Genomic DNA, 144,179 nt, shown 5'->3' on the forward strand with positions numbered 1-144,179 from the left:
ATATTTACATTATCTACCTGACAGAGTTTTGTTGAATAGTTTGCTATTTAAGCAATTTGTCTTTTATTTACTACTAATACGTTTCAGGATGTAGAACTTGCAAATCCCAATGTCTCAAGAGTCACAGGGATTTTTATAGCTTATTGAATGTATATAAACACATTTAGAATAATGTCTTTAGATCCTGTGCCATGAACTCAGGAATTTATGGTTCTTAATTAACTGTACTGGTTTAAAATGCAATAAAAAGAATTTGCTAACATAGTTTCTTATTTATTTATTTATATTTTAATTTTCATGTCACTAATTTGATAGAGCTACAGAGGCATTTTACTATTAAATATATTGTTTCAGTTCCATAGAACAGGATTATTCCCCTTAGTAAGACCCTAGAAATATTGGATTATAGGTTCACAGAATCATGAAAACATAAGTTAAGAGCTAGAAGGAACACTTAAGGTTGTCCATTCCAATCCTATTATTCTTGAGATGAGGAACAGAGGAGTTGTAGAACTGTGATGATAAGTATGACAATTTTCCTTCTAGTGAAGTGATAATCCCATATATTTTAATAATAACCAAATAGTATATTTATTAAGAAATGCAGGTCCCAAGATGAAAGGAAAATGGCTACAGATTGGTATATTTCTTTCATTTTTAATTACATTGTACTTTAAAATATGAAACATGAAATCAAGACTTCAGTGCTCTGAATTTATATACTTTTTTCCCTCTAAATATTTTGAAGGCAACATTTGTGGAAGATTAATATGTGCATTTTAAGAAAAAAGGATGCAACTGAATAAAAGGTAACATGTAAATCGAGGTCCTAACACAGCTGATAAATGAAACTAAATATCCCAGAGTTGATAAAATCCATTTGACAAAGACATGTAGAAGATAAGATACTTGTTGTTCAGTAGTACTGTATGGATTTCATATATTCCTCTTCTCATTCTGTTTCCAAATTCTCCTTGATAAGTAATTTTTCTTTCTTTCTTATATGTTTAAATACATATATGTATATATCTCAACATATATATATATACATCTCGACATAAATATATATCTCAACATATACCTATATATATATATATATGATATATCTCAAACATTTCTTTATGCAGCTTGCAGAAGGCTTGCAGATAGGTCAAAGTCCCACCATCATTTCCTCACGTTTATATCTTATCTTGCCTGGCCCCAAAGATATTCTTCCATGTTATAAAATAGTTTTCCTTCTGAAGTTTCCAGCTGTTGTTATGTAGCTCCTCAAGTAAGTTATTTATCCTGCTACCAAGGGATATTTGTCTAGCTCAGACAAGATGCAGAATTTCCTATCAATAAGAGAGAATTAAGAAGCTATGTATTGGGAACAGTGGATGGCTGGAATACTATTCACTGTGAATTAATAAGGGATCTTTCTTATTGCATTTACAAAATCTGCAGGAATTTAAGTAATCTCTTTGGATCAAAATGGAGCTGTTGCAGTTTGACAGGAACAACTTTATATCTTTCATTAGATTTTCATATTTCTGGACTGTGGGAAAAAAAACTCTACCTCCTACTTAAATAGATTGCAGATTGTTCAAGCTTTTGTTGCAGGTCTCTTGAAAGGTATCTTTCTGGAATTAACTAAGATAGTGTGTTTCCAGCACCACTCTTACTCTCAAGAAGATTACATAATACCAGAAACATTACCCATACAACTACATAGGACCTGGTCTTTGAAAGCCAATGATCTAGTCTCACAAAAGGGCAGTGATAAGGATGAATTACAATAATGTAGTCACCTACTCAGTCTCTTTATGAGGGTGAACAAGACCCTTGAGTAAGTCAGAAAGAAGCATTTTCATTGGAAAAAATGACAATTGGGCACACTCCTCCTAGGGGTCCATACCCTGGATACCCTTAAAAGACAAAGTCGAGATCATTCAATATTAGACATATCTGGGACAGAAGTTAACAGTTGGAGAAGAATCTGGTTCTTCACTTGGAGAGTGTGGAAGAAAAGAAAAAGGAGATATGCCCTTTTCTCCTCATCAGCCATGGCATCTGGCATTGGAACTACTTGCCCAAAAGGAAATGCCCAATTTTGGAGTTGAAGAATCAATTCAAAAGCATTCAAAGCATAATTGAGACCTGACATAGACACTCCAGGAAGATATGGATACAGAATCAATCACTTGAGGTTAGAAGCAGCTTCCAAGAAAGGGACTTCTAGAAGTAGAGGGAGAGAGTCAGTTAGGGACTAACACTGGTAATTCAGATTTGAGTTATAGTTTTATACCAATTTATACCTATGCTTCTTATGTTAAGCCATCCCTACATACCTGGTCACCAGATATAATCTTTGTGATATATTGTTGTTGTCTATTGACAATGAAATTGGTCTATAACTTTCTTTCTCTGTTTTTGTTCTTCCTAGTTTAGTTATCAGTATCAGTTGTTTCCTAAAAGGAGTTTAGTAGGACATCTTTTTTTTTTTTTTTGTCTATTATTCAAAAAAAGTTTTTTTTTTTTAATATTGGAATTAGTTGATTTTTAAATGTTTGGTAGAATTCATTTATAATTCTAGTCTTGATGCTTTTTTCACAGAAAGTTTATTTATAGTCAGTTCAATTTCTTTAAAAAAAACAGATTTGTTTAGATATTCTATTCTATTTTCTGTTCTGTTAAGTAGGCACTTTATATTTTTGTTAGTATTCCTCCATTTCATTAAATTGTTAAATTTGTTGACATGTATTTGGACAAAATAATTCCTAATAACTGTTTTAATTTAATCTTCATTAGTGGTGTATTTACTGTTTTCATTTTTGATACTAGTAATTTGATTTTCTTCTCTCTTTTTTGGATTAACCAATGGTTCTTTTTTTTTTTTTCATAAAGCCAACTCCAGGTTTTATTTATGCATTCATTGATTTTTTTACATTTAGTTTTATTAATCTCAACTTTAATTTTTAGGATTTCTAATTTGGCATTTAATTGGAATTTTTAATTTGTTTTTCAAATTTTTAAAATTGCTTATCCAGTTTATTGCTCTGCTCTTTCTATTTTATTGATATAAGCATTTAGATATGTAAATTTTTCTTTGATTATTGCTTTTGTTACATTCCATAAATTTTGATATGTTGTCTCAATATTATCATTATATTTCATACAATTATTTTTCTATGTTTTTATTGTTTCTGTTGCATTTATTGTTTCTATTGTTTTCCTTATTCTTTATTGTTTCTATTGGATTTATTTATTCTTATTCTTTATTCTACAAGATTAGGTTCTCTGATTTCCAATTAATTTCTAATCTGTTTCCATGGTCCTTTATTAAATATAATTTTTATTGAATTATGATATGATTTTTGTTAAGATAGCATGTACAATTGAGGAAAAGGCATATTTTTTCTTAGTGCCTTTTAATTTGCTCTGTATGCTTGTCATATCTAGCTTATCTCCTCAACTTCTTATTTATTTTTTGTTAGCTTTATCTAGTTCTGAGAAGGGAAGTTGAAATTTCCCACTATTGTAGCTTTGCTGTTTATTTTCACCTGTAATTCATTTATTTTTTTCCTCTAAAAATTTGGATGCTTAGCATTTGGTACATATATATTTACTATTGATATTACTTCATTATCAATAATACTTTTTAACATAATGTAGTTTCCCTGTTTTTTTTCTTTTAATTAAATCTATTTTACTTTAGATTTGTCTGAGATCATGATTGCTACCCCTACTTTTTTTTAACATTTCTGAAGCATAATAAATTCTACCCTAACCCTTTATTTTTAATCTTTATTTGTCTCATTTTTAAATGTATTTATTCTAAATAATATATTGTTGGGTTTTTTCCTATTTTGATCCATTCTGCTATTTGTTTCCATTTTGTGGATGAATTCATTCTATTTGAATTCAAAATTAAAATTAGTAGTTATATATTTGCTGTTTTTTTTCCCTGCATCCTTTTTCCCCTCACTACTTATCCTTTTCCCTCTCTGTCACTCTCTGACTCTCTCTCTCTATTTCTGTCTTCTCTTTCTGTTTCTGTCTCTCAGTCTGTCTCTCTTTCTCTTTTCTCTTTCTTTGTTTGTCTGTCCTTACTCTATCTTTTCATCCTATCTTTCCTCAGAAGTCTACTTTATTTCTAACCACTATCTCCCTAATATATATATATATATATATATATATATATATATAATATATATATATATATATATCTTTCTAAGAGTTTTCCTTTTTCCTATCTCTTGATCTTCCTCTTTCTCTTTTAGTTAAAAAGACTTTTATATACTACTAGGTATATATCACTCATATATCCAGTTATGTTAAGAATAAGATTTTCATACTATCTTCCTTCCACTGCAGCCTATCCTCTTCTTAGCAGTTCTACCATTCACACCTCTTTTGTATGAGATAATTTGTTCCATTTTACCTCTCCCTACCCAAAATTTTAGGATCATTTTATCATAATCAGCTCAACACCAAGACTCCTGTCTGTCTATCTACCTATTTTTCAAACTTACTTGGAAATGATAACACTTTTACAAGTTACAAATATCAATTCCCATATAAAAAGTAAGCAATTTAATCTTAATAAATCCCTTATAATTAGTCTTTTATGTTTACCTTCTTATGTTTAAAAAATTCTGATTCTTGTAAATCAAATTTGTCATTTAGTTTTGTTTTTTTTTTCCTCAAGAAAGTCTTTTATTTTATTAAATATTCATTTTTTCCCTTCCAGAATGACACAACTTTCCTGGGAAGGTTATTCTTGGTTGCAATCCCAGTGCTTTTGCTCTTTGGAATATCATATTCCATGCTCATTAGTCTTTTAAGGTAGAAGCTGCAGCTCAACAACATTTGAATTGTTTCTTTTCTATTTGTTTGTAATATTTTCTCTTTGATCTGAGAGCTTTAAAACTTAGCTATAATATACCTGTAAGTTTTCACTTTGTAACCTATTTTAGCTAGTGAGTAATGTGTTTTTTTTTCAATTTCTATACCCTCTAATTTTAGAACTTCAGGAAAATTTTCCTTAATGATTTCTTGAAGTTTAGTGTCTAGATTTTTTTTAATAATAACAATTTTCAGATAATCCAACAATTCTACTATCTCTCCTTGATCTGTTTTTCAGGTCAGTTATTTTTCTAGTAAAATGTTTTATATTTTCTTCTTTGTTTTTATTGTTTTGAAGTTTTTTATTATTCCTTGATGTCCTATGAAACCATTATTTTCTCCTTTTGCAATTCTAGTTTTTAATGTTATGTTCTTTAAATAAATTTTGGACCTTTTTTTCCAGTTGTTCATGATTTTCTTGAATTGATTTCTTCATTATTTCTTTCCCCAATTTTTTCCTTTATGTCTATTATTTGATGTTTTTTTTTAATCCTCTAAAAGTTCTTCCAAGAATTCTGTTGGGATTTGTGAACATTTTGCATTTTTCTTTGAAACTTTACAAATAATTGTTTAAATTTCACCATTTTCCTGAGTTTGAACCCTGATTGTCTATATCCCCACATCTATGATAAAGTTCTTTCTTGTTGTTTGCCCATTATTAATGGCCTATTTCTTGGGTATTATCTTTATGTTAGGGTCAAGCTCTATTCCTAGTGTGGGAGGGAGGGGAGAGGGAATGGGATGGTGAGATACATCTCAGGCTTTGGGGTTTTTGTGCTCTTGATTTCTGAGCTGTAGGTCTTGGATTTTTTGTTTCTTTCAGTGTTCTATGAATCAAATACAGGTGTGACCACTCCTTCTCCAGGTCATGCTTGGTTTATGAATGACCTCAGGTGCTCTTCTCTACTCCTGAGCCACAGCCCCTAGAATCACTGTCACTTCAAATGCTCTTGTTCACTTTGATACCTCAGGCAGATATAAGCATCAGCTTATCCTTCTTCAGTGGAACTGAAATCAAATAACGAGAACAAGCAGTTCGCCACCCTACACCGCCCCCCCCTCAACTCTGTCCCCTCTGTAACCACATTCATTGAGCATCTCTTGCCTTCAGCCACAGCCTGGTACCATGTTTGGTCAGCATTCATAGGCCTCACATCCAGCACCAATGGAGAGCCCACAATCTTCCCCTGATTTCATCCCCATCTCCACCATCTGTGGGGCAAAAGTTCCTGAGGCTGGCCCCAAGACTTTCTATTTGTTGAGTAAAAAATTTCTGCTCAGTAGTATCTGTACTTCTCTAGAGCAGACCACCAAACTGAGAGGTCAGATCTTTTTTAAAGTTCTCCCAAGTTGTTTTAGGCCGGGCAGTTGCTTTACTATGACTTTTAATTATTTCTGCTCCTATGATATTCTCCTTGAGACACTATTTTAAGTTATTGGTATGTATGTGTGTGTGAGTAGATGGGGGGATTTGGGGACAGCCAAGTAATTATTTCTACATCTTCCTTCTTCCATATATTCTTTTTAAGGTGCTTTTTTTAAATTAACCTATTTAAAATATAAGTGCAAATAGAAAAAGAAAACAAAATAGAAAGAGAAGAAAAAGAAAAAAGAAAAATACATTGTTATATATACAGGAGAATATAAGAGAAGATTCAAAATATGAAACAATAAATTTCCACCCCATAAAAGCTTATATAATAAATATTACACATTGTGTTCAGATTTATTTATCTTCTCTTTGTTTCCTTGTAGGCTTTCTTTTGTTCTCTGCTGTGCACTTTTTGCTTTATTCTTTTTTTTTTTTTTTCATACCTCCCCAAAGAAGGCTACAATTAACTTTGGATATATTTGCATATATATATATATATATATATATATACACACACACACATACATATCTATAATCATACACACACCTAAATACACACACACACACACACACACACACACACACAAAAATACATTCATATACATCTACGTAAGGCTGTACTATGCTTTTTTGTACTCTATTTCTCTGAAGATAGATAACATCATCCTTCATAAGTCTTTCCATGTTTTTCTAAATTCACCAACTCATCATTCCCTACACAGCAGCTATATCCAACCTTGTATCTTCTAGTTATTTTAAAGTCTATAACTATATTAATTAATATGGTGGATCTACAGTAGGTTTCCCTAATTTTCTTTGATTACATCGATTTTAGCTTCAACTTTATCTAAGATCAATAATTACTATCCCTGATTTTTTTACCCATTAAATTCTGCTTCGAATCATTGTTATCACGTTTGTGTGTATTTCTTATTTTTTTGTCCCTGCCTTTGCCTCTGTGTTACTTTTTACCCGCTACCTTGTCTTGCTATCACTTAATCCAAAGCTTCTTAAACTTTTTCTACTTCAAATTCCTTTTTATCTGAGACATTTTATGCAACCTCAGATATATAGAGTGTATAAAATAGATATATAAATCAATCATTTACTAATAATCAATCACAATTTTGTGAACCCCATGTTACATCACCATATATGGGACCACAACCCACAGCTTAAGAAGCTTTGACTTTACTACCCACCATGGATACTTTCCTTATCCTCCCCTCTCATCCTTTCCCTTTCTCTTTATTCAACTCCTATTAATCTCTATACCATTCTACATCCCACCTTATCCTCTTCCTCCTCCTCTTATTTCTTAATAAATTTAGGAGACTTTTATACCCTTGTGTGTGTGTGTATGTATGTATATATTGTTTTCTCTTTAACCTATTCCCCATGTGAGTAAATTTCCAAAACCTTCAGGCCTTCTACCCCTTTTAATAACTGTCACTTCTTGCTCTCAAACCTTATTTAATAGCATAATTACTCTTTTTTACTTCGTCCTATATGGTTTTGCATTTTAGAATCCTGTCATGCTTACCTCTACCCCAGTCTTTTGTACTACACAATTACATAATGACAGTTTGAGACATGTGATTCACATTTTCACATATAAAACATAAATAGTTTTTCCCTAGGGAATTCCTTGAAATTAGTCTTTGATGTTTACTTTATATTTCTCTTGATCTTATATGTCAACTTTTCTATTAAGTTCAGATCTTTTTTCCAGAAAATCTTGAAAATCTGGCAATTCATTGACTAGCCATTGTTTTTTCATTGAAGACTATTCTTAACTTTGCTGGGTATGATATTTTTGGCCATTACCATAATTCTTTTGCTTTTTGATATATAGTGTTCCAAGACCTGCAGTCTTTTAATGGACATATTGCTAGGTCTTGTGTGATTCTAATCCTGGCTCTGTCATATTTGAATTCCTTTTTTCTTGTTATTCATAATATTTTCTCTTTCATTTGAGGGTTTTAGAATTTAGCTATCATGCCCCATGTTACTTATCATTTAGAATGTAGCTATAATGGTTTTCTTTGTAGGATCTCTTTCAGGTGGAGAGTGGTAGATTTTTTTTATTCCTTCTTTCTCCTATTGTATTTCACTTTGGAACAATTTTCTTTAATTGTTTAATTTAATTTTAATGTCAAAATTCTTTATTTAGTCATAGCTTTCAGTTAGTGTAATTATTCTTGTGTTTTTTTCTTCTTTATTTGTTCTTTAGACCTACTTTTCTTATGAGATGTTTTACATTCTCTTCTACTTCTTCATTCTTTATATTTTGATTTATTATTTCTTGGTCCCTTATAACTTCACTGGCTTCTCCTTACCCCAACTCTAATTTTCAGAGTAATTTTCCTCCTTAAAACTCTGAGTCTTGGGGCAGCTAGGTGGTATAGATAAGAGCACCAGCTGTGAAATCAGGAGGACCTGAGTTCAAATGTGACCTCAGACACTTAACACTTCCTGGCTGTGTGACTCTGGGCAAGTCACTTAACCTCAATTGCCTCAACAAAAATAAAATAAAATAAAAAAACAACCTCTGGATCTCTTTTTCTAGTTGGTTTACTTTCTTTATATAATTTTGTTTTTCTTGAATTGTTCTTTTTTTTTTAGTTTGTTTTCAGTCAGTTGATTTTTAAAGTAATTTTTTAGTTCTTCTATGTATTCTTTTGGGGTAGGTGACCATTTAATGTTACTTTTTGGTGTAGGAGAGACTTTTTTTTTTTAAATTCAGTAATCCCCTCTGAAAATGAACCCTGATCTTCCCTATTTCTATAGTAAGTTTCTATGGTTAGGTTCTTTCTTTTTGCCTGTTTATTTTGTAGCAGATTGTTGGTGGAATGACATCTTGTTCCGGGGTATGGAAGATGGCACCTTTGGCCTCAGGTCCTCCTTCAATTTTCCTGGAGGATTTTCTTTAACCTGGATCCCCAAACCAACAATTCCAATCTCTTGTAAGTACCCACAAGCAGCACCATTCCTGTCCCACTGCTTCTGTGCTCACCTTTTTTCTCCTGGTTCCTTTTTGGCCAGGGCCACATTTCCTCAGCACAGCTAGCTGTGGCTTTATTTATCAGCAGAGAGTCCCTCAATCTTCCCCAACTCATTCACCTGACCCCCTCACACTGTCTGGGAGGTCAAAATGCCTGCCTGGGGCTGAGGCTACTCGACTAAACTAGCCTCAATACTCACTTTATGTTTTAGTGGAACTTGGCTTAAAAGATTTTACCCTTCACAGGGGCTAAACCTCTGCCTTGGGATCCCTTCAGATCTTCTCAGATTGTTATGCCCCAACTTTTATTTGTTTTTGTTGCTCTGTGTTTGGCCTGAGGAACAATTTTGTCTTGTTGTGGGAGAAATCTAGAAAGCTTGAAATTTTCTGCCACTCTGTCATCTTTTCAGAATCTTCTCTTCCATCATTCTTTAAAGAGATTTTTTTAAGCCAGCAGAGAGTTTAAATTTTCTGTGATGTGACTACTTAATATGCTTCTTATTATGAAATCCTATTTTAACTATAACTTAAATAAGCCTGCACAGTTAAAACAGCTGAATTAGAGAAGGTTGCATGGCACAAGAGTCGGAGTCAGAAAACATAGGTTCAAAGCTTGGATCTGCTCTTTTTTTTCTTAAGTTAGCTTGGGTACATCATTAAAACTTTCTATGCTTCAAGTTTCCTATCTGTCAGATGATGTGATTGATCTTGAGCCACAAAACAGCCTTGTTATCAATATAAATAGGTTTGCTATTATTTTTTTCCATTTTATAGAGGAACCTTAAACTGAGGTTTTATAATTAATTAGTTGGCAGATCAAAATTTGAATCCATCTCACTTAATACAAAATTTACTTTTTTACAAGGTCAAATCTGTACAGTGAGTTAATGTTTGTGAGGCATTTTATCAATGCTGTGTGGAAGTACTGTATAATATTATCTCCAATTTACAAATGAAGACATAGTTGCAAAGAATGGCTAAATGATTTGTCCTTCACTCCAAGACTAGGAAATTTTGCTTTTTTTTTTTTTTTTTAACTGAGCCAAGTATCCTGCATCTCTAAGTTTCAATTGTACTTTCCTTTTAGTGGACTTGAATGCTACCTTTTTAAACATGGATGAATTATTGCCTGGGTTCTGGATAATGGGCAATGCTCTTGAACTTTCCCAGTCACGAATGGAATGAAACTAAGCTGTGTACTTGCTCCCATGCTTTTTAGCATAATATTTTCAGCTATGTTGTAACGATTTCAATGAAGATAAACAACAGAATCAAAATTAGTTATTGCACGGATAATAAATCCCTCAGCTTGAAAAGGCTATGAGCCAAAACTAAAGTGAAGGCGCATGATTTTATGTTTGCAGATGATTGTGCACTCAGTGGAGCTTCTGAAGCAGAGATGCAATAAAGTTTGGATCAATTCTCTGCTGCTTGTGCTAAGTTTTAATCTAACAGTTAACACCAAGAAAGCAGGTGCTCCATCAGCATTACCACACCATTCATATATGGAAGCATCAGTTACAGTAAATGATGAAGTTTCAAATGCTGTGGATACATTCACTCACCTTGGCAGTGTACTTTCCAGAGATATAATGCGTTTGACATTCACATGGCCAGAGCTAGCTCAGTGTCTGGGAGGCCCTAAAGGAAAGTGTGGGAGAGCAGAGGGATTAGACTCATCCAAAGTGCTACAAGGTGGGGCAGCTAGGTGGCACAGTGGGTAGAGCCCCAGTCTTGAAGTCAGGAGGACCTGAGTTCAAATGTGCTCTCAGACACTTAACATTTCCTAGCTGTGTGACCCTGAGCAAGTCGTTTAACCCCAATTGTCTCAGTCAAAAAACAAAGTGTTAAAAAAAAAAGTGTTAAAAGGACATTCTCAGAATCTCTCTTAAAAACTTTAGTATTGATTGTATGACATGGGAAACAGTGACAAAGGACCACTCAGCATGGCCTGCCCTCATCAGAGAATATGATGTAAACTGTGCATACTCTTTGATCCATCAGTGCTTCTATTGGGCTTATATCTCAAAAGATCTTAAAGGAGGGAAAGGGACCCACATGTGCAAAAATGTTTGTGGAAGCTCTTTTTGTAGTGGCAAGAAACTAGAAACTTAATGGATGCCCATCAACTGGAGAATGGTTGAATAAATTTTGGTATGTGAATATTGTGGAATACTATTGTTCTGTAGAAATGACCAGCAGGATGGTTTTAGAAAGGCTTGGAGAGACTTACATGAACTGATGCTAAGTGAAATGAGCAGAATTAGGAGATCATTATACACAGCAACAGCAAGATTATACATTGATCAGTTCTGATGGATGTGGCTCTCTTCAACAATGAGATGACTCAGACCAGTTCCAATGATCTCGTGATGAAGAGAGCCATCTACACCCAGAAAGAGGACTATGGGACCTGAGTGTGGACCACAACTTAGCATTTTTACTCTTTTTGTTGTTGTTTGCTTGAATTTTGTTTTCTTATTTATTTTCTTTTCTTGTTAATCTGATTTTTCTTGTGCAGCAAGAGAATTGTAGAAATATGTTTACATATATTGGATTTAACATACATTTTAACATGTATAACATATATTGGATTGCTTGTCATTTAGGGGAGGGGATGGGAGAAGGAGGGGAAAATTTGGAACACAAGGTTATGCAAGGATCAATGTTGAAAAATTATCTGTTCATGTTTTGAAAATAAAAAAGCTTTAATTATAAAAAAGAAAATATGATGTGCTCTATGAGTAAAGCAGAATTGAATTAGCCCAAAAGAAACACTAAATGCACAAAATTAGAGAAGTTACCCCAAATGTTTATATGGACTATTTGTAGCCCACTGTAGATCCATCGTAACTCAATTTTAACACAGTGTTGTCATTTTGGTCTTTTTTAAAAATGAAAAACAACAACCAGGAAATTTTGCAATTGGGATTGGATATAGGGTTTTCTGTCATTATCTTCAGTACTCTTTCTCCTGTAACAAACTTCTCTTTCTAAAAAGCCAACCAAAATTGTTTCACAGTGGGTGGACTGCATGTAGTATCATACTGTAGAATCAATGCACATGAGAATGGTATCTAATTATGAAAGATAAATAATTCACTTATCAAATTATTTATGAAGTCCAATGGAATAACTAGAAGCTAGAGGAACTCATGTAAGGGAGTCTCACTGGTGATACAATATTTAAATGATTACGATTTTGTGTTATATTTCTAAAAAGTATACCAAACTATTACGTATGGTTTGGTCTATTTGGGGTACTAATAATGGTCTGAAATTTTTTTTGGTTCACACCAGAGCATATTTGGTTTTAAAATTTATGGCAAACTCAGATTTTCCAAAAATATACAATCAATGATCTAATCTGACAAATATGGTGTTATATCCTTCAATGAGGCAAGTTTCTTTTAAGTCAGAACTCTTCTTTGAATTAGTCATGTATAATGAGTAGAGGCAATATGTAACTAATTATGTTTAGCATACATCTGGAGAATATTTTGAAGCTCTTCTGTTGATAGATTTGTACTTTAGTAGCATAAAAAATTTCAAATTAATTTTAACTCAACATTAAGATGATTAAAGTAAATGCTTAAGTTCTGGGGTTTTAGGAATAATATTAGCAAATAATCTCAGAAAAATAACATTAAACAAGGATAGTTATTTGTATATGTAAACTGGAAAGAAAGTTCAGAGATTGGATTATGTATGTACTTGAGTCAGTGAATTTCATTACCTAATGTCTTCTATTCCCTTTTTCTTGCATGCCTCTTTACCCCATAGCCTTCTGGAAGTAGTGTCTGAGTCTTCCTATTTAGATATCTACATTTTTTGCTTCCTTTTAATGAGCCAAATCTGTTTTTAGTTGGAGAAAAAGAAGGTTGTGGTTAGTTGCGATGGGCTAGATTAGGAATCCAGATTTTAGCTTTCTACATGCCCCTCATTCTTGATACACTTGATACATGTCCCAAGTTCAAAAAGTAAGATCTTTGACTGTAGATATTTCATCATCTAACTATTCATCAAATAACATTAAATAATAATTTCATAAGATCCTACTTATGTGTGAGATACTGTGCTAGTCTCTGAAGGAGAAAAATCAGGGATTATATAAATCCTGAACCCTCTCCATAGGGAATTTAATTTATTAAAAAAAGATATGACATAAATGCAGATAAGTATAATCCATAATAGCAGATAATTAATGCAAAATAAAATATTATATAATGTCAAGGAGGAATAGCATTACTGCTGATTATAATTTTTTATTCTTCATTCTGGAAGAGCATCATCACATGGTGATGCTATATCATGCAAGTGCATTGCATTTATATGAAGGAGGGCTGTGCAAAGTTACCAGCCTCAATTTCTCCTTCAGAGTCATCTGGGTCCAGAGGCAAGATATAGATCAGGACCACTAGAGATAGCCCTGGATGTATTGAGAGACCTTGGCCTTTTTAAACTAAGATCTTTAACAAGTTTCAATTTGACTGAGGCAATATCCACTCAGTGATTAAGGCTAGGTAATAAATGAGATAGAGAATGACCTCTTTTACCTATTAAAAAATCAATCTGGGAGGGTAAGAACTTCAGGGTTTCTGGCTCAAACAGAAACAATTGCTATTTACATTCACTCTGAGCCACTTAGGCTCTATTTTTACACTATGCTTGAGTAACAAGTATCCCTCTTCCCAACACTAGAGAAAAGTTTAAGAATATGATCTATCACAATGGAATAGTAGTTAAACCAGCAAAGATCTAAAATGAAGCAATTAGTAAAAAAAAAAAAAAAAGCTATATATTTTATTTCTATAACTAAATTTGGAGGACAGACAGTAAACTTAAAAATTATTAAATAGTTCATTAAATCGATGTCCATGAAAGCCCATGCAACTTTCTTTTTCCCTATAATGAAAATGCTTCTGCAAAAAAAGTAAAAATCAATATACAAGGTAACTGCTATATTGATTCGAAATTCAAAAGCTTATTTATTTTATTTCTATATTATTCCTTATAAAGAAAAGATGGATTTACAGTGATGTATATTTTTAAATTTTAACCTAATTTTAATTTTTTTTGTTTTAATCCTAATTAACTAATTTTAAAACTCATCAATATATGTTTAATAAATTAAGCACCTACTATGTATCAGATAGTAACTGCTCTCCAGGGTCTTACAGTCTATCAGCAGAAAGAACACAGATATATATGTAATTGCATAGAAAAGACAAAAGATGATAAGATATTTAATAGTAGAGAAATTAAAGACAAACATATAGAAAGTAATGATGTATATTATAAAGTAAAGAATGAAATACATAACTTAATTGGGAGATGATCAATACCAAAACAGAGACCTATTCCTGAAAGTCATGTGTGAGAAGCTGAAAAATAATTTGGCTAGATAACAAAGTACACAAATAAACTCTACCATAACAGCAAACCAAATATAAGAAATAAATAGCAATTTTACAGAAATTTAGTCAATTGTAATGAAACTCCTCCATAAAAAAAATCTTTCATGAGCTACTCTTGTCTTCTACTTAGCTTTTATATACTTGAAACACTTTGCGACTTTAAAAATTAGGTAAGCACCTTTAACTGACAGCCTTAATTGCATCTGGTCACCCCCATGTATTTCCACACCTTTCAATTTTCCATTTTTTTCAGGGGATGGGGGAACCTACAGTTACAGAATTACTCAGGGTTCAACTGCTGGGAAGTAGTATTGTAAGAAAAAAAATCAAAGTCCTGTTTAATCGATATATTTAAAATCAAATTCTCAACATCATTACAAATTTTTCTATTTCAGTGGTGTTAATGCTAATTAATTTTGTTTGACTCTAATGTCTAAGGAGAAAGAGAATTTTGTTTGACTCTAATGTCTAAAGAAGAGGGGAGATCAAGAAAGGCTTCTTGGAGGAAGTAGCTTGTAAGTTGCACTTTAAATGATAGATAGGATTTAAAGGTGATGAGAAAAGAGAAGATATTTCAGGTGTAAGAGCTATTCATTGACATGAAGACAAAGAGAGTATATATTGTGTTCAAAAGTAAGAAAGTAGTTCAGCTTGGCTGAAATATAAGATATAGACAGGAAGTAATATTAAATGAGATTTGAGAAGTAGGATGGCACCAAAATGTGGGGAGGGAGTCAAATACCAGGCAAAGGAATCTGAATGTTATTTGGGAAGAACTGAATGTTATTAAAGAGCTACAGGATATCTTTGAATAGAGGAGTGACTTGAACTGATGTATACCTAAATCATTAGTTTGACTAAGTTATAAAGAAGGGATTGGAAGAAAGAGAAAGAATATTAGAATATTTATTTTGAGAGATGAAGTTTAATCCATATTCTAATATTAAATATAGAACTTTGGGCAAATGATTTAATCTCTTTGGATCTTAGTTTCTGCATCTGTAAAATAAGGAGTTTAGGCTAGATGATCTCCTAAAATATTTTTAACTCTTGATCTAAAGAGTTAATACTTGTTATAATGGAAACAGGAATACCACTTAAGACATGATTGCAGTAGTTTGTGAGGATGGTAATCGGTATATCACAATGGTAGGGGAAATAGAAAAAAGGGGAGAGCTGGGAGTGATGTGAGGTATAGAATATATATGACTTGGTAAAATGACTAGATGTGAAAGTTGTAAGGCAGAAAATTCTGGTTATTGTAAGCTATCAACCCCCAGGTCATTTTTCCTTTCTCAAGGAACTTGGAATCTGGGTAACAATCTTCCTTTCTACCCAACTCCTTATAATTTCAATATGCAACAATAATATCTCTTCAAATTCTCTTCAATCCCAATTAATAAACTTTCTCAACTTTTGTGATCTGCATTTTTAGTCCAACAGATCCTTATACAACAGCAATCATATCTTTGATTTTAATATCACATCTAAAGTTGACCTATAGGATCCAGAAATCTAATATTCATTCCTTTGACCATCTTCTATTTCTCTATTCTGCCTTTTGCTGCCCTGTCCATTATTGCCATATGTCTTTCTTCATTTTTGTTTTCAAACTTCTTGAAAAAGATGGTGTGAATGAGAGGTGTAAAACAGTCTAGTTTATAAATAATCCAATTCAATTCAATACTTATATTCAATAGTGCCTATCTATTTCATTTTAATTATTTAATTTTATGCCTAAATAAAGAAAAATATCAACAATCCCATATATGTAGATGATGTCACTCTGATGGCAAAAAGCAAAGAGGAATTAAAAAGCCTTTGAATGAGGATGAAAGGGGAGAGTACAAAAGTTGACTTGAAGCTTAACATCAAAAAAAAAAAAAATTAAGATCTTAGCAACTGGCCTTATCATTTCCTGGTAAGTAAGGGCAGAAGATATGGAAGAATGTCATATTTTAATTTTTTGGACTCAAAGGTCACTGCAGACAGTAACTACAAGTATGAAATTAAAAGATGTTTGCTCCTTGGAAGGAAAGCTATGGCACATCTGGATGGTATACTAAAAAGCAGAGATATCATCTTGCTGACAAAGTTCCATAGAGCTGAAGGTATAGTTTTTCCCAATAGCAGCATATGGCTGTGGGAACTGGAGTATAAAAAATGCTGAGTACTGAAGAATCATCATTTGTAAATTGTGCTGTTGGAAAAGATTTTTGAGGGTTCCTTTGATAGCTAGAACATCAATACTTAAAGAAATTAATTCACTGAAAGGTCAAATATTAAAGCTGAAGCTTCAATATTTTGGTACTTGAGTAAATGGAACTCATTAGAAAAGATACTGGGAAAGATTGAAGGCAAAAAGAATTGGAAAGCTTCACTGAAACAATGAACATGAACTTGGACAAATAAAGATAGTAGAGGATAAAAGGGTCTGATCTGCTATGACCTATAGAGCCAAAAAAAATCATACACTGAAAAACTGAACAAGTTACAAGACCTGTACCAGACAATGAACATACAAAGAAAAATTAAATAGTACTTATCCTCCAAGAGATTACATCACTACTGGGTTGGGGTGGGGGTGGGCAGCAGAGGAAGAATTATTACCTGTACGGAAATAAGTGTAGTAAAAGGAAAATTGAATACACTGAGAAAACAAACAAGTAGGGAGATCATGAAAAGTTTTGCAGAAGAGATGGCACCTACTTGAAGTTTTTGGGAAAACAAAGTTTGGGGAGAAAGTGAAAAGGAAGAAATTAATTTTCAATCATAGGGAATAGATTGTATGGAAGCCAGAGGTTGAGTCAAGGGATTGACCAGTCTCTCATTTTGGCTGGATTGTAGACATTGTGAAAAGGTATTTTAAGAATTAGATTATTGAAGGCCTCAAAGCCTCAAAAGCCAAGCTATAGAGTAGATCATTACTTGTTACCGGCCAGAACTCTGTACTTGAAACAAGGATTCTTACAAGGTGTTAATTCAGTGGAATTAATAAGACAATAGTTATCTAGTTTAGCATGGTGATTAATAGTTCTCTGGTTCAGTACATGAATTTAGTACTTAATATAGTTCTACAAGATTCACATGTATGAGTATGTAATTATAATAGAGTATAATAGAGGACAGAGAGAGAAACGTTCCGTCTTTGATCAGGCTCCTGGTGGCTCTCCTCCTTCCTGCACTTTGGGAGAGATTAGTTTAGACTCAGAGAAGGGCTCTGAGAGAGAGACTCAGAAGAGCTCAGAGACAGGCTCAGAAAGGACTTGGAGATTCAGAGAAGATAGTGGTTGGAAGCTGGAGCACAAGTTCTCAGACTGAGACTTCAAGACAGAGAACATTGTGGTGGTCCTCCTGCCTCCCCCATAGAAACCAAGACACATTCCAGAGGACCTCCAGAAAGCTAGCTGAGCCCAGGCAAGGAGACAAGACCTTAAAGGAGATAATAAAAAATTTGGACTTCAACACCTGGCTATTCTCAGATAAAACAAAGACTGGTCCCAAGATCTCCAGAAAACCAACCAGAACATTTCAATTACTAAGTAATTAATTTGTGGATTTGGCCTATACCATTAAAGAAAAGTAAATGGTGAAAGTATTCCCTCATAAACAGTCAATCTTGACCATTTAAGCATCAAGTATATATGTTTAGGTGGTTGTGCTGCTACCATGATATTTCTGCAAAACTATATTTTGCCAAAACATGAGATAATGCAAGGGACCTCAAGCTTCTAGGGGGTAAGTATAATTGAATTATAAATGGATTATGTGTTAAGATGTGTAATACCTTCTTAGAGCCTAATAGCATGTTAACCACCATCATATAAATGGCCACTAACATGTGACACAAGAAAGATCCCATGGGAAGTCTAAGAAGTTCTAGACCTCAAGTAAAAAGAGATATACATTCAAAAATCCTGCCTCTGATACTAATTAAGTATATGATCTAGTCTGAAAAAAGTAAAAATTCCAGATGCTGGTATTCCAGATCTTCCATCACCTCTACCAGTCATCAATCTCTCATTTTTTCTTCATCTTCTCCACCATTTATCATTTCTATTTTCTATTGTAATAGCCAAAATAATCGGTATGAGGTAGTTTCTACTATATATACTAATAGTATATATGTATACTATTGTCTCTTTGAATTCTGATAAGAGTAAGTTTCACTTACTCCCCCTCACTAACCTTCTCTTCCCCTTCAATATAAGAGCTTTTCTTGCCTCTTTTATGTGACATAATTCACCCCATTCTACCTCTCTCTTTCTCTTTGCTCCAGCACATTCCAGTCTCACACATTATTTTTATATTTATATAATACATATATATTTATATAGTTTACACACACATATATATTTACATAGTTTATACATGTATATATATGTATATACAATGCTTCATATTCAACTCATACTTATGGCCTCTATCTATAAATACTCCTTCTAAGTACCCTAATAATGAGAAAGTTCTTATTCATTACAAGTATCATCTTCCCATGTTGGGAGGTAGTTAACCCTTAGTAAGTCCCTAATGGTTTTCCTTTCCTGTTTACCTTTTTATGCTTTTCTTGAGTCTTGTATTTGAAAGTTAAATTTTATATTCAGCTCTGGTCTTTTCATCAAGAATGCTTGGAAGTTCTTCTATTTCATTGAATATTCATTTTCCCCTTGAAGGATTATACTCAGTTTTGCTGAGTAGATCATGTAATCCTATCTCCTTTACCCTCTGGAATACAATCTTATCCTTTAACATAGAAGCTGCTTAATCTTGTATTATCCTAACTATAGCTCCATGATACTTGAATTTTTTCTTTTGGACTGCTTGCAATATTTTTCCTTGACCTGAGAGTTGTGGAATATGGTTTTAATATTCCTGAGACTTTTAATTTGGAGATCCCTTTCAGGAAGTAATTAGTAAATTCTTTCAATTTCTATTTTACACTCCGATTCTAAAAAAAAAAAGGGTGGGGAATCATTTTTTTAATTGCCACGGTCATTTGGATACACACACACACACACACACACACACACACAAAACATCACTTTCAGACTATACACAATTAATAACTTATAGAACTCAGGCAGTACTTAATTTTCAGCTAATGATCGCCTGTACTTGCTTTGCAAATAATTTCAAGGGTATTATGTGAGCTACAGACCATACATTCCCCACTCCTGTTCTAGAATATCAGAGCAGTTTTCATGGTAATTTTTTGAAAGATGATGTCTGGGATCTGTTTTTACTCATGGCTTTCAGGGAGTCCAATAATTTTAAACTCTCCAGATCTATTTTCCAGGTCAGTTGTTTTTCCAATGAAATAGTTCACATTTTCTTCTCTTTTTTCAATTTTTCATTCTTTTCATTTTGTTCCTTTGTTTTTCATAAATTAATTAGCTTCCATTTGGTCAATTCTAATTTTTTAAAAATTGTTATCTCCAGTAAGCTTTTATACATCCTTTTCTATATTCTTCTTTTTAAGGAGTTTTTTTCCAGTGAATTTCTGTGCCCCTCTTTCCACTTGGCCAGTCCTGCTTTTTGAGGCACTCTTCTCCTCATTGGTTATTTTTTTCTACATACTTTATCATTTGGCTTAGTCTGTTTTATGAAGTATTTTCTTCAGTATTTTTTGTCTCTCCTTTTTGAAGATGCTGGCTTGTTTTTCATAATTTGCTTGCATGCCTCATTTCTTTTCCCAATTTTTCCTCTTCCTCTCTTATTTGATTTTCAAAATATTTTTAACTCTTCCATAGCCTGAGAGAAATTTATATTTTTCTTGGAGATTTTGGAGCTGGAAGCTTTGACTTTATCTTCAGAATGCATATTTTGATCTTCCTTAGTGACCCTAGTAACTTTCTATAGCCATAATCTTTTTCTGTTGTTTGCTTGTTTTCCCACCTTATTACTTTTAACTTTTTTTAAAATAGGGTTCTGCTTCCAGGGTAAAGGGTGCATTGTCTGAAGCTTCAGGGGTTTTGTGTGGTTGTAGTCAGGGATACTTTTAGGAACCTGTAAGTTTTCAATTCTTCCAAGGTGGCGTGAACTAAGGAGAGGTACATTTATGGTTCTCCTGGCTTGTGCTTTTCAGTCCTAGAACTGTGAGGAAGGTTCCTGGTACACCATGGGTTGCAAGCTCTAGTATGCTGGTCCTTCTTCTCACCCTGAGAGTGCCATGTAGTGACCTAAATCTGAGTATGGGCAAAGCTTCAGTGCTAGCAAAGAGACTCCTGTAATCTCTTTCTAACTAGTTGTCTGATTCCCATCCGTCTTCTGAGAGGTGCTGTGGGCTGATTTAGTGGCTCCTAAGACTTGCTCCTGGTTTGCTGGGGCAAGAGACTGTGCTGGAACAGCTTGAACTATACTGTGTTCTTCTCTTACCCAGGTGTAAAAAAACCTTTTAAATCGTCTTTGGCACCTATGTACCAAAAGGTCTGGAAACCACCACTGCTGTCACTGATTCAGTCACCCTGAGTCCTATTCCTGGTGTTCTGGGGACTGGTCTGGACTGGTGCAACCTGTGCTAGACAGGGATCTATTCACCCCTAATCCTGCCAAACTTCTAAGTTATTTTGGACTGGGTAATTTTTTTATTCCATGTTTTTGTGGATTCTGCTACTCTATAATCTGTTTAGAGTCATTATTTAAAGGTATTTGGAGGAGTTTGGGGGAGTGTCCAAGTCCTTTCCTTTCTTCTATCATCTTGGCTCCACCATACTTCCTAATTACATATAAAAAAAATTGTAACACTGATTTAAGCAATAACTTTAAAAAAGAAATCCCCCAAATTTACACACAGTAACTTTAGAAAGTGTTTTTCAAAGAAAATGTATAAACTAAATGTAAAAAAGAGTAGATATATTTGGGGCCACTGATTTCTGAATATTTTGTGAAGTCTGTTATCATGTCACTGTGATAAGAAAAGAAAATAGATACAACTTTCTTCTTTTTCCACTGTCATAATAGTAGCAGTTGATACTGGTTAGAAGATGAGACATTACAGACATCTGGTTCCAATATAAATACTGAATAGAGAAAAATAAACATGTGCAATTTTTAAAAAATACCCTGTTATGTGAATGGTGTAAATTTTAATCCAAATAAGGTTAAGAGTTTCCCTTTATGATGCTGCAGCCTCGAGAAAAATGTAGCTAGGCTGGTAAATGTGTAACAGCTGGCAAACATCCTTTGCCAAATCTCATTTTAGATTACTTAGGTCTGTAAAACACTGACCTGATTCTCCAAAGAACAGTCAGATGGGAATTTGGGGGTTCCAGATTTTCCCTCTAGAGCTTGTTAAATTGGTAAATGCCAGTGGGAAGTGGAAATAAAAACAATTTAAAGTAGCTTTAGCTCTAAAATTATAAATGCAAGTCAGAAATTTGCTCTAAAAACAGTTTTTGCTACTCATATCAGTAGAGCTAAGTTCTAGTGCAGAAATGCTTCTAATTAGCTGTGTAACTTTGGGCAGATCTTAAGAGACCTTTCTTTTTATCTTCTTGACATCTCAGTCTCCCCATCAGTAAAATAATGAAATGGGCTCACAATGACTATTATAATATTCTGTGATTTGAAGTCATTCCATTGAAATAAATAGAATACTGGCTTATTTTAATAGGAAAACTCAAAAACTAATAAAAATAATCCCTATTTTTTCTTTTGCTGTCTGAAAATATTATTTATAAGTATCCTTGGGATTGGGCAGTATTTTAGGAGGGTTAGTCACAGATTTAGGAAGCCAATAAAGTATTATTATCCCTTGGGAGTGGATAGGGGGGATAGCATACAACACAATTTTTCCTATAATAAATACAGAAAGCAAAAAAACTTGTTTTTTCTTCATTATTTAAAATTTTATTTCCTCCCACACACATTGTTTACTTTTTGAACCTCAGAGAACACTTCTTTCTCCTAAGGACTGCAAAGTCACAAATAACTGAATCAGATTATTCTGAATCTGTTCAACCAGACTCTAAAAGAAAAGTGAGAACATGGAAGTTATTTTAATTATCAAGATTCCACATAAAAAATTTGGCCATCATCCCTACACCCTTGAAAGGAGGTTAACAATACCAGAAATCAATCAATTAATGAACAAACATTTATAGAGATAAACAATAGTAAGGTCATAACAACTAATCTAATTTACCCATAATCCACATTCATTGAGCTGGAGAACAATAATGTTGTAGAAGCTACACAAGTGATATATTTAGTGCTTGGAATACTCTGCTCTGACACACTGGGTTATACTCTATCTATTCTTCTATTAAAAATTTCATAGCCTTTACATCATGTTGATTTTTTCATACTTTTCAACTTTTGGGAAACTTCCACCTTTACTCTGCTTACTTTCTCCTAATTGAAAAAAAATTTTTTTAAAATATGGAATTCAATTCTATTACACTGTTGTCTGTCTGCTTGAGTAGGTAGAGACCATGCATGGTTTTAAGCTTCCTTCTGTTATTTTTCCATCATGCTTACAGGGAAAAAAAGTTACAATCTTTAATAGGATCATAGCTTTAAAGCAGGGTAGTACCTCATGGCACTTATGTCTGGTTGTCATGATAATAAAAAAAGATGATAGATAAATGTTAGCTATTGTAATTATCATAATATTTGAGATCACAAAATTCAACTCCATTTTATACATCATGAAACTGACATCAAAGTTGTTAAGCAATTTTATCCAGCCTTCCACACTGGTAAAGGTGGGATTGAAATTCAGTCCAAATGACTCCAAATCCGTCATTCCACTTAATCACTCATTCTTCATTTTACTTCCACTTACCTACCCAAAAGCTCTGCATGACTATCATTTATATATACTAAGTGTTATATAATTTCATTTGTTTACAGGCTTTTTGATAAATGTTACTGTATTTCCCTTGAATGTTGTCCTCCTTTTCCAATTAAATTATAAGTTCCCTGAAGACACAAATTATATTTTCCATTTCTACAGTATTGTCCCACTGCATTAATACAATTAGACACTGTATATAATAGATTCTCAATAAATGATCATAGACTAATGTCATCTTTCTTAACATTGTTTCTATGTTCTAAGGTGTTTTGTTTTCTGATGGCCTTAGTAATGTTATCTATAGGTTATATAGCAAATCAGGGACTATTACTCTAGGTCCCATACTTTGAGAGTGTTATAAAGCTTGAGGAATCAGACTGATGGGCAATGACTTAGAGAGGCATTTGATGATGTAATCAGGAGGTACTAAAATACTTACAAGATTTAAGGATTTCAAAAAATGAAATTTACTGAGGAGTCATATAGTCTTAATTCCAACTTAAATCAGAAATTATAATTTCTGGTAATGGTCCTTTGACTAACTTTTAAGTAGTATTCATGTTTATTATCTTACAGTTACATGCATATATTTTTTTTTCCTTTGAGCCCCTTGTTGCCCTCTAATCACTTCTTTTATGTTTGCCCAAGACGTCATTTTAAGCAGTTAGTTCATTTGTATTAAAATGTTTGAGGAGGGGAGGAGGCAAAGAGGAGGAAAGTATGACTAAAGATCTGATCTATCTAGATTTTAGTATGGCATTTGGTGTTTATCTCCTAGGATCTTAATTGAAGTGTTCAAGCTGACTTGGAACTCACCAGGGTTTTGTGAATTGAACACCGAGGGAGGCAAAACAAATTTCATTGTCCTGAATTGTGGGAAGGAAGGCATCTCTGGAATGACCCAAAGGTCCGAAAGGTTCAGGTACATGTAAAACCTTTAATAAATAACTGAATGAAAAAAGTTAGTAGAAAACAAAGGCAGAAAAAATGCAGTGAAGTTTCTGTTCACTAGTTTCATAACATTTAGCTCTCTAATCAAATACCAGCATATTTTCCCTAGGTTGTCAGAAAGGCATTTGTGTTTTGACATACTTGGAAGAAATATGCCAAAGTACTCCATAGAGTATAGTTTTACATTAAAGTGAAAAGGTTGTAAGTTTTTATAAGTTAATTTTTCAACATCAGAGCATAATGGAAAAAGCTCTGGATTTAGAGTCAGAAGAAATGGACTTACTCTCCATTTTAAAGTTCTCTAACTTTAAAATCACAAATATTCTATCCTTAAATTAATTACAGGGCAGCTAAGTGGCACAATGTCTAGAGCCCCAGCCCTGAAGTCAGGAGGACATGAGTTCAAATGTGAGCTAGACACTTAACATTGCCCAGCTGTATGAACCTGGGCAAGTCACTTAACCCCAGTTACCTCAGCCAAAAAAAAAAAAAAAGAAAGAGAGACAGAATAATATAAATATATATATTCACATAAATTAATAAAATTAATGTATAATTTAATTAATTAAAATTAATATTAATTAATAAAATATAATATAAATATTTTAAAAGAATTAAAGCCTAAAATAAAAATATCATAAATACTATATAAATCATGAAACCTCATAAATAAAAATAGTTTTTTAAAAGGTAAAAATGTATAAATGTACTATAGACATTTTATTTCTAAAGAATGAAAATTTTAAGTAGGTAGAATATGAAATTAAGCTAGAAACAATAGTAAGGTACTGTTGTTCTTAAATGTCAAAACTAGTCTAATGTAGATAGCCCTGTACATTCCATTTGAATTTGTACATTTCCATGGAAAGAGTTCTCATATTAAAAAAAAAAACTATACTAAAACAAATTATTCAGTTTGCTCTGCCTTCATATTGACTTATTATTATATATTATATATATATATTAGAAGTTTTCTAAATGGCTACAGAGCATAGGCCTGATTTCTTTATTTTACTTAACAGTATTAAGAACATGCAAAGACTTGGATGACTTGATTTTTTGATTAGTTAAGAGATGACATCTGTTGTTCTTTCAGTTGATTCAAAATTAAAAGAATAACAGAGAGAGGATTAAGAAACTCTGATTCAGGAAAGGAATAGAATAGATTGAAGTTCTACTAATAGAAAAACCAAAGCTTGAAGAGGGTGGGGGAGGAAAGAGGAAAAAGATGAAGGTGTCAATCATAGTCACTGTTACACATCTCCCTGCATTTTAGTTTATTTTCATGACTGTTGAAGAGATAACAGGAAACTATTTTCTGGCATCCTTGGAAATCTGTAATACCAGGAAAGGATCCAGGAGGGTTAAATTCTCTCTATTTTTATATCTCTTTGTTTTCTCTATTAGTATGTGATTGTCATTGTAAATTAAATGAAGAGAATATTGATGTACCATTTTAAATAAGGCTTATTTTTATTTAAGAGTTACTATATTACTTAAGTTTTATATAGGTCAAAATTGGATTGGATATAAGGTTAGACCATCTTATACTGCATTTGAGAAAGTCTTTCTTTCAAGTGATTAATGGTATTTTATTTTACAAATGCATATAAAGATAGTTTTCAACATTCATTTTTGTAAGACATAGTGTTTCATATTTTTCTCCCTCCCATCCTTACCTCCCTTATCCACAAGACAGCAAACTATCTTACATAAGGTAAATATGTGGGTTTCTTTTAAATTTATTTTCATATTTGTCATATTGTGCAAGAAAAATCAGACCAAAACAGGGTGGGGGAAAACACACACACACACACACACACAAAAAGGACAAACAAAAAAGGGTGAAATTAAAATACTATGCAACAATCCATATTCAGTCTCCATAGTTCTCTCTCTGGTTGAGGATAGCATTTTCCATCCCAAATCTATTAGAATTGCCTTGAATCACCACATTGTTGAGAAGAGCCAAGTCTATCACCTTTGATCATCACATAATTTTATTGTTACTGTACACAGTGTTGTCTTGGTTTTGCTTATTTCACTCACCACAAGTTCACATAAGTATTTCCAGGTTTTTCTAAAATCAGACTGCTCATCATTTCCTATAGAACAATAATATTCCATTACACTTATATACCAGAACTTATTCAGCTATTCCCCAACTGATGGGCTTCCACACAATTTCCAATTCTTTGCCACTTTGTAATGGGCTGTCTCAAGCATTTTTGCACGGGTGGATCATTTATCCTCTTTTATGATTTTTTTGAGATATAGACTCAGTAAGAAACACTGCTGGACAATGGGTATGTACAATTTGATAGCCCTTTGGGCATAGTTCCATATTGTTCTCCAGAATAGTTGTATCTGTTCACAATTCCACCAACAATGTATCAGTGTCCCAGTTTCCCCACATCCTCTCCAACATTTGTCATTATCTTTTCCTGTCATTTTAGCCAATCTGAGAAGTGTGAAGTGGTACTGAGAAGATCTTTTTTTTTTCAAATCCATCATACATTGTCCTCATTGGTCTCCCTTATAAAGTGGTTACACACCAGGAATCCTAAGGATAGCATCAACCAACAAATCAATCAACAATCATCTATTAAATGCTTCCTATGTGCTAGATTCTGGGGAAACAAATACAACAAGGAGACATCTCTTGCCCTTAATGAGCTTACTTATATGCTAAGATTTTTCATGAGAATGAGAGTCTATGTTTCATCACATTAGTGAAGACAAATCTTTTCTTCCTTTTCTTGGAGATGGAAGATGCTGCTGAGCTTATTTGAATATTTCCCTCTTGTATTATAGTTGAAAAGAGTACAGCTCAGAGAGATTTGTGACATCTTATATTTTTTAAGTACTAAGCCAAAAAAAAAAAAAGATTTGAACTCAGGTTCTTTTATACTCAATCCTCCCTATACTTATCCCTTCCCACATTTGCCTGTGGTTGTGGGATATTTAAAACTCAGGTATTGAATTGATAAACTGGATGTCCAATAACCATCTTAAATTCAACATGTCCAAAATTGAACTCATTGCCTTTTCTCCTAAATCTTCCCTACTTCTCCTACTTCTCGATTACTGTAGAGGGCAGTTAATGGGGGTAATTTGGTCTCAGATCATGCTCCCAGATCCTCAGATTTACCACCTAACAGGCATTGCAGATTCTTCAATGTTTCTTACATCATATCCAATCTGTTACTAAGGCATGTTCTTCTCACCTTTACAGTATTTTTTGATTAACCCTCCTTCTCTCCACTACCATTGCCACACCCCTAGTGTAGGTCCTCATTATCTCATACCATGCAATAATCTGTTGGGGCTTCTGTATTTCTGAAGTCTCTTCTCACTCCAATCCATGTTCTATTCAGGCACTAAAATGGTTTTTCTAAAGCTAAGGTCTAATCATACTCAGTAAATTCTATTGGCTTCCTATTGCCCCCAGGATTAAGTACAAATATGCTGCTTGGCATTTAAAGCCTCTCATGATTTACTCCTCTTCTACCTTTCTAGTATTCTAGCCCTTCCCTCCCCATCATGTACTCTTTGATCCAATGACACTGATCTCCTGGTTATTCTATGAAGGCATTCCATCTCTCATCTCTGGGCATTTTTTCTGACTGTCCCTCAAGCCTGGAATGCTATTATTTCTCAACTCTGCTTATTCACTTTCTTGGCTTCCTTTAAGGCCCAAGTAAAATTCCTTTTTTTACTGGAAGCCTTCCCCAACCCTTCTTAATTCTGATACCTTCCCTCCATTAGATTGTAAGTCTCTTAAAGGCAAGGACTCTCTTTTGCCCCTTTTTGCATTCCCAGCACTTATCATAGTGAAGGATTTAATAAATGTTTATTGATTGGTGTTCTCCTGGGAATATATAACTCGGATAATTGATGCAGAAGGGTAAGTGTGGCTGTTCAAACAGCATTTGATATGGGTTATTGTGCCTCCCAGAAATGTCTGATGTTGAAAAACAACATCAAAAAAACTGGCAGACTCAGAGATTTCTTCTTAGGTCCACTTAAAACCATGAGAGAACAAACTGTCTGGACATCCAAGTCTCTGAATGTTTTCAAGATTTATAGAAAACACAGCTTACATATTCACTATTGAAATAACCTTTGGTAATATACAACCCTCAATCATAATTTCTTTGTCTCTCCAAATTATATCAGTCAGTCAGATGAAATTATATGATTAGATCATTCTGAAAGCAGAGTAATTGAAATAGTGTACAAGAGCTATTTGCCAGAGCCTCAGAGTCTGAGGACTAATAGATATTTACTCAGGGTATGTGTAAGTAGCAGGATGTAGTTCCCTGAAGCTCCTTTTATAAATCTACCTGGCATATGAGAAATATCAAAAGCTAGTAAGTCTTCAATAGGATATAAGTTAGAGAATTCTTGTTATTAGGACAAGAAAGACCTGGCTTACCAGGTCTTTGACATATGTGTGACCATGAGTTTGTTATTTAACCTCTCATTGCTCTAGACAATTCTCTAAAAATGTAGGATTCACAGGAAGGTCCAGCCCTTATTAATAGAAAAAGTGTTTTCAACAATAATTCCTTTTATCAATAAAATCACAAGTCTTTCCTTACATTGTACCCCCAGAGTCTGACACACTGCCTGTCAGATAGTAATCAGATAGTCAATTAGAATTTTTTACATCTTTTTATTTTTCAAAATACATGCAAAGATAGTTTTCAATATTCACTCTTGCAAAACCGTGTGTTCCATGTTTTTCTTCCTCCCTTCCCTCCTCCCCTCTTCTTTAGACAACAATTCAATATAGATTAAACATGTACAATTCTTTTAAACATATTTCCACATTTAACAAGCTGCACAAGAAAATTCAGATTAAAAAAAATAATGATAGGGGAAAAAAAGCAATCAAACAACAAACAACAACAACAACAAAGATGAAAATACTATGTTGTGGCCAACATTCAGTCCCCTTAGTCCTCTCTCTATATGCAGGTAGCTCTCTCCATCACAAGTCTATAGGAATTGACCTGAATTACCTCGTTGTTAAAAAGAGCCAAGTCCATCACAGTTGATCATCACATAATCTTGTTGCTGAGGACAGTGTTCTTTTGTTTCTACTCACTTAACTTAGCAATATCAATTAGAATTCTGAAATCAGCCTATTTATCATTTCTTATAGAGCGATAATATTATAATACAATATAATAATAGAGCAAAAATAATGAATGGAGAATTCAGCCATTCTCCAGCTGATGGGCATCCCCTCAGTTTCCAGTTCCTTGCTACCACCAAAAGAGCTGCTTCAAACCTTTTTGCTCCCATGGGCCCTTTTCCCTGCTTTATAATCTCTTTGAGATATAAAATTGGGGATAGTCTTAAAGGGAAGACCTAAGAATAAGGAAGACTAGAAAAGAATTCTTCACTGAGAACAATCAGTGAAAGTGCTTGGAGTACAGAGATGAATTGTCATATATGAAGAAGAGCAAGAAAGCTAGTAACACTAGACTACAGAGTACATGGAATAGTTGGATAAAAGAAGACTAGAAAGATGGAAAGGAAACAGATTATGAAAGGATTTAAAAGCCAAATTAAGAATTTCATATTTTATTCCAGAGGTCAAGCAGACCTCTAGAGTTTATTGAATAGGGAGGTGATATGGTCAGATAGCATTTGAGGAAGATCGGTTTGATAATTGATGGAGATGGATTGGTGTGCAGGCAAATTTGAGAGAGACCAATCAGCAGACTATTGCAACAGTCCAAGTGTGAGGTGATGAGATCCTGCATCAGGATGAAAGAAGTATCAGGGGAGGCAAGGTGAGTATGCAAGAGATTCTAGAATGGTAGGACCATACAACTACTTGAATATGGGGAAGAAAGAATGAGTTGTCAAGCTCATTGAATTCCATTAATGGTTTGTAGTCTAAGATTAGACCCACAATGTATTGAGATGACACAAAATAAGTCTACAGAGAAGTAATTCCAAAAGCATTTGTATACATTTTGCCATTTGGTTGCCAGTCAGATGCCCTCTAGTGCCTTAAAAACATTTGCAAAGCTTTGTGGTAGAAAACTAAGTTTAGAATGAAAATCCTTTTTTAACTACTTTGGCTGACCAAGAGGACTGAGGTAAATGTTTTCACTAAATTAGATAGATGGCCAAATATTATTTTCATTGAAAATTTCAGATACCAATCAATCCTGAAGTTTTGTTTCAAAACACTGGGTTCACAAGTGATGACCCAGGATAAAAGTCTTCTTGTACTGGTAACTTTTCTGGTCATCTATATTATTCTTAGATTGGGTAATATTCCTCATAGTAGATGCCCTTTAGTAAATTAGTGTAATCTTTCTCTTGTATCTAATTAGAAGTCACTTTTTATGTCCCTTTTGATACACCCTATATGTCCCCTAGCTAACTGGAAATACTCCTAGCATTAATAACATGATGCTTATGATCTATTACTGACATTTGTCTGTCTAGGAATGCTATTGACTCATATTACCATAAGTGATAGTCATTTTTTCTCAGCCAAATTGCAAGAAAAAGCTGTCTATGCTTGTTGCCTCCACTTCCTTCCTTCTCACTTACTCCCATCTGACTTCCAATTTCATTATTCAATTGAAAACTATTTCCTCCAAGTTACCAAAAGCTAAAGTAGAATAGGAGAAAATATGCCCTGAATTAGAGAAATAGGATTGGTCTTTGGTGCTTGCTATGTCTTTTCAGTAAATAGCACTTGGTAAAAATTAATACATATCAATTAGGATTTATTAATGCCTATTATTTGTCAGTAAGCTGCAGAGTAACTAAATCCCTCATCTAGCACAGTGTCTTATACACATCGGGTGCTTAATAAAGTTTTGTTGAATCAGCTTATTATTTTCCTCATTTTCAGTTAAGGTAACTAGCTTAGAGAGATTAAGCCACTTGCGTATGGTCACAAAACTAGTAATCTTCTGATGTAAGATTTGAACATGGATTTCCTCACAAGACTAGCACTCTGTCAACTATAGAGTTAATTGCTAGGGATACAGAGAAGGGCAATGTAGTCCTTGATCTTAAAGATCTCATAGATTAATGTACAAATTGTCAATTATCTCTTACTTGTCAAATCTTATGGTATTAGGTCAGTGCTTATCTTTTTCATCTTATCTGCTGCATTTGATACTATTGATTGATACTATCTGCTCCTCCTGGATAGTCCCTCTTCTCTGAGTTTTTATAAAAATACTGTTTTTGGTTCCAACTATTTCTAATGAGTTTCCTTTTTCTCATTTATCATTCCTGTCATGCTCCCTAACTATATGTGTTCCCCAAGATTTTGTCCTGAGCCATCTTGTTTCTTTTGTTGACTTCATGATTTTTATTATTTATGTTGATAACTCCCAGATATTTATACCTAGCCCCAGTCTCTTCCTTGAGCTTCTATTCTTTCAACTCCAATTATTTTTTCAACATTTCAACTGGATAGCTTCAGAATTACCTAAAACTCAGTATATCCTAAACAAAATGCATTTCTGTCCAAAGCATTATCATTTTTCTAGTCTCTTAGGTATATAACCTCAATATTATTCTCAATTATTTACTTTCTTTCCCCCTACATATCTAAATGCCAAAATCTTGCTGTTTCTGCACTTCTAAAATCTCTTGTATCTTCTCCTTTCTCTATTGTGTTAGCTACAACCTTAATTTTGGTCCTTATTATCTCCTTCCTCAATTATTATAACTTTCTCTTAATTGGTCTTATTGTCTCAAATATCTTTTCGTTATATTTCATCCTACACATTGTTGCCAAGGTGATTTTTAAAGCAGATCTTATTATGTAACTTCCCTACTCCATTAATATCAGCAGCTCCCTAATATGTGAAAGATCAAATATAACTTTATTTGGCTTTAAAATCCTGTACAACATAACTCCAACCTATCTTTCTAGCTTCATTGTATATTATTCTCCTTAACACATATTTAAGTCAAATAAAACTGTGTTCCCTTAGTTGCTCATATATTTTTATGGCTTGCCTTGGCTATCTCCATACCTAGAATCTACTTTCTCATTTTTGAGAATCATTTTCTTCCTTTAAGACACAACTTAAGCACAACATTATTTTGCTGATCTCCCAACTGGTAATGTCCTCCCTTCCTTCCAACCTATTTCAATTTAACTTCTTTATATTTATTTTCTTTATATTTATTCTGCATATATTTTAATATGTTCTGACTATAAGAATTTTCATTTATTGTATTTCTCTTCCAGAACCACAGTGTCTAGCACATAGTAGGTATTTAATAATAGAATTTTGATTGATTGAAGTCCAGTACTACAAAAGGTAGTTTTTAGATAAGGTATTTCAAAAGTCTAGTTACTATTTTAAGTCATTAAAACTTTAAGCTTTTGGTACATCTTGTATATACAAGTTTAAAATTCTTTGAATAGCACAACTACCCAAAAGTAATAATGCTTTGATGATGGACTAAGAATAGTTAAGAGCAGAGTTCTCATTCTACCTTTGGAGGTACCTAACTGTTTGGCTTTACATAAATCCTTCCTAGATCTCAATTTAGTCATGTGTAAAATGTGAGAGGGAGAACTAAATCAATTCTCTAGTCTCTTTATGTTTTCTATTCTATTATTTGCTAACAAAAGCACCAAGTTAAAAGATGCTTTTCTTTAATCAAAACATTATTAGATTCCCTAACTTCCTTCAAACTGTAGTTCAAGTGCCTTCTCTTTAACAGAGACATTTGTGATTTCTTTAATTTATAATTCTTTCTCTTTCTTAAAATGATGATTTCACTTTAGGTCTACTAATATTTATTTATATGAGCATATGTTGGAAAATGTATAGTTTATATGTTTTTGCATTCCCTAGTTTGAGAAGCAGAGTGGTGTAGGGGTTTGAGGAAGAGTTTCAGAGTCAAGGAGTTTAGGGTTCAAACTCCAATTCCAACACATACTGATATGACTCTGTCCAGTATCTTAAACTACTCTCTAAAACTGTAAGCTGCAGAGTAATCAAATCCCTCATCTAGCACTGTGTCTTATACACATTGGGTGCTTAATAAAGTTTTGTTGAACTGGCTCATTGTTTTCCTCATTTTCGGTTAAGGTAACTAACTCAGAAAGATTAAGCCACTTGCCTATGGTCACAAAATTAGTAATCTTCTGATGTGAGATTTGAATATGAATTTCCTCATAAGACTAGCACTCTTTCAACTATTCAATAATACACTGCCAGTGAGCATTTCACTATTAAAATGTTCAAGGGACATAAAGAAAAGCTAAACAAATGATGTTTTTGTTCCTGAATAATAATTTAATCAGAAGACACAAGAGAAAAATACTGGAAGTTCAGGGAAGCTTTTCTTATCTTCATAGAAAATGTCACCCTTTATTAATAAATAATCATCCGAACATTTAACATACATAACATATCATTCATTAAATTGAAATATAAATTTTTGACACACACATATACATATTCTCTAAATTAGCACATTTCTTTTTTTTTTAATTTTATTTTATAATAACTTTATATTGACAGAATCCATGCCAGGATAATTTCTTTACAACATTATCCCTTGCACTTGCTTCTATTCCGATTTTTCCCCTCTCTCCCTCCACCCTCTCCCCTAGATGGCAAGCAGTCCTATATATGTTAGATTAAATTAGCACATTGCAAAGATAGTAAAAATAATGACTAAAAATATGAGTATCTTATTGTAATTTGACAAGATTTCAGTCCTTTATAATGGCATTTGACATGCATTATGAAAAAGACAATTGTTCATGTATCTTCCAGCACTAATAGTTCATCTAAGCAAACTGTCATCAAAGTCATTGGGTCAGAGCCTAAGAAGTAAGGGTCCAGCTGAGTTATTGGCTCACAGTTGAAAAATCAAGGCATCTGAAAAGCTCATTTTTCATCAATAATACTTTAAGAAGATCATCTTGATTAATATAAAATGAAGACTATCTTCAGAATATCATTACTAGAAGGAAAATAGCAACACTTTAGTTGGGAACATAATATTGTATGTTCCAGTCATTTTAAAAAGAAAAAAAAAAACTATGAACATGAATCATGAGCCTGCAACTTGTTCTTTGGCTCAAAGTTCAGTGTGAACTTGTTTGAGATATATCTTAAAATGTGTCATGATCATAGTTCTATGGGCCTGCTAGATGATTTCCCCAGAGAATTCCCACACTCATTCTCTCCACCCCCATTTATACAACATTTCTGATGAAGTAGACACTGTAACTTCTTCATTGAATGATGGTAGTTAGAAAGAATGAACCTCATTCCAGTAAAAAAGATGACCATAACCAATCTGGGAAAGAGGAGAAATTGATTCATGCTCCAAATTGATATTGTGCTCCAAACCATATCTGAACACCCAAATTGGGGAACAATAATCCTGCTCTACTTTTTCTCTGATTTGCTAGTGCCAAAATGTTTTTAGTTAACATAATCATATTTCTCTTGATCCAAGAGATACAAAATAATTTCTTTTTTCTTTTATATTTCTTTTTAAAATAATTATTCAATTACATATGGAAACAACTTTTAACAAGTATTTTTTTTAATTTTGAGTTCTAAGCTTTTCCTCTTCCTTCCTTCCCTTCCCCTTTCATTGAGAAAGAAATAAATTGATACAGACTATCATGTGCAATCATGCCAATTATATTTCTATATTAGCCATATTGTGATAGAAAACACAACCCCCCCAAAAAAAACCCAAAAGCAAAACATGTATGCTTTGACATGCATTCAGACTGCATTAGTGTTTTCTCTGTGGGTACCATTTTTCATTTTAAGTCCTTTGGAACTGTTTTGGATCACTGGATTGATAAAATGAGCTAAATCATTCACAATTGTTCATTATATGCTAAGTGAAATGAGGAGAACCAGGAGATTATTGTACATGGCAACAACAAGATTATTTGATGATCAATTCTGATGTATGTACCTCTTTTTAATAATGAGATGATTCAGGCCTGTTCCCATGATCTTGTGATGAAGAGAGCCATCTACATCCAGAGAGAGGACTGTGGGAACTGGAGGGGGAATCACAACATAGCATTTTCACTTTTTTGTTGTTTACTTGCATGTTGTTTTCTTTCTCATTTTTTCCTTTTTGATTTGATTTTTTTTTGTGCAGCAAGATAATTATATAGATATGTATACATATATTGGATTTAACATATATTTTACTATGTTTAATATATATTGGGTTACTTGCCATCTAGGGGAGGAGGTGGGAGAAGAGGGAAGAAAATTGGAACACAAGATTTTGCAAGGATTAATGTTGAAAAATTATCCATGCATATGTTTTGAAAATAAAAAGCTTAAAAAAAATTGCTCATCATACTATATTGGTGTCACTGTGTACTTTGTTTTCCATTTTATACTCACTTCATTCTGAACCTGTTCACCTAATTTCCCAGGTTTTTTTTCTGAAAACATCTTGTTCATCATCTGTTACAACAAAGCTTCTTAAATTGTGGCTCATGACTCTATGTGAGGTCACATAACTGAATGTGGGGGGTCATATAATTATGATTTATATAATCACCTAATCATAATGATATATATAAATAAATATTTTATTTGCATGCCTATTTTACATACTTATAAACCTGGGTTCATATAAAAATTTCTTAGGTGATAAGGATTGTAAGTAGAAAATGTTAAAAAGTTTGAATTATAGCATAATAATATTCCATCTCAATCATATGCTACAACATTTCAGCCATTTTCCAATTGATGGGCATCTCCATAATTTGCAATTCTTTGCCACCATAAAAAGAGCTGCTCTAAATATTTTTGTACATTATCTTTTTGGAATACAGACCTAATTGTAGTATTGCTCAGTGAAAAGGAAAACACAGTTTTATCACTTTGAGCTTAGGTTTAAATTGCTCTCCAGAATAGTTGACTCATTTAACAATTCCACCAATAGTGCATTTGTGTACTATTTTGTCTATATCTTCTCCAACATTTGTCATTTTCATTTTCTGTCATATTATCCAATCTTATAGGTGTAGGGTAGTACCACAGAGTAGTTTTATTTTCATTTCTCTCATCAGTAGTGATTTAGAGCATTTTTTTCATATGATTATGAATAGCTTTGTTTCTTAGTCAGAAAACTGCCCGTTCATATTCTTTGAACTTGTAATTTTTTTCATTTATGATTTCTGTATATTTCCCTACATCTTATTTTCCACTCTATTTCCTTCTCTCTTTTTCCCCTTTAACCCTTGCTTCCAAAATGTGTTGCTTCCAATCACCACCTCCCCTAATTTGCTCTTCCTTCTATCAACTCCTCTACTTCTTTTGTCCTCTTCTACTCCTACTTTCCTATAAGACAGTTTTCTGTGCCCTAAAGTGTGTATTTGTCTCATGACAGTGACACAAATGAATTTCCCAACATCACAATAGGCAAAAGCAAACTTTCTCAGTAACACAAAATAAAGTAGCAGGTGTTTTTATTTGTCAAGAAAAGGGAACTATAAAATTCACAGTTGTCATCTACTGGTAGGAGGGTGCTTACATATAGCAGTGACCCTCCTAGATGTTTCCAGTGAAAAGCTTCTTCAATCCCATTGATTTGTGCAAAAGAAAAATATAGATTTTGGCAAACATAAGAAGAGAGTTCAGTGTGGAAGGAAAACAATAGTTGATAATAGATGAAAAAGGTGAATCAGTCAGTAAACAGACATTTTTAGAACCAGGGTAGGTGCTACATTATGAATATACAAAGAAAAAGGTGAAAGATAAATCTAAGAGAAAAACTCCACATAAGTCCAACTTCTAAGCAGATAAACCAATAGTGAAATGTATAAAGAAAAAGTAAAGAAGTTTTTCAGAAAAGAGTACAACCCAATAAATAAATATTACACTTTAAAGGAGAGTGAATTAACTCTTTACCAGTTCAAAAGAGAGCAAGACAATAAATTCTGTCAATTCCTCTAAAATAATATAGCACAATATAAAAAAAAAAACAGAGTTGTTTAAAAGAGAGAGAAAACTTTTGGAAAAAAAATTAGAGCGAATAATGCGTACTATAGACTACTGAGCTTCCATCTGCCTGCTAACACCGAATTTTCTTTGATAAAATTTAACTTAATCCATAAGCTAGGGAGAGTCAAAAAAGAAAATGATAGACTAATATCTTTAATGAATATTGATGCAAAAAAAATTGAACAAACATTGGTAAAGAAATTAAAATTTACCTATCAGAAAATAACACACTATGGCTAGGTTAGATTTATATAAGAATGTACAGTTGACTTAATATATTAGGAAAACTTATAGACTTATTAAGATCAACAACATTAACTAGCATTTATATAGCTCTTTAACATTTGTAAAGTTCTTTCTTGTTTAAAAAAAAATATGACAACAAATACCAGTTCAAGAAAGCATATATATTAGTAGAAAGTATATTTGTGAGTGTCCATGTTTTATTTATTTGTAAATTTTTCTTTTGTTCTCTGCTGTGCACCTTTTTTACTTTATTCTTTTTTCCCTCTTTTATCCCCCATCACCCCTAAGCAGGCTATAGTTAAGAAAGGCTATATTTGTGTATACATATGTAGATATATACATCCACATCCACATCCATATATACCCCCACATATACACACACAAATATCTTTCCTATTTGTGCTGTGACCCTTTAATTCTACTTTAATTCTACTCCTAACTTGCCTTGCTATTACTTCACCTCTCCCCACCCATAGATTCCTCCTTTATCTTCTTCCTTTACTCTTTGCTTACCTGTCTGCCCATTCTTCCCCCCTTTTTCTTTATAAATTTTGGAGGGTGTTATACCCTTCATTGTGTGTGTGTGTGTGTGTGTGTGTGTGTGTGTGTATGTGTCTGTCTGTCTGTGTGTGTGTAATATAGTTGCCTATAGAACCTATTTCTGGTGTAAGTTTTCAGACCTATGAGCTCTCTTCCTCCCTCTAATACCTCTATGTTTATTCTTCCTCTGCACTTCATTTATATGACAAAAAAAAAGTACTATTTTTACTTTAACTCTGCCCCAATCATTCTGTTTGAGCTGCCCTATTGTTCATGTCACTCTGAAACATATGCTATACATTTCCCATGGGGGAAAAAACATAAACAATTTGTCCATGTTGTGTTTCTTAAGACTGATCTATCATATTGGCTTTTATATGTTAAATTTTCTATTATGTTTGGGTTTGTTTGATAGAAAATACTGAAAATCCACAAGTTCACTGAATGTCCTTTATTCTCATTCAAAATGATAGGTAATTTTTCTAGATATGATATTTTGGGTATCAGGCTTAGTACTTTTGATTGTCAGTAGATATGATTCCAGGACCTGAGATCTTATACAATTCTAATTGTAGCTCCAGTGTATTTTAATTTTTTTTCTTGTTTCTTGCAAAATTTTACCTGTTATCTGTGAATATGAAATTTGGCAATAGTGTTCCTACATGTTTTCCACAAAGGATTTCACTGAGGTGGTCATTTGTGGATTTTTTTCTATTTCTACTTTCCCCTTATGTTCTATCATTCCAGCACAAATTTCTTGGATTATTTCTTGCATTATTGTGTCCCCCCATCTTCTCCTCCAGTTGGCAGATAGACCAATACATGTTAAATATGTTAAAGTATATGTTAAATACAATATATGTATACGTATCCATAAAGTTATTTTGCTGCACAAGAAAAATCAGATTTTGAAATTAACTGAGAAGGAAATCAAAAATTCAAGCAAACAAAAACAGAGGCATTGGAAATGCTATGTAGTGATTCACACTCATTTCCCAGAGTTCTTTCACTGGATGTAACTGGTTCTATTCATTATGGAACAAATGGAACTGATTTGGTTCATCTCATTGTTGAATAGGGCCAGGTCCAGCAGAATTGATCATCATGTAGTACTGTTGTTGAAGTATATAATGATCTTCTGGTCCTGCTCATTTCATTCAGCAACTGTTCATGTAAGTCTCTCAAGGCCTTTCTGAAATCTTCCTGCTGGTCATTTTTTAGAGAACAATAATATTACGTAACATCCATATACCACAATTTATTCAGCCAATCTCCAATTGATGGGCATCCACTCAATTTCAAGTTTTTAGCCACAACAAAGAGGGCTGCTACAAAAATTTTTGCACATACAGGTCCCTTTCCAGTCTTTAAGATCTCTTCAGAATATAAGGCCAGTGGTAATACTGCTGGATCCAAGGGTATGCACAGTTTGGTAACTTTTTGTTATCACTCTCCAAAATGGCTGGATGTATTCACAATCCCACCAACAATGTATTGGTGTTCCCAGTTTTGCCACATCCCCTCCAACATTCACATTATCTTTTCCTGTAATCCTAGGCAATCTGAGAGGTGTGTAGTGATATCTCAAAGGTGTCTTAATTTGCATTTCTCTGATTAATAATGACTTGGAGCATCTTTTGTTATGGCTAGAAATAGTTTCAATTTTTTCTTCTGAAAATTGTCTGTTCATATCCTTTGACCATTTATCAACTGGAGAATGGTTTGATTTCTTATTAATTAGAGTCAATTCTCTATATATTTTGGAAATGAACCCTTTATCAGAACCTTTAACTGTAAAAATGTTTTCCCAGTTTATTGTTTTCCTTCTAATTTTGTGTGCATTTGTTGTATTTGTACAAAAGCTTTTCGATTTGATATAATCAAAATGTTCTATTTTGTGATGAGTAATGATCTCTAGTTCTTCTTTGATCACAAATTCCTTCCTCCGCCACAGGTCTGAGATGTAAACTATCCTATTTTTTTTCTAACTTATTTATAATTTCATTCTTTATGTCTAGATCATGAACCCATTTTGACCTTATCTTGATGTACGGTGTTGTGTGGGTTAATGCCTAGTTTCTGCCATACTAATTTCCAATTTTCCCAGCAGTTTTTATCAAACAGTGAATTCTTATCCCAAAAGCTGGGGTCTTTGGGTTTGTCAAATACTGGACTGTTATAGTCATTGGCGATTTTGTCCTGTGAATCTAACCTATTCCATTCATCAACTAGTCTGTTTCTTAGCCAATACCAAATGGTTTTGGTGACCCTTGCTTTATAACGTAGTTTTAGATCTGGTATAGCTAGGCCACCTTCATTTGATTTTTTTTCATTAGTTCCCTTGAAACTCTTGATCCTTTCTTCTTCCAGATGAATTTTGTTGTTATTTTTTTCTAAGTCATCAAAATAATTTTTTGAGAGTCTGATTAATACACTAAATAAATAGATTAGTTTAGGTATTATTGTCATCTTTATTATATTTGCTCTACCTATCCAAGAGCATTTAATATTTTTCCAATTGGTTAGATCTGACTTTGTTTTTGTGGAAAGTGTTTTGTAGTTTTTCTCATATAGTTTCTGACTTCCCTTGGCAGATAGATTGCCAAATATTTTATACTATCAGCAGTTATTTTGAATGGAATTGTTCTTTGTATCTCTTGCTGTTGGATTTTGTTGGTGATGTATAAAAATGCTGATGATTTATGTGAGTTTATTTTGTATCCTGCAACTTTGCTAAAGTTGCGGATTATTATTATAGCATTTTAGTAGAATCTCTGGGGTTCTCTAAGTATACCATCATATCATCTGCAAAGAGTGATAATTTGGTTTCCTCATTATGTACGTAAAGATTCCTTTAATCTTTTTCTCAACTCTTATTGCCAAAGCTAGTATTTCTAATACAATATTGAATAGCAATGGTGATAATAGGCAACTTTGTTTCACACCTGATCTTATTGGGAATGGTTCCAGTTTATCCCCATTACATATGATGCTTACTGATGGTTTTAAATAGATGCTACTGATTATTTTAAGGAAAAGTCTATTTATTACTATATTTTCAAGTGTTTTTAATAGGAATGGATGTTGGGCAAAGTAACTCCTTATTATTTCTTTAATTTCCTCTTCATTGGTGGAAAGTTCTCCCTTTTCATTTTTAAGACTACTAATTTGATTTTTCTCCTTTTTCTAATCAGATTTACCAAATGCTTATCTATTTTATTGTTTTTTTCATAAAACCAACTCTTAGTTTTATTTATTAGTTCAATAGTTTTTTACTTTCAATATTATTAATTTCTCTTTTTAATTTTAGAATTTCAAGTTTAGTATTTGATTGGGGGTTTTTAATTTAGTTTTTTTCTAGCTTTCAAATTGCAAGCCCAATTCATTGATCTTCTCTTTCTCTATTTTATTCAAGTAAGCCTCTAAGGATATAAAATTTCCCCTTAATACTACTTTGGTTGCATCCCACAAATTTTGGTATGATGTCTCATTGTTGTCATTATCTTGAGTGACATTATTAATTGTGACTATAATTTGCTGTTTCACCCAATCATTCTTTAAGATGAGATTATTTGGTTTCCAATTACTTTTTGGTCTATTTACCCCTAGCTTTTTGTTGAATGTAGTTTTTATTGCATGATGATCTGAAAAGAATGCATTTAATATTTCTGCCTTTCTGAATTTAATTTTGAGGTATTTATGTTCTAATATATGGTCAGTTTTTGTCTAGGTTCCATGAGAAGAAAGTGTATCCCTTTCTGTCTCCATTCGGTTTTCTCCAAAGATCTATTATACCTAACTTTCCTAATATTCTATTTATCTCTTTAACTTTTTTCTCATTTGTTTTGTGGTTTGATTTATCTAAGTCTGAGAGTGCAAGTTTGAGATCTCCCACTATTATAGTTTTGCTGTCTATTTCTTCTTGCAACTCTCTTGATTAACATCATATTGTAGGGTTCTGGCTTTTGATCCAATCTGCTATCCGCCTCCACTTTATGGGAGAGTTCATCCCATTTACATTTATGATTAAAATTACTAATTCCATATTTCCTGCCATCTTATTATCCCCAGATTATGCTTTTCTTTTTCTTTCCTCTCCCTTATCCCCCTCTCCAGTATTAAACTTATGGGCACCACTTGCCTCATACAGCTGTCCCTCTTTAGAATCCCTCCTATCCCCTTTGAGTCCCTTCCCCTTTCTTATACCTTTACCTTATTACTCTTTTCCTTTTCCCTTTTCCTTTCCCACTTTTTAATGAGGTTTCTCTGTATACCAAATATGTCTAACATTTTCTCTTTGAGCCAAATCTGATAAGATAAGATTCACACAATGTTCCTCTCCCTCCCTAAATTCCCTCAGATATGATACATTTCCTTTGCCTCTTTGTGGGATGTAGTTTCCCTCTTTTTATTTCCCCGTTTCCCTTTTTCTGATACCCTTTTCCACTTCTACTTCCCTTTTTTATATTATATCAGTAAAATCAACTTAGACATACACTCTTTATGTATGTCCATAACAGAAATATAGTTCTCAAGAGTTTTTTGTTTTGTTTTGTTTTGTTTTTTTACCTTTTCCTGCTTCTCTTGAGTCCTATAGTTAGAGGGCAAAATTTTTGTTTAGCTTTGGTTTTTTCATTAGAAACAAATGGAATTCACCTGTTTCATTAAATGTCCGTCTTCTTCTCTGGAAGAAAATTCTCAGCTTAGCTGGGTAGTTTATTCTTGGCTGCATTCCAAGATCTTTTTCCTTTTGGAATATCCGATTCCAGGTCCTTCTATCCTTTAATATGGAAGCAGGTAGATCCTGAGTGATCCTTATTTTGGCTCCTCAGTATTTGAATTATTTTTTTCTGGCTGCTCGTAATATTTTTTCCTTAGTCTGATAGTTCTGAAATTTATCCACGATATTCCTTGGAGTTTTTATCTTAGGGTCTCTTTCAGAAAGTATTCAATGAATTCTTTCAATGACTATTTTACCTTCTGATTCCATCACATCTGGGTAGTTCTCTTTAATGATTTCCTGTAAAATAATGTCTAGGCTCTTTTTTTTTTTCATCATAATTTTCAGGAAATCCAATAATCCTCAGATTATCTGTCCTAGATCTATTTTCCAGGTCTGTTGTTTTTCCAAGTAGGTATTTAACATTTTTTTCTATTTTTTCTATTTTTTTTTCTTTTGGGGTTTTGCTTGACTGATTCTTGATGTCTCAATGAATCATTCATTTCTATTTGTTCAGTTCTGATTTTTAATGACTTATTTTCTTCATTAGCTTTTTTTTACTTCTTTTTGTATATGTCCAACTGAGTTTTTATTATTTTTTATTTTTATTTAATAATTACTTTATATTGACACTCATTTCTGTTCCGATTTTTTTTCCCTCTCTCCCTCCACCCCCTCCCCTAGATGGCAAGCAGTCCTTTATATGTTGGATATGTTGCAGTATATCCTAGATACAATATATGTTTGCAGAACCGAACAGTTCTCTTGTTGCATAGGGAGAATTGGATTCAGAAGGTATAAATAACCCGGGAAGAAAAACAAAAATGCAGATAGTTCACATTCGTTTCCCAGTGTTCTTTCTTTGGGTGTAGCTGCTTTTGTCCATCGTTTATCAATTGAAACTCAGGTTTCTTTGTCAAAGAAATCCACTTCCATCAAAATATGTCCTCATACAATATCATTGTCGAAGTGTATAATGATATAATGCTCATTTCACTTAGCATCAGTTCATGTAAGTCTCGCCAGTCCTCTCTGTATTCATCCTGATGGTCATTTCTTACAGAACAATAATATTCCATAACATTCATATACCACAATTTACCCAGCCATTCTCCAATTGATGGGCATCCATTCATTTTCCAGTTTCTAGCCACTACAAACAGGGCTGCTACAAACATTTTGGCACATACAGGTCCCTTTCCCTTCTTTAGTATTTCTTTGGGATATAAGCCCAATAGAAACACTGCTGGATCAAAGGGTATGCACAATTTGATAATTTTTTGGGCATAATTCCAGATTGCTCTCCAGAATGGTTGGATTTGTTCACAGCTCCACCAACAATGCATTAGTGTCCCAGTTTTCCTGCATCCCCTCCAACATTCATCATTATTTTTTCCTGTCATCTTAGCCAATCTGACAGGTGTGTAGTGGTATCTCAGAGTTGTCTTAATTTGCATTTCTCTGATCAATAATGATTTGGAACACTCTTTCATATGAGTGGTAATAGTTTCAATTTCATCCTCTGAAAATTGTCTGTTCATATCCTTTGACCAACTGAGTTTTTAAATGAGTTCTTTTGATCTATGGAATTTTTTTTCCATTTTACTAATTTTTTTTACTGAGTTATTTTCTTTTTCCAATTCACAAATCCAACTTTCCTGGGAGTTCTTTATCTTTTCCAATTCACAAATTCAGTTTCCCTGGGAGTTCTTTACCTTTTCCAATTCACATTTCAGGAAGTTGTTTTCTTTATCCACTTTATCAAATTTTTCTTTTAGTGAGTTATATGCCTTTTCCGTACTCTCTTGCAGAGCTTCTCTTTCCTTTCTCCATTTTTCTTCTAGCTCTTTTTAAAGATTTTTATAATTTCTTCTAGGAGAGCCTTGTGTGATGGGGATCAGATTACATCCCCCTTTGAGGTTTTTGTCTGGAGACTGTCTGCCATTAGTGTCCTCAGGTTTGAAAATCTGCTCTATTTCTGTATAGAAGCTGTCAATTATTAGAGTATGCTTGGCTTTTTTACTCATTTTTAAAATTCCTTAGGGTCTGCCTTCATGGCACGGAGGTTACCAGCTTTCTCTACAGAACAGGAATAGATATATGGGCAGTAGCTGTCCTGCAAACAGAATGCAAAGAGCAACTGAGCTGAGGAAGTGTCTCTACCCTGGGAAGAGCCCTACATCAGAAGTGGCACTGCCCTGGGAAGAGCTGCTATGCTGTGGAAGTTCTACTACCCCAGGCAGACCCTCTCTCTTCCCCCACTTCCAGAAGTGTGATGTCCTGGGCAAAAGCTCTGCACTGCAGAATGCAGCCTCACAGCTGTGCTGTGGTCCATGCTGAGTCACTTCCAGTGCTGGGTGAGTGTAGCCAGGTCCTGTTATATTATGGCATTTTTTGAAGTACACTCTTCCTTTGGCCTTTTTGTAATTTCTCTGCCGATCTACTGCTTTTCAACTAGAGGAGAGTAGCCAACTTGTGGTAGAGTCCTCCCTGCAAATTCTCCACCTGCAGAGACTGCCCCCGCCTCCAATCCACTCAGTGTGCTAGCCTCCATGTTCTGCCTCCCTGCCTGCACAGGCCTGCCCCTGCTGATCAGGACAAACCTTTTCTGGCGATCTTCCAGATTATCTTCGGCTGATAACTTGTTGTACTCCCAAGATTCATGGATTTTACCAGTCAAGCACTATTTCTGAGTCTGAATTTGGTAATTAGTAGTGAGGGTAGAAGGGGAGCTTAGGTGTGTGATTTCTCCACCATCTTGGCTCTGCCCTCCTACCTCTTATTTTAAAAAAAATGAATGGGCAAAGAAGAAAGAACTCCATCTTGGAAGCATACTATGGGAACAGGGAAGACCAGAGTTTATTTTCAGAGGAAGATACTGAATTTAAAAAAGCTTCTATCCTAAATAGTAAAGTGAAATGGCTCCATGCCCAGAGAGAATTTAATAAAAACTCCAAAAAAAAATTTAAAAATCAAATGAGAGATGTGGAGAAATAACTAAAATCAAAATAAAAGTCTTCCAAAAAACCAAGAAGATTATGAAAAAAAAGTTAACCAACTAGAAAAGATGCAGTCTCAAAGTTGAAAATAACTCTTTGAAAATTAGAATTGGGCAAGGGGAAGTCCATGAACTTATGAGAAACCAATAAATAATAAAACAGAATATAAAGAATGAAAAAATAGAACAGAATGTGCAACAAGAAAAATGATAGAGCTAGAGAAGAGATCAAGAAGAGAAAATATAAAAATAATTGGACTGTCTGAAAATTGCAAAAGTTTTTGCAAATATTATCTTTTAATCTCATAATAACCCCGGGAAATAGGCATAATAGTTATGCCTGTTTTATAAATGAGGACACTGAGGCAAACAAAAGTTAAGAACTTGCTCAGAGTCACAGAGCTAATATGTAATTGAGCCTGAATTTCAATAATTCTAAATCAATTCTAGATTTCATGGTCTATCCACCATCATACCTAGCTGCTCAAAATCAACAAAAAATATATATTAATAGACACAGAAAAAAAGCATTTAACAAAATATAACATGCATTTCTGTTAAAACACACATATACTCGAGAATGTAAGAATAAGTTCACCTTTGAAAAATGATAAATAATATATATAAGTTCAAAGGGATGAGTTATAATCTTTCCCAGTAAAAATGAATGGTAAAACAAGAATATCTGTTATTACCAATTTTTATCTAATTCTGGAAATGTTGAATCTAATGATAAGATAAGGAGAAGAAACTGAGAGAACAAGAAATAATATCAGTTTTTTTTTTCAGATAACATGGTAATATACTTAAGGCACCCTAGTGTGACCTAAAATTAATTGGAAGGAATCAATAATTTTAGTAATGTTGCAGTACATAAAATAAATCACAAATTATCAATATACAGTAAAGCTCAGTAGGAAGAGATAGAAAGAGAATTCCATATTACATATGTACAAATTTATTTATTTATTTATTTATTTATTTTTGTATGTTCAAATTTATAAAATACTTGGGAGTCTACTCACCAAAATACATGTAGGAATGATATCAGCACCACTGTTTTCAGAAATCAAAACAAACAAGAGAGGTATAAATTGCTTGTTCATAGGCCAGATTAGCTAATATAATAAAAATTACAACACTAACTAAATTGATGTACTTATCCAATTCAGTACTAATTAAATGATCAAGGAGTCAGTTTATAGAAACATAAAAATAATAAAATTCATGTGGAGGGCAAAAAACTCTTCAAGAATCTCAAGGGGGAAAAAGGGAACACAGTGTACTTAGTAGTAAAATACCAAACTATACTACAGAGCAGTAATTCTCAAAATAATTTGATATAAACAATTTGACAAAATTTTGTTTGTAAACTACAGATATCCATCTTTGGAATGGATTAGCACCACATATGGAAGTAACTTAACATAGGTGCCTGTTATTCATTAAACACTAACTACTAATTTTGACTATTAGGGGGAAAAATGCTGGTGGGAAAACGAGGCAGCAGTTTTGAAAAATTATATTGAGATTAATATCTCATACCTTATATCAAAGCAAGATTCAAATGGATCTTTGATTTAGATATAAAAATTCATGTTATAAACAAATTGAAGAAACAAGAGGAAAAGAACTTTTTAGATTTATGGATAGACTACAAAAGGATAGAGAGGATTATAGAAGACAAAATGGATAATTTTGATTACATGAAGTTAAAAACTTTTTGCATAAACAAATCCACTAAAATTAAGTGTAAAAGTGATAAAATTAACTGAGAAAATATGTTTTCAGGAATTTTCTCCAATAAAGCTCTCATCTTTGATGTGGTTCAGATTTATTGAATAACAATGATTGCCCAATTGATAAATGATTTCAGGATAGAAATTTGTAAGGAAAGAATTGTCTACAGTCTTTTGAAAAAGAATTCTCCAAACATACTAATTAGAGAAATGCAAATTACAGTGGGGATATAAAATTTTCATGCATGTTTATTTGTCATAGTAGTTTTTACTTTCTTTACCTAGGCAAAGAAAACTATTTATGTATTGACTACTTATTCTAGGGGAAGAGAAGGAAAGAATAACAGGTATAGTTATTGTCCCAGATATAGTTATTGTAGATACTTAGAGCTGGAGGACTTATATATTTACGGTTGGAGTACAAATAGATAGCCCTCAGATACATATCAAGGCAGCTAGGTGGCATAATGGGTAAAATGTTAGATTGAGAGTCAGGAATTCTCATTTTCCTGAGTTCAAATCTGGCTTCAGACATAAAATCCTGGGCAAGTCTCTTAAACCATTTTGCCTCAATTTCCTTATCTGTAAAATTAATTGGAGAATGAAATGGTAAACTTCTGAAGTATCTTTGTCAGAAAATCCCAAATGGAGTTATGAAGAGTCAGACATGACTGAATAACAACAACAGATATATGTCAAACCATGTCTGTTTATATAATATACAATTGCTATATGTGCCTTTTTATGATCACAGTTGCAAAAGTGTTCCTTTAAGATAAAGTTTTAATTTGATCAATTTAACCTGGAAAAGAACAGGACCCAACCAACCAATCAATCAATTTTTTTTGGCACTTACTATATGTTAGGTCCTATGCTAATTACAGAAGATCCAGAAAAAAAGAGAGAGAGAGAGAGAGAGAGAGAGAGAGAGAGAGAGAGAGAAAGAGAGAAAGAGAGAGAGAGAGAGAGAAACCTGCCTTCAAGAGCTATCAATCTAATGAAATCATCCAAATTCTATTATTTATTGTTTCTTGCTTACATTCATTAATTTTTCCATTATTCATTTTCTTTTTTTAAAATAATTTAGATGATCTAATAAAAATTGTGTGAGATATAGTCAACCTATATCAATTGTAGCTATACTAAAAAGCAGTTAATTCCTTTTAAATGTCTTACTTGATTGATTTAAAACAAAATCTTTGATGCATATACTGTGAAAATAAACAGGGAAATAACTTGAGGTAGTGACTTATTTTGTTTAATAATTTCATAATATAATAGCTTCATAAACAATATCAAGATATGGAAAAAAGAAAAAATTAATGTGCTACATTCAATATAAGTGAATCAGTATTTAGTTATGATAGGGACAACAAAAAAGGAAGTTAATTAAGAAAAGGGGAGGCAAAAAACTGAAGGAGGTCAGAAATGGTCTATACCTGATTATGATACAAACTAAGGAGGGATATTAATTTATTTAATCTCTCCAGAAGCATGATATGCTATGAGATAATAGATGAGAAATACAAAAAAAGAGGTTGGGGTCAAAGAAAATAAATCTGTCTTGCCTAAAAAGAGGAAAGTATGGGGTACCAATAAAATATTTTCCATAGGAAATAAATGACAAAGTCTTCATGACAGCTTTAATTTGGGAGACATATCCAACTGAATTTTTTTTTAAATAAGATAAATGCAAAAGAATTTCATCATTCTGTAAGAATAGTATCAGGCATGCTAAAACCTAGAATAAGCAGAGGCTAGTAATGAAAACTAAGTACTCAAAAGAGGTTTTATTAAATGTGAATAAAATAATAATATTGGATTACAGAAGGAGGCATAATTACTCAGTTTTTATTTTGCATCAATCTTTTTTCCAAGAATACTGATCTTCTTATTCCTCATACATGAATCTCCACCTCCATACTCTAGACTATTATATTGATTATTCCCCATGCCTGTAATGTTCTTTTATTTTTCTTAGCTCTGTTTCTTAGTTTCTCTATGTTTCTTCCTTTAACTCTAATCCCATCTTCTGTAGAAGGCATTTTCTTGTCCCACTAGCTTCTAGTACTTTCCTAAGTTTGCCTTCCAATTATTCTGCATATGTTGTATATGTACCTAGATATTTATTTTTCATTTCATTAGAATTTGAACAGACACTATTTTTGCCTTTTATTATATGCTCAGTATTTGGCACAGTTCCTGACATATATTAAACAATTAATAAATGTTCGTTAATTGGACTCGGGAAGGAAAGAATAAAAATAGTTAACAGGGAGTAGAAAGTCAACATATCGAAATTAGATATAAAAGGAATGAATTCAAGTTGCCAGTTCTAATTAATTTCATGACAGGGTACTAGTAGCTATGAACACTGAGTTTCTAGAAAAATGGATTTAATCAAATGAGGCAGTTCACTGGTAAAGAAGGTAGATCTCTGCCTCTGGAGATTGGAAGATTTGAGTTGAAATACCATCTCTCAGTCTAAGTTCTGAGACCTTGGACAAATTCTTTGATATGTTTTAGTTTCAGTTTTGTCAGCTATAAAAAGAAAGATAATAGCATCCATCTCCCTAGAATCAAATGAGAAATTATATGCAAAGCACTTTATAAATCTTAAATCACTATATAAATGTTAGCTATTTGTGATGACCGTGTTAGCACCCTGGATACTTTAGAATCAGCTGGAGTCAGGATCAGCAAAAGTCCTTGATCTTTATTCTTTGTGGAGGTGAATGGAATGGCAATACGAAATGAGAGCAATCTCAACATGAATCCGCCAGCAGTGACTCTGGCTCTCTCACTCCACCCCCTAAATCCTCCACCCAATCTCCTATACAACAGATAAAACTTGCACAGAGTAGTTATGCAGGGCCATTCTTTCTCCAAGCATATATTAATAGAGTATTGTCCAATTGGTAATTAGCTTTAAGTCCTTGGACCTCAGTGCATCTGCTCAGTTTCAGCCCATTACAGCTATTAATATTATTAAATGAGATGGGAAATTAATAAGGATACAGCTAAAGTTCTACATTGGGATTCAAAAAGCTCTCAACTTCACTAGATGAGGAAAATATAGCAAGGCAAGGATTCCCATGAAAATAATCTTAGCGTTTAAGAAAACTAAAAATCTCAATATAAATCACCACCATGACTTAGCAGCCTCTCAAAAGTTAATGCTATAACATCAATTTTTTTTTGTTGGTTTCTTTTGCTGAATTTTTTCCCTTTTGTTCTATTTAAAATTCTTCATTAAAATAGATACAAGATCTATAAGAAATGACCAGCAAGATGAATACAGATAGGCTTGGAGAGACTTACATGAACTGATGCTAAGTGAAATGAGCAGAACCATTATATACTTCAACAACAATACTGTATGAGGATGTATTCTGACGGAAGTGGACTTCTTTGACAAAGAGATCTAACTCAGTTCCAACTGATCAATGATGGACAGAAGCAGCTACACCCAAAAAAAGAACACTGGAAAATGAATGTAAACTGCTTGCATTTTTGTTTTTCTTCCCAAGTTATTTCTACCTTCTAAATCCAATTCTCCCTGTGCAACAAGAGAACTGTTTGGTTCTGCACACATATATTGTATCTAGGATATACTGTGACATATTTAATATATATAGGACTGCTTGCTATCTTGGGAAGGAGGTGGAGGGAGGGAGGGGAAAAATTGGAACAGAAATGAGTGCAAGTGATAATGTTTTTAAAAATTATCCTGGCATGGGTTCTGTCAATAAAAAGTTATTATAATTTTTTTAAAAAGAGAGAGAGATATGGGCACTCAAGAGTAGAGCATGCACCTGGATGGTGAGATAATTGGTAACCAGATCAATAGATCAACAAACATTTTTTTTTGCTCTTTAGCTATGTGCTGGACTCTGTTTTTAAGTACTGGGAATGAAAATGCAAGTAAAAAGAAAAATTGTTCCAGGAGCTTAAATTCTAATAATAGGACTCAGCACATATAAAGAAGCTAAGTAGCCAGGGAGAAGGGGAAGGAAGAAGAGAGTATGGAATTAGCCTGGAGAGTTAGGAACAGAGCCAGGAGATAAATAAAAAATGACTGGCATGGACATTTCCTCAAAATGGAGCATCCTGGAAGAATTAACTGGTGGGAAAAGGAATCTGTATGAGTGGAGGGATCTTCTAGGATGAGAAGACACCTAATTGCAAAATGGTTAAAGTCCAAAAACCAAATATCGACCATTCCAAAAAAGTATCAGTTTAAGAAACCTAGGAATGTTAAAATGAACAAGAGAAAATATATAAGGAAAAATAAAAATGGTAGTTGTCTTTAAGTATTTGAAGAACTATGATAAAAAATAATAATAATACCTCAGAGAAAAAAATTGGGAGCAATAGGAGGAACTTTCATAAGTTAGGAGGTTTGGTGAAAGAAAAATAGAATCCAAAGTAGAATGAGCTGTTTTGGGAAGTGATTTTCCCTTTATGTGACATTTTAAAGAAGATATTAAATTAGGTGACTTGTCATTGCTGTTGTTAAAGTAACAATCTTAAAATGTGATCTAACTCCATCATCATACTCTCTTTCTTTCTAACATTCAGTCTATTCCTATCAAATATTTCTTTCCTGCTTACCTGTGAACATCCCTACACCTCCCCTATCATTAAAAATAATCCTTACTAGATCCTACTATTCTTATTAGCCATTATCCTATATCTCTCTTCCTCTTGTCTCTAATTTTTTGTAGGGCACTTAATCTGTATGTTTTCTTTGCCCCAACAAGCTTATGTTGTTAAACTCATTTGTGTGCAAGTTTGTATTCTGTGCCTAGGAGAGTCTATACCAGGGGTCCTCAAACTTTTTAAATAGGAAGCCAGTTCACTGTCCCTCAGACTGTTGGAGGTCCAGACCATAGTAAAAACAAAAACTTTGTTTTGTGGGCCTTTAAATAAAGATACTTCATAGCCCTGGGTGAGGGGGATAAACATCCTCAGCTGCTGCATCTGGCCCGCCATAGTTTGAGGACCCTTGAATGGCATAAATCACTGTTGAATTGAATAGTGCAGCTAAATTGGCCCTACTTGGATCTCATCTGCAGAATTATATTTAGTTCTGGGTCTCACATTTTAGGAAGGTCCCTGATAAGCTGAACTACTTTAGCAAAAGGATAAATAGAATGCTAACTTCTGCCTCTTGATTTTTCTGCACCCCACTCCAGACTCCGAAGAGCTGTCAAAGGGAATTTCCTTAATTTCTAGTCTGATCATATCATTCTTCTCTCAGTAAATTCCAATGGCTTCTTATTACTCCCAAATAAAATTCAAACTCAGCTCTTCAGAATTTTGCCTCAGTCATTTTTCAGTTTCATTATACATTATTTTTCTTTCTCTACTCTATGGTTCAGCCAAACTAATGCTGCTATTCCTCACACAATATATATTCCTCCATGTCTTTGCAGCAAAGTTCATGCCTCAAATATTCCTTCTTTGTTACCACTGCCTTTTATAATTCCTTACTTCTTTCAAAATGCAGCTCAAGCATCTTTTCTCATGGAGTAATTTTTATTTTCCAAAGTACCCTCTCAAAATGACCTTGTATATACCTAAATTTATATATGTTTTCTCTTTCTATATGAGGTTGTTTCCTTGAGAACAAGGATTATTTCATGTTTTTCTATTTCTAATCCAAACAATTGGCATTTATATTCTATGTAGTAGAAACTTCAAAAAAGTTTTTTTTTTTTTTTAATGAATGATTGGTTGGGATGATAAGGCAACTTGAAATGATGCCATATAAGTTTCATTTGAAGGAAATGCTAATGTTTACCTCCAAGAGGAAAAGATTGCTATATGTATGTATGTATATGTATGCATTATATAATTGCAAACTTCAAATATCTAAATGACTGTTATTTGGAAGAAGAATGATACTTATTTTCTTTGCTCAAGGGGATAGAACTATAAACAGTGAGAGGCGTATAAGGTTTAATCTTTGCTTTTTGTTGCTTGGAGGTATAGGAATCTTTCAAAGTTCCCTCACAGTACTATTGTTATCATGCCTATGGGTTAACATGTTCTATCACCTACACTAAGATGAATAAATGTTTTGAAGTGTGTGGTAAGTAATTTAATTGCTTAGATGTAGGACTAGGTCTTGCTCAAAATGGTCAGGGTTAGCTGAAATCTTTTAGGTGTAAGCTAAATGCTTTATTTAAGCTACATTTTGGTAATCCAAGCGCACTTTCCAGTACACTTATCATGTTTTAGAGACAAATTTCATCTATATATAAAACTAATGATAGTTATGAAAATAATATGATATTTATTAAACAATTTATAAACTTCCAAGTACTATGTATAAAGCACTCTGAACCTTAAATTGTAATATAAATGTTAGCTTTTATAATCATTAGTTATGAATTTGAATTTTGAAATTGAGTGAATTTGAGTGCTATTATTATTTCCATTACACAAATGAGGAAACTAAGATTGAGAGGTTAAGTGACTTGCCTAAGGTCACGCAACTAGGAAGTATCTTAAAAGGTGGATTCAGCATCAAATCCATCTGGTACTGGCTAAGAAATAGAGTAGTGAATCAGTGGAATAGGATAGATATACATGATGCAATGATCAATGTTATCTATAGTAATCTATGATAAACCCAAAGACTCTAGATTCTGGAAGAACTCATTATTTGACAAAATTGCTTGAAACACTAAAAATTAATCTCAGAAACTCAGCATAAATATACATCTCACACCCCATACCAAAATAAGATCAAAATGGGTACATGATTTAGGTGTAAAGGGTGATATTGCAAGTAAATTAGATCTTTGGAGAAAGGAGGAGTTTATAGCCAAAGAGCTGGAGAACATTAAAAAAAAGCCAAATAGATACTTTTGATTATATTGAATTAAAAAGGGTTTGCACAAATGAAACCAATGCAGCCAACATTAGCCAACATTAGAAGGGAAGCAGAAAGCTGGGGAAAATATTTTTATAGCCAGTGTCTCTGATAAAGGCCTCATTTCTAAAATATATAGAGAACTGGTTCAAATTTATAAGAAAACAAGCTATTCCCCAATTGATAAATGGCCAAGGGATATGAACTGACAATTTTCAGATGATTAAAACCATCAATAGTTATGTGAAAATGCTCTAAACTATTGATTAGAAAAATGCACATTAAAACAACTCTGAGGTATCATCTCATACCTATCAATTAGCTAAGACGACAGAGAAAGGTTATGATGAGTTTTGGAGGGGATATGAGAAAACTGGGACACTAATGTAACTGCAGAGTTGTAAACTGATGCAACCAAATATTGAAATATGTTCTAAGGGCTATAATACTCTTTGATCCAAAAGTGTCACTACTGAGTCTGTATCCCAATCATAAAAGAGGGAAAAAGAACCCACATGTGCAAAAAAATATTTGTAGCAGCTCATTTTGTCATGGCAAAAACTTGGAAAATGAATAATGTCAATTGAGGAATAGTTGACTGGAATATAATATTCCATTATGGAATATTTTTCTATAAAAATGATGAACAGGCTGATTTTAGAAAGGTCTGGAAAGATTTGTATGAACTGATGCTGAGTGAAGCAAGCAGAATATTGTACACAGCAGGATTGTGAGGTGATCCACTGTGATAGACTTGGTTCTTCTCAGTGATTAAGTAATCCAAGGTGATCCCAATAAACTTTGGATGGAAAATGCCATCTGCATCCAGAGAGAGAATTGTGGAGATTGAATATAGATCAACACATACTATTTTGCCGGTACTTTTTCCTTGTTTCTTTCCTTTTGTTCTGATTTTTTTTCTCTTTCAACACAATACATATATAAATATGTAATAATAATAAAAAAAAGAATGTACATGTGTAACAAAAATGTTTTACATGTAACAGGAGAAAATAATAATAAGTACTATAATTTTTTTAATTAAAAATTTAAGTTAGACTCCAGTCTTTCTGACTTCAAGTCCAACACTCTTTACTATGCCACTTGCATAAGGAAAACTTCCTAAATTTTGGTTACTTAATGGGTAGTAAGTTCCTCATTAGTGGAGATCTAAAAGTGGAGTATGGATAGACATTTATTAGAAATATATTGTAGAGGATATTCCTGCTTGAAGAAGTGTGGCAACAATGGATGGAGTCACCCTCAAAGTTGGAAAGACTAGGTTTAAATGTGATCTTTAATACATACTGGTTGCTTGACTCTGGGAGAGTCACAACTTCTCAGTGCTTTAGGTAATCCTTTAAGACTATAATTTCAGAGAAGATACCAACATACTTTGGTTGAGGAACTTTGCTGACGTAGGAGTTTCCTGCACTATCAGAATCCAATAGATCCAATCCCTATCCCTAACCTTATCCTTATTTAAGTTCATTTTGAACTAGTTGATTCGAGATATCTGTTTTTTTCTGAGATTCTATGATTCTAGACCCCTGCCTAGAATAGAAGGTATGTATCTATCACAGAGAAAAAAACAAGCCTTCTAAGTAATAGATGGCACAATGTAAGATGAAAACTGGGGTAAAGAAAATGAATCAGATTCTTGCCTCAAATTTTTATTATCTGTGTGGCCTTGGGCAAGTCACTTAAGTAATATTTGCTGCCATTTATTTATTTGTAAAATGGGATTTGTAAAAGGGAAAGTGCTTATCTTCCAGAGTAGAAGTAATTTTAAAAATTACTGAAGACTTAGATGCATGAAGGGATGTAAGAGAACTATTTGAAATGAGTTTAGGATATGAGGTTTAAGTAATACATGACTAAAAAATTTGATGTGATTCCTGACTTACTATTGATAATCTGAGAAATACTGGAAAATAGGATTGCTAGATTTTAGTTAGGAAAATATCATAATTTTCAAGGATAGAAAAGGATTCTGGAGAATGGAAACTGGCAAATTTGACATTGATATCTGGAAATTTTCCTGAATGAACTTTAAAATCATGTTTTGTGAACATTTAGAAAAAGAAACTAATGCTCATGAGCATGATGACTAGCATTTTTGTAGCACCTTAATGGTTGTAAAACATTTTACAAATGTTATTACCTCATTTTGTTCTCACATCAACATAAGGAGGTATTTATTGGTGTTTATCATGAGGAAAATGAGACAGACAAATGTTAAATTATTTGTCAAACATCATACAACTGGTCCAGTGTCTGAAGCCATTTAAACTCAGAAGTCTCTGATTCCCGGTCTAATGCTCTATCTACTATACTACATAGTTTCCTGTTGTGATCACTTGATATCAATGTTTGAACAATAACAGTGAATCAGACTAAAGTAACTTCATTTTACTTTTATAATAATGGAGTGATTATTAGCTACATCTTGTAAATGCTCTATTGGGGGAAGTGTCATCTGATAGAACCATAATTTGAAAGATAAAAGGAGGAACCACAATAGCAACTGTTCTCAACTTGGAGGAAGGCATTTAGTAGAATATTATATGATTGTATCTTTATCCCTGTCCTAATCAACATTCTAATTAACAATTTGAATAAAGTTATGGTAGATATGCATATCAATTTTCCAGAATGAATAAAGCTGGGAAGGATATAAAATGTATTATGTTATAAGATACCACATATAGGATGTATAACCTATATACCAAACCTCACTGGAATGATTTTAAATTTGATATGTCAAACTGGAACAAATGGATAGCCATACTTACATTCAGAAAATCAAATACACAAATGATAATGGATGAGATCTGGATTTTGATAAGTTCATGTGAGGAAAAAAAATCATATATGGATCAAACCTTAGTATTTTCACCAATTGTGTTTGTTTTTTTTTTCCTTTCTCATGGTTTTTTTTCCCCTTTTGGTAGGTTTTTTCTTGCACAACATGACAAATATGGAAATATGTTTAAAAGAATTACACATATTTAATCTATATCAGATTGCTTGCTATCTTGGGGAGGGAGACAGAAAAATTTGGAACTCAAAGTCTTACAAAAATGAATGTTAAAACTATCTTTCTATGTATTTGGAAAAATAAAATACTATTGAAAATAAAAATAAATAAGAAAAAACACTGAGTTTTTATTTAACTACATGCTCAAAATGAGTCATCATTTTGATATGGCAGCTCAAAAGCTAGCTTTAGATTGAATTAATTGAAGTAGATTGTACATTACAAATAATATGATGAACTGAAATATTAATTGTGTGGAAGCAGTGAAGCTGAAAATGATTTTTCTGTCATTTGGATCATGATAAGGGTGTTATTGTCTTTTTGATTCATCTAGTTTTCATTTTAAGTTCTCTTGGTGTTGTATTGCTAATGATTAGGATGGAAAATATCCATTGAATGAAAGAATCTGCTCCTCTTCCAGGATAGGATATAAAATCCCTGAAGAAGAAAATTATACTTGACCTGTACCAGAAATTTGGAAACCATGACAATAAAAATCACAGAATCTCAAAATTGGAAGGTGCCTCAAAGGATCTCTAGTCTGAACAAGAATTTCTTCTTTAACATACCAAGAAGAGGTCATCCAATCTTAACTTGAAAATAACTAGCAATGGGGAGTTTACTGCTACAAAAGCAGTCCATTCCATTTTGAAACAGCTCTACTAGAGGTTTCCCTTATAGCCTAAATATGTTTTTTTGAACACATTCCTCTTATTTCTGCTCAGTAGGACCAAGTAGCACATGTTCAATGCCCTTCTTTTAAAATTAAGTCTTTCTATTACTTAAAACAGTTCTCCTATCTCCCTTAGATTTTCTGTTCTCCAAACTAAACACCCCAAATTTCTTCAATTGATCATCTTTGACATTATCTTGAGATCTTTCACCATTTTAGGTCAATTTCTTCTGGGTGTTTTCTAATTAGGGTGGGTTTTTTTGGGGGAGGGGACATTTATGATTTAATTAATATAGGCAACTCCCAATAAGAAAACCATCTAAACTAATAGAATTTACTAGTTCCTCTGCAATGTAGTCTTTGAGAGCTTCTCAATAATTTTTTTAACTCTTGGCATTTATTATTGAATGCAATATTCTAGATTGTTCTTAGAGTACAGTACAATGAATCTATTGTTCCCGTATTTCCAGGACACCATGTCTTTCAATGTAGCCTAAGATCACATTAGTTTTTTTTAAGACTTCCTAATCATATTGTTGGCTTATATTAAGCTTACAATCCATTAAACTCCCAGATCCTTTTTTCAATCAAACTACTACCTAGTTATTTCTCTCACATATTGTACTTGTAAAAACAGATTTTTCGAATTCAGTATAAGATTTTATTTACACATACCCTCATTAAATTTCACTTTACTTATTTGATTTCATGTTTTAACCTATTCAGAAACTTTTTTTTGTTTTCTAATTCTGTCATGCACTGTTAACTATTGCAAAATTATAGCTAGCTTTGTGTCACTTGCAAATTTGATTGTTTTTAATCCAAACCATGTATTTAAAATATTTAACAGAACTGAACTAAGCACACATTCCTAGGGCATTTCACTGGGTTTTGCTTTTCAAATTGATATCAAGCCATTTTTTTAGCTCCTATGCTTATATGAGTAGATCTTTCTTTTATATGCTTGTGTTTTCCATCTAGTCTAGTATCTGTCAGTAATTACTGGACAAAGGAGATAAGAAAAAGTAATTGAAATTTTAGAGTGATAGTAATGCTGTTAATTGTCACCTTGAATAGTTATTTAAAAGAAAAGAAAAGAAAAGAAAAACCAAGCCAGATTACTTGGTGGGTAGATATTTCATATTATATCACACACCCAAGGCACCATGTTAAGAAAAGATTATAGGACAGGAATTGTCCTGGTGAGTAGGAGAGACCCTCTTTCCTATTCCCCTCTCTCTTTTGAGAGTGAGGGAAATGAAAATCTTAACCATACAAATGCTGAAGATATCAAAGAAAACTTCAAGGAAAGAGGAACTGAAGAGGGAAAAATAGAGTGATAAGATATTAGGAGGAAACACAATGGCAGAAAGCAGTCATTCTTGGGAGAAGATCAAGACAACTTTTGTTGCTAAAATCTCTCATACATTGTTTAATCTATGTAAGATATGGTGAAATAGTCTTTTTTCTTACTTCCTTACTGTTATTTGGAGGGAAAGTCAGTTTTGACTTCTGGGAGCTTTCTTTCCTATTCTAGAAAAAGGAAATACATATAGTCAGGAATTACTTCAGAACTTGCTATTTCTGAACATGGAGATATTGTTGTTTGTCCTTCATTTTTGAAAAGGACCATGACATCAGGAAGATGATGCCATGACTTTCAAGTGAATTGGATTGAAGAGAGGGAGAATTGTGCAAGGTCATTTGATTCACTTTCTCCTCCAAAGCCATCTGGGTCCAGAGGCAAGATAGAGAGCAGGCTTATTGGAGATGGCCCTGAATGCAGTAGGAGACCTTGGTCTTTTTAAGTTAAGTATTTTCCAAATACCTTAACTTTTCCAAATTTAGTTTGACTAATTCAACATCCATTCAGGGATTAAGGCTAGGTAAAAATGAGGCAAAGAATGGCCTTTTTTGCCTAGTAAGGTAAGAAAAATAAGCTTCAATCTGCACTCAAAGATAGATCTCTGGATATGGAGAGCATTTTTCATCATGGATCCTTTGGAATATCTTGGAACAATGTACTTATCTTTTTTTCCACAATTGATTATTGTTATAATATTGTTGTTATCCTGCTCACTTTACTTTTCATCAGTTCAAGTAAATTTTCCCAGATTTTTCTGAAACCATCCCACTCATCATTTCCTGTAGCACAATAATATTCCAACCCAATCAGATACCACAACTTATCCAGCTATTCCCCAACTGATGGGCATCCTCTCAAATTCCAATTCTTTGCTACCACAAAAAGGGGTGCTATAAAGATTTTGTATATAGAAGTCCTTTTCCCTTTTCTTTTATCTCTTTGATATACAAACTTAATAATGATATCGCTGAGTAAAAGGGTTGCATTATTTTATAGCCCTTTGGGTATAGTTCCAAATTGTTCTCCAGAATGATTGAAACAGTTCACAACTCCAGCAACAATGCATTCAGTACTTATTTTTTTTCAAATCCTTTTAAGATTTGTCATTTTCATTTTCTGTTGTATTAGCCAATTTTAATTTGAATTTCTCTAATCAATGATCATTTAGAATATTATTATTAACTTTGATTTCTTGTTCTGAAAACTACCTGCTCATATCCTTTGACAAAATACCAATTGGGGAATGGCTCTTATTTTTATAAATTTGACTCAGTTCACTATATATTAAAGAAATGAGATCTTTATCAGAGAAATTTGCTCTAAATTTCCCCGAGTTTCCTGCTTTCCTTTTAAATTAGCCACAATTGATTTTGTTTGTGCAGAACTTCTTAAATTTCATATAATGAAAATTATCTGTTTTGTTTCCCATGATCATCTCTATCTTTTATTTGGTCATAAGTTCTTTTCTTATTCATTGACCTGACAGATAAATTTTTCCATGCTCTCTTAATTACTTATATAATTTTTTATTTCTAAATCATGTGTCCATTTTGAGTTTATCTCAGGAGATAATGTAAGATGTTAATTTATAACTAGTTTCTGCTAAATTGCTTTTTGGTTTTCCCACAATTTTGTCAAATGATGGGATCTTGCCGCCAAAACTTAAATCTTTGTTTTTTACCAAACACAAGGTTATCGTGGTCATTTACTATTATGTATCATATACCTAATCTTTCCACTGGTTCACCATTCTATTCCTTAGCCAATACCAGATCATTAGAGCCTTGTTGTTGTTGTTCATCCTTCAATTTCAAAGAGGATCAATGACATCATAGGGTAATATTTTGACTTACATGTGAATTGTATTTAAGTGAGACAGAATTGGCAGAGTTATCAGCTTTGTAATATAATTTGCAATCTGGTACTGCTAGTCTGCAGCCTTCCATCACATTTTTTAAAAATTGATTCCTTTTGTATTCTTGATCTTTGGTTCGTTCAGATGAATTTTATTATTTTTCTAGCTATATAAAACTTATTTGATAGTTTGTTATGGAAATGAATAAGCAAATTAACTTACATTGTTACATTGGCTCAGCCTACCCATAAGTAGTTAATATTCTCCCACTGTTTAGATCCATCTTTCTTTGAGTGAAAAGTATTTTGTAACTGTATTAATATAGTCCCTGGATTTTCCTGGCAGGTAGATTCTGAAGTGTTTTACATAGTCTATAATAATTTTATTTTTTATCTATTAATTATTGTTTATTTGTCAACTATTTCCCAATTATGTTTTTAAAATTATTGAGATTAATTTTTAAAATTTTTGAGCTCCAAATTCTTTTTCTCCCTTCTCCTCTTTCTCCATCCCATGAGAAGGAAAATAATAGGATATCAATTATATATGCAAAGTCATACAAATTATATTTCCATATTAGCCATGGATTACATTACATTGGCATTATAAAAGAAAACATATATATGAAAGCCCCCAAAAAAATAAAAACCAAGAAAAATAAAATAAAAAAGTATGCTTCAATCTTCATTTAAGACTCATCAGTTTTCTTTCTGGAAAGGACAAGCATTTTTAATCATGAGTCCTTTGGAATTATTTTGAATCATCAGAATAGTTAAGTCTTTCATAGTTCATCATTGTTACAATATTACTTTTACTGTGTATAGTTTTCTGGTTCTGTACATTTCACTTTACATCAGTTCATACATGTCTTCCCAGGTTTTTCTGAAATCAGCCTGCTTGTCATTTCTTTTAGCACAAAATAGTGTAATAACACAATCATATACCACAACTTCTTCAGCCACTCCCCAATTGATGGGCATCCTCTTGATTTCCAATTCTTTGCCACCACAGAAAGAGCTGCTATAAATATTTTTGTACATATAGGTCCTTTTTCTTGGATCTCTTTGGGATACCGCCTTAGTGATGATATTGCTGGGTAAAAAGGTATGCACAGTTTTAAAGTATTTTGGGTATAGTTCCAAATTGTTCTCTAAAATGGTTGGACCAGTTTATACCTTTACCAAGAATTATTTTCTCTTTTTTTCTTGTTTGCCAGACTGATAAAGTGGTATTTCTAAATTGTTTTAATTTGCATTTCTCTAATCAATATTTTTTCATGAAACTTCTTTGTGTGATTTCTTTTTCTGAAAATGCCATTATTTTAAATGGAATTTCTCTTTCTTTCTTGTCCTGCTGGTTTTTGTGGGTAGTATTTAGAAATGTTGATAATTTATGTGGATTTATTTCATATCCTGTAATTTTGCTAGAGTTGTATATTTCAACCTATTTTTAAATTGATTCTCTAAGATTCTGTAAGTATATCATCTTGTCATGTGCAGAGTAATACTTTTATTTCCTCATTTTCTTTTTTTTATTTCTTTTTATCATTTTATTGCTTTAGCCATCATTTCATATACAATATTTAAAAAGTGTCAATAATGCAGATTCCTGCTTTATCCCTAATCTTGTTGGGAAAACTTTTAGTTTATCCCCATTACAGATAATGCTTGCTTTAGGTTTACATATTATTTTAAGAAAGGTAACATTTATTCTTATATACTCAGTATTTTAATAGAAATACCTATGATATTTTGTCAAAAGCTTATTTTGCATTTATTTATATAATCATATGATTTCTGCTGTTTTTTATTATTAATATGGTCAATTATGCCAATTGTTTTTCTAATATTGAAGCAGGCTTGCATTCCTAATATAAATCCTCCCTGGTCATAGTGTATTTATCTCACTTCTGAATTTATATATTGTTTCCCCATTAGATTGTGAATAGCAATTTTTTTTTCTCGCTTTTCATTTGTATCTCTATACACTGCCTGGGTCACATAGAAAGTCTTAATGTTTCTTAATGACCACTGATAGGTTATATTTCACAAAGCACTTTATAACCCTTAAAGCACTGTATGAATGTTTTTTTCATTCACTCACTTATTATACATATTGAATCTATTTTTCTTTAGTGGTAATAGCTTTTCACTAATGTGCTATTTATTTCAAATTACCTTGTCCAGTCCCTGTCATGATCAACGACAAGGTACATTAATCTATGGCCACATTTGGAAACTCTACCAGGTGACAGTTGCTGTTGCCTTGGGTGGAGATGGGGAGTAGTAATGGGGGGTGGAGATATTTTTAGAAGGGAGGTGAAAAAATGAGGGGGGAGGGGTATGAACTGGTTCTCTCCTGCTAGTGAAGTGGAACCCAACGGAGCCCACAACAATCTGTGCTAACTGTTTATATGCACCTCTGTATTCCTTGTCTCACTGGCTCCTGGAGGGCCTCAGGAAATTCACCTTCTGTTTATACTTCCAAGGGTTTCTTTTATCTTTAGATAAAAGTATACAAGGGAAGTTGCCAAAATTAGTCTACCTTTTGGCCCAGCTCACAGGCAAACAGATAAAAAAGAGATCAAAGAGTTTCCATTCTGACCCAAATAGCTGATCCAAAATATAGCTAGTAACATTATGAAATGATTGCAAGTTTCAGATTTGGAATCCTTGGGCAAAACCCGTTCGGTTGTTCCGTACAAAAAAGGAGACAGTGTGCATCTCTGCCTTTGAAATAGCAGCCTGCCATCCAGGACCAGTGAAAACGTGATTCACATTTCAGAGAGAAACATTTTGCACAGATTTTAGTTTGTAATGGCGCTGATCTGCAGGTCGGGTGGCAGGCACTCGCAGATTCAAGGACATCCTTAAACTGTTTTTTTGCAAAGCAGGCCAATATCTCCAAGGAACCTCAGTCTTCCCACCCACCCCCCTTTTTTTTCTTTTTTCCTTCCTGTCCTCCACCCCCCTTCCTCATCACATACACTCACACACGTAAACATAATGTGCACAGTGGACCGGACAGGTTTGGCTCATTGTCTTAGTTGGGATTCAATCATACAGGTTACTACTAGCCAGTCTCCTAGGCACGATGGCGCCCCCTGTATTCCTTCTACTAGATTTTCCTAGAAAATTCATGCTGCAATTCAAGTGGTGACTGGGATAGGTGCTCAAGTGGGAGATGACAGAAAATCTTCCCTTTCTGGGTCTGGGGGAGAGGGAGAAGGGATTGAGGAGGTGGGAACAGGATCCTAAAATCTAAGCTAAAAGAACATAGTTTTCCATCCCTGAATGATAACTCCTGTATTAGTCCCCTCCCAGGGTTAAACAGACGACTTTTATTTTTTTGCTTAATCTTAGTACCAAGCATAGCAACAACCAGCAGAGTTTGCATAATCAAGCCGAAGAACATTGAGAACATAGCTTCATTGTTAAATGATTTTTGCTCCAGAATAAGTTTTGTTGTTAATGGGGGGAAAGTGTACAAAATGGCATGTGAGCCTTTTATATAGATTATATTAAAAAAAAAAAAAAGCCCACACCAGCCACCACCCACAATTTACAAAGAAAGACTGGATGGGAAACAGCAGATCCTTTCTTGGTCTGTTTCTAGCCCCAGGAGATGTACCCTCCATACCCAAGACAAAAGTCCTTCCTAGAAACACACCCAAATTCTGTTTTTTTGTGTGTGTGTGTGTGTGTGTTGTTGCCTCAGACTTTAAACAGCTAAGATGTTGCTGTTCTTTCACTCCCCCCCCCTTTTTTTTTTTTTTTTTTTTTTTGCTTACGCTTCCCCTCTAAATATTCTGCATCATCCTGGATGTTTTCCCAAGTTGTGGCCTGCTTGCCGGAGGCCTCACATTCCCTTTATTTGTGGCATCAGCATGGGTTGCCATGGAAAAAGCTGTTTATCATAACGAAAAATTTAAAGGATGGAAACCTCACTACCGCCACTACAGGCCCTCCCCTGCCTTTTTTTTTTTCCTCTACACGTTCTCCCTGAAGTCCTAAGCCAGCAAGCAAGATACAAATGCTCCTAATCACAAACTACATCACCGGAGTGTGAATTTCCTTTCAATATATTTTCAAAACAGAGGAAATTTGGCTCTGTTTATCCTTCTCAAACTGGGCAGTGCCTTCTGGACTGCTATGACTAAGAGACTTGTCAAGGCTGGAATCTTTCCTCAGTTTCTAAAAAGTCCCTCTGCTTCCTCTTCTCATCCCCAGGTAAATCAACTCTCACTGACAGTGGAGAGGCCAGAGGGAGACCCATGGTAGCAAAAGCCAACATATCTGACAAATGCCTCTGTAGGACTTTTCCCAAGACACCTGAAACTTAGGGGTCAAACCTAATAACCTTTCCTCCTCTTTACATTCCTGCAAAGTAGAGAGAAAGATAAGGGCTGTAGGTTGACACCCTGATTATGCCTCCTCCCCTCTCCTTTTTTTTAAACCTGGAAATTGACTTCATCCAATTAATAAGGGCAGGAAACAGTTTTTGTTTTCTCTTAGTAGGAAAACATTAAGTAACGGTTTTATCTTAATTTGTCAGGCATTGCCCTAGGGACTACAACGATGTGGCCAAGGGCCAGAAAATGGGCCAGAACCATAGTATTAACACCCAGATAAAAAAAGAATCCTTTCTAATTAGTTTTCCAGTTGAAAAATAATAAGGCACTTGGTGCCAAAAATGCAAGCTGGTTATGGAAACCCCAAGTTTATACAATAGGTCCTGATTGTGATCTTGGGGCTCCATTTATGTTCCCTTGTAGGGCGAAACAAAGGGAGGTGTTTCGATGGTCTGTCCTTTATAGAAAGAGTCTGCTCCAGCTCTCTGGCTGGTCTTGCACCAGGCTTCCCACAGTCTTCCTGCCAAATCTACAAAATTTTTCCTGGCTGCCATTCAGGAAAGTACAGCTCCAGCCCGTAGGATGGAAAGTTAAAAGACTTTGCCTGGATACGCTGAAACATATACAAACACTGCTTGAAGTATGGGGGCTGATTGGTTTTGCACAGGCTGTCCCCTCCTGCGGTCCTAAGGAGGGAATCTTACAAGCTCCTTAAAGTTTATTCTAGCTAAGAACTTGCAATGCTAGCCAGAAGGGTAAGCTAAGCAGTCACTGAGCACCCTCTTTTATTCAGCAAGGTAACAGTAATGGCATCATTCAGCTGACCTGTAACAATTCTGCACCGGTATGTTATAAGGGGGAGAAAATCACAGTGTGCAGAAATCCACTCTGGGTCAACCTTAGTGATGGAAGAGTGAAATATGGACTTGCTCTAGATGAGTTTGAAAAGATTTAGAAACTGAAGATCACTCTTCTGGGTTGTTGATAACAACTCAAGGCACACAATAATTGTTATAATTCTAGTGCTACAAAGTCACACATTTCTAACTACTAGTGTAACTCACACTAGTACTGCCACTGCCCTAGTTTCATTTTTAAAGATAAAGCCATAAAACCCTATTCTCTAAACTCCAAAGGATCCATGAGGTGAATTAAAATAATAAAGAGATGTTTAAACATATTTTCAAAACTCCCAGGTTCCGTTGAGACATGCATAAAATTAAGTTGATCATGAGCTTCCACATGTCCAAAATAAAGAATCAACTGCAACAGAAATTGGCAAGTAAGTTGGCTGTTTGTTATAAACAGGTGCTTTATGAGGGATTAGAGGGAGAATGATATTTCATTACTTCCTAGAGAACTGGGTCAAAATGAGATGGTCTAACTTTTTAAAACTATGTTTTAGCTATTAAATTCACTGAGATACTGTAACATAGAAAATCCATGAATCTCTTGCTTTCAAGATTCTCCAAAATTTCCTTCCAATTGGCCAACTTAATTTCCTATTATTTTTCAATGTGAATCTTCTGCTCTAATCAACAGTTTCATCAGGGGCCTGAAAATATGCTATTAAATCTATTCTCTATCAATCTTCTTCTAGGAAAGATCCTTCACCTATGCAGACAGAATCCATCCTTCAAAACTCAATTAAAATCTTCCCTGATTATGCTTTTTTCCCTTCGTCTTTTAAAAAAAATATGTATTCTTATACAATGTTTTAATTGGATAAATAAACAACAAATTAATGAATTTAAATGATATGGTGATACTTTGCAAGATCCTCAATTTCAGTTATTTGGTGACTATAGTCTTTCACAAATCATAGGCATATAACACTAGAAAGATATAAATATCTACAAGATGGGTTTTTGCTTGAGGCAAATGTTTATGATCATTAAAATAACTGTGAAAATTTTCAAAGACATTCCTATTTGTTTTTGTTTCTTTTTCAATTATAAGTCCAACTCTTTGTCTATTTGTAGTATCTTCCCAAGATAGAAGTACTGATGGAAAAGTTCTATAGGTTGTTCACTAAAATGCATACCATAATTTGAGCAATAGACATTCTTTATCCACTTAGTATTCCTGTGAGGGAATGATTTAGAATCATTCCTCTGTTTAGAATGATTATGAATCTCATTTAAGAAGTTCCTCTCAGTGTTCTAAGACTTAATACATTCAGCATAATGTCATTTGCAAATCGGAGCAACCATACACACACACAAAAGACAATGGAGAGATGACTATTAGCAGACTGCTACATAATACAGATAAATAATAATGATGATAAAAAGAACTAGCACTTATATAGGATCCAATATGTGCTAGGCAGTGTGCTAAGGACTTTACAAATATTACTTAATACTCATAACAATGCTGGGAGATAGGTATTATTATCTCCATTTTACAATTAAAGAAACTGAAGCAAATAAAGGTTAAATAACTTGCCCAGGATGACACAATGTGTCTAAGATTGGATTTAAACTTGGGTCTTCTTGACGTCAAGCCCAGAATCACTGTGCCTTAAAGAAGTATGAAGTCATTTATACTGTGGAATTAACAAGGAGAACAGTAATAAAATTTACTATTGAAAAAAAAAAAGATGAACTACTCATGTAATGAGAGAAAAGAGATAGCTAGTTTGTTGAATGGATATTTTTGTGATATCAAGGCAGATATCTGACATGATTCCTATAGAGGAATGATAGGAAGCCATGGACAAGAGTAGCATGGGATGGGCAGGAATTTATGCATCTTGATCTTTTTCCATTTATTTATGATACTCCTAATAAAACCTTGGTTTAGCTACCTTATTTCTATTAAGATAAGGCAAATAGAACTCCAAAAGCCCTACTCCTATTTTCCATTGTAACATAGAAATGATTTTGCATCTTCAAAGACTGCGTCAATAGAGCATATAGCCACTAGTTTCTTCCAAAATGAAAACAGTTTAAATATGATGCTGGTTATATACAAAGTAGTCTCTTATCCAAGAACTTGACTGAGTAAGTATTGGAAGTTTATCAGAAGTTAGGTAGGTCCATAGATGAAAAATTCTTTAGACATGGCATCTTGAAAAACAGATAAAAGAGAATATTCGGTGGTCCTGCATGGCACTGTTATATTTCCGAAGCACAAGAATAAAATATCAGAAAAGAAGAAAGTACTAAGAGTTACACGGTTTTTCTCCCAGTTTTCTACTTCCCTTCTTCAAAAAAAAGTTACAGTTTAAAAAAGTACAATGTATACATAAGATTTCTTATTGATATTCTAAATGTGAAGGGCTTTTTGCACAATGACAAAAATTCCCAAATTTACTGATGTAATTCCATAAAGGAAAAACAGAAGTCATTAAAGCAATAAGAAATTGCTGCTAAATAAAAAGAAAGTTCCTGGGGGGTGAAGGGAGGGAAAATTGGAATACAAGGTTTTGCAAGGGCTAATGTTGAAGAATTGCCCATTCATAAGTTTTGAAAAATAAAAATATTTAATAAAAAAATAAATAAAAAGAAAGTTCCCAGGTTATTTATGGAGAAGCAATTAATTTGTTGGTAGAGTTTATTTCATTTTATAACTCTAAAGAAAAAGTAATAATACTGCATTATCTCACTTTGAAGTCATATCAAGAGAATCGTTTCAGAACTAGCCACTTTGGGCAGTAAAATCATGAAATAGTTGTATCATAAAGGTAAAGAGAAATTAAACAGTTACTCAAAATACACATATAATCAAAGTGTAAGTAAATTAGAATATTAGAAAATGAAGACAAAGATGAGAAGACAAAGAATGAGACAAAGATAGAATCATTTGCAAAATATCTCAAAGAGGAGAAAATTAAAAAATAAAAATTAAAAAATTAAAAAAAAAGAGGAGAAATTTCCAGAAGAATGGAAAAGATAAACATATATGGCATCATTTTTTTTTTTTAAAAAGGTGGAAGGACATAGAGATGACATCCAGAATGGCCAGCTCATATACCTTACACTGATTTCTACACAGTTTTTTTTTTTTTTTTTTTTTTGAGAATGTTGTGAATGACTTACAGCAATATCACTGAATGTTGACTGGTGTACCTATGCTCCTTGTCATCAATTCAAAACGGGAAGAAATTGTGCCAAATAATGATAAAAGAACCACAAAAAGTAAAAGAAAGGAAAGAATTCATTATAAGGAAATCCTTACCGAAAAGCCAGCAGAGAGACTGAGAAAGTGAGTAAATCACAACCAAATAGACCTCAATACAATCAATAAACATTATGTGATAAAAGAAAGCAAGAAGAAATTCTCAGAAAAGTAATATTACAGCAACAACAACTAGATGACCCACCCCATAATGATTGTAGAGTGGCCATAAAATTCTCCAAAGTGTTTTTTATTTCAGTGAAAGAATTATAGAAAAAATAAGGAAAGCAATTAGAACAGACAATAGAGCTCTAAAAGAAGAATTTACAAAGACAAACAAGAGTATCAGCTGTTTTGAACAATTAATGGGAAGTCTCATTAAAGCACATGACCATCTGAAAAAAAAATGATCAGTATTTTCACAACTCAAAAATGCAGTCTGTCAGCAAGCATTTTATGAAGAGTCCATTAAAAGGCAGGCATTGTGCTAAGTGCTAGAATGGGAAGAATCAATATTTGAACAAAATCAAAGAGAACAGAATCAGAAAAATAGTTGAGATCTCTATAAGTCAAAGACAAGAAAGACAGATAATTACTAGCCAATCAGGGAATTATTGATCTCCTAGAAAAACACAAAAATCTGAATATAATACTTCTTGAAATCATTCAAGAAAATTATGTAGAATTAGTAAAAATAGAAGGCAAAATATGGATTATATTAATCTATGGTATCTTTTAGGTAACACAGTGGATATTGCCAAGCCTAAAAGCAAAAAGGCTCATCTTCATGAGTTTAAATCCAGATTCTGATAGACACTAACTGAATAATCATGAATAATCACTTAACTTTTTTGCCTCTGTTTCCTCATCTGAAAAACAAGTCAGAGAAGGCGATGGAAAACTACATCAAAATCTTTATCAAAAATACACCAAATGGTTTATGAAGAGTTGGACATGATTGAACAACAGTGGAATGCTTTTAGAGAGGAGCTACAAATTTAACTCTTGAAGAAATGTACTTTGAAAAAATAATTAAAGAAAAAATCTTGCAGATGTCCAGGGAATGGTTCTTTTTCTAGCAAATAAATGTCTTAATTTTATATGACTATTTGATTAAAACAATAAATAAAAGAAATGCTGGAGTATGAAATTCTGAAAAAAAAATAGGAAAATTTTTAAGCCAAATAAAAAATAATTGCCATAAGGTTGAATTTAATAACCAAAGGAGGGGAAATTGATTCTTAGAAGAGAAGGGCATCTTGATTGGCTTTTTATTGAAGAAATCAAAGAAAATTTAGAAATGTGATAGGCAGTTTATAAAAAATAGAAATAGGAAGGTAAACATTGTCCATATAGCATGAAAACACCAAGCTCTGAATAATTTATATTCAGTAAAATGTGTAGTCAGGCTATATCCTTTTAGAAGTTTCACTTTTTCTTTGAGGGATTAAGGAAATGAAAACAGAATAATTTTTAGTGAAACTCAGGTAGGGAGATCAAATAAAAATATTATTGAGGATGGTAGGAAATGAGACAGGGAACTAGATTATTATGTCTTATAATGAGATTCTGCCTATGACAGTCATTTAATCAAAGAAATATAAAGATAAGAAGAAAGCTTGAATAGAATACCTTGAATCATATTTAGACTTAGAAAAGGAGGAAACATTCACCTTTTCTGATGGTCATTAAGATAACAAAATGAAAGTACTAATGGATGAATCTTATGAAGGAACATAAAGAAAGATCATAGGCTTAAAACAAGGAATGGATGTGAAGATGAAAAATATTAAGAATAATAGGATCATAGATGTGCAGAGTGAAAGGCCATGGAGATTGCTTTGCCTAATTAGCTCATTTTACCTTTATGAGGAAAGTATAAACCAGAGTAATTGTTTAGGCTACCCAAAAGAGAGAAAGAGTGAAAAAGAGGAAGAATGAATTAATATTTCCTGAATTGGGCCATGAAAAATGAAGTTCAGTTGTCTGAAACTGTGACTTTTTATAGTTTGTGTCCATATAGCATTACCATAATAACACTGCTCCTAAAGAGATGTGATTTTAGAGCAAAAAACAGCTTGGATCAATGAAAACACTACCTATTTCAACCGATCTTCCTTATCAATTTGATTATGAACCCAGTTCACAAGGCCATCAGCAATTTTCATCCAAAAAACACATACAGATAGGTTATTTCTTTTTCTAACAGCCTTCATCCAAACAGCATGCATTGTCAATCTACTTTATTTTGCCAGCATATGTGATTAGATCAATCTTTTTTGAGTAACCATGATTTTTTTTTTTTGAAGAAGCACTGTCATTTTCCAGGGCTTGATATAATCAGCACATGATTATGTACAAATAAGACCATCTGGATAACCTCTCTGTCAACGAGGAATCATTCTTTTTGGACATCACTATGGACAACCTCCATAAATCTGGCAAACATCTTTGGAGATTATATGGCTCTCTGTTTTGTTCTATCCTTCATGTTGGCACATGGCCTATCATTTGATAAAGTTATCTTTAGAGCTGTATCTGTCAGAGAGTTTTGTGTGATTGGTACATGTGTAGGAGACATTACTTGAAAATAAGCTTTAAGATTGATTTTTTTCCTGCCAAGTCATTATTTGGGATGGGGCAAGGCTGGTAATCAACAACAAAAAAGATATAGAGATACCTTATATTTTTTATGGCTCTCTCTGTTATGTGATGATCTCTGTAAAAATATGGTGTATTATAGAAAATCATCTGTGGAAATCTTCCTGTTCATTTTCCATAGTCATATAATTTGATGATAATAATTAGCATTTATGTAGTAGGTTGAGGTTTGCAAGTCATATTACAAATTTATTTCATTTTATCCTTACAATGGGGGGGGGGGGAGGATTTTATTACTCTGAATTTTATAGAAGAAGAAACAAGCTGACAGAGGTTCCCACAGCTAGTAAATGTCTGAAGCTAGTTTTGAATTCAAATCTTCCTGACTCTAGGGTCAGTACTGTAGCCAGTGTATCACATACTGTCTATAGTTGCTGAGGTTTTTTTGGTCATCTTTTTCCTCTTCTCAATACTATGTATTGTAATGCTGGAGAAAATGAGCAAGATAAAGATTAGAGAACAATTTAATAGTTTATTAAATGAAGAAATTTACTGGGACCAAATGGATCCATGTTTGGTCCCAGGGCTGAATAAGACTATAGTCTCAAAGAATCCAGCCCTGAATGTCAGATAACAAGATTCTTTTTTAAGGTAACAAGAACAATGACATAATGGGGGAAGTACCTGGATGGGGATGACCTAATGGGAGGAAGCACCTATGATGACATAATGGGAGCTACTGGTGGAGAGGTTCCTGATATTCTAATGACATCTAAAATGGATAAAGACCTTTATCCCATTAAACATTAAGAGGGAATAAGAATAGCCTAAGAGCTAAGATACAAGACATTTATCCTATCAAACATTAAGAAGGAATGATTATACCCTGAGGCAGAGTAACTAAATAGGACAATTAGGGAAACTGGGTCAGGCCATTAAAAGGGAACTGTGGCACAACAGTATAACAGTTCCTCCATTGTTTTGGAATATCCCTTTGGGTGGGGGAATAACTTCAAATGATAATTTCATTTTATAAAAAACAATAGACATAACTTGTATTTTCATCAGTTTTTTTGTGTTTTTAATATAAATTCCATTTTGGGGGGGTGATGTCGGGATAACTTATTCTCAACAATGTGATAATTAATATAAGGCAATCCCAAAAGACTAATGATGAAACATACTATCTGCTTCTAGAGAAAGAACTGCTATTGATTGAATACAGACTGAAGCAGGCTATTTTTTACTTTCTTTGTTTCCTTTTTTAATTTTATCTGAATCTTCTACAAAATGACTAAAATGTAAATGTTTTACATAACTGCACATGTATAACCTATATTAATTGCTTGCCACATCAGGGAGAGAGAATGATAGGGAAGGATGGAGGAGTAGCATACTGAACTCATAATTTTAAATAAAAATGTTTAATTTTTTTTAATCTTAGAGCTTTCCCTCTGAGATTATCTTCAATGTTTGCATTTGTTTGCATACAGTTCTTTCATGTTATCTTCCTCATCATACTGTGTGCGCCTTTAGAGCTGGAACTGTCTCTTCTTTCTTTGTATCTCAAGTATTTAGCAAATTGTCTGGCACATATTAAGCATTTAATAGATGTTTGTTGAGTTGACTTATGTGCAAACAAGATTAGGAATGGATAAATTGTAGACAGTGCCTGATTCTATTCAGTAACAAGTTCTGTAGCTCTAAAGATCTCTCTCAGAATACTGCAGCTATTATTACTCCTTTGGCTTGTCCTCAAAGGTTTTGTTCTATATTCCTTATTGTAGGAAATCCAGCAAACCCATATGTTTGATATGGGTTGGTCAAATCAGATTCTTGGCTCTGTGCACCCTGCCTAATTTCCCTTTGTATTATTCCTGCTACATTTCATTTGAGGTTATTTACAAAGGCATGATTCTGTGCAGCTCTTTAATCTTATAACATCAGAAATGATTTTCAAAAATATGTTAATGCACATTGAATATCCAGTCTCTATAGTTCTCCTCAAACTGGTTTCCATAGCCCTTTCAGCAAGAAATTCAAAATCCAAGAAACACAGTTTGGTATTCAAATTCAAACTCCTCTCTCTAACTGCTTTAGGAGTTGGTGAAGTATCACCTATTCAGTGTCCCACAGCCAGGTTAGAACCTGGGTGAATTCTACAATAGAATTGTTCTTTCTCATTGATTTCTTCTCTGCTCATTACTTCTCTGAGCCCTAGTTCTGTGTCCTTAATAAAATCCTTTGACTTTTGTCTGCCTCAGTGTCCCCATTTGTAAAATAAAGACAATAAAAGAACCTTTCTCCTAGAGTTATTGGGAAGAGTAAATTGTAATTACAGAGAAACTGAGGCAAGATAGAGATTAGAGAATTTTTAATATTTTATTTGAGAGAAAGAGATTGTGCTAGGGGCATGTTGCCCCCAGGGCTGATGTCTCAAAGCGTCCAATGTGAGATTCCCATGGAAAAAAAAAAAAAGACTAGTTGATACAGTCCTATGCAAGGAAGAGCCTGGGTATGTCCTGACAAGCACTTCGTCTTTTGGTTAATCAACTCCCCCACTGATTTACATATCTTCTATTCTGTATCAAGCTCTGGGAAGCTCTCTTCTTCTAATGATTTTCTTATAAGTATATATTCTAATAATTCCTAACCCTAAACATTCTGCTAATTCACTCTCTGTTTAGACAAAGAGATGAGGTGGTTATAGGGAGAAGGAGGCATATTATGTAATGCTTACAAGTTAATACACAAATATCTATTAAATGCCTACTCTATACCAGGGATACTCTATACCATGTGACCATTAGCACCATTTGTGGAATTAGGGACCACAAAGAAGTCTAGGCTAAGCAATATCCTGCACTTGATATCTGGGGACTAACCTAGATAAGTATAGAATGTCTCAGTAATTGCACATTGATGGCACTTGAGGTCATGATATTTATGATAAACATCCACTTATTAATGTCTGCTTCATGGGGTTTTGGTGAGGAGATCAAAACCAGAACAAAGGCTTAATGGAGAATGAAAAAGAAGGCAAAGCACTTCCTATTCTTTGTGACCAGTAGAAAGTAGATGGGAGAGATGACACTTTGAACTATCTTTAGTCAAATTGCACTGATATTTGAAACTATTAAAGATAAAAAAGATTTATATAGACCTTTGGGACTTAAAGTTACTGATTCAAGGGTTTTTTGTTTTGTTTTCTCCTTCTAATAAAACTTTCTTCTGTAATATTTTGAGATGGATGCTAATTAGTGGGAAATGAGTTAGACATTTTCTTAGGTTGTCCATCTGGGACATAAGACAAAAATCAGTGAGTAAACTCGAGGAAGTAGAATTGTGAGGGATATTACTGGTCATCTAGTCCAACATTAAATTTCTAGATGAGGAACCTCAGTCCATAAGCATGCATTAAGTATCCACTATAGGTACTGTACTTAGCACTGAGGCTACAAAGAAAAGCAAAAGACAATCTCTGCTCTCAAAGAGTTCACAGTCTACTAGGTGAGATACCAAGCATAGAAATATGTTCAAACGAGGTAAATATCTGATAAAAAGGAAATAATTAATGGAGGGAAGGCACTAGAATTAAGAGGAATTGAGAAAGGCTTCCTATAAAAGGTGGAAATTTAGTTGGAAATTAAAAGAAGCTCAAGGATAGAGATGAGAGGCGAGAGCATTTGAGGCATAAAAGACAACTAGCCAGAGAAAATACTTGGAACCAAGAGATAGAGTATCTTGTTCATGGAACAGTCAAGAGGCCAGTGTCACTGGATCAAGAGTACATGGTAGTAAAATATAAGACGACTGGCAAAGTGGGAGGGAGGGAGTTTTGAAGGGCTTTGAAAGTCAAAGAGAACATTTTGTATTTGATTTTGAAGGTGATAAGGAGCTACTGGGAGTTGTTGAATATAAAGGTAACCTCATGATCAGACCTGTAGGAACTCAGGCTCAGAGACATTAAGAGAATGATTCGACATCATAAAAGAAATAAACAACAGAACCAATACATAAACTCAAGTCCTCCAATTTGAAATTCAATCCTCTTGCCATTAAAATATACTGCCTTTCCTCAAAGTTATTCTGAGCTCTCTGTGCTATGAAAAGCTCTATGAAAGTTTTGTGCTTAGAGATTTGCATGAATACTAGAAGATATTTTTTGTTTTTATTTTTCCCCACTAGCTGTCACCTAAGACCTTCCAAAGCCTTTCAGCTCATATTGATTGGGTTGGATCCTAGGGATTGATCTAAGAAAGTTCAGCTTCTTTTTTAAAAAAATTTTGATTTGTTGCCCTCCCCTAGAGTTTATTGTATTACAGGGGTGTAGAACATCTGGTTCATGGACCATATAATGCCCAAGAAATCATTTGCTAAAGCAACCACAGATGATGAGCTGAAAGCTAGGAACAACAATCACCCACTGCTTGAGTTATATAAGTTGATAACTTTTTATGATGCTTCCTGCCAATTCACTCTCTAAATAAACGGGAAGATGAGATGGTTACAGGGAGCAGGAGGCATATTATGTACTTATAGATCAATCCACAAATATGTATTAAATGCTTGCTCTATGCTAAAGATTGGAAAACCATGTGGCCATTAGCACTATTTGTGAAATTAGGGGCTTATATCTGGGGACTAACCTAAATAAGTACAGAAAGGCTCCGTAATTGCAGATTGATGGCAGTTGAGGCCATGATATTTATGATAAACATCAGCTTATTAATGTCTACCTCATGGGGTTTTGGCAAACAATGCCAGAACAAAAGCATAATGGAGAATGAAAAGGAAGGCAAAGTACTTCCTGTTCTTTGTAACCAGTAGAGAGTAGATGGGGAAAGAGAGCACTTTGAAGTATCCTTAGTCACATTGCATTGATATTTGAGACTATAAAGATACAGAAGATTTATATAAACCTCTGGGACTTAATCGTTACTGATTCAAGAATTTTTTGTTTTGTTTTCTCCTAATAAAACTTTCTTCTGTAATATTGTTAGTTAGATGCTAATTGGTGGGAAATGAATTTGTAATTATGACTTAGACATTTGGAAGAAAAAAAAAAAAAGGTTCCCTATCCCTGCTCTAGTTCATATCCTCAAATTAATATACATATCTTAGGTATAGTTCATTTCTAGATTTCCCCAAATATGGGTAACATGGTCTTCAGTTACCATAAAGGAACTTTAAAGCAATAAAGGCAAACTGATGATGAGACAGATTTTATATTAACTTACAGAAAATGAAGACCACTAAAAGGAGAAAAGGGGGGAAGGAATGGAATAAGCTTTTCTATAGCACCTTCTAATATAGAAAGCTCTGTACTAAGTGCTTTACAAATATTATCTAATTTGACCCTCACAACATCTCTATAAGATAGGTATTGTTATTCTTATTTGATGATTAAGGCAAACAGGTTGAATGACTTGCCCAGGTTCAGAGATCGTATTTGAATTCAAGGCATTATGACTTTAGACACAATACTCTATCTACCCAGATGCTGAGGAAAACTCATTAACATATATAGAAAACAAGGCATTCAATGGCAATATGCAAATACAAAAACTCCTCATGCACTTGCACTCAATAGACTCTGCCCAGGAAGTAATCCTGTTTTGGAGCTGTTAAACAAACAATACTGCTTCCCAGTGGAGCTATATTATCTGAATTACTCTCTTAAATGATAGGGTGTAGGCAGAACCATGTCATTGGCTTTCCAAAATTACAGGCTCTCTTTAATGCTCCCCTACCCATAGGGATCATATGAGTGATCTTTCTTAATGGTTACATATATTTCTCAGCATATCTTCTTCCCATTCTAGAAGCCAAATTTTCAGAGTTTGAAACTTGGAATTTAGGATCATCTATGAGACAACTCCCATGATGAGTACTTCCCAGGAAATCATTTTTCTCCGGCTAGAAGAATAGATTCTTGGATCATAGTACTTAGGAAATTTTAAAAGAAAATACTTCTTTACACAGAAGTTCAGGTTTTAGGGACACTATAACGGACTTACCCTTTCAGGGGTAAATATCTTCCTGGTTTTACCATGTGCTTTAAAGAAACTCAATTAATGCACTGGCTGTTCCTCTTCTTTTGAAATAGGAAAACCCAGTTAACAAAGCTTTAGTTTCTGACCTGAGTTCACAGGATGAGCACACATATAACTGTCAAAGATTTTTGCCCTAAAATAGTCACTGGAAGGGGATGAGAGATTTGAGAGATTATGCAAATATATTTTAAAAACCTACAAACAATTTAAGTCATTTCTGTTTCTTGTTAGATTATTTTCTGAACTGGGAAACTAGAAATGGGCTAGTAGGTCTCCCAACTCACTTATAAACTTTGGCAAAGGGCAGCTCCTCCAACAACAATCTGTCCTTCCAGATTCAGCTAGCTAACCATCTTGTAAGCAGTCACTGAAAAACAAACAGGAATGTCTAAAGACACCAGTGGCCAAAACCATCCTCTCCTTTAGGCAGTTGCTTTCCTGACTTTAAAAAAACCAATACACAATATAAAGGCTCCTCTCCTAAGACTTCATTATATTAATTAAGATCTCTTTAAATTAATCAAGGATTTACCTAAGCAATCTGTCTTAAATTTCTATTATAAGGTATTAATTTAATTTCCCTAAGGTAATAACAACAAATTGATCATCTTTATTTTAGCCATCTTTCAAATATGTAATCCCAGTCACAAGAGAATTGCATTTGTCTCCCATCTAATTGATCATTCCTTTTCAGTCTCTTTTGCTACATCTTCAAGTTTATGTCCATTATTTGTGGGTATTTCACAGAGCTCTATGCTGGGCATCATTCTTTACAATAGTGTCTAGCACTTGATAAATATTTACTGATTCATTAACTGGTTAACGCAAATATATCACTATTCCTGGAAAAAAAAATCATACAATCTATGCATAAGAAGATGATGAAGCCAGCGATGTTGATTTTAAATAAAAAAACAGAACATTTTTTTCTTGGCTATCCCACATATTCAGCAGGTGTGATATTTCTAGTGCATGGTCAGCTCTGTAAAAGGTTAAAATTTCATGGTCATCTTTTTGATAGTTCTATTAGGAAATTCCATATAAATAATACTGGCCTATCCCAAAAATTCCTTTAGTTTTTCTTGCACAACCATGTCCTTTTGTGAACTATTCTAGTATTTCAAGGATCACCTGGGAAATTGTTCTTTCTCTACAAGCCATTCCAGGGTGATCTCATTCTTACATATAAAACTAGCAAGCATATAACATGAAGATCTGCCCCCAGGCCCAGCTAACATATTCTGTTATGTCAGAAACATCTTACACCAGATATTTTGCCATTCCCTTAAACTAAACAGAGCAAAGAAGAAAGAATTCATTTTTTCTCCTGGAATGTTCCCTTTCAGTTTCAGTTGGAGATAACTACAAAACCTTTCTCTTTCTTTTTTTGCACAAAGCCCTGAAGTCATCCTCTATTCTTTGGTTTGATGTTTTTCCTCACATGTTTTATCTTACAAAACTTACTTCTAGCTCTGATTCCCTTTATATTAATTTATATTACCAAGATTCTTGTTCTAAGTAAGTCATGATCACTTGGACTATAGTAACCTCACCAATCTTTCTTTTTCCAACCATTCTTTTTAACTTAAAATAGTTACTTAAATTGTCTTTTTCAATTGCTATGCCAAATCCATTTTTTTGAAAATGGTGACTTATCTCTCTTAAGAATATTTGAACAGGTCTTTATGAAGGATTTGGACTACTGAGAAGCAGCATGCCTTGGTGTCCAGAGCTAGACCAGAATTTAGAAAGATCTAGATTCAGGTCCCACCTTTGACAAATTGGCTGAAGACGTTCATAAATATGTGTATATGTGTGTATATGTATAAATAAATATATATACACATATTTATATATGTGTGTATATATATTTATATATAAGGCATATGTAGATATAAAACAAGTTATGTATCATGCTTGAGGCTTGAAGACTCTCTACTCACTTTATCATAATCCCATTTCAATTCCTCATCCCCTCTTTCCTAGACTAAAGCTTTTTAACCAATCTCACTGCCTCAAGTTTTTCCTCACTTCAATACATCTTCCACTCAGTTGCCAAAAGTGAGTTTTTAAAAACATAGTTCTTACGATGTCAACTTTTTGGTGAATAAGCTCCATTACCTCTTGTTACTTTCAATATCAATATAAAGTCATCTCATTGGCATTTATAGCTCTTTATTATCTAACCATCTCATACCTTACCATTCTCCTCAGCTGCTTCAGATGTCCAATAACATTGTCCTTTTTGCAATTTCTCAAAAACATTCCATCATCTTTCCCCCATGTTTTTGCATAGTCTATCTCACATGCATAGAATATTCTCATTCTTTATTTCTTTTTCATAGTTTCTCTAGCTACTTTCAAGACTCAACTCAAGTCCCATCTTCTGTAAGATTTCTTTCTTGATTTCTTAGGCAAGTAGATGGCTCATTGGATAAAGCATTAAACCTGAAATCAGGAAGACAGGTTTAAATCCAGCCTTACATACTTACTAGCTGAATGATCTTTGGTATGTCTCAATCTCTGTTTGCCTCAGTTTCCTCAATTATTAAATAGGTATAATAAGATCACCTATCTACTAGACTTGTGGTGACCATTTGTGGACATTTTATAAATACTAGCTATCATTTTTATTCTTATCATCATCATCATCATTCTTTAGTTGCTATAATGACCTCTCTCTTCATATTACTTTCATCTATTTTGTACATATCTTATACGTTCCCCATTAGAATATAAGGTCTTGAGGGCAGGGAATGTCTTTGTTGTTGTAGAATAACACTCTTTACCACAGTGTTTGGCACATAGTAAGTACTTAGTAAATGGTTGTTGACTAGGATTTATTTAAATTCTTAGGGAAGTTTTCTTACCAAAAAATTCCATACACCATTGAAGTTACATGTCCAGTTAAAAAAAAAAAAATTGGAAGCCATACTTCTGGCAATTCCAGTTCTGGAACATAGCCTTGAAGCAGAAAGCAATGAAAGAGACCTCTGAGCATCCAAAATAATTACCTGGAAAAACCTCACAACAAACATGTACCTAAGCCAAATCCTTAGCCTTTCTCTGAGTTTTACTAATGCTTACTTATAGTGTTAGCAAATTTCACTATTTGTTGTCCTGATCTGCTGAAGATTAGAAATCATAAAGTAGAAGTAGGGCAGAAGTGAAGTGAAAAATGACACTCAAGATATTGATACTGATGTGGGAAATCAAATTACCCAGAAGTAGATGGAAATAGTAATGTATGTAATGTATCATCTAGAATACTGTTGTAACCACTCCAACTAACAAGCTTGGACCAAAATGGTTTGATTTGAGAGTATGGCCCTCAAAGATCACTCAGCTCTTTATCTATATCGTCCCTATCCCAAATTTACTCCGGTAAAATCTTCAAATATAGCTGATATTTAAGTATCCACAAATGTGGATAAAAGAAAGCCCTAGATTTTCATACTCTTGGGATTTAGACTTAATAGTCTAGATCAAAAGTTGTGGTAGTCACTTTTTAAACATATTTCCACATTGCCTTCAGAATGGGTGAACTATTCCTAAATCCCAACCTAATTCAGTCACATAACTGTCTTTCAAGAGTATCTATCTTTTCGTAGCATCTTTCTAGACCTAATATTGTCTATTCCCATCCTTTGTTATCTTTGCCATTTTAGAGGATATAAAGTGGGTCCTCAGAGTTTTTTATTTATATTTCTCTTTAATTACTGAATGGGAGCAAACTTTCATGTATAAATTATAAATGATTTATAATTCTTCTTATGAAAACTTTATTCACATCTGTTGATTATTAATTGGACAGTATCTCTTGATTTCATTAGTTTTTATTAATTTCCTAAAGACCCCTGCCAGAGACATTTAATGCACATATTTTCCCAATCATTAGCTTATCTTCTTATTTTAGTTGCAATAATTTTTAGTGCAGAAGCTTTTATTTCACAACGTAAAATTACCTATTTTATATTTTGTGATCATTATCCATTGTTTGGGTAAGAACACTTCCCTTAACAATAATGTAAAAAGCAAGTACCCTCATATTTCAAGTTTTTTTGGATAACATCACCATCCACATTCAGTTTGAGTATCTATTTTGAGCTTATTATGGGAAATGACATAGAATATTGGTTAAAACTAGAGTTCTGCCTATCTGTTTTCTGGTTTTCCTAGCAGTTCTTGTCAGATTGGGTGTTCTTTGCTGTAATATTCAATTTTGTATTACAATATTTGTATAAATTTTTGGCTTTTTTATTTATTAAATTATTATCTCCTTGAAGACAAGGAATAGTCATATCTCATGGTTTTTTTTTTAATTTTCTCTAGACTGGCACAGTGCCTTGATCATTGTAAGTACTTAAAATATATGTATACCTTGGATGAATGAATGAATAAAAACATAATTAGTCAAGGAGAAATATAGATTAGTTTGACTGAGAAATCTGGGGACGACTCTTCAGCAAACAGAAAAGTATCCTGAAGTCAGCTCTCCAGGATTAAGCATTTTGACCACAACATGCCAAAACTAATTTTTATTAAAAGAAAAAAAACACCAATGTGTATAAAGTACTGAGGCAATACAGGTGGTGCAGTTGATAGAGTTCTAGTCCTGGAGAGTTCAAATCTGGCCTCACACACTGTTAGCTGGGTGATGCTGGCCAAGTCATTTAAACCTGTTTGCCTCTGTTTCCTCATCTGTAAAATGAGTTGGAGAAGGAAATGGCAAGCCACTCTGGTACTTTTGCCAAGATAACCCCAGATGGGCTCAGACATGATTGAAATACAACTGAACAACAACAGGTCCTGTAATGGTCATCAATGGATTACCAGCTGTCATAATTGCTAGAGGAAATTTTCTTTTTTTATGTTGGAATCAACTGTTTCCTCACCAGTATTATCTCTCCAAATATTTTTCCCTCTCTTTCCTTCTGGTGAGGCTACCCTCACATCAACTGCTTAATATCCTCAGTTGAAATCTGATCTCATGTGAACTTCTGCTCTTTTTTAAGTCATCTAATGTTAACAGTTATCCTCGGATGCTTTAGATGATTCCCTTCATAGTTAGTCAGTGGCTAGAACTTTTTAATTAAACTCTTTCAGGAATATTTCTGCTATCTTACTAAATATCCAAAATAAGAGATTCTTTCTCTGGAATGGGTTGATCATGGTCTGGATTCTAAAATACTCATTTGGGAAGGGGAGTGTGTGTGTGACAGAAAGAGAGACAGAGGCATAGACAGAGACAGAGAGATAAAGCAAAGACAGACTCAGACAGAGAGACAGACAGAGACAGAGCAGAGACAGAGAAACAGAGACAGAAATAGAGACAGAAGCGGGAAGGAGGGAAGTCCTGTCTTCTCAGAGGATGGCAGATCCCTACTCTTTAAAGTTTACTCATATGTTCACTTAAAAAAAGATGATATTCACAACCTCCATGTTTAGGTATTAGAAGTATGTTTCTCTGACAGCCTTTCAAATTAATTAGAAAAGAGTAAAGTATCATTCCCCAAAAGATCACACCCTAGGAAAACAGTGGCTGATTGACTATTTCAGTTGTTAGAGTTTATTCTCATAATGCTATAAGATACTTTATTCAAATTAAGAAGGAAAAATAAAGATCACCATGAAGTACTATACTAGCTAGAATTTATGGTACTTCAAGGTACAAAGTATTTTATATGTGTTTTCTTATCTTATTCTCACAACAATCCTCAGGACGTAGGTGCTATTATTATCCCATTAGGAAGATAAAGACAAGATTAGGAAACTGAGGTTTCCTACTGAGGGAGGTTTAATGACTTGCCCCAGGATCACACAGCTAGTGTCTGAGGCTATTCAATAAACAATACTTTATCCTTTGTGCCATATAGCTTCTGCATACATATTAGAATCTTGGAGAGAACAGAAAGCGATGGAACGTTTTGTTGATTTTCTCATATAACATTGGTTAGGTGAACTGTATCATCCATTTTCTCCTCCTGACACTGAGTCTATTTCACATAATTGACTATTAACATTAAAATGAGAAATGTTTTTCTGTATCTGTACTTCTATATCTCAACTCATTGACCCTTTTGGAGTACTTCATTTCTAGGAACTCATCATGCTTCCTCTGTATCCCTCGACACTGGGGTTCCCCCACCTCTGTTTTTCTTTTTCTTTTTATGAGATATCTCATATATTGGATTATGAGTTCTTTGAAGGTAGGGACTATTATATATCTTTCTTTGTATCTCCAGGACTTGGCACAATACTTACAATATCGTTGGTGCTTAATAAATGTTCATTGACTACAGTAAGAAAAGAATCTAAAGTTTTTTTAGAAGACAATCTAAAGTATATGCAGCTATTTTTAAAAGAATGAATAAACACTTCACCAAAGAGGAAAAGGAGGTACCCAAACAGGAAGTCCTTTCCAGTGCTTCCAGCTATAAATTTCCTAACCCTGAATTATTATCCAAGTTGAATAATATAATAGTTAAAAGCCACCTCTGACAGATTAAAACCTAGTGAAGGACACAGTAAAGGAAAAAGGGTAATTTCAGAGAAAAATGGTAAATTTAAGAAAAAAGAGTAGAAGGCATTAAATAATGTGTACTTTATTTTGATTTCTTCCTTTAATCATTGTTTAGCTACTGTCAGTATGATTTCCCTGTTGGTTAACTGTAAGGATTTGATGTGTTTTGCTGCTGCTGTCATTGTTTGAGGAGTCCCTGATTACTCATTTCCACTTCCATTTTCATGTCACCAGTATAGTTACTGACCTTTTCACTCAATTTTTTTGTAAAAAAAAAAAAAAATGGCACTACACCTGCACAGATTGAAATCTTCTGGAAAGTATAACTAGGAAGATATAGACCCTCTATTATTTTGGATAAAGTCCTCTAACTTTTAAAATGAACAGATTTAATTAGTGTGTTATACTTAGGAAATATCAATGTTAGTCTTGTTAGTGAACTCAGATCAGATTTCCACAAAGTGCATAAAAGAATTGGCCATTTTGAAATAATTCATTGTTATTCTCTTCCCTTTCACTCACCTGGCTTCACAGTTCATGTGTGATGGACCATGTCCAAACCCATGTTCAAATTCTGGCTCTATCCACTCATTTACTAATATTCTCCTAGCCAGGATTATGTTGACCTGCCAAGACTGGAACAAACAAAAAACTGGTGACTAATAGCATATGTAAATGTATTTCTTTTCCCTACAAACAAGGCAAATGAAAAGATCAAACATGAATAAGAAAAGCAATTAGCAGTTTGATTATCACTGTAGGCTAAAACAATCTTCTTTCCTTCTCTCTTCCTTTCTTCTCCAATTTAATCACACACACACACACACACACACACACACACACACACACACATTGCTTTTGCTCCCTTACTCTTGTGAAGGGGTTGAAAAGCAGCCCACAAAACTTCTAAAGTGGTCACAATGGTTAGGTTTTATGTCCATAACTGAATATAAATCAAAACTTGGGGTTTGGGATAGTTTATCCTGTCATCACTGAAACTTATCCTTTCTTAGTTTTTTTTTTTTATTATAAAATAGTAGTTTAGAGTAATAATACCATGGGAGCATAACCAAAAAATAATCATTCCATCATTTTAAGTATAAGCAAACTTTCCAAAAACATTGCCCCAATCAATGGCATTTCACCAAGTTGGCTCTAATAATTTTAACCAATCTTAGTGGTAACATCTGTTCATCTTTTAGCCAATAGTGGAACCTATTACCCCTTCACCAGCCTTTCTTTCCCTTCCATTTCCAATGGGTTAGCTTTGTGCTGGGGTCTAAATTACTATGACCACCTTCTACCTGGAACTGCTTCTTCCATAATTGCCCTCTGACACACTTTATTTCCTGATGTTCTCTTTTTGTACAACCAGTAAAGGTCATAAAAGATTGTATACCTGTAATTGCACTTGAATTGATGGATTTAGCAGAGTTGACTAAAGAAATGTCTTTGTATCAGCAATCAGGCAAGGGAGTTGTGCTTGCTTTGCAAGATAAACAGTATGTGATCCAGATGCCTAAAACGTATAATTAAATAATTAAACTCTAACTAAAATAACACAACATGATTCTCACTGAGAATTTGGCTTCTTAGAATGGAAAATTAATTGCCTCTTTGTTAGAGTAATATGGCATGATTCCTACCATCTCCTTGGATAGACTGAGTCATTTTCTATTTGCATATTCCCAAGTTATGACCTAGAAAAAAAATAAATTTAAAGAGGGAATCAGAATATGTAAACTCACTGGAGACAGTTGTGTAAATGTAGTAATGAAATATAGTTTTGGAAGCTTATTCACAATTCTCACTTCTAAGAATACTTTTTAAATAATTTAATTTGCATAGTTTGAAATTTTTCAGTGATTAGCAAGAATCAGATATGTCCATAATTTTTATGGTGTTGGCAGCCAACTCTATCATAATTCTTGTCAGTGAACTCAGACCAGGTCTCCACAAAGTACATAAAAGAATTGGATATTTTTAAGATAATTTGTTGTTATTCTCTTCCTTTTCACTCACTAATGAAGATCAAAAGTACTCCAAACTATAGTAAATTGTCTTAAAAGGTTGCTTTTGCTAGCAACTTTAATGCTGTATGGCCATCCTGGTAAGGCAAGTCTTTCCAGCCATCAATGGGTGGTCTGATAACTAGTATCCAATTGATTGTCAGCTTTTATTACAGATTTTTCTAGAGTGGGGGACTGTCAGAGCCTGTACCTCAATAACATAGCTTGTAAAAACCCAGAGCCATCTATCTGCTTTACATATATTATCTCACTTGATCCTAACAACTTTGGCAGGTAGATTCTATTATTACCACCATTTTATAAGAAAAAGCTGAAACAAACAGAGGTTAAGTGATTTGCTTAAAGTCACATACCTAATAAATGTCTGAGGCTACATTTGAACTTAGGTTTTCCTGATTCCAGATCCATTCCTTTAGACACTGTACCACCTAACTATCCCCATTAATAATGTCTAGCTAGGCATCTAAGGAACACTATTGTCTGTGGGGAGGAGAGATGTATTATAATTGACAGTTAAGAAAGTTTCAAAGAATGAAACAATTATCACAATAAAGAAAACTTGAGAGAATCATGAATTTAGATTTGAAAAAGTATCTAAGAGGCCATCAAATTCAATCCCTTATTTTATAGATCTGATAGCTGAGGTATACAACAGTGAAATGACTTCCCTGAGACAACATAGTTCATGGCACGATTTGAATCCAAGCCTTTCTGACAACAAGCCCAGCACTTTGGATACTACTGAATGACCAGCAATAGATGAATCATGGTTTTGAGTCCAGAAGAATTCAGGATTGATACTGGAAAGAGAATTATGAGTTCCTTCAGTTTGCTGGTAAAATTTAAATTGGAATATTATTGCACTGATTGGGTAAGATCCCTAATCACTCAAAAGAGTTTGAGTTCTCTAGTTCTTATCCATTACATTGTCAAAAATTAGGAAAAAATGGGGGCAGCTTGGTGTCGCAGTGGATAGAGCACCAGCCCTGAAGTCAGGAGGACCTGAGTTCAAATCTGGTCTCAAACACTAAAAACTTCCTATTTGTGTGACCCTGGGCAAGTCACTTAACCCCAATTGCTTCAGAAAAAAAATTACAAAAATGGAAGTGGATGAGCTGTATGAAAAATATGCATATTGGTATACTGTTGGTAGAATTATGAATTGGTCCATTCATTCCAAGTAATTTGGAACTAAATCTTAGAAGTCATTGATGTGACTGATACTCACTGATTGAAGGAGGTTAAAGAGAGAAGGAAAGGGCCCATAGTGAATTTTATTTCTATTTTTAAAAGACAACAATAAGTGGCATATGAGTCATAATTTCACATATAGCTCCCCTTTTCTGTTCTTTGTTTATAAACATTTTCATTTTTAAAATATTTATTAAGTTTATAAGAACAAAATAAAAAATCATTTCAAAAACATCCTTCTGACAGTGGTGATAAAAATTTAAAAGATAGGCCTTTACTTAAGCAAAAATTAGGGATCATTGCAGTAGCATTTTAAGACAATCAAGTCCACCCTTCTTTTATTCACTTATAGACTCCACTTATCCATTTACAGTGTCTGTTCAAGTTTATCTGTTTATCACCATGTATCCATCTCTAACACTACATCTAGATACAAATATTTACTTATGTATATGTATATATATTATACACACACAAATTCTAATACATATAATGAGTGCTACAAGTTCTCTATCTTGTCACATATAATCTGGGCAGTAGACAATCAATTTACTTCACTTCTGTTTGGATAGTTAAAGGGCTTCTCTAGTAGATGTTGAAATGTTCTAAGGCTTGTTGAATCAAGAACAATGTCAGCCACAAATCGGGAGTATCTGGAAGTCTTTAACTTCCTTGAATCAGTGAGTAGACATGTCAGTGACTTTTAAGGTTTAGCTTGGAATAATTGGACCAATTTACAGCTCCACCAGCAGTACGCTAATGTGTGTATTTTTCACACAATTCCTCTGTTTGCTTTTTTGTAATTTTTGACAATGTAATCACTCTAAAGTAGAGAATCTCAAATTCTTTGGAGTGATTAGGGATTTTACCCAGTAGATGTGATGCTACAATGTTCCAGGGCTTGGAACAATAAATACAATTTTCCTCCTCTGTGTGTGCTTATGCATATGTGTGTATATGACAGATTCCTTTAGCCATATGGTAAACCTAAGGACCCCTTTTCAAAATCTTATATTCATAATTAAAGAAATGCTAAATTTTAGTTAGAGATCAGTGTAAATAAAAATTTATTTTTTTCTTGTCATCTTCAAGTATACAGATATTATTAATTTTTTCTTGAAGCTCAGGTTAAGAATCCTTTATTTTCAGTGAAAGATCCTTCAATTTCAGTCTTATATATTTTGATGTATACATGAGGAACAACTTTCTGGGAGGGAGTTTTTAGGTGATAGTTTGCTCTTGTAAACCAAATGTTTTTTTCATACTCAACAAACAATAAGCACAATGGGATCTTGTATTGTCTATATCTTGGAGTAAATTGGGTGATGGTAACGAGACTATGGAATATCATTTCAAAATCTTCCTGATTTGTGGAGTTGGGAAAAATAAATATTGATATTGGTGGTTATTATTTTCTTAGTCAGTATTTTATTTAAAAAAGTAAGGTCTAGAGAACCTAGACTGAAAAAGGTTGTCACCTACTTAAAAATGTGCAAGTTAACAAACTTCACAAGCAAGATATGAGCCAGATCTTCTGACTTCTCAATTAGGTCTCTTTCTACTGTCCCAAACTGCCTCACAAATACTGAGAAGTATTTCTCAGTAATAGTAAGAAAAAGACAAAAAAGCTACTGTGATTTTCTGTTCAAAGAGCTCTACCACAACTAAAACTGCTCTTAAGCAGATTTATTATTTTATTTATTATATTATCATTATCAGGAGGACATCCTTCTTACTGAGTGTGCTATGCATAATGTCAGATTTAGAATCCAGTTGTTCTGAAAAATAGGTAGTGCCATCCTTGTAAAAAGTTTAAAAAGAAAAGATTATCTTTTTCGTTGATGTCTCTATAGTACCTAGAACTGGAAGTGACCTTAGAGATCATCAGTTCCAATCCCCTTTTTAACAGATGAGGGAACAGGCACAGAGATGTTAACCATTTTCTTCTGGTCATACAAATAACAAATAATAACTTATAGAATAAAATCTAAATTCTTTACCTTAGCATTCAGATCTCACAGAAATGAAAATTAAACAACCACAACCAATATAAATGGTAAATCTATTGTGTAGTTATTTCAACCATGTTATTCATTAAGTATGCAACATGACTTGGAAGTTGTCAAACTCCAATTGCCCATGACTTCCATCATTTTAATATGTGTTCTTCTCCCAGTTCTCTTTCAAAAATATCTTATACATTAGTCAAAATGTCATTAGTTTACAAATATTATAATTATATTACAGTGATGATTTTTAAAAAATCTCTCTGTGTCTGGCATTTCCTTCCAGTGATATATAATCCTTAAAGAGTCAGTAAAAACTTTTCAGAAATGACTATGGTCAATCTAGTGAACCTCTGTGAAATTATCTAGAATGATTCCCAAATGACAAAAAATACAATTCATCATCTGTTTTAAAAGTTCAAAACTCTTCCACCTATAGTGGGTAGGGCTTTCTAGAACTCAAACTACATTATTATTGCCTTAAAAAAAAACAGGGCAATTTCTACTTTACCCTGAGGCACAAGAGTAGAACTTCTGGGGAAACCATAATAACCACAAAAATAGTGATCTCTTTGACATCCAAGTGAATATGATATTGGAATATTTTTTCAATACTGTAACATGATATAGCATTTTAAGGGTAGCAAAGTACTTTATATCTCTTATCCCTGTTTGATTTTCACAATAACCTGATAAGGTAGATATGCATATTATCCTAATTTAACAGATTATTAAACTGAGATAAGTTACATGATGTATAGTGTCAGAGAACTAAAAAGCATCTTAGGAAGGGTTTAAACTCATCTGTTTCCCCTTCAAACATAGTATTCTTTGCATTGTGCTACCATCTTATCTTTTGGTGTATCTCTATACTCTTCTGGGTCAACCATTTAGCTGAAGTATTGATAAGGATTATAAACTATTTATCACATTAACTTTAGAAAAATACAATGGAAAAGGTCATTCTGTTGCCAGAGCAGCTTTAAAACCAAATATAAAAATGCTCTTTGGAAATTTTGATAGATCATCCATTCAGTGGCTCACTAGCCTTACTAAAATGTTGAAAATAATAAGAAATCATAGAAGTAAAAGTTCCTTAAGTCAATTAAAGCTTCTGTGAAATAAAAGGTGTTATTATTATTTATAATTAATCATTGATATTTTTAGTAAATATTAGCAAAGCCAAAGTCTCAGATCCTATCTCTATGTAGACTAATAAATTTTATCTGTTTCATGATCATATACTATGTCCTTAACATCAGTGTCAACCTGCAAATTTTAGAGAGGATAAAGGAATCATTTCTCTAGCAGGATAACTTTTAAAATAAGTCTTGTGTGGTAAAACTGACAAATAGTCTAAGTGCCCTTTGTTGAAGTATGTTGATCTTGTGTTGATGTTCTTATCTTTAGAACAGTTAAAATGACAAATTTCCTAAATCCTGATTTCAGGATTTCATTTTGAAAGTATGTAGGTATGGAATACTTCAGCAATATTTTAGAATTCAGAAATTTTTTTTTGATAAATATTTCTTATTCAAACTTCAAACATAACTTCTCCAGCACTTTCTCGTTAGATTTTAAATCTCAAGGGAAATTCAATCCATGTGTTCCTCATTATTTTGTACTTAATTCATCCAAAAGTTTTTTAAGAGTTTTTTGTGGTCCAATGACCTTTCTAAGACTTCTTTTGGGTTATTTCTTAGAACCATGATGATCAAAATCCAGCCAGAAGAAATGCAAATTTCAGAAATCATATTTGTTCTTAATATATGTAAAAACAATGAAGTTCAAGTAGGTTTTTTCTTTTTCTTTTTGCTGAGGCTATTGGGGTTAAGTGACTTGCCCAGGGTCACATAGCTAGGACATGTTAGGAATCTGAGGTCATGTTTGAACTCAGGTTCTCCTGACTTCAGGGCTGGTACTCTATCCACTGTGCCACCTAACTGACCCAGTTCAAGTAGCTTTTGAAAAAAACAATAACAAATTTTCCTCAGCTTATTTCAAACTACAATTTATATAATTACTATTTCCACATTATTAGCTTTCAAAATAATCTATGAACTAATGAAATGGTTTCCTTTTTATTTCTACATTATAATTCTGAATTTTTATATTAGCGATCCATTTTATATAACCAGTCAAGAGTTGCTAAAAACATTCTGTGATGGATTTCCCCATCCACCAAAAAGAATTTATAAAAGCTAGCTAAACACATAGATTCCACATGTGTACACTTTACTCAGTAAAGTAATTCAGAGAGAGTAAGTAATGTTATATATCTGCTTTATTTTTTTTTTCTATTAACTCTGGATTTCTCTAGTCCTATATATGCCTCTCAAAGGTAAAAAAGTGTAGCTGAGTCAAGTGCCTCCAAAATGTATGACACTGCTCTCTAGTGGTTAGTTTACAATCCTATTTTTCTTTTCAATCAATATACTTTTTATTAAGAGGATAATCATTTAGTAAATGAGTTTCTATTATGCGCAAAATATCATGCTAAGTGTTTTGGTGATATGAGGAAACATAAAGGCAATATAATATCATAACAGAATTAAACCATTATCTGAGCCTGAGAGAATATCTGTAGCCAATCTAGATACTTAGATCAAAAATCAATTTAAGCATTAAATTTTAAAAGTTACACCTCTTCTCAAAACTGTTGAGTGTTTTGAGTATTTAAACAGATGAATACTGTCAGTGTATAATTAGCAATTTCTATTGAACCCTATGTAAATATGCTAATATTGCTGGTATTGTAGCAGATGAGTTACCAGGCTTTATAAAGTACCATTTATGACTGATTGTTTATTTTTAAAAGTTTAAACAAAAATTTCTGGTTATAGCTTAATATTAAGTCTTGAAGCAACTTTCTAAGTTCTAAGACATCCTATGTACTCAAAGGGCATAAGCCTTACATCTTATATAAGACAGTAACTTAGTTTTATTTTTCTTGATGAGGGAATGGGCCCATATGCATAAAAATTTATTTCGAGACTTTTTTATAGTGACAAAGAACTGGAACAAAGATGGTGTCCATCAATTGGAGAATGATTTAAAAAGTATGATTTGTGAATATAGTAAAATATAATGAAAGAAATGGTTGCAGAACACCTGAAAAGACTCCCATGAGCTGATGAAGAATGAAATGAATCGAGTCAGGAGAATAATTTATACAAAGACAATATCATTTTAAAGCAAACAAATTTGAAAGACTTAGGGCTCTTAAAGTGCAGTGCAATGCTCAACAATGGTCACTCATGAAAAAAGGTGAGTATTTAAAGTTTGAAATGAGACACTCATTTCGGAATATAAAAAATATAAATAAATAAACAGATGAATGATTGAATAAAGCTTTGCTTAATTCTCAATATTTGTTGTAACACTTTTTGTTTTTATTTTAATTAAGGAAAGAACAGGAGAGCCAAGAAAATAGATTTTTGTTCATTGAAAAAAATCATTTAAATACAATTAAATAAATGGAGACACCTAGTTAATGTGGATAATTTAGCATTCAAAAATGCTTTTAAGAAACTAGAAAAATTACACTACTTCCAGGACTCAAGATGGCAGAAAAAACAAGGAATTGCTGTAACTCTCTTATGTTCGCCTTCAGGCAACCATAAAGTAGCACCCCAAAACAGGTCCCAGAACAGAAGTACCAGCAAAAAGATGGTATAAAGCAATCTTTTAGCCCAAGAAACTCAAAAGATTGGCAAAAGAGGTCTTACTCAAGTAAATGGAAATATTCAAAACACAAAGTTTTCCAGCAAGCTAGCAACAAACCAGCAGGGATCCTGAGCCCCAGTGTGATGGAGCTGGCAAATGTCAATACCAGGACCCCATAAGTATAGCCAGGTTGCTGGTGAACTTCAACTCCAGGAACCACTGTGCTTTGATGTAGCCCTGAGGCAAACAGGCATTCTCTAAAAGCTAGGTCTCCACATGCTTCAGCACAGCTTTGGGCAAATAAGCATCTCCAGAGGCCAGACCATTAAATGCTTCAGCACAGCCCTAGGCAAATAGGTAGACTCTAAATCTATGAGTGCTTAAGCAAATACAGCCACTGGCATGAACCCACCATGCAAACAGATAGCTCACAGAGGCCAGACTACCAAGTGCTTCAGTTAGCCCCAGGAAAATGCAGAAATATCCCATTAGGTTTCAGCGTGTACCACACTCTATCACTTGGACCCCAGATTAGCACTCTATAAGCTTCCAGAATCCTACAGTCTCCAGAAGCATCAGCCACCCCTCACCTTACTCCTTCTCAGAACAGTATTAGACATGAGTGACCCATTGGTCTCAGGACAATATCACTGCAGGTAAATTGTTACGGCTTGCAGCCACTGGCACAAAAAGCCTGAGATAACACTCCTTTTACAGTAGAAGCAGAGTCAGATTTGACAGAATAACCACCACCACCACCCCCCCAAAAAAGATGAACAGTTATGGTGATGGGGAAGACCAAGACATAGATTCAGAATAGGAAAACAATATCGAAATATTTAGAGACAAAATTCCAGGCAAGGACAGGATGTGGTCTCAAGCTTGGGATAAACTCATGAAAGGGTTCAAAAAGGATCTTAAATAAGGAGAAGTGAAAGAAATATTGGGAGGAGAGATGAGAGTGATATAAGAGAATTATGAGCTTGGAGGACTGCTTTAAAAGTGGAGTTGGTTAGAAGGAAAGGGAAATGCAGGAATCCACCTAAGAAGACATTTCCTTGAAGAGTGAAATTGGCTAGGTAGAAGGAAAAATACTTTACACCTTGAGGATTAGAATTGAGCAAGTGGAAGGTAGTGATTCTGTGGGATACCAGGAATCGAGAAAATTCAGAGGAATGGAAAAATGGAGGAAAATGTGAAGTACCCTGTGGAAAAGGCAAGTGACCTGGAGAAGAGATCAGTCTTTGGAATCTCAGTCGAAAGGAAGGCATGGACAGCATTTTTCAAGGAATTATCAAGGAAAACTGCCCTGATATCCTGAAACCAAAAGGCAAAATAGGTATCAAAAAAATTCAGGAAAGATATCCCAAAGCAAAAATTCCAGGGAATATTTCAGAACTATCAGGTCAAGGAAAAATTACTACATGTGACCAGAAAGAAACAGAGGGTATGAAATAAAAAATTGAAAAATGAGAAAGAAGAGTACTCTGGATGCAGAAGGAAAGGAGAAGTAAAATGGTGTAAATTATTTCATATGAAGAGATGCAAAAGAATTGTTATAATGTAGGGAAAGATGGAAGGGTGGATAATAAGCATCACTTGAACCTTATTCTCATCAATATTGGCTTAGAGGGAATAATATACACAATAAGTTGAATATAAAAATCTACCTTACTGAACAAGCAAGTAAAAAGGGAGGAGTTTAAGTAAAGGGAGGGTGGGGACTTTTAGAAGAGTTCTCTTTGTGGGGAGAAGGGTAGACAGAATCAAAACAGTGTTGAGGAGGGAAAGAATGAAAGGAGTGAGAAGACAAACAGAAAGAAAAATGGAATGGAGGAAAATACACTGGAAATAATCATTACTATGAATGTGAATGGGATGAATGCTCCCATAAAATGGAAGCAAACTGTAGATCCCAAAACAAAGTTCTACAATATATAGGAGAGAAGTAGAGACACACACATACAAGAGTAAAGGTAAGAGATTGGAGTAGAATATTTTTTTGCTTCAGCTGAAGTTAAAAAAAAAAAAAACTAAGGTAGTAATCCTGATCTCAGACAAAGTAAAAGCAAAAAAAAAAAAAAAAAACTGAACTAGTTAAAAGAGATTAGGAAAGAAACTATATTTTGCTGAAAGGTATCACAGACAATGAAGCAATGTCAACACTAACCACATATGTACCATGTGGTATTCTGGATCTCAAACTATATTGGAAAGCAGTATTCATCCAAGCTATCTGGTATTGTTTATGAAATAGAGTGATAGATCAGTGGAAAAGATCAGGTACATAAGACACAGAAGTCAATGACCATGGTGATCTAGGACCATAATGCCAAAGACACTAGCTTTTGGGATAAGAACTCCTCACTATTTGACAAAAACGCTAGAAAAACTGGAAAACAATAGAACACAAACTAGGTATAGACCAACATCTCATACCATATACTTAAAGTCAAATTGAATATATGATTTGGACCTAAAGGATTACATGATCAAATTAAAATAGCTAGGAATAGTCTATAAAATGCAAAATAGATCATTTTGATTGTGTTAAATTAAAAGTTTTTGTTCAAAGAAAAAGAAATGTGCAACTCCAAATGGAGTTGGAAGAAGCAAACTATCAGTGTCATTGATATAACAATGCATTCTAAAATCAATATGTTAAATTCAAAGGCTTTTGTACAAACAAAACCAATGCAACAAAGATTAGAAGGAAGTGGAAGGCTGAGAAAAAATTTTACAGTGAATGTCTGATAAGACAAATATATAAAGAACTGAGTCAAATTTATAAGAATATAAATCATCCCCCCAAATGATAAATGCTAAAGTATATAAACAGACAGTTTTCAGATGAAGAAATCAAAACTATCTATAGGCATATTCTAAATCATTTTTGATTAGAGAAAAACAAATTAAAACAACTCTGAGATACCACCTCATACTGATCAGATTGGCTAAGGTGACAAAAAAAGAAAAAAAAATGATAAATGTTGGAGAAAATGTGGGAAAATTAGGATATTAATGCATTATTGATGAAATTGTAAACTGATCCACCCATTTGGAACTATGCCCAAAGGCCAAATTAAGCATACCTTTTGTTCCAGCAATACCACTATTGGTTCTATATCTCAGAGAAACCATAAAAAAGGGGAAAGGGCCTTTATGTGCAAAAATATTTATAGAAACCTTTTTCAAGGTAGTGAAATATTAGAAATTGATGGGATGCCCATCAATTGGGGAATAGCTAAACAAGCTGTGGTATAGGAATGTAATAGAATACAGTTGCACAATAAGAAATGACTAACAGGCAGATTTCAGAAAAATCTGAAAAGACATGTACAAACTGATGCAAAGCAAAGTAAGCAGAACCAGGAAAACAATGCACACAGTATCAGCAACACTGATCAACTATGAAAGACTCATCTTTTCTTAGCAACATAATGGACCAAGACAAACACAAAGGACTCAAAAGAAAATGCTGTTCACCTCCAGATAAAGAACTGATGGACTTTGAATGCACATTGAAGCACATTTTTTAACATTATTCTTTATTAAGTTTTTTTCTTTTAATTTGTTTCTTCTTTCACAAATGTGATTAATATAGAAATATCTTTTACATGACAGCACATGTATAAACTATATCAAACTGCCTACAATCTTTAGAAGAAGGATGGGGAGGAAGGGAGGAGAGAGGAAGAAAAAATTTAAACTTAAAATCTTGTAAAAATGAATGCTATAAATGTTCTTAACATGTAACTGGGGGAAAAATACCATTAAAAAAAAAAAGAAAGTAGAGTAGCAGTTCCCCCAGCAGAGTTGGAAGGAGCAAATTATCATTGATCATTTATCAATTTACTTTTTGCAGTATGTGGAATATGGAGAGATGAGCTCTCATTTTAATGTGCAGGCTTATGCTTCATGATAAGAAGGTGGATTAGATGAGAAAAAGAAAATCGGTGAGCAAAATTTTTAAATAAAGTATCTCTGAATTTGTTGTTAAAATTTGGTGTTAAAATACTATGTGCAATGTTTTCCTGGTTCTGCTTACTTTGCTTTGCAACAGTTTGTACATGTCTTTTCAGATTTTTCTGAAATCTGCCTGTTAGTCATTTCTTATTGTGCAACTGTATTCCATTACATTCATATACCACAGCTTGTTTAGCTATTCCCCACTGTTTAAAAAAAATGAAGAAAGCCAAGATTACCCATTCAGGTGATCCCTATGACTTTTTCTTGGGATTGTTTTTGAAAGAAAAAAAACTGTTATTCCTTCCCCCTTCCTTAACCCCCGGAAGTATCTGGAATGAATTTCCCCTTCATTGCTGCTTAATAGAATCACCGATTTTCTTCAAAGCACTTCTCAGATAGTGCCTGTTCTCTCCCTTTGTTTCTTTCTGTATATGTATTTTTGAAAGATCTTTAATGCTCCTCCAAGTCAAATCAAATCATCACACATTAATTAGACATGTACTATGTGTTATGCATGGAGCAAAGCTCTGAGAATATAAAGAACAAACTATAATAGTAGCTGCTCTCAAGGAGCTCACAATTTAATGGGATAAATAACATTTAACCAATTATGTTCAAACAAGCCATAAAAGAAAAACTGGAAATAACATCACAGCGAAGACCAGAAGGAACTAACTAGCATTAGAGAGGACCAGGAAAGGTGTCCTGAAAGAGGTGAGAATTTGGCTGAAATGTGGAGGATGCCAAAGAAGCCAGACAGTCAAAATAAGGAGAGAGAATGTTATATGTAAAGGAAAGCCAATGACAAAGCTCTAAGTCAGGAAATGGAGTATCTCATGGGAGGAACAATGAGGAGACGGATGATTAGTTCTCTCCACTCTCCTTTTGGAATTACTTTATACATACTTTGTATATACCTGTGTATGTATTGTATCTCACAAATTGAAAGCAAAGCTTCCTTGAGGGCAAGGATGATTTCAAAGACACAGTGGTCACTTCTAATAAATGTTGGTTGAATTGGATTTATGGTTAAGTTCTATTCTTCTGATTCTCTTGAATTTAAAATTACATACTATAACATGTTTCCCATTTCTTGATCCCAAAATGCAATATGAAATGGGAGAATTCAAGGCAATAAAAATCTTCCAATTTGCCAGCATTCCCAAGAGTGCTGCAATGACTCACAACTGATTTATTCAATATCTTATGAAATAAAAGTTTATGTGAAAAATCTCCTGATTGGAAGTAGCTTTTTGTTTAAGCTAGAAAACTTCAAAAGAAAAAAAAATAGACCAAAGCAGTTAATGCCACTTATTATGCATGTTGAACTTGAATTTTTAGCCTGTGACTCATGGCTTTGTTCATAACTCATTCCAGGAGAAAACTTTTAGTCATCAGGAATTGTGTTCCAAAATACCTTTGGGATAAGAATGTATCCATTTGCTTGTGGAACTTGGGGATATGTGATTTCAGTTACTAAATTATGAAACAATTGGGGTCTAATTTAACTGGGCTGAGAAACAATGTAGTTTGAACTATTAATGCTTAAAACATCGCTGAGATTTTGGGATCGCAGTTCATTGGTGTATATGTTCATGTCTGTAAACAAATATAAATATGTGTATATCCTCAGTTTCTTGCACTTCATCTGAGAAGTACAAGAGGGTATGATCCCGAGTAGCTTATAATTGCAAAAACCATTTACTTTCCCGGTGATATTCTGCAAGGTTTGCTATGTGGCTTTGATACTTAGAACACACAATCCTAGAAGAATTAAGCTTTCATAGAAACCAAACTGCATTGAAAAGGCACATAGCAAGCATATTACAAAAAAAAAATATGCAGTTTTATCAACAATGCTATGAAGGTAAGAAATGGTTTAAAGACAATTATGGAGGATATGCATGACTGGAAAAAGTTAGAGTCTGGCCCTAACGTAAAAATAAGATATCAAAAAACAAGAGGAGGATTTTACAATGTTGAATAGATCCTCTATGAAGAACTTAAGTAAAATAATATATATTTGTTATTGTTCAGTTGCATCTGTGCCTTGAGGTTTTCTTGGCAAAAATACTAGAGTGGTGTGCTATTTTCTTCTCTAAAAGAATAAATATATGCATTTATTAAGCACTTACTATATGCAAAGCTCTATGTTAAGCAGTAGGAATGTAGATACAGGGCATCTCAAGTCTTAATTCAGTTTTAAGATTAATTCTACAATTTCTAGTGCTTAATTTTGAGGATCATATCTCTTTCAAACAAATCAGAATTATTAAATTCTTGTTCCTAAGAGGCATCTGGGTGGTCTCATTTTTCCGAACAGTACCTTGTATGCCTGGATTCCATACATTCCCTTAGGTACCTTTTACTTTAGCAATAAAAAAGAGGGGCCTTGTAATTGGGTACATTTTAATACTCACCACAATTAGTCATAGGGATGGTGAGTCATCAGGTTGGCTCAAAAAGTGAAAGCAGGCTTAGCCTTCATAGGGTTTGACTGTTGGCAAATCCTTGTTTCCCCTCTGTGAATCAGACTGGTGTTTGAGTAATCAAGAAGGAACTGTCTTGTGACCTTAGAGACTGGTGAAAGGGAACAACTGAGTGATTTTGGCATAGCAAAATTAGCAGAACAATATAAACCTTTAGGCTACAGAATACTCTATTTGGCCAATTATTCTTAACATATCTGCATGTCACATTATCATCTGATAGTCTAAAGGATCTTTTTTTTTCCCTCTCTTGAAAACCATTTTAATATAAATAAAATGGATTTTAGCCTCTAGAAGGGAATTTATACACCCCTTGGGTATTTTATTGTGCATGTTGAACTTGAATCAACATTCAATCTACAATCAAGCATTCCCCCCTCCCCAACTATAAAGACTTATAATCTTCCTCAAATGAATATTTGTATCCAAGTTTGAAAGAACCTGTAAGAAACTGTTTACAGCAAGCAGGCCATTGGGGAAAAATTGGCCTTGCCACAGGATGAATGAATCTGATGCAAATGAAGGAGAAGCAAAATAAAACATAGGAGTCTTCTAATTTGAAACACTTACAAGACTAGACAGTTGGATAGGAGAGATCATCTTGAGAGCTTGTATAAGGTGATGAAAGAATTGATGTTGATCATAGTGAATGGTAGAATGACAATGAGCACCAGGTTTGAAATCAGAGGACCTAGTTCAATTTCAACAGTGACTCTCATTATCCAGTTTACACTAGGAAGTCATTTAATCTCTCTAGGACTCAGTTTCCTCACTTGAAAAATGAGGGCATTGAGCAAATTGAACTTACTATTATCTCTCATCTTTAAATCTATGAGCCAATATAACAGAAATAAGAATGGGCTATTTTGGCCTAATTCATTAGTCTTCTTGTTCCACTGAAATCCCTGCCCTGAGGAAAACAAAAACTAAGAACAAAAATCTAGAAAGTCACTCTGGAATCCTGAACTCTGTCAAATATTTGAAATCTGTAAATGATCTGCAATAGGTTAAGTTGGTGCCAACAAGCTAATTCCACTGCCACAACTATACTCGTTCCTCAGGCTTTTTCAATCTGGAATTTCTAAATGATCTTTGGCAAGATATGATCTGGCAGCCAATGGATATGCCTATCTGTACTCATGGTATTTCCTCCCCCCAAAAAAGTGATTTAAAAAGTAACATTTATGAAAAGGCACAGGATTTCTTAAAATTGTCTCAGGAAAACACAAAGCTCATCCATATGAAAATCATTAAATATTGTTGCAAATTTCTTATGAATTAATATGTTCTCCAGAGTCAAGGTTCCACTAAAACTTTAAAGTTTTCATGGAAATGAGAGGAATTTAATTTGAGAAAGAAAAATTTGCAAATAATCATAGTCAGGTGCTTTATTTCTTGTTTTCAGCAAGAAAATTATTTGTTTGCAAAAATATTTGTAGCAGCTGTTTTTGTGATAGGAAAGAATTGGAAAAGAAGTAGATGCCCATCAACTGGGGAATGGCTGAACAAGCTGTGCTACATGAAGGTACTGGAATATTATCATTATAAAAAAAATGATGAACAAGCTGATTATAGAAAGGCCTGGAAAGATTTACATGAACTGATACTGAGTGAAACAAGCAGAACCAGGAATACTTTGTACACAATAACAGCAAGAATATACAATGATCAACTATGAAAGGCTTGATTCTTCTCAGTGTTTCAGTGCTCCAAAAATGCCATCTGTATCCAGAAAAAGATCTAAGGAAATTGAATGAAACTCAATGCATTCTATATTTTCTTCTTTTTTCTGTTTTTTTTTTTTTTTATCTCTCCTATGGTGTTTCCCTTTTGCTCTGATTTTTCTCTCCTAACATGATTCATAAAACAATCTGTGTTAAAATAAACAAATAATTTTTAAATGTGTACTTTTTTCTATTTTTATGTCTAAATTTTTGTAAAAATTAGTATGAAAGCCAAAATGTAGTTCAATTTTAATATAAAAATATTGTTATAAGTTGGTATCAACAATTAAAATGTAAGTTCTACTTGATTTCTTTTTTCTTAAATATAATCTGGATGTATTTTTTATTTCATAGAAAGGGAGTATTTTAACTTTAAATTATTTTAAAAATGTGAAATATAAAGACACTATCAACATTTCATTCTGTGGCTTATGTGCTGGCAGTATAACAAATAATATTTTAAAAGAACAATTTAAATTTCAAGGTAAGATGAAGCAAAAATTATCTTTAACATTACATATTTTATTAAATTATTATATTTTGAAGGGGTCCTTTTCTTTTTTACTTGTATCACAGTGAAATAGAGTTTGGATCTTGGAAAAAAATTTAATCAACTGTGTCTTAATCTTTGACACAAGCTGTTGCAAAAGGGGCAACATTTTTAGTTTTTCTTGAGAGTGATAGCAGTTTGCTTTATCTAGTCTAATTTCTAGATATCATCTATTAAATGGTATTGAAAACACTTTCTGAAAATGAAGTTATGAATGTTTGAGACACATTACATGAGGAAGATCAGAGTGAAGGAAGTCATTGCCAAATCATTTTCATAGAACATATAACGATCAGATGAATAATGTTGCAAAGAGCCTGGCAGGGTTAGGGAGGAAGGGAATGGGGATGGACAATAATGGTAATCCAAATATAGATAGTCTTTTAAGGCTCTGTAAAATTAAGTATTTAAAAAGACAATATTTCTGAAAAATTAAATGTGAACTAATGATTCCAAATCTTCAGTGATTAAATCAATATATCTCACATGTACCCATTAATTTTAATATGCTTTTAAATCAAATTATTTCTATATACAGCCCTCCCTCCAAATATTTTTCTAGCTTCCCCCATACCTTAATGCTGACCCTGAGAAGATGAAATGGTAAAAACTTGCACAAAGTAAGAGTCTTAGTTATTATTGGGTAGCTTTTTAGTCATTCCTTTTGGACAATTGGGTGTCCATACTGAAAGTGTACTTTCTGACTTTGCTATTCTGTATTCTCCATTGTATGGTTAAAAAATCCTGTGAGTGATGCTCTACCACCAAGAAACTTCCAAGAGTAGTAAATGAATTTGAATCTTCCACCCATTATCTGTAATATAAAATAATTAAGTCTCAATTTACTACTTATGACAAGCTGACTTAAGCCCAAAGCTCTTGACAACAAATTGCATTCTCATCTACTTTTTTTTCTTTTTAAGATCTTTAGGGAAGGAGATTTTTTATGATCTCCTTTGATAACACAAGACTATGTCCCCAGGTCAGGGCTTTCCATAAATCTACCATGTCTTATTACTAGAAGTTTAGCCCATCTCTTAATGTTTTCACTGGAGTGAAAAATGGAGAACAGCTGTTCTCATTCCCTTGTAAAACATTATTTCATATGTTGGAACATTACTATTAGGTCACTATTAGATACTGTCTTTTTCCTTAAAATAATCATAGTTCCTTAAATTTTTAGAGGTCCCATTTACTAGCCATTTGGCTTTTGCTATTGTTGTTATTGTTATTGTACCACATAATTTAAATCAGACAATATGAAAATTATGTGAGAAGTAAAATGATACTTGAAAAGTGGATGATATAAAAAGCTCAAAATATCAAAGAAATCATATTTAAACATTGAAATGGCTGTATATAGTATCTGATTTGCAAATATATATATATACATGTTGAATTGTCTTAAGTAAAATCATAATTTGCTTTTAGCCAATTTTTAGCGTACATATTTTATTTTAGGCAGCTATTTTAGGCACTTAGAGATATCTGAGTAAGTCACTTAAACTCTGTCTGCTTCAGCTTTTAAAATGCCTCATCTGTAAAATGGAGATAATAGTGATACCCACCTATTGGGACATCATGAGGATAAAATGAATTTTTATTTAAAATTATTTATAAACCTAAAATATGTAAGTTATATATGTACTACAAATGATTATGTAAACTCATGAATATTGTTATATATAATAGCTAATATTGTTAGCTATTATATCTATTATCTCTAGATATAGATATTGTCTATATAATACATCCACATAATATATATAATAAACATATCTTTATAGATATCTAAGATCTCTATAGCTATATTAAAAATATATAATAGCTAATGTTACATATTGTCTATTATACTTATATTTATTATAATGGCTAACATAGACACACATTTTATATTCATAAATATATGACTAGACCTGTGATCTTATTGATATAGAGAACTTCCAGATGAGGAAGTTACCCGAAACAATAGAAATTAGAACCTTTCCTGCATCTTGGAGAGTTGTCTAGCCTACTGACAAGTGAAATGACTTACCGAGGATTATTCAGCCAATGGTTTATCAAAGGAAGGATTTGATTGCTGGCGTTTCTCTCTTTGTTGTCCATCCTTCTATCTACTCTTTTACTCCACTATTCAATAAAAATTATATATCTTAATAGAAACTGAAAAAAATTGGGCTTCCTTTTCACATTCTTTTTTTTTTAATTCTTATGTACTTAAAGTGAAATTTAATTCCCAAACTTGATGAAAAATGAAGGGGAAATACAAAATTAATTAATTAGAGAAGCATTAAAGAAATAAACAACACAAATCCAAATATCATTTTGAAATACCTTGCTGAAAGAAGAGGGAAACAAAGGCCCAGCCAGGCAGGTAGAAATAACATTCAGATATAATTTAATATTGTGCTGTAGTTAGAGCACATTTTGAAAAACTGAGAGCAACAATAAATTGGATTTTACTACTTGGAAAAATGTGTCAATTCTGTTACATGAGAGTAATATGAAATATTGTGTGCCTTGGTTAAAAATAACTCTGTTCTAATGCAACTAAATAGAACTCACTGTCCATGACACCTTCCCCCACACTCTCCCCTTACCATTCTATCCATGGAACTCATTTCTTTCTTCCACTGTGAGAAATATGAGATTTTTCAATGCCTAACTTTTTTGCTATGATCATGTCACCACTGGACGACATACCATGCTTAAAATGCTAATAATAGAGAGAAGATTGTCTCTTTTAAAAAAAAAAAAAACATTATGTCAGTTTCTGAAATCATTTTTCCATTTGTAAATATTTATTAAATAAGCAGACATGTGACTTCTTGGTTCATGTACAAGTCTGACTTTGTATATTTGGATAGTTAGAGACGTATCCTGTGAAATGAAAGGTTTTTTGCTTTTTGCCAATGTGAATTTGGATTGTAGTATTTAAAAATCCTTTCCAATATACTAGCTCCTCCCATTCCTATGAGTCTGTGGTTAAAGGAGTAAAAATAAAGAAAACCCTAGGAAATCCTCATTCTGCTAACTTCTTTAATTTAGTCTACGTCTAGTCTGTGATGACTACTAAATATCCAAAATTCTTGAGGGTGAGCAATGTGAAATGACCTAATAAGATCTAAGATTATAGACTTAGAACTAGAAGAGAACTTAGAAATCATCTAATCCAACATCTTCATTTTACAGATGAGGAAACTGAGGACCAGGTAAGTTAAAATGACTTTTCCAAGGTTATAAAGGCAGTAAGTGGCAAAGTTCATATTTGAACCCAGATCTAACAAATTATCTTCAAAAAGTCACCATCTAATGACAAGCATGGGATGAATCCAAATTAAAATATGCAAGAAACATGTATAAATAATTGTAATTAAAAATAATTGTAATCTCAATTTGATGAAATAAAGAGAACTCTGAAGTGACTCATTCATGGAGCTTGACCCACAACATTTCAGAAGAAAATTAATATAAAATAACAGCTTGGTGTAGTAAAAGAGACTGAGATCTGATCTTTGTTGTTCAAATTCTGTCATTGCATGGCTAGGGACAAGTTGCTTAATGTCTCTGCATTATTTTCTTCAGTTATAAAATGCTGATTCCTGGGCTCAGTGATCTCCAAGTTTCTTTCTGGATCTTAGAAATTTATGGATGACTGGACTGTTCATTGGAATAGACTTTTGTTTTATCTCTGCAAGTGTCTCTTTAACTGACTGGATGAGATAGCATGAAAATGACCTACAGGGTCATTGAAACTACAGGTTTTCATTCCTTTCTTTATGCCTAAAGTTATTAAAGCCATATCCACCTTTCTTTCTCTTCTTTTAATTCTTTGACAATATCAGTTCCAGCTTTGCATGCCCATAATATCACATCTCTAAAGCAAATCTGAATGAAGTTCCTTGGAGTAGAAAGGTTTTTTTTTTTTTTTTAAAGTCTATCCTTATAATCCCAAGCATTTGCACAACCAGCATTTGTTTGTTGAGTAATAGATTAGTGGCTCTTTCTATCAGGTCTAGAAAGAAATACTCCATCATTTGAATAACTTAAGTCCATGTGAAGTCTGATTCTTTTTTAATGTAGAAGATATAAAATTCATGGAAAAGTTATAGCCATTAAAAAAAAAAGTTTTTTTTTTCCCTCTGAGGGAAAATGAAAAGGAAGTATTAAAAAAATTTAAAATTTATTCAATACATTCAAAGATTGCCCAACACAAATCTAAAATTACTATACTGATTAAGGGATATAAGTATTTATTTAATATCACCTAATTTCCTCAAAAATTAATATATTTTATATATTAAATTTTAAAGTATCATCTATTTATACAACAAATAAACTATAGTAATGTTTACTGCCATAGACTAGTGAACTACTGAGTCTTATGGAAGGTACCATCTTAGCTTTTGTTTGTGAGAAGTAAGTACACTAAGACCATATTTAGCATTTTATTAAAACAAGGGGATCTACTAAAATTTCTGATCTTAACATATACTATTATACACTAATATATCAAGGAGATTTCTGAAACTTCACTGAATATATTCTTCTGCCATATTCAGTCTTGTTTTATGTCTCCTCTTCTGAACTAATTATCAGCTATTTCTACTTCTTCTGATGTTTCACTTTTATAGTCTTCAAGGTCTTGGGAAATATGAAATTTTGCCTTGGTAGAGATGAGTTTCTTTGCATTTTTGTTGGTAATATTTTATTTCTTACACACACACACACACACACACACACATACACATATACATACACACTGTTTGTGAGCCTGTGTGTTTTGGCAAGTTTCCAAATAGCATGCTGGAAGATATGAATAACATGAATACAAATTGAGAGACTATGGGATAAAAGAGTCTTGTCTCAATTTATGATTGGAAAACACTTGAGAAAATTTCAGGCCACACTTCCAGAGCAAGAATCTGAAGATTTTTTTTTTTCAGCATCCAACATTGAGTCCCAAGTGTTGCTTGTTTTGTCAAATACAGTAGCTATTTAACAAGCTTAACTTATGCTTTTGAATATTGAATGTCCAAATTTTGCAATATGAATTATCTGATAGGAAGATTCTTATTGTTTCTTAACATAATTTTTGGCTTTACTTTTTCTCTACTTAGTAGGGGAAATGTATTTATATTCTCAAAAATTGTTTTAGAATATGGCAATATAGCTTAAAAGTTGAGCTTTTCTGATCTAGGCTTCAGAAGACATAAGTTCTGTAAAGTAGTTTGCTGACCTGAGACAAGTCATTTCAACTCAATGAGTTTCACTTTTTACTTCATAAAATGAGAGTAGGAATGGATCATTCTTAACATTACTTTAACCTTAAAAATGAATATTTTACTCCAAATCCAGTGTTTTTTCATCATATAAAATGTTTCCCAAGTCAAGATCTTTGTTCATCTTTAGTCCTATAACACTTTCCCCATTATATTCCCTTTATCAAATATGAGCTACCTTTGAATTATCAGAATTTCATTGAGAAGAGCCTCTGATGAGATAAAAATAAATCATTCTTATAAGGAATGAAAGGATTATTGTGTCAAATGAGGCTCACAAGATGCTACTGCTGCCACTATCGATGATGGTTGTAGTGTTTTCATGAAGACAAAAGACATTATTACTAATAGTTAATCCAATATTTTTCTGGATCATCTTGGACAAGTTAGTTAGCATCTCTATGCCTCAGTTTCCTCTAGATATCTTCTAACATCTCTTCTAGCTTTTAAAATATTTGATTCCAAGTGCTTGGCTCAAGATCTGGAACATATTAGGTATTATATAAAATACTCTCTGTATAAAGTATTATGTGACTATAATATTTATATATAAATTATTTCTTTTCTTTCTTCCCTCCCTTTGATCCATTCACCATTATATCTTCTCAGGTTTTTTCATAGCTACAGATGCCAATATGCAACATAAGATAATTTAACTAAATTCAGCCAATTTTGTGGTTTAGTCATTTGAGTCATTTTTGGATCATTGTGATTATATTTGGGGTTTTCTTGGCAAAGATTTTGAAGTACTTTGTCATTTCCTTCTCCAGCTCATTTTACATTTGAGGAAACTGAGGTAAATCAGGTTAAGTGACTTGCCAAAGTAAGTATCTGAGGCAGGATTTTAATTCAAGATAAGTCTTTCTGACTTCAGGTCTGGCACCTATCCACTGTGGCACCTAACTGCAGCCAATTTTTGCCAACTGCTTATATGCATAATAAAATGCTAGATAGCAAGGTACATACAAAGTTTAGGACAAAAACAAGAGAATAATTGCCAAAATGCAACAGAATAAGTGAATATTGATTATCTTTGACTGTGCCTTTATGGGCTGACTGGTGGCTCTGGTATGTGATAAAATGATTACTGCAATATATAAGACTCCAAAGCCTATCTTCATAAAGAGACTCTGGTCTTGCTAATACTAAGTCTTAAAGGTCTAAGACTCTTGGATTTAATAATAGCACAAAAATGAAATCAGTTATATCTTGACAAAATACAATTGATTGCTTGTGTGGAAGTCACCTATCTGTGTGCAGAACAATCATCCATTTATTAAAAGATAAAAATAAACTCAAAATTAGAGGAATAAAAATGATACTACAGGGCATACAATTAAACCAACTCTAAGCTCGCCTCTATTAAGACATTTTAATGAAGAAAAAAGGGAACTGGATAAAAGAACATAGATTAACAACATAGTTATCAAAGAGGTACTTGGGGTTAAATGACTTACCTAGAATCACACAGCCAGTAAGTGTTAAGAGTCTGAGGCTAGATTTGAATCTAGATCTCCCTGATTTCAGGGAAATTTATTGTGTGCCCAGAACTTAAAAAAAGAAAGCATAATTTTTGCAGACATTGGTCATCATATTGATTTCTTGTGACCCCATTTTGGTTATTTTTTCGTAAAGATACCAAAAGGCAAAGCTTTTCCTTTTATTTCTTCAGCTCATTTTCCTGATGAGAAAAGTGAGGGAAACAGAATTAAGTGACTTGCTCAGGTTAAGTTTCTGAGGTCGAATTTGAACTCAGGTCTTCTTGACTCTTTGTGCCACTTAACTGCCCAGTATTGTTTTTTTTTCAGGGAATTTTTCTCCATAACAACGTGGATCATTTAGTGCTTGGTCAGACATCAAAGATGGCAAGTTCATCCACTGCAGCCAGAGCCATTTCCAATTGTCCATATTTTTTTCTTGCCACTGTACTTTGGTGATTCTGGAAAAAGAAAATGAGGCTGACTGCCTAGTGAAACTCTGCTTCACTTAAATTCATTTCACTGGCAAGTCAAGACAGTATACCATGATGTAACTGGCCCTCTTCAAAAATGAAGGACAAACAACAACAATGATGAACAAACTGTGATATATAAATATGATGGCTTATTATTGTACCATAAGAAGAGAAGAAAAAAGAGTTTTAGGGAAACTTGTGAGACTTGTATAAAATAATAAGAGGAAAGTAGACAGAACCAGAAGAATAATTTATACAATAAAACAAAACTTTGAAAAGATTTAAAGCTCAAGTTGCAGAAGGAGACAAACATTTTAATTCACTGTTAATGTCGGTATTTTGGTTTTGCTTGACTGCATATTTCTTGCAAAAATTTTTGTTTTTTTCTTTTCTCTCGGTGGGGAAGAGATATGGGAGAAGGGAACTAGGGATAAGAATGCCATTTTAAAAGGAAAGGAAAGAGAATAAAAAGAAAAGAGAATCTTTGAAACATAGTTTTTTGAAATACACCAAAGAGAACAGAGGGAAGGCCAGAAAAAATTGCAAACAAGTAGAAGTTTTAAAAGTAATATGAATTTATCATATATGTTAAAAAAAAAAGTGAGCTGCTAAAGATCCATACTTTCATATGAAACCTTTTCTATTGTGGTATGTATATGAAAATGATCATTTTGGATGATGTTTATTATGTATAAAATTTTATAAATGAAAAAATAAATCCAGACTAATTAAAGAGAGACAGAGAGAGACAGAGAGACAAACAATAAAATGAATTAAAACCCAAGGGGTTAACTCAGGGCTGGGAAAGGCTTTGAGTGTGACATCACTACTAATGTTGGGGGGGAAAGAAAGTTTACTAAGGCATGGATTTCAAATTCCATGGAGAAGTCTGCCAGGCTGGGAAAGGGCCTTGGTACAGCTGCAAGAACTGTGAGTAATTCAGGCTCTGAGTTTAGAAGAGATAAGGAGGGCACAAAAGCCAAACACGTAGTTCAGAGGAGGGGAAAGAGCATAACGTCAAAGGAACATTGTGAGATTTCCAAGAAGTCAAATTCTTGCCCAAATAAAATATAATTTTTAAATAAATTGCAATCTTGCCTGATCTCATGTAACTCAAGATATTGGATGGTTTCTCAAACTGTACCCTAGCCCTACTTTATTAAAACAATATAAATCATTCAGGCAAGGAGGTTCGTAAAGTTAGCCAGTTTTTGCTTTAGCACTAATTAAAGTTGAGGATGTCATCTATTCTAAATCTTCCTCTTGGCTTTCTAAAAATTTGACAACTTTTCATTCTTTATGAACATTTTTTAAAAGTATTGCCTGCCATCTCTCCCCTTTACAATCCGTCTCTCACGCAGCTGCTGGAGTGATATTCCAAAAGTACAACACTGGCCGTATCACTTCCTTGCTCCAGACACCCTATTGACTCCCCTGTGTCTCTAGAATGAAGTGCAAACTTCTCTTTTAAAACCTTGAACAATTTGGCTTAGTTCTCTATCTTTTCAGTCTCATTATACATTAGTTCCCACTCTATGATCTGGCCAAACTAACCTACCTCCTCTTCTCCATATATGTCATTAACACAGATTATTTAGGGACTAGGCTTGGATTCACAAGAGCCAAATGCAGCAGCAGAGTGACTCACCATGACCTAGAATGAGAAGACACAGATTGGGAGCTCACAGGCAGAGAGATTCTATGAATCAGGTTGTGGGAGGAACTGAGTATCCCAGTTAAGCAGAAGCAATGTAGATCTCCCTTGGACTAGAATGGGTTTAAAGTAGTGCCCATATTTTTGTGAGAATACATGAATCCATTGAAATATCCAAATATACCTGAAGTTTTTTTAACCTCAAAATCTACCTCTCTATACTTTTTATTTATGAAACAATTATCACCCCTGTGTCTTTGTTGGTACTGCAACATTATGTATAAACCATTAGGTAACAATAATAATTTCTATTGTACAGGGTGTCCTAAAATTCTTCAATGCATTTTTTAGATAAGGAAACTAAGGGTAAGAGAGTTGCCTAGGATTACATACCCAGAATCTCAAATGGAATTTGAACTTGGTTCTTCCTGATTTATAAAGTTCAATATTCATTATTTCAATCAGTGTGTCAGTCAACTAGGATTTATTTTGCATTAATTATACATCAGAAACTGTGCTTAAAAAAAAAAAAAAACTAAGGATATAATGAAGGGCAAACATATCAAACAAGTTATATACAGGATAAATTGGAGATCATTTCAGAGGAAGGGGACTAGAGTTTAAGGTGCCTATGAAAAACATTGCCAAAGATGAGATTTTAGCTGATATTTCAGAGAAATCAGGAGGCAAATAAGAGGAGGGATAGTTTCATGCATGGAGATAGCCAGTGGAAATGCTTGAAACAAGATAAGAACATCTTGTCTAAGGTCTTGCAAGAATACCATTGTCTTTGGAGTTCAAGTATATGAAGGGGAGTAAGTTATGAGAACGCTGAGAAAGTCAGAAGGACCCCAATAATAAAAGCCAAACAAAAGAGCTTTTATATGATTCTGCACTTAATCGGTAGCCACTGGAATTTATTTAATTGGAACATAATATGGTTCAAACTACTTAGGAAGGTCAATTTGATGGTCTAGTGGAAGATGGATGTCAGGAGTGAAGAGAGACAAAGCAAGACTTACCAGCAGAATCTTGTAATAGTCCAAGTGATAAAGGAATAGAAGCCCACTCTAGGGTTGGGAGCAGTGTCAGGAGAGAGAAGGAAGTATACAGGGGAGATTTTACAAGGTAGAAATAACAGGAATTGACAACTAATTGGATATGGGGAGTAACAGTGAAGAATTGAGGATAATATCTATTGGGAGCATGGTTTTAGGGAACTGCCTGGGGCATGGACAAATTAAGTGACTTGCCCAGGTCACTTAATGGAGATCAAAGGCAAGATTTGATGTCCTAAAATACTGTGTCTTTTTCTGTCTCTTTCCTTCCTTCCTTTCCTCTGTTCTTTCTTTCATTCTTTTTCTTTTTCCTTCTTTTTTCTTTCTCTCTTTCTTCTTCCTCCTTTCTTTTTCTCTCTAAATTAATATTTCTCCCCATATGTACATGTAAATGTGCTTATACATGGAAATAACACCTCTATCACTACACATGGTTCACTTCTTTAGATTTACTTCATGGGAAAAAGAGAAAGGTTAGTGTGTGCTTCAGTGAGGAGGCCAGGGTAGTCCAAGTAGCCTATCAAAAGGTCAGTAGGCTTTCCTGAGGGGAACATGAAATGATGGTGATGATGATTATGTTTAGCTTCCTGAGGATATGGAAATTGTAGGTCATCTTGGAAGATTTCTCTTCCCTGCTGTTTGCACTTTAAATTGATAACAGACTCTTTACTGGATATCTTACTGAACTCCTTATTCTGTTGGGCTTTTCCTCTTCCCTCTGAGGCTTTTTTCTTGTGTTTTCTGCTCTTTTCATAAGGGTGTGTTGTTTACACAGAGACAAACCTTTGCATGGTATGTTGAACTTCTCATACCATGACTCACATTTTTTCTTATATTTTTAACCTATCAAAATTAATATATTTTGGAATAATGACACCACTATTCTAAATAAAGAAATACTGTGAAAATATATTTTTAAAATACAATACAGAGCAATGACCACATTATTATGACATTAACATCTGTATATTCATTCCTGTCATTCCAAGTTCAAGTAATTTTGAATAAAATGTTCTATGAGCTTTGGAATGAATGTGTGCCTCTATCTCTTTAGCCAGACTGCTTCCTAGACCTGGCATTTCTCTTTTTTTTAATCACCTACCTCTTGGAATCCCCACCTACCCTAAAATCTCAGCTCTGCTGTTACATCTTACCTGAAACCTTTCACTATTTCCTCTAATCGTATTATCACCACAACAATCAGAATCTTTGAATATTTAACCTGTGCCATATTTCCACCTCTTAAAAGAAAGTAAATGCCAGAGACCATTTCATTTTTGGTTTTGTGTTTCTAACACCTACCACAGATATTTGCACAAAGTGATCAGTAAAAGCTTGTTTAATTGAATGCTTGTTGAAGATGTGTCATCTGAGGTAGCTGAGCTATGTTCGAAAGGAAGAGAAAGGCATCAAGAGGCAAATGTGGAGATGGAATGTTTTAAATATTGGAGGACAACCTTCAATAATGCACAGGTGGGGAGAATTCTGGGAAGATGGAGGATAGGTTGATAAATTTCATCCTCTCCTAATTTCCTCCACAAATAGAATAAATTTGTGCCTCAGGGCAAACATAGACTCAAGAAAAATCAAGAAGACTTGGGATAGAACAGGGGTCCTCCTGATACAATCCAAGAAGATCTGTCGAAAAACCCAGGAAGATCACCATCCCAAAGAGATCCTTTGTGGAAAACATATAGGAACATTATTGCCAAATTTCAAAAATCCCAGATCAAAGAGAACATTTTGCAAGAAACAAACAAAAAAATCCAAATACACTGGAGCTACAATTAGAATTTTACAAGACTTAGCAGCAGCAACACTAAAAGACTGCAAGTCCTAGAATCATATTTACCAACAATTAAAAGAACTAGGCCTGTGGCCAAAAATATCATATCCAGCAAAGTTATCTATAATATTGAATGAGAAAAATTGGACATTTAATGAACTTGCAGATTTTCATGACTTTCTATCAACCAACCCCAAACTTAATAGAAAATTTAGCATATAAGGCCCAACATCAAAGATCAGTTCCAACAAACTCAACATTGATAAATTGTTGATTGTTTTTTTACATGGGAAATTTATAACATACATAGGAATAATACACACAGAACCATTAGAGGGGGGAGGAAGGCATGTAGTTCAGAAAACCTACTCACATCAGCAATGAACGGTTAAATAAGCAACACTACATATATACTATGAAGGGTATAGCATTCTCCAAAATCTATAAAGAAATAAGTGGGTAGGGACAGGAAAGCAAAGGATAAGGGAAGAAAACAAGAGAGGGATCATGTGTGGAAGGAGGTTAAGTAATAACAAGGCAAGTTAGAAGGAGAATTAAAGCAAAGGGTCAGCAGGGATAGGAAAGATATGTGTCTATCTGTGGGGATGTGTGTGTATGTGTGTGTGTGTGTGTATATGCACATATTTACATTTGTATATATAAATATGTCCTTTCTTAATTATAGCCTGCTTGAGGGTGGGGGTGGGGGATAAAGGGAGAAAAAGAATAAAGTAAAAAAGATGTGCAGCAGAGAACGAAAGGACAATTTACAATTAAGTAACAAAAAGATGGACCCTCATGAATTAATTTCTTTTGTTAATATATATACTTTCTTGAACAGATATTTGTTGTTATATGTTTTGAATCCTCCCTGATGTTCTGCTGAGCACATGACAATGTTCTCTTTTTTGTTGTTTGTTTCATTTTGTTTTGTATTCTTTTTCTGTTTTTCTTTTTTCTTAATGTTTCTTTAAATAAAATAAGTTTTTTGGGGAAAAGACATTAATGCACAGGTGGCCAGAAGTCAGGGTAAAATAGGAAAGTGACTCCTACACCATGTCTAGAGATTGTCAAGAGACGAATGTGGAGAAACTATTCTAAGAATGGAGGACAAGGTACACTAATTCTTAAAGGCTGAAAAGACCAGGGAAAAACTGAGGAATGATTAGTATGCTAGAGTGCATGGAGAAGAATATTTTAAACAACATAAGAAGAATTAAGTCAGATTGAGTAGAACCTGAAATGTCAGTCTAAGAAGTTTTAATCATATCTGTTATACAGAGGGGAATGATACACTTTGCTAAATGTTTTTGCACAGGGGAATAACATGTTCAAAGCCATGCACAAGGAAGATTATGTCATATGTATGAAGGATGGATTTGTTTCCATTCCTTCCTTCCTCCCTGGAAGTTATGACAGAGGGCCATATGCTTGTGTAGGGGAGCCTGAATACTTGAATGCCATCCTCATTCTTGCTTTTTCCTTCCCTGAGTTTGGTCATTCAATAGAGTTCAACTTCTTAAACTGTGGGTCATAAACCTCTATGGGGTCATGTAACTGAATGTGGGGGCTGCTCAATTATGAATTATTATCAGTAAATGTTTGATTTATGGACCTATTTTTACCTATATGCCCAGAGTCACATAAAAATTTCTTGGGTGAAAAGGGGTTGTGAGTGGAAAAAATTTAAAAAGCTCTGGAATAGAGATCCTGAGAAAAGGCTATTTCAGGCCTGAGTAGTTACTTGGTGGTATGCATTTCTGAGTTTCCTCTTCAAGCATCAGCTGACCAGAGGGAGGGGATTTTAGTAACAGCATTCTTCCCTGGGGAGAAGATGACTATTGCCAGGGTCATCCTGTAGCTGAAGTCCAAAAAAATTCCATGACTAGGTCAGATGATCTAGACCTTATGAGATGTAAAAAGAAAAGAAATCAGTTAGTAAATATTTGTCAGCCCTCGTTAAGCAGATATTATGTAAGCTACAGGGATACACAGAAAGCAAAAAACAGTTCTTACCCTCAAGGAGATTACATTTTAATTGAGGGTCAATGTACAAACAATACATACATACACATTATATACACATATGCATGGAGCTACATTTACATATACTCATAGAGGGAGAAAAGGGCCAAAGACACAGTCTTTGGGACACCTGTGGTTAGTGAGTGTGACCTGAAAGAAGATCCAGCAAAAGAAAGTAAAATATATTGCTCAAAAAGGAGAACAAGAGAGCAGTGTCCCAAATACCTAGAGAAGAGAGTGAACCTAGAACAGAATCAAATGTTGCAGAAAGGTCAAGGATGTGATATCTGAGAAAAGATTATTGTATTTGACAATAAAGGAATTAATTACCTAGAAGAGAAGAATTTAAGAATACTTTGTCGGAAGGGTGCTGAACTAAATTGAAATAAATCACAAAATGGGTGGGTGGTGAAGAAGTGGAAGCAGTGAGTATGGATTATGCTTTTGAAAAGTTCAGATGTTCAGGGAAGAAAACATAAGGCATTTAACTTGAAAAGATAATAGGGTCAAGGAAAGACTATTTCAAGATTGGAACATATGCTATTGTTGGCACAGGAGAAAGAGCCAGCAAATGAAGAAAAATCTAAAAATTAGAGAGGAAATAGAAGGGAAAAGGATAAGGAAGGAGTATAAAAAAGGAAAGAGAGAAAAGGGATCTAGAAAAAAGAAGGAAAGAGGAAGAAGGGAAAATAAAGGAGGAGGAATGGGAGAATGTTGAAGAGGAGGAAGTGGCACAAAGTTCATTACTCAATTATTGCAGATTGTTGGCTTTAAATATGTAAAAAGCCATAGATAAGATTCCTGAAGTTGATTTGGGCATCCTTGTTCAATTGGGCTTTCATTTGTTGCAGTCACTATCCTCATCTGGCATTTTTGCATCACAAGGCTGTGTAATCTCCTTTGAGTTTTGCTTTAGTCTCTTACAGTTCCAACTATGTGAAAGACTGTTGTAGGCAATAGAGATTGCTAAATTAGAAGAAAAGTTAAATCTAAACCAGCATTTCCAAATTACTTTTTTAAACATGTGCTTAATAATGGCCACAAACCAAAAAATAATAATCTGTTCATCTTAAATTGTTCAGTCTTTTCAGTCACCCAATTCTTTGTGATCCCATTTGGGATTTTCTTGGTGAAAAATACTGCAATGGTTTGTCATTTCCTCCTCCTGTCCATATTACAGATGAGGAGCTAAGGCAAATAGGGCTAAGTGACTTCCTTAGAGATACATAGTTAAGTATCTGAAGCAGATTAGAACTCGGGAAGATGTCTCAGAGAAGAAGCTTTTCTAGCTTTCGGTCAGGCACTCTAATCATTATGCTACCTAGCTGCCCCTCATCTTAAATAAGATAAATTAAAACGACAGCTAATCACTCCAAAACAATTTGTTTTCAATATTGAGATCCTAGACCAAGAGTCTCTAAACAGTGGTTTGAAAGAGCCAATTCAGATGATGATCACAAAGTAGTTAAACCCTTTTCCATCAGCCTCTAACCATAACCCTTATGAGAATTTAACACTTACAACCTGCTAGCACTTCTTTTTCTCCCACTATTGAAAAAAAAAAAGCATGAAAACTCTCACCATAGGAGGCATGGGGTCCCTCTGTTCTAAAACCCCACATGTATAGTTAGGCAAAACAAATATAATTTAATTACCTTGCTGTTATTTTTTTAAAGTGGGAGTTATGTTACAACATGAATTCTTTGGAATTATAGTTGGAATTATAGTATAGTATTGTATTGATCAGAGTCCCTTAGTCTTTCAAAGTTGTCTGTCTTTATACTATTGTTAGCATTGTATAAATTGTTCTGGTTCTGTTCACTTCACTCTTTATCAATTAATTTAAGTCTTTCCACTCATTTACCTTATCTTTTCTTATAACACAATAATATTCCATCACAATCATTTATCATAACTTGCTTTCCTTTCCCCACTTCATAGGTATCTCCTCAGTTTCCAATTCTTTGTTTCTGCCCAAAATATATTTGTATACATGGATCCTCTTTGATCTCTTTGGGGACAAAAACCTAATAGAAAAATCACTGGATCAAAGGTCAAACAGTATTTTGGGCAGAGTTCCAAATTGCTTTCCAAAATAGTTGGATAAGTTTATGGTTCCATTAGCAATGCATTAAGTCCCTTCAGTAGTTATCATTTTCCATTTTTATTAATTTCACCAATCCAATGGATGTGAAGTAAAACCATAGCATTGTCTAATTTTCATTTCTCTAATTACTAGTGATTTAGAAGATTTTTATGTGACTCTAGATAACTTTAATTTATTTCTCTAAAAATTACCTGTTCATATATTTTGATCATTTATTAATTGGAGAAAAACTCTTATACTTATAAATTTGCATCTATTTTCTAGAACATTACAAATAAGAGAAACTTTCTGTAAAGATACCCCCTTCTGTTTACTGGTTTCTCTTCTAATTCTCTTCTACATTAAATTTGTTTGCCATAAACTTTAATATTAACACCATTCCTCTTAAATTGCAGTTTCTTTGAAAATAGGAATTATTTTAATGCAGTTTTGGTTAGCTTTCCCTTTTTGTCCTTATGGTCCTAGGGACTATTTGACAATAGAGTGTAGATTTATTCATCGTTTGCTAGGTAGCACAAATGCGTGTAGATGGACTTGGGCAAACCACACTATGACTGAAAACAACTCAGTGATTGTGCTATCGATTGAACTGGAGTGGGCAGTGCTGTCACTGTCACTGTTCCAAGTAGGAACTAGTGATAAAGTTAAATAGTCTAATCACAATATATAGAAGTGTCTGGCAGTCTGGGCAAATCTGTCTTTCAAGAGAAAGATGTAACTTTGGACCAGTGATAGGAGGCACAGTCTTGCATAATCCATTACCTAATCTCTGTGTGTGTCTTTCTATCACTCCATCTTTGTCTGTCTCTGTTTCTCTGTTTCTGTCTCTCTCTGTCTCTGTTTCTTTCTTTCTCTCTGTGTGTGTCTCTGTGTCTGTCTCTTTCTGTTTGTCTCTGTCTCTTTCTTTCTCTCTCTCTGTGTGTGTGTCTGTCTCTCTGTGTCTCTGTCTCTATCTTTCTGTTTCTCTGCCTCTGTGTATGTGTCTGTCTCTTTCTGTTTGTCTCTGTTTCTTTCTTTCTATGTGACTCTCTCTGTGTTTCTGTCTGTCTGTCTCTCCTGTCTGTCTTTATCTTTCTGTTTCTCTCTGCGTAAGTATCTGTTTCTTTCTGTCTATCTCTGTCTCTCTGTTTCTGCCTCCATCTCTCTGTGTTTTTTACATGCACTCACACACACATACACACATGCTTTCTGGATGCCCTGGAGCTGGTTACTGGGCTATTGTTCTACCAATATTTAATGAAGATGAAGAGCAGTACAGTTCCTTCATGAGAGTTTCCAAGAATGATCCCCTGAAATGAATCATATTCTAAAAAGCCACAGCTCTATGAAGAAAGAAAGGGCCCTCCCACCTAATAAAAGAATATTCCAATGTCCTAGGAACACAGCTGCTGCCAAGATGTTGCTTGTTTGTCCCCTCCCAAAATCTGCCAGCACTCCAACCAAATTGACTTACTGAGCTTTGGACCATATTAGACCTTAGTATCTATGAATCATTGGTTGGGAATGTGACATATGGTGGTTGGTGCTAATAGTGATGGGAAGATTTTGCTTTTACTATGCCAGGCATTCCCGAAACAGGAGATTTTACTTTTCTCTAAGAAAGCCTCTGGTAATTCTAAAATTGAAAGATATCAAACAACATAGGATGTATTCATTTCTTCCAGAAGTGAACAATATGTAGATCATGAAAGTGATAAGCTATCTATCTCTTGGGTGGATTGTAACTCTCTGTTCTCATTATGGGGTAAAGATTTAGTGATGGAGTTAGAAATCTGTACTGATCATCCCATTTTAATGAGTCTGTAAAGAATGAATCAATTTTATGCAAGCACTCCCTCATAGGATACCATACTTAACAGCCAGATAGATGATTTGGTTATAAACTCCAGATGAATCCTCAGGCTGTCATGAGCCCCAAATCATAGCCAACAAATCTGAAGGAGACACATAGATTTGGGGGTAGAGTAGATGGTAATAGAGACCAAAAAATAGCAGAAGATAGAATAGAATATGCAAGAGTCAACCAGATTTTCTGAATTTCTCTGGAGTTGCAATTACCTGGTATCAATCAGCAAGCATTTGTTGAATTCCTATTCTGCACCAGATGCAGATGCAGGCTAATTGTTGGGTATTCAAATACACAAAAATGAAGTAGTCCTTCCCTATCCTTCCCTCCTGAGCTATAAAGCCATAACTTGATGCAGTGTATTCAACCATAAATTATTTTAATTTAAAAGAGGTTGCATGACATGGTGGGATAAAGTGATTTTGAACTGAAAAAAATCTGGATTCAATTCCTGCTTCAGAGACCTAATGTCTGAATGACCTTGGACAAATCTGTAAACTCTCCTGACCTCCGTTTCTGGGATAGTGTTATAGCCAGAGTGGTTAAAGTGCTAGACCTGGAGTCCAGAATTCCTAAGTTCAATTCAAGCTTCAGACTTCCCTGTCATTCTGGGTGTATATGAAGTGCTCAGGGAGGACTAGTATTTCTCGGGTGAGGGCTTGCTGAGTGTACTTTTCAGGGTTGCTCATCCAGTTTTGGTGTTCATCTGGCACTCCTCACCTTTTGCTCAAGAAGTTGTAGCATACACAATGGCCATGCTCCAGTAAATTGTCTCAACAGACAGGCTTAACCAGGTTGAGGGTAACTGACTGACCTCAAACCCATCAATGAGTTGGGGAGTATCTATCCCCAAGCATGCAAAGACTTTCCCTGGCAGAATGGACACCTGAGAATCATTTGTTCCAGCATCCATGAAGGCAGTTGAAGCAGGTGCTATGGAGCACTTGGAGCTTGGTTAGACATTAAAGATACCAAGAGCATCCACTACATCCTCATCCAGACCAGTCCCCTTGAATTTTGTCTTCCCTCTGAGCTTCTGTGATGCTGGAAGAGAGAATAAGGCTGATGACTGTGCATGCTGCCTCACTTAAATGTATTTCATGGACAAGTCAAAACATCACCCTATGTTGTCATTGGTCCTCTTCAAAAGCAAAGGATAAACAACAATAACAAAATGCTGGGCAAGTCACTTCAGCTCTGTTTGCCTCAGTTTTCTCATATGTAAAATAACAATAATAATAGTATTTTGCATCCATGATTGCTATGAGGACAAAATTAGATGTTTGTAAAGTGCTTTGCAGACATCAAAGCACTTCAAAAATGCAGGATATCCATTATTATTTTTATCTGTAAAATGAGAGTATTTTATCCAGTGGTCTCTAAGGTCCCTTATAGTTCTAAATCTATGATCTTATGATTCATAATTATCTGATAATTTATAATTAGATCATTATTAAACCAATAACCAATCAGTAAGTATTTGTTAAATTCCTTTTCTGCGCCAGCTACCAGGTTAATTATTTATCTATCATTTTAGGGTTGGATCTTATCAGATATGTAACTTTAACTCATTCATTTACTAGCTAAGAAAGTTGTTAAAGGACTAGAAGTTAAGTAGCTTTTTGGGGGTCTAACAAAGCTAGAGGGAGAACTTGTTTTAGAATCCAAGTCTCTTAATTTTTAATTTATTTTCGTGCTACCAATCTTGCCACCAATTATATTGAAATTGATACAGTATAGCATACTATGATACTAAATATCACTGAAAAATACTATAGATAGTAGAACACTATACTATATACTATATACTATAGATAGTAGAAAGGCAGGTATGCTATACTAAATATCATTGAAAAATACTATAGGTATGCTATACCTACCTTTCTACTATCTATAGTGTTTTTCAATGATATTTAGTATATTCAGTCATATTAAGTATTTGTGCTTTACAAAAAACAGATTTTTGATTTCATTAGTTCTGAAGATCATAATCTTTTATGCAACTTAGAATTTCCAAGAGCATTGAGAGATCACATAACTTGCCTAAGATCCATCATATCATTAGTATGTGGTAGCACAGGCAAAGCTTTACCACAAGTCTTCCTCATTGAGACCAGTTTTCTATTCACTGCCATATTGCTGCTCATTTCTCTTTTCTCTCAGGGTCAAATCCCATCTTTCACTTACTCAGTATATATTTTATATATAAAATCAGAAGATTAGAATATAATTGATTCAATTAAGGGATTGGACTAGATGACCTCTGCAATTGCTTATAGCTCTAAAGAAATAATCCTGTGACTACGTATGATTTGTCAAACATATAACTCCTGCTTAGTTAGTAAAAAAAAAAAAATCGTTGAGTGCTTCCTATGTGCCAAGAACTGCTCCAGGTTCTGAGAAAACAATGAAAGATAAAAAATTGATTCCAAGGAGCTCATATACATGAAATAGGCAATATAGAAAGAACTATAAATGATCAAGATATGTGTATGTGTATATATATATGTATATATTTATACATATATATTATAAGTATAAAACAATTTCAGAGGGAGCAGCTAAGAGAGATAAAGGGCTGCTGAAGGAGGAAGGATTTGAATTGAGTGTTGAAGGAAGCCATGGATATTAGAAAAAGAGATGAAGAGAGATGTCATACTATGGATGGGGCAGAACTGATGTAAATGCTGAAATGAGAAAATTAAATGGCCAAAATAGGAAATTGGAACTAAGTATAGAATAGTGGAGGGAGTGATGTTTTGAATGATTTTAAATGCCTTATAGAGAATTTTGTAATTGATTTAGGAAGTAATATAGAACAACTAAATTGACTGATATGGTCAGATTTGAATTTTGGGAAAATCATTTTAGAACTGAGTGGAGGATGGATTGAAATGGGGAGAGAACTGAGTAAAAGGGACCATTAGAAGGGTTTTGCAATAGTCCATGCAAGAGGTAGTAAGTGTCTTGCCAGGATAAATGCTGTCTAAGTGGAGATAAAGAGGTATAAACAAGAAGTACTTTGAAGGTAAACAAAAATTGGATTTATGAGGTGAGTGAGGAACTGAGGACAATACTAAAGTGAACCTGGACAATTGGGAAGAGGATGGTATCTTCACTTGCAGTAGGAGTGTTGGGATGAGAGAAAGTTCAGAAGAAAAAGAAAAAGAGTTTTGTTTCACATGTATTGAATTTGAGATTACTACAGGAAATCCAGTTTGAAAATTCCAAAAGGTAAGTTGGTGATTTGGGGTTGGATTTCAGGAGAGAAATTGGGATTGGTTATGTAGTACTGGGAATTCTCTGTTTATAGAGTTGATAGCTGAATCCATAAAAGAAAACCCATCACAAAGTCTTGAGGAAATTCATGGCTAGTGAGCACAATCTAAGTGAATATCCTGCATAAGAGACTGAAAAGAAGAGATCTTACGGATCAAGAGAACCAAGAGAAGGTAGTGTCACCAAAATCTAGAAAAGAGAAAATATCCGGGGGAGGGGTAGATGGCAATCATATATCAAAAGCAGCAAGGAAGTCTGGAAGGATGAGGGCTTGAGAAGATTTAATTGGAATTGGTTATAAAGACATGAACATCTTTGAAGAGAGCAGTTTTGGTTGATTGATAATATTGGAAGACAACTATAAGAGAGGTGAGAAATTTCTGAGAAGAGAAAAAAATAGAGATCTAATATAATTAATTTAACCAAAAAAGGGGAAGAATTATATAGGACAGCACCTAGCGCAGAAAGGTTAAGTCAAATGAGGTTTTCTTAAGGTTGGAGGAATCATGGGCATGTTTGAAGATAGCATAGATAGAAGGATTCTAGTAGAGAGGGAGAAATTGAAGATTAGAGAATGTGAATGAAGAGGGTAAAATCTGCTAATTAAGATGTGAGAGGATCCATGAAGAGGGCTTTACTCCATATAAAACAGGAATAAAGGAAAAGTTAGTGGGAGAAAATGTCTGACCATTGTGAGATGAGAAGAAATAGAGAAGAAACAGCTCTCAGTGAATAGTCTCGTGTGTGTGTGTGTGTGTGTGTGTGTGTGTGTGTGTGTGTGTGTGAGAGAGAGAGAGAGAGAGAGAGGGAGAGAGAGAGACAGAGACAGAGAGATAGAGAGAAAGAGAAAAAGAGAGAGACAGAGACAGACAGACAGAGACAGAGAGACAGAGAGACAGAGAGAGAGAAAGAGAAAAAGAAACAGAGAGAGAGAGAGAGAGAGAGAGAGAGAGAGAGAGAGAGAGAGAAACAGACAGACAGAGAAAAAAAAAAGGCTAATTTAGGCAATAGAATTCCTTTCCAGATCATCTGGAAATCAATTAGTTCAGAACAAAGCCAAAGTTCCTATCCCAGGAACAAACTGGTTTTTCAGGGTGTGTTTCTAAGTTAACAGCTTGTCCTTAATGATTTCTTCATGGCTGGAATCCGAAGGCTGCTTTTGAAGGCCAATGGCTGACATATTTTCTTTGCCAAAGTGAAATATAAGGTATGTTACAAGTGGAAGCACTATTGTTCTTCAAGTGTAAGGTCTTAGAATGGCTTTTTTCTTCTGTACTCTACCCAAATGCTTGTTGGGGTCGTGTAATTTTGGTAGACCACTGGTGTTCAATGGCATTTCTTCCTTTCTGCTCTCTTCTCTCCCTTTTTCCCCCTTTCTCTTTCCCTCTCTTCTTTTTTCTCTCTTTCTTACTTCACCCCCTTCTCTCTCTCTCTTTCCTCCTTATCTCCTTTCCTTATTCTCTTACTGCTCACTGCAATGGATAGAGATCAATTTAGAATTTTTTTTTTAAATCTGAATTAAAATGTCATCTAAGGGACATTTGATTCAACCAAATCATTTAACCTCTCAGCTTCAGTTTACCTCTTGTAAAATGGAGATATCACCTAACTCAGTGTTGTTATAAAGATAAAATGAGATAACACATGTAAAATTCTTTGAAATCAATAAAGTACTAAATAAACATAAATTGTGATATGTACAAATGTATATTATATATATATATAATAAATTAATATATATGTACATCTACTCTAGAATAGTGGGAGCTCTCAGACAAGATCATAATAATGTATTTGCCTTGTGAAATAACTTCATTCTACTAGAGATAAAAAGAAGACAAAGGAAAACTGCTTCTCCAGACCTGAGTTTCTACCAAAATGTTACTAAAGTAGAAATGATAGGAGCTTCAGGAGAAGGTAATTCTTTCACCTCAGCATTCATCTTAGAGAAGGAGAGGTAACCTGGGCAAAGCCTTATGACAAACAAACATCCTGGATTTAGGAAGAGGAGATTTCAAAGAGTTCACAGTAGAAATGTAGAGGATTTCATGACCCCAAATTCCCCTGGTTAATTTTAAGCCAAGACGGAGGTGAAGCCCTGAAGAATGAAAGTCTTACAACAAACTCACATCAATTTGATGGTGAAGAAAAGCAAGAAATAACTCAGGAGATGGAGATGAATGCACAAGTTATTAATAAGACAAATACAAATCAAAACAACCTCTGAATTTTCATTCTACATTCTACAATATGAGAAAAATTATAAAAAGTGAACACTGTGAGCTCTTTGAGAATGTGAACAGTTTTTGCTTTTCTTTGTATCCTCAGTGCTTAGTATGGTGCTTTGTATCCCTTGTATCCCCAGTGCCATAGTAGGTGCTTAATAAATGTTTATGAATTGATTGACAAACTGAGTCAATATTTGAAAATTTTGGAGATTTGGGAAATTTGGAGAAAGCTAAGTGGCAGTAAATAGAAAGCTGCCCTCAGTGGCAGAAATATCTGAGTTCAAATCACAAACTTGGACTCTGGACAAGTTATGTAAGTTCTGTCTACCTCAGTTTCCTCAGTCTATAAAATGAGGGATATAGCATTTCCTTTCTAGAATTATTGTGGGAATTAAATGAAAGAGTAGTTGTAAAGTATTTTGCAAAGTTTAAAATACCATAGAATTGTTCTTATTATTAACAAGTCTTAATAAGTACTTACTTCATTTGAAACCTGGAATACTAAACTCAGGGAATACAAATACAAGCAAAAAGATAGTCCTCCAGTTTCAAGAGCTTAAAATCTAATGAGGAAAGACAATACATAACAAAGGAGCAGAATAGTGGAAGTGGTAAATCATGGGGGCAAGTCAGAAGCAGAAAAGAGAAGCAAGAAGATGATCAGAATTGAGAGGAGCTGTGGAAAGACAGGAATACTAATGTACTTTTGGTGAAGTTGTTAATCATTCCAATCTTTTTGGAGACATTTGGGAACTACTCAAGGAAAATCCTTCAGAATAGTTACTAGGCTATTTATATATTTTGACCCAATGATATCACTACTGGGCATAGGTCCAGAAGTTAATAGAGGGAAAATCCTATTGATACCAAAATATTTCTAGTAGTACTTTTTGTAGCAAAAAACCTGGAAATAAAATGGGTGCCCATCTGTGATGGAATTTATACAATGCAAGGAGGCAGCTAGGTGACTCAGAAGATAGAATCCTGGGTCTGGATTCATGAAGACCTGAGTTCAAATCCAATCTCGGACACTTACTAGCTGTGTGTCCCTGGCTAAGCCACTTAAATTTTGTTTGCTTTAATCCACTGGAGAAGGAAAGGCAAGCCGTTCCTGTATCTTTACCAAGAAAAACACATAGAAGCATTGACATGCTTTGGTCGACAGGGTCATGAAGAGTCTATATGACTCTGACTGCTTGGTGCTCTAGCCATCCAGCTTCCCCAACTAGAATCAGGAGGATCTGAGTTCAAATCCAGCCTTAGACACTTAATACTTCCTGACTGTTTGAGTGACCCAGACAAGTCACTTAACCCCGATTGCCTTGCAAAAACCCAACAATAACAAAAAAGTAAGAGTCAGACTGAATCACAAATACAAATGGAATATTATTGTACAATAAAAAAATAATGAGAGACAGCAAGAGTTATGCTTTAATACAGAGGGGAAAAAAGTTTTTAAAAAATCAAGAAAGCAATACATACATACTGTAAAATAATGTAAATTAAAGCAACACTAAAATCAATTAAATACCAGAATCTCAGTTCAAGAGAAGTTGTGGTGAAAAAAAACTCTCTTCCCTCAGTAAAAAGATGAGGGAACAAGGGGATTCCACATATTCCTTGACATTAGACATATTCACTCTGTTAGTTTGACTTAAATATTTGTCTTTGTTTACAGTTTATTTTGTGTTTGATTATACAGTTAGTATTCAAAAAGATAGCTGACACAGAAAAGTGGGCTAGGGCAATATGGAAATTATAATCTCACTGGGGGCAAAAGACAGCACATGTAAAGTTAACTTATTTATTTGAGGGTTTTTACTTATCTTTATCTTATAGTATTTTACTTTTCTAATACATATAAAGATAGTTTTCAACAAGCAATTTTATAAAGTTTTACAAGTTAACCTATTTGTTAATTTCAAAAAACTTATTAGCAGCAGTTAGCATTTATATAGTACTTCAGTAATAGCTAGCATTTTATTAAGCATTGAAGTGCCTTTGCAAAGCACTTTACAAATATTATTTCATTTTTAATCTCACAATAATCCTGAGAGAAAGGTCCTATTATTATTCCCACTTAACATATAAGAAAACTGAGGCAGAGATGTAGATGTATTTAAGTGTCTGAGATTGGATTTGAACTCGTTCTTCCAAACTCCAGGTTTAGTGCTTTACTGTAACTTCCTCTATACTCTTAAATTATCAAGTGACTGTTACAGGCTATTACTCAGTTCATATCTTACATTGTCAATTATAATGGTCAGGGAAAGTTTTCTGAGCTGAGCTTTGATGGATAGGTAGAACCTGAATAGGAAGATAGGAGTGGAAGAGAATAGTCCAGTCAGGGCACACAGAATAGATTTTAGTTCAGGCCATAATTATTACCATATGTGTGAGGTACCTTATGTACCATAGAATTATTTAGACCAGTTAGTGATGAGTAATCGCTAAACCTCCCTGAGTATCTTTTTCTTTGCTTATAAAATGGGACAATAAGACTGCATTGGTTGTGAACCATAAATGATCTATATGAATGTTTTTCAGACTTTTAATGAAATATGTAAATATCTATTATTTTTATTACATGGGACAGTGGAGATTATATAAGTGATTTGAGGCCCAGTTTATAAAGTTAATGATTTCCAACTTTATCCCTCAGATCAAGGGTTTTTAAACATTTATTTTTATATAATGATTCCCTTTGGATCTATGGACCTCTTACCAGAGTAATGTTTTAAATAATTAAAATAAAATGCATAAGGTTACCAAGGAAACCAATTATATTGAAATGCAGTTATCAAAATATTTTTTTTAAAAAGTTCATGTAGCTCTCAATTAAGAAAACATGTTATAAATTTCAGGAAACTATTGAAAGCATTTGAGCAGAGGAGTGCCATGATATAGTCTATGTCTGAAGAACTGTATTTCTTTTACCATAATCTGGAACTAGGTTACAAAATGGATTGGAGCAGAAAGACACTAGAATCAATGAATAAATGAATGGATGGATGGATGAATCAATGAATGCATGGAAAAAGTATTAGGTTTACATACCAAATCTTATGATAAGCTCTCCAGATACAAATACAAGAGCAAAGTCAGTTCTTTCCCTTAAGGAACTAGTGTTCTAAAGGAGGAGATATACAAAAAAGAAAAACCAAGAGTAGGGAAGGGTATTTTGGTCTGGAAAGACACAGAGTTGGTGAGTGGGGCATAGATTGATACACTAAATTAGAGGACTGATTTAATCCTGGTTCATAATTCCTGAAGATAGTGGTGGAGAAAAGATGAGAAAAGAATACCTAAGGGTAGATAAGGAGATAGCTAGAGAGTAGGTACTGGAGTAAATAAAATTCCTTTAGCAGTTGTTCCAATCCCGATAGAAGACTGAGAATACCTTCCGAAAAAGGACACTTTTCCCTAAAAACGTCACAGATTCCCAATGCCATCTAGCATTCCCTGTTACTCTGCAACTCAAACTATAGACTGTGAAGAAAACGAAAGATGTGAAGGAGTCAGACTGTGCTCTACTTCTTTTCTTCCAAAATGCCAAGGCAACTAGCACTCTTAGCAACACCCACCAATCATGGCAACCTTTGGCACTTTTTGACAATGATGCATTCATGGAAGATTTATTTTTTACTCTTTCTGCAGCTTGAAAAAGCACCAACAATTCAACATCTGTCAAAAATATTTCCAAGAGCAAGATGTTCCTTGACAAAAATCAACAAGTTTTTGCAAAGATGGCAATCATTGAGGGTTTTTAGTAGCATATTGTTGCCTGCAGTTTGTACATTTGGCATAAAAACATCAACACTGCTTTATGGCAATACAAAGGTCTAAGAGAATGTCATAAATATGTAAACCTGGACAAAAAATGAGATTTGATGAGGTATAACTCAATTAAATTGATTTATAAAGCTTCCTTCCCTCAGTTGACCTCTGTATGTGCATTTATCATATTCTAATTTGTATTATATCCATTTTGTATAAGTCATGGTCTGAGGATAAAAGACAAAAACGAGACTTTTTCTGACTTCAAAGAGCAAGAGAATACATTAATCTGTGTAGGCATACACAAAACACATGCAAATAAGATAACAGAAAATATGGGACACAAAGTCACTAGCCAGGAAAGTCCTTATTGAAAAACTGATACTTAAGCTGAAACTTGAAGCAACTGAGTGATTCCAAATAGCTGAGGTGCTGAGGAAGAGCATGGAGGACATCCAGAGCAAAGGTGTGGAGATGGGCATAGAATGTCCTGTGCAATGAACAGCAAGAAAATCAATATGACAGGATGTGGTGAGGAGCAATGTTTAGTAAATCTGGAAAGATTGTGGAAGGTTTAAGCCCCATTGAAATTTATTGAACATGTGTATGGCACAGTCAGACCTATGTTTAAGGGAAATTAAGTGAGTATCTTTGAGTAGGGAGGATTGAAGCAGGAAAGACTTGTTGATATCCCTTTGAAATATTCCAGCAAAAGGCAGTGAGAGCCTGCACTAGGAAGTGTTAATAAAGAGAAGGCAAATACAAGACATGTTTTGGAGATAAAGATATCTGCTGACCGATTAGTAGAAATATACAATGAATGAGTGTTGACATTGAGGTTGTGAACTTGGGTGGCTGGAAGGATGGTGGTGTCCTTGAGAGAAATAGGGAAAAGCAGACAAGAAATGGGTTTGGGATATATTAGTATAGATAATGAAGTTTCTTTGGGTCACATTGAATATGAAATGCCTATGAGATATCTAGTTTTATTTGTGGCAATTAGTGATGTGATGCTAAAGAACAGGAGAGAAATTAGGACTGGAAATACCCTGGAAAGAGATGATAATTGAACCCAAAAGCCCTGCTGAGGTTATGAAGTGAGAGAATGTAAAAGAAATAGAGAAGAGGGTCTAAGACTATTTTGAACTATGTCCATAATTAGGGAACATAACTTAGACCATGGTCCAGTAAAAGAATTTAAGAAACAATGGCAGATAGAAAGAGAACCAAAAGGGAAAGAAAGGAAAGAAACAAGCATTTGTTAAATAGCTACTATGTGCTAGGCAATATAAGACACACTTTACAAAAATGATTTTTTTTGATCCTCACTACAGCCCAGGAAATAAAGTGCTGTTATTAACCCCCCTTGACAGCTGGGAAAACTGAGGCAGACAAAAATTAAGTGAATTGTCCAGGGTCATGCCATAAATATCTGATTTGGACTCAGATCTTCCTGACTCTAGGCTCAGCTTTCTACCCATTGTGCCACCTCATAAAACCATAGAGGCCAGAGTATTTGGGAGATGAAATTAATCAATAGTGCTAGGAAGAAGTCAAGGAAAATAAGAATCAAAGAAAAAGCCATTAGATTTTTCAATTAAGAAATTACTAATATATTTGGAAGTCAAGTTTCCAAGAATTTTGAAGAAAGTGAGAGAAGAGGAAATGGAGGTAATGAGCCAATTTTTTCAAAGAATTTGACTGAGAAATAGAAAAATATCAGGAAATATCTAGCAGGATGGTCAGAGTTGTTTGTTTGTATTTCCTTTTTAAGTATGGAGGACATAAGCATATTTATAAGTAATAAGGAAGCAAACAGTCAAGAGGGAGAGGCTGAAGATTAGAGAAAGGGCAGGGCTGAGGATAGGAGTGGAGGAAATCAAAACCTAAAAAACTTGTCCAAATTTTGGATACATTGATTTTGTTTGTACATAAACTTCTTAATTTAAAATAATAAAAGAATTATCTATTTTACATTCACAAACCTTTCCATGTCTTGTTTGCACACGAACTATTCGTCTTTCCATAGATCTGACAGGTAATTTCTTCCATGTCTCCCTAATTTGTTTATGATATAATTTTTTTGTTTCTCAACAAATTTTTAACTTATTTTGATACATTGTGAGAAGCTGGTAGATGTCTCATTTCTGCCAGATTGATTTTAAGTTTTCCCAGCAGTTTTTATCAGATGGTGAATTCCTACCCTAATAGTTGGGTTTGAGGAGTTTTGTCAAACATTAGATTACTGTGGTTACTCACTTCTGTATAATGTGTGTCTAATCTGTTCCAGTGACCAATCATTTTATTTCTCTTTAACATATATTGCCTTTGGGATCTTAGGGAAATCATATAACCTCTCAATGCCCTAGATAATTTTCTAAGATTATAAACTAACAAGTTGTGAGGAAGCTAGATGAAGAAGTAGATGGAGCACTAGCCCTGAAGTCAACAGAGCCCAGAATGTAGGTTCAAATTCAGCCTCAGTAATTTACTAGCTGTATGAACCTAGGCAAGTCCTTTAAACTTGATTGACTCCCAAGGCAAGAAAAAACAAGTTGTGTATCAGGGATTGTTTCTACTTGGAAGTCCCCCACATCAATGAAATCTAAGTCCAATCTAAGAATAAAAAGTTGTGTTTTTTTTTTAATTTCATACAAATAGGTGACATAAGAATAGTATTGGACTTAGAAGATCTGTGTTTGTCTCTTTCCCCACATATTTAGTGTGAACATGGCCAAGTCACTTTTTCTCAAAGCTCAATTTCTTGAGTAAAATAGGGATGGGTGATAATAATACAAGCTACCTCATGTGGTTTTTAGTAAGGATCAAATGGAATATAATATAATTAAAATGAAATATAAATATTAGTTTATAGGGTACCTAAGTGGGATTGGAGTCTAAATAAATATAGTTGTATGAAGGGAAAGTGCAAAAGGAAGATGACAATAATTGGATGGAAATACACAATATTTACCAAAAGCTGAAAGAATGTACCTCCTCACAGAATGATTAGAGATTTCCTGAAACTGGGGACTCTAAGCTATCATTGAGACAATCTTGTGCTTATGATTATTAACAATTCATGCTAAATTTCCAAAGACAGAACTAAATTGTATCAGTTTTTCCTTTTCTTTGGTTTCAAACCATAGTAAATAAAAGTTTGGTGGCTTATATCACTAGAGAGCCTAATAGAAGTATAGGCCTGAGAAAAAGGCCAAGAACTTTGGGCAGACCAGTGAGAAGACAAAGTCATGGTCTGAAAAGAATTTGCCCCTCCTTTTTTACTTTTGGAAAAGAGGAAATAAAAATATCAGTTGAGTGTCCAGCCTAATGTTAAAGCTCTAATTTCTGGTTATGGTCATAATCAGCTTCCTCAAAATCCACTTATAATATCAAGAGAATATACTAGCAAGGGTCATCTAAATCATGGTAATTTTGTGCCCTGATACTACCAGAATAAGAGGAAGCCTTGACAAAAATTCTGAAATTCTGGCCAGTTAAGCTCTGTATATCACTGATTGGGTATTGCCTAAGCAGTGTGAAGAAACTACTATTCTGAATTTAAGAAATAGATAAAGCTACACTGAGATGTAGGCTGGCCATGTTTGAATACTTTATGATGATCAGTTTGACTCAGAGGACAGTAAAGTGAATGGTTTTCCTTCATGTTCTATTACCACAAAAAAGTCAAAGAATATCAAAAATTATCATAAATATCAATACTATACTTGTTAGAAATCTTTTGATACATATTTAACTGACCACTGACCACTAAATATTCACATACATGAAATGAAGACATGAATATCACAAATATTTTCATTATGTATTAGTACTATATCTTAACAAAACTGAAAACAAATCTTATTGGTGCTAGACATTGTAATGCCAGAGAAACTGAGGCAGGAGAGAAATTAGAGAGTTTTTAATATTTTATTAATGGGAGAGTAAGATTGACTGGACAGGACTCTCGTCTCAAATTATCCAGTCAGATAGAGATAAGGATATACTGGGACCAAGGAATCCATGTTGGTCCCAGGGCTGGAGGAGACTGTCATCCCAAAGAATCCAGCATCCAGCATATAGGTGCCAACCGCCAGCCTCCAGCAATGAATGGAGGAACCCCAACTTCTTAAATACCTTTTCTCTAAACAAAGGAAGGGGTAAGAAGTGAGAGAAAACCTCTATCAGGATAGGGAGGCCATAAATCTAGAAAACCCAGAGACAGGATGTCTGAATACAAAGAAGTAAAGATATTGTGGGGTATCTTGGAATATTTTAGAGGAATATTGTAAATTCTTGAGGACACAAAAGAGTCAGGAGGTCTACTCTCTTGTTTTATCTTGCTAATTTATAACCTGAGAGCAACTAATTCTCAGTTTTACTGGGTCAGAGGGGGATTTACAACTAAAGAGATTGAGACAGAACAGTTAAGGAAACTGAGACAAGGGAAACTAGTGCAGGGAAACTGAGTCAGGACAGTTAAAGAGAACTGTGGCATAACAACATAACCTATATACTTTTTTGTCAATTGTATTTTCAACTCTAAGTCGTACAAAAATATATTGCTGACCAATATAGAATGGTTATTAAAAAGAAAAGTCATGATCATTAAGTCTAAAGTAGACAAAAAAGATGAATCAAGAAATTACTAAAATCTGAAGTGAAAAAGACTGAAGACTCCAGGGTTAATGAAAATCTTTATGCAATGGAAACTGCAGAAATAATATCTAATAAAGCAGCAGATTACAAAAACAGAATAGAGAGCTCAAATTATTTTGAAAATGAATGAATTTAAGGAAAAGCATGAATTTAACTAGCAGACTAATTATATCCAAACTGATTACTGTTTTTTAAAGGGTTCATCTGGACATAGTACGTGGGGATGGATCTGAGATGGCAGAGTGGTGAAAGCTCTCAACTGAGCATTCCTAACATTCCACTCCAAACACTTCAAAACAATGGAAAGAGTATCAAAAGCTCACTGAAGAGCTTTTAATGAATCTATTGTTAAAAGTTAGAATTGGGCAATTTGACACTAATATATTCATGAAACATCAAAAAACAATAAAAACAAAATCAAAAGAATACAAAAAGATCCCAATTTGCATACACTCACATTTACTTTTATTATGTATATATGTGTATATTTGTATGTATATATATATATATACATACATATCTATAGATAAAGGAAAAACAATAAAATTGATAAACCATTGATTAATTTTATTTTTTTAAAGAAAGAAGGAAAAACAAATTAAAAGATTCAACATAGCAGAAATTACTAGAAAACTGGAAAGCTGGTTGGCAGAAACTATCTCAACACTGTACACCAAGATAAGGTCAAATTGTATGAATGATGTAGACATAAAAGGTGATATGACAAGTAATTTGGGGAAGCGTGGAAATCCAAATCTATGGATTAGGGAAGAGTTTATGACCAAACAAGATATAGAAAGGATCATGGGAAATAAAATCAATAATTTTGATTACATGAAATTAAAAAACTTTTTGTACAAACAAAATTAATGTAGTCAAAATTAGAAGAAAAGCAGGAAATTGTATAGGGGGAGTTGCAGAAAGTTTCTCTAATAAAGACCTCACTTCTCAAATATATAGGAAAATAGACCAAATTTATAGAAATATTATTTCCCAATTGATAAGTGATCAAAGGATATAACCAGGCAATTTTCAGAAGAAAAAACAAATCAAAGCTTTCAATAGGCACATGAAAAAAGTGCTTCTAATCACTACTGATTAAAGAAATGCAACTTAAAATAGTGTTGAGATATTACCTCATACCTATCAAATTGGCTAACTTGACAGAAAAGGAAAATGACAACTATTAGAGAGAATTTAGAAAAATTGGGATACTAATGTTCTTCTAGTAAAGTTGTAAAATATTTCATCATTCTGGAGAACAGAGAGAGAAAATTTGGAATGCAAATTTTTTTCATGGAAAAAGATTGTTAATGTTTTATGTAATTAGGAAATGTTTAACAAAATAAATAAAACATTTTAAAGCTATTAATCTTATGATTGTGAGAAATTATTTCTTCTATCATATTTGGCAGAAAACAGAAAAATAACTCTGCATTACCTCAAAGTGTCACTTGTGGTAGCCATCACCATAGTAAGAATCTTAGGAGGAAAAGTGGAATTATTAAAGAATACGTTAAAGATACAATCAAAAAAATAAAGGTTGAAGGTTTTGAATTTGAATCTGGTAGTCCCCATGAATATTAAATGAAGGCAATGTTTATCAATAACCCACAATTCTCTGGGCAATACACATTGAATACAAAGATATAAAAGAGAAGGATGTGTCTCATTATGTTAAAGGATTTAATGGTGCCTTGAAATTAAAGCTGAATGGGAAGAACATATTTAAAACAATTAATATAATTATGGACTTAATACTTTTTGATTTGTAAAATTAACTATAACTAACTTGAAAAGTATCTTCACAATATATTAACAGAACACAAAGCCCATTACTGTAAGTTAGTTATTGAAAGACTAACCCTTACTAAAAAGGAGGGTTTTTCACCTCCTTTCAAAATTCAAAAGTTTTGAATTTAGAATATTTACTAAACAGGCAAAAATCCCATAGAAATACTTTTGGAATAAAGTTATGTAACTTAACTGGGTAACAGTAAAAGGTAATAGATTATAGAACATTGGATTTATCAAATATAAACAAAATCGGTGTATCTGTAGATGGAACCTATGTAATGACCAAGTTTCAAGAGCAAAATCAAAAAGGCCTCTATTATCATTATCAATATGAACTCATATGTCAATGAACAAATGCTGAATCAATGACTGGGTCATGTAGATTTGATGTGGGAAAGAAAAGATTTTTTAATAATAATTTAGGACCAGATCATTACCACCAGAAATTACAGAAGTGTTATCAAAGAGTCAGGATTTAGTGATCAATGTAGATTATGCAGGGATATGATAGAAATGTTAATTATTGTTTTTGGAGGAAGTCAAAGAATAGAACTCTTGCTAGTCAGAAAAATAGGAGTCTGGATGTTAACAGTACATTCCTGGTCACTGCACATTAGCCTTATGGCAAAAGATATTTTTTTTTCTTTTCCATAGCTAATGGAGATCAGGTGTTAGAGCACATGCTGAGCTTAGAGTTGGAAGACCTGGCCTTGAAACCCAGATTTGCCACTCACTACCTGTGCAATCTGGAAGGAAGTCACATATCTTGTTTATAGCTCAGTTTCCTCTTCTGTAAAATCCGGTAATCAGATTAGATGATCTTTAAGATCCTTTCCAGTTCTAGATTTCTGATCTTTTTCTAACTTTTATTACTCATATTTTATGATACAAAACCTCCCTATTGAGAATGCCAAAAAAAAGTCAGATATGAAAGTAAACCCCAAGCCTATGTTTATCACTTTAAATTCCTTCAACAGAGTTTGTGAGGTGAATTAAGTAGAATCTTGTCCAAGGTACTTGTGCATCACTCTGTCTCCACCCACACTACATGATTCATTAGGAAACCCCTCATACAAGCTGGCCATAAATCAAAGTTCTTGGGATACCGGAGCTTGGGAGGGCATGGACTCAGACTGAACTTGCACCACACTGGAACATAGTGTGCATTCCAGGTTAGTTTAAGTGTATGTTTTAGAATTGTTCACCAAGGCAAATTAGAGCTTATTGGGCTAGGAACAGGACAATTAGGAGGATGGGGGCTTCATAAAACTGCCACAGGAGAATACAAATCCCTATCTCCCCATCTTTGTCATGTGTTTTCAAAGCTTGGGCATAAATAACTCTTGAAAATGTCTCTCTGATGATAATTCACATGTTCCTTTAGCATTTTGAAACATCATCACAGCTATACGGCAGGGACATGTTCCCAGATATTGGCAGTAGACTTAGAGTGGAAAAGAATGTTCTAGTATAAAAGTGTATTACCATACAAGGTTTCTTTGAATTCCTGCTGCTAACCTTTTATTGCCACTTTTAAGTTTTTCCAAGTTCTGCCAAACTTCTTGAGCTTTGTGAAATGATTAGAGAACTTTATAAACATAAAGCTCTTATTGGCCCTTTGAAATTTTTCATGGGAACACCAGAAAGATGACAATAAAGTATACATTAAAAGCCAAAGAGCTGGAATTCTGTTTCAAAGATTAATCCTCCCCTAGAAAGGATTCCTTTGTATTATTAGCAGATTGATAAATGGGCATTACAACAGCTGTGCTGGTTTTCAGAGAAATTGTTGGGGAAAACATTGAACAACATTTCGGTTTCAAGGCTGGCACTGAATTTCTGGATGGTTTGAAGATTCTTTGGATGTTTAGCTAGTTGCCTCCTTTTTAATTTCCCAAATATTTGTTAGAAATACTTCATAATGGAAGTATGTTTCCCTTGGCACCTTCACATGATATTTCTTCTTGTATTCAGCAAAGTCTGGGGTGGTTCATTGAAAAACAAAAGAATTTTGTCTTTAAAAACTCAATGTGATATTGCTTTGAGTTGGATTGTGCCAATTCAAACCTTTGGTGATGGTTGTTTCTTAATGACCAAAAAACTTGAATGCTCATTTCCATTCAATTTCATAAGACAGTAAAGAATACAGAACCAAAGTTCCAGAGAGATATCCAGCCAGGACATATAGATTTGGGGGCCCTCTTCAATTCAATAAACATTTAGTTAGCTCTACTGTGTATCAAGCCGTGCTAAATGCTGTGAGAATACAAAAAGAAGTAATTGACAGTCTTTTGCCCTGAAGTTGCTTACATGCAAACAATTATGTACAAAGCAAGCTATACACAGGATAACTAGGAAGTAATGAAAAGGGAGAAAACACTAGATTGAGAGGTTAAGAAAGTTGAATTTTAGTTGTAACTTAAAGGAAGCCAGGGAAGTCAGTAGTCAGAGAGAAGGCAGAACAGGAGATAGCCAGAGAAAATGCCCAGAGTTGAGAAATGGTGATTCTTGTTCATGGAACAGCCAGGAGGATAGTGTCACTGGACCAAAGAGTATTTACTTTGTAAAGTGTTAGAAAACTGAAAAGGTAAGAGGGATTGGTTATGAAAGGCTTTGAATGCCAAAAAGCATTTTGTACTTGCTCCTAGAGGCAATGGGAAACCATTAGAGTTTATTGAGTGGGACTGGGAAGGGGGGGTAACATGATTAGACCTAGAATGTGCTGGAGTTGGAAGACCTAGTAGGCTACTGCAATAATCTAGCCATGAAGTGATAAGATTATGCATCTACAAGAAGATGGCAATTGAATTCATGGTAAGATCCCCAAGGGAAAGAATGTAAAGAGAAAAGAGAATATATATCAGCAAAGAGAAAAATTTGGAAGAATTTTAGAAGAATTTTTCCTGGAAGAATTCAGAAGAAAATGACCTTTATTTTTTATACATGTATCAATACCACATAGTACTTGGAAATTGGATGGAGATTTGATATTCTTTACCTTCTAGACATCTTCAGAAATATGATTTAACCTACTTTTAGCCAATACATATTTCTCTGTTCATTTTAGAGTCAGCAACGTGTTTAAAAACTCTATTCAGTGACAATTATTCTTATGTACAAAAAGGGAAACATATTTGCCAAGTCTTTTGCCACTATCAGGCTATCAAGATGTCTTGTGCTTGGTGACAAAGAGTTGAAATTTAGTGCATGCTCATCAATTGGGGAATAAGTTGTGGTATATGAAAATAATGGAATATTATTGTTCTAGAAAAATTATAAACAGGCTGATTTTAGAAAGGTCTGGAAAGATTTAGATGAACTAATGCTGAGTAAAGCAGAACCTAGAAAACATTATACACAGAAATAACAAGATTGTGTATTGATCAACTATGATAGAATTAACACCTCAGCAATTCAGTGATCCAAGACAATTCCAATAAACTTTGGGTGGAAAATGTCATTCAGAGAGAAAACTATGAATGCAGATTGCAGCGTTGCTATTTTCACATTTTTTTCTTCCATTTTTCTTCTTGTGGATTTTCCCTTTTGCTCTGATTTTTCTCTCCCAACATGATTCATATGGAAATACGTTTAAAAAAAAAAGAATGTACATGTATAACCTAAAAAATAAAATTTTATATTAAAAAAGAGAAAAGATATCTTGTGCAAAATTCAAAATTCTACATATATGTGTATTTATGTGTGCATGTGTATACAGAGATACTCATGTAATATGTTTGTTTCTATATGCATAGAACATGTACTGTGTATGCTGACATATCATGAGGTGAACTTCAGAGGAATACTCAGTGACAATGCTTGCTTCTGAATCATACCTTGTCCAGCTTCTTTGCAAGAAGTGGTCTTCTGGATGCTATTATGAATGGCATTGTGTTCTTACTATCAAGTTCCAGCAACTATAGACATCCATGATCACTCAAAAACTCATAAAGGGCAATTCATCCTTATCAATTTTGTGCCTTCAGATAAAAGGGATATTATGTTTTCCTGTCACCTGATTTGTAAAAAATATGCTAAAGAATTGATATTCAAAGCTTTTAAATAAATACACATGGATTTCAATTCATTGAATAAGCACATTTATTTTCATGTTTTCTATTTTAAATTTTGTCACATGTAATCAATCAGAAATAAATTATCAATACCTTTTTAAAAAAACAATCCATATATTAGTAATCTAAAATCCTCATTTTACAGACTAGAAAATGAAGGCCCCAAAAGATTATACCTTGACTTCAGCATTGATGGAGTCTAAGCAGTATATAAATGTATGTTTTATTATTGCTCAAGGTCACATAGCTAATTAGGGCAGAGAGAAAAGACCTAACTCCTTGATTTCTCATTTCTTTGTATTACATCAGTTCGCCTCCCCGCTTTCATTTTCCCTTATTAAATATATGAGTATTAATGAACAAAGACCATCTATTTCACAGGATGCAAAGAATGAACAATAGCTTTTATTCTTTTTTATGCTCTTTTTCTTTCCTCTATAAATCTTTAGTAATATCAAAAAGATGTTTTTCCTTGGCATCTTTGGTGGTGGTGAGTTAATTTTCCAGCTCAGAGAAGCTGAAACTGAAAATTCATCTATTTTTGTATGAATATGAAACTTCATTTTGCTCCAATATCCATGATCCAAACCCAAGTATACAGATTTTTTGAATATCATTTATTATACTTTTCTTTGAAATTCAGCACACACATTGTAAAGTCTGGGCTGATAATCGACATTTATTTTTAGGGAAAAATAATAATTTGGTGATTTTTCTGCTTTACTTTTATGAAATGGAAAATGTAAAAAGGCAACCACTACCTTGGTGAATTTTATTTTGATATATGTACTGGATAGAGAAGCAGTGTGGCAAAGTAGATATGGAATGCTGATTCAATTCTAGCTGTAAGACTATGGGTTAACAATTTTAGAGCCTCAAAGTCTAATGCTCTAAGTTACGGGAGTGTTGATATATATATATATATATATACACACACATATACATACATATAAATATAGATAGATGTGTATGTATCTCTGTGTATGTGTGTGTGTGTTAATGTAAGTTCCACTGCTCACATGCCATTTATATATTGGCAATGATAGATACCATTTGTTTAAAATTTCAACAAAAATGGACATAGACATGCATATTTTTGAGGTGGGGGAGATCCTTTAAAATGTTGTACAATTTTAATTACTGGGGGAAATAAAAGGTGCATTTTATATTAAGTGCTCAGTTTGTGAATACTTAATACACATTGATCATGGTGGGCTAGTATAAGATCAATAACAATAAATCACGAGAGACTAAATTCATTTTCTTTTTTGTTTTTGTTGTTATTTCATTCTTTGTATTTGTATCTCTAGCATAAGAATAGTACCTGGCATAGAGACATTTAATAGGGGCTTATTAAACTTATTGATTTATTGATTTCTTGGAAAAGTTGGTATTTATATAAAGCTTTAGAGTTTGCAAAGTGCTTTACAAATATAACTTCATTTTATCCTCACAACAAACCAGAAAGTCAGGTGCTATTATCTTTATTTTATAAATAAAGACATTGAGACAGAGATTAAATGGTTTGCCCAAGAACATAGTTAATAAAATACCTTTAAAAAAAGTTTTAGTGATATGTTTTGTTATTGTTATATTTTTAGATAACTCTTAAGGAAATATCTATTGTAACAAAATGACAGCTAATTAATACTAATATTATAGTGATCTCATTGAAAATGCATATATTTTCATATCTTTAAAGTCTCCCCCCCTCAACTTTATGTTTAAAAATTAACAAATTTGTTTACTTTCGCTCCTATGCTCCTATCCAAAGAGGGAGAAGAAGAAAAGTAAACCAATTTCATATAACATAGGCAAAACATTTTTTTCAATGACTGTGTGGCTGTGTGTGCATCTTCTAAATGGAAGGGACAGCTCAACAGATATTCCTGCTTTTGTCTAACATTGTTATATTTACATCAAATTGCAGAATATTATAGAACTTTCTAAGTAAGATCTATGATTTTTCACAGGAAAATAGAGTAGCAACCCATTTAAGAACAGACAACGATGGCAGATGGGTGAAAAATATTCATGACCAACACTATTACATGAAATGGAATGGGCAGTCCACTGAGCCTGTCAATATGTGTGTGTGTTTATTTATACATATACAGATATCTATGAATATATATCTATAACACTATGGATATAATATATATTCATACAATATATGATACATATATATGTGGATATGTTTATAGGTATATTTTGTGTGTGTGTATGTATATATATACATATATATATATGTAAATGTGTGTGTATGACAGACAGGTACCACAAAGGGCAAATGATTTGGACCTAGCATTGAAGAGGATAAAGAAAGAGGACCGTATATACTCAGTGTCTTTAACAATCCCCAGCTATCCTTTTGACACAAATATCCATATTTTAACACTAATGTTATATTTATGTTCTGTGGCTACAAATGACAGAACTCTACCATATTCAGAGAATCACAGTTGTGGATAAGCCAAAAGATAATGGAAAGGGAGTAGGAGGAGACATATTCCCAAGAATGGTCTTTTGTACAAGAAATGGTTTAAGGAATATCATCTGAGAAAGTTTGCTCATAAAAGGAGATGGGATATTTGTGCACTGAGCAGGGATAACAGCTGGACAGCCCAATTGCTGGACTGGTACCCATGAAATGTAAACAGATTTAGAGGGATTTTCCTAGGATATTAGGTAGATGTTTTCTGAAGAATTTATGAGATAACATAGTCAAGAATTACAAACATGAGAAGACATAGATGGTTTGTAACCTGTACTAACATTGGGAATATTTGCATCTGTGAGGACATGGATCCACTGAAGTTCTAAAGTTTCCACTCCAAGAAAGGAGAGTCTTCAATGATCAGATCATATCAGGAGTTCTTTGTTCCATTCTGGGAGCAACATTTTCATTGGAACATTGACCAACTAGAATGTGTAAAGGGAGAATGATCAGGGTGAAAAAAGGATTGAAACTGTATCAGATCAGGAATTGTTGGCAACATTTATTTAGTTTGGTGAAAAGATTTAGAGAAAATAAGATCACTGTTTCCAAATGTGTGAAAGACTAATATTGAGAGAGGTTTTACTCTTATTCTATATAGTTCTAGAGTTGAACTAGGATGAGTGAGTAGAAGATATTGAGAGGAAGCTAAGAGATTCAGGCACAGTGCAGTGGACTTAGTCAAGATGTGTGTTCAAATAAGGTCTTACACACTTACTATTGGTTTGACTGTAGATAAATCACTTAGCCTCTCACCTATAAAGTGGAGATTATAAGAGTATCCCTTTCCCAAGATTGTTGTGAACACAAAATGAGATATTTAAAAAACTTTAAAATACTGTGAATAATCTCTATTATTAGAGGAAGATAAGGGAGAATTACACATAGAATTTTCTTAAAATAGAGTGGATTTTCTTATGAGATATGGCAGATTGAGCTTTCAATTTAAAATCTAGACACCCGAGTCTTCAAAACATAGATTCTGATTTGCTCTTCTGTTTAGAAAAAAAAAGTATATTAATACTTGACACAACTAAATTCCTGTTGCAGCATTTTGTAGTTTGAATAACTTTTAGGGTTTCATCAGAGTTTATCAATAGAGCTTTATGGATCAGGCTTTATCAATCAAGTTTAGGCACTTCTTATCAGATGGAAGTTTAGGCACTTATCAGCTGGAAGTGCTTCAAATATAGACTTGGTGATGGAATGTCCATCTGTCACCCAAGGAATTGTTGTTCAGTCCTTTCAGTTCTGACTCTTTATGACCACATTTGAGGTTTTCTTAGCAAAGATATTAGAACAACTTACCATTTCCTTCCCACAGCTCATTTTAAAGATGTGGAAACTGAGACAAACAGGTTTAGATGATTTG

The sequence above is a fragment of the Antechinus flavipes genome, chromosome 5, assembly GCF_016432865.1.
Source record: "Antechinus flavipes isolate AdamAnt ecotype Samford, QLD, Australia chromosome 5, AdamAnt_v2, whole genome shotgun sequence".
NCBI lineage: Eukaryota > Metazoa > Chordata > Mammalia > Dasyuromorphia > Dasyuridae > Antechinus > Antechinus flavipes.